Here is a 139,890-nt window from a genome sequence, read left to right on the forward strand (position 1 = left end):
TTAATAATTTTCAAAAGCAGTTCACAATACAAATACTGCTTTCGTAATAACACCACTTCTTGCCTAATGTCTAGGAAAGGCTCTAGACCCTTGAAACCCTGCAGAGGATAAACTGGTATAGATAATAGACGGTAGATTAAAACACTTGATGACAATAATAAATAATTCCTGTCAGATGTCCCTATCATCTTCAGCTATCTTCAGCAAATATGGCATCAAACAACCCAAACTCAGCCACCCACTGAGAACTAAATTACATAATTGCTAGTTTAGTGCCCATGCAAAAACATGAAATGAATGCAATTTGCAAAACCATGTGCCGCAGAAAAGTATATACATGAATCTTTACACATATTCACCCGTATTTAGTGTGCTCAAGGGGAAAGAATTTAGTTTGCGGTGTAATGTGGCCGTCTCTGTGAAGGAATGCGAAGGAATGACACTAAATTGCTGTTCTAATACAGATTTTATAGAGATGTGTTGGTGGGGCGGTTGGGGGCAGTGGGCTGGCAGCTGTTGCTGGTGTGCGGGGGCCCTCAGGTCTCGGCCTACCCCTAATGGCCAGACCAGCTGTCGGAGTTCTGTCTGTAGGGGCGCGGGGCTTCAGAAGGCGGGGAGGGCATGAGAACTTCCACCCCCCTGTCCTGGGGGGCGGGTCCCCGCCTTGTCTGCCCTCCTCTGAAAGGGGGTGATTGATGGCGCAGGGTTGACACCATGCTTCCCCAACAATTGACTCAGGAGGGACAGAGGATGAACAGAGAGCTCGGGACCCCTCCACGTCTTTCTCCTCTGGTTTTCAGAGGCAAATGTGGGATCAGTCGCAATTATAATTCAGTCATTTTTCTCAATATGTCTTTCATTTGACATTTTTAGTGCAGCATATGCCACTCTAAACACTTTTCAAGACTGCTACTGCAATATTTCTGCAGACAGACTCAAGTTATTTTCTGCTTTATTTGTCAGATTACATGGGTTTGAACACGGTTTTGTCAAATGGCTTAAATGACCCTCTGCCTTTCGCTAAAATAAGCCCTCTTGTTGCAGCGGGCCTTCAGTGCCCTCTTCCTTACACCAGTTCAATTAATCCTGACAACAGAGTGGAGATCCATGGTGCGTCCAGGGTGGACAGCGCCACGGCCTCAAGCGTGTGTGTCAGGTCATCAGTGGGTATCAGTCCAAAGTCTCAGCACCGGCCTGCTAACACAGACCTGACCTTTTGCACTAAACTGCAGGATCCTCCCTGGATCCCTTTCAGCAAGTTGCCAGCACCTCCGTTCTCCTTCAAGATTTACAGCCCCGCAGAGGGATAGAGGAGGTGGAAGGAGGGGGGGAAGAGGGGGCACTGTCCAGCAGCTGTTCACAGTGGTCTTAAGTAGCTATTTCACACGGAAACAGAGTCATAGCTTTCTGAATTCCTCCAGCTGGCCAGTCTCCAGCCTGGTCTGAAATACATTCCCGCCCAGAGATGCCTTTGCACTCAAGGCCCTCCATTCTCACTGCTCTGTGGATGCAAATGCCTCCGGAGTCTCAGTCCACTGTCCAGCCCTCCTTATACTTATATCGCAAATAGAAGAGACAACAATTCTCAATTCTCCCATCTTGATTAGTGACAGAGGACCCTGGTCTTGGAAAGAAGGATATCAAATCACATTGTCTTCTGGGATAATAATTTAGCAAGAAACAAGAGACAGTGAGATTCGAAAAGATCCCCATAGGTGAAAAAATCTATTTCCTTCCTTCTATATGTCCCTGTCCCCTGCAGAGACAAGGCATGTGTACACATACAGGATTTAATGGCCGTTTAGAGAGCTTGTGTGAAAGTCAAACACTTTTTCCCACAATCCGAAAAGAGATCCATCATTCACATGTGTTTACTTTAGGCAAAAAGCCCCAGCCTCTCAGTCACTGTGTGTGCATGTGTGTGTGTGTGTGTGTGTGTGTGTAGGTGGGTGGGTGGGTGGGTTTGGTGGAAGGAAAAGAAAAGAATCCCGGTGAAAGAGGATACCAAAAGTATGAACACAGCTCGAGTAGAAACCTCTGTTTTTTGTAAGCTTGGTGAGAAATTAAGTAATCCGGCACGAGGTAAGCACATTGGTTTTTAAATAGTTTATTAAAAACTTTTGACTTGACAACACAATTAGGGCAAAACCACAAGATAAGAATGTAGTTACATGAATACACAATTTTCACATTAAATTAAAAGGCATGAATCCAAATACCTCCTCGCTACATTCAATTAGAAATGTAGAAGATGAAACCCGACATAAACCCAAATACCACAGGAATGTCTGCTTCTAATGTGTATTTTCTTGAAACACTGATACGAGTGTGGAAAGGGGGCTGGACAACCAAAAGTGTCGGATCCTGGGAAAAGCAGAGGTGTTCCTTTAGATCCCGACATCCCACAACAGAGCAGAAACAAAGATAAGTTATCTTATCACTGTGGGACACTGCAGTGTGTGAGCGTGCATGTGTTCTTTGGGGCTGCTTGTGCTATTGTCACACATTGAGACAACATCAGAAGTGTGCCTACGATCTCCTCAAACCTCAGAAGCCCACTACACTCGAAGCTGAAGAGCTTACCCACAACCCCTGAATGATAAAGAGATCATACAATTATGAAGCAGCCATAAAGGAGACAATACAGATCATCGACCTGAACGCTGCGCTGCAATTGGCCCTGACGTCTGTCTGTAGGGGGTCTCAACTGCTGATTGGCCATGACCGGTTTTGTAGAGGGGCTTCTAATCCTCTCCACACTCTCTGTGGGTGCTCTCGGGGCTTTTCCCACATAAATCAGTCTGGCCTGGGTGGTAAAGTCATCACGTCCACTGTGTCCACAAACACTGCCTGTTAGCACCCCTATCACACGGAGTGTGCTAGCTCTGAAAGGCCACCGAGCATGAAAGGAGGGCTTGCTGACCACGCTATACTATATGTAGCTCTTGCTGGTAACTCCACTTAACGCTCTACTGTTATAATAAAAAAAGACTTTGTCACTGTAGGAAAAAAAGCTACCATGAGCTTTGTCTTTCATGGCAACACGATCGCATGGGATGGCATATAAAGAGCACGCCACTTTTCAGGACATTTCACATGCGTTTCAAGCTTTTCGTACATCATTTTAAATAATGCCTCGTTCTTATTCTTATGATTAAGGCCGTATGGTCGCGTTTTTAAACACATGGTTAACTTTGTGAATTTATACAAAACTACTTGGTTATGTTTAGTCGACAAAACTCCTTGGTAGGTTGAGGAAACGATCACGTTATTATGAATCCCACTACTATTCTTGGCAAGACAAGCCCTGTGTAGCATTCAAGCGTGAGCATTGGCCAGGCGTCCATGTTCAGGTTCTTTGCCCTGACCAATGGCCAATCCTGACCCTAACTACTCAAGGTCAATGCCTAGCCTCAGCCGGCTACGCAGCCACAAGGCTTCTCATGAGTATGCAAAAATATAATAATATTCTTTATAGAAATATTATTTCATGTTGGGGTCACTGACCCCTGCAGTGTATCGACACACTCCCCTGCTGTGTGAGTGCAAAGTGAGGCTGGGTCAAGGAGGAGAGTGATAGCACGAGTAGTCTATACCATCGTGCCTCTAACCCATGGGTGGTCTTCCCTTAAACGGCTTTGGTCAGCTTTCCCTCTTGACACTACAAACGTATAGCATCATTCACATGCAGTTCTGGATAAAAGCCTTTCTGTTGGCAATGTGCTTCACAATAGTGCTTGTTATCCCAAGGTATCAAATGCTCAATGGGAGGAATTACAGAGCACTTTGTACAGCTGGATATACAAAAGCAGAAAGATGTTGCTGGAAAGGCAGGTTCTACAATAAATGTGTACACTAACATGTCCTGATTACCATTTTTTACAATAGCTCAAATCGCTTTTGAAAATGGGCTCAGTTTGTCAAAGTACAACACACAATTCACACAACCACACACACACACAAGTTGCAGCCCAGCTCAGATCTTTTGCAAAATGAAACACTTCATTCCAAACTTTTAATAATTTGATATGAACCCAATTCCGTAACCATATGGCACACACACGCAGTTCATTCGGCCTGACTCTCTTTAAACCAGTTAAACATTGCTGTGCTTAATCTAAAACACCGTTAACATTTTACTTTATAGTCTGAGTTTGATTTTAATATATTAACCAAACAAGACAAGTTACAGCAAACTGAAATATATATTTCTCTTATTGTACTCATTCAATGCATGAAGGCATTTCCAATGTGGCATTTTTTTTACTGTAATTCAGAACAGAGCGTATTCTAAAAAGAATATAGTCCTTAAAAAAGGAAAAACATGCATGGAGACTAAAAAGAGAGCATGAATAAAGTTCAATGAAATACTCTGGCTGCTATGTTGGCTTGCTGTTGTAAACAGTGCTTACATCCTGTTTGATGAAAATAAAGTCATGAGGTGTTTGGCAGGAGTCTGTCGCAATACTTGTGTTTTATGTGTCATTTTAGTCTGTTAGCAATTGAAAAAAAAACTATGAGCAATCCTCACAACTGTTCAAAGGGAGCCGCTCTCTTTCCAACAGAGCACAGAGTCATAAATCCTGACCTGTCTCATCTATGTTTGTGTGCTTGGAGATTCCCCCCCGAGTCCTGCGCGAGAACTTTGTCGCCGCGGCTTCCACTCTCACACTTTCTCTCCAGTACAAACAAAACACTGACATATTTCCTGTGTGTGTGTGTGTGTGTGTGTGTGTGTGTGTGTGTGTGTGTGTGTGTGTGTGTGTGTGTGTGTGTGTGTGTGTGTGTGTGTGTGTGTTTGAGAGAGAGAGAGGGGTGGGAGTGGAGAAAAAAGTGTGAGAGACAGAAGAGATAACGAGACAAAGATGTTAAATTATTAAGAATTCATTAAAATTACAATGTACAGACTATCGTACGAACAATGTCCCACAGAGAAACCAGAGGCTGCCCTCTTTCTGCTGTTATTGTTCACACAATAATTAATCCTGAAATAATCTAGGAAAGGTCATATTTCCGGAGGGAAGGGCTGAAGCGGCCACCTCCACTAATAAGATCAGAGGGAAAGAAGACAAACTGGAATTTTCTCATTGGCTCTTTATTTTCTGGAGTCAAGCGGCACAGATTGTAATCCTCTGGAACAAAGCATTTTAGCTTGTGAGCGAAGAACACTGGGACTCTTGTGGATCTTTCAGCAGCACTCTTTGGAGGTTTGATGCAACAAGTTTAAATACACACGGGGGTTTGAGAATTCATTAATAGGAGAATTAAGTATTGATAAAATACTTTTTACTATCATTAAAAGAACTACATCTTGGGATTTATTTTTGATTATATTCCTGTTTATTCGTATGTAATTGCACTAGTTATATTAGAAACAGGAAGATATTCATGCAATCCTGATCATGTTAGGATATTCAATATACATTCTCGGGCAGTTGTGTTACAACAATGTGACTGATAACAGCCTCGACTTGTGAAAACACTGCCAGACATCTAGAAGCCAGCCTTTGTTATTCATGAATGATCAAGGTCTTCCCTTTTTTTTTTTTTTTTGGAGAAACAAGGCGAATGGGGCATTTGTAGACTTTGAGTGCCGAGATAGCAACATACTGTAAATACAACTGTCTGCCCCTGAGCACACTGAGAAATATCTCTCTGGGACTTTCTCCAACTGGAAGCCAAAATACTGACAACACCTGCTGGAACGAGCTGCGAGTGCACATCTCCAGAGGGTGAAAGAGATATTTCACAGCCAGATGAAAACACAAAAACATGGTGTGTCTTACACCTACTTGCAACATACATAAACCATACACCTTTCTCCTTGTCGCTATCTAGTTTTCCCTTTCATCTGGAGACGCAGTCATAAATCTTGGGTACAAGCCGGCATTAAGATGGCCTGATTGGGTGAGATTTTAAAGAGGAGTTGCAATCAGTTGCAGTCATATAAGTGCTGATGAAGAATACAGGACTAAGTAATCATGGAACAGTGCACAAAAAGCTGAGTCTAGCTATTGAAAACTGCGCACTGCCCAACTGTTCATCACATGGTGGGTGCCAAATGAAGCAGGTGTCTGCGAGGCCTAACAAGCTCTTTTCACTGACCCCTATAGATGACGTCACATGCACTAACGAACTTCACTCCAAACCAGCAGCTACATTCATGGCCCGGCCCATGCCTGTAATTTATTCAAGGCCCGGAGCAGGAATAGTGTGATGGAGAGGGGGAGCCGGTGGTGAAGGGGCAGTGTGCTTGAATATTAGTGTGCTGCCCTCCCCTGCAGAGAGAAACTGTGTCATAATGCCGGAGTCCTTTTATGATTCAAATCAAGGCTATTGTCTCTGTAAGCGACCGGCTCCGCTCTGTGCCACAGAACAACCGAGGCACTATACGCCGGCCGTGGAAAATGAGTCCACTGCAATAGGCTGAGGAGGTGCAGGCTGAGACAGCAGGGTTGCAACTCAGTACACGGGGCCGTGGGGATAAAAGGAATGTCTGCGCTCTCTGCTATCACGTAAACACAATTCACTGTCTTATCTGTAAACACACAAACTGTAAACACACAAACAAAAACACAAGTAAGCCTGCACAGGACTGGACACATTCTAGTCGACTGGCATAATTTTAAGACATCTATAGATAGACATCTATGAGTGGTATTTTTATTAATTTTTACTCATACACTCAAAACTAATGATAAGTAATTATCTTTTGTGTCAATGCAGTAGCAGAAAGTCACAGTGCAGCAGCTTACATTTTGATATTTAAAAGGCTTTGACCTTGTATCACCCACAGTTCCTTTAGTTTTTATATTAAAATACCCACCAAAATGAACATCAAAATGAATGAGCACATGAAATGTAACCTCCAGTCCTTGTGTTTTTATCAAAACAGGTATTATGTGGTTCAGGATTTGCTGAAGATAATCATCAATTAATATGAGATACGTTAGAGGTTTTCTGAGGTGTTTTGGCCTCCGAAAGATTGTGGACAACAACCCACATAAATCACCTGTTGGTTGAATGCAGATTCTGGAACAAGTGACAGAGTTTTATTTCTGAAAAATCTGATCAGTATTTGTCTTCATTAAAGCAGCTTTTCAATGAATGTGTAATGACTCATTTGTGTTTGGGGTCCGGAACTTCATGACTGCTTCATTAAATTAAGTTGGAACTCAATTATCCTGTCTCCATGCTCTCAATTTTTGGGGAGAGAAATAATCCAAAAATATTGTGTGTGTGTGTGTGTGTGTGTGTGTGTGTGTGTGTGTGTGTGTGTGTGTGTGTGTGTGTGTGTGTGTGTGTGTGTGTGTGTGTTAGTGGTCTCAGTGCGTAAAAGTCTGAACGTGTGGAAGCCTGCAGGCAGACACGGACTTGTGTGGGAGAGAGAGAGAGAGAGAGAGAGAGAGAGAGAGAGAGAGAGAGAGAGAGAGAGAGAGAGAGAGAGAGAGACGGAGACGGAGAGAGAGAGAGAGAAAGAGAGAGGACAGAGAGACAGAGAGACCGAGACGGAGAGAGAGAGAGAGAGAGAGAGAGAGAGAGAGAGAGGGGGGAGAGAGAGAAAGGAGGCGGAGTAATATCAGACGCTGGGACAGATCGGGAAGCAAAAGTTTTTCAAAAGTTTCAGGAGGTTACGCAGAATCACAGCAGCCTTGGCCGAGCTGCGGAGGATAATACGGGATTGGGACCTAACGCTCCACGTTCCGGCTGGCTTTATGAAAAAGTCCCTCTCAATAATTTTGGAGCCTTCATTTTTATGTGAACTTTATAAAGGATGTATTTCTACTAAAAGGCCAACTTAAAACGTTGGAAGTTTTTCACCGAAATGGAAGGGAATATTCCATGGATTATTTTGTCTTTTTTATTGTTTATGCATATTTGTGGAGGTAAGTCGAATTAATTAAATTTCGCAGCTACACACACACACACACACACACATCCGACGGGAGACTGGACATGTCTGGACAATGAAATATACTCCAAAAACGTAAAACACCGAAGACGTTTCTGTCTAAATATCACACACATACACAATTGTGTTTCGTGTATAAATCTCACACTTCTGTATGGGGAAGTTGTGTGTGTTTTTTAGGGGGGTTGGGGGGTTTGTTACAAAGGAATACTTTCCCTACAATGCTTAGTTTGGTGTGTTTGAGAAGTCGGTGTGTTTGATGGTGGGCTGTAAGCTTCACAAAAGCCGCTCCAACATCAGCAGCACTTTAAACGTTTGGCGGAGGAGCGTGGGCTTGTGAAATGTTGCCGAACGCGATAGCCCACTTTAAATGTATTTATTGTATGCGAGGAGGGGGCAGGGTGCAAATTAGTTTAAGCTAGATCAAAGGCTGATGCGCCGACGTTACCCCCTCCCTTTCTAAACAAAGACCTTTTAAACAACTGATTTTTTTTTTCTCTCCCTCGAAGCGGTTGAGCAATGACTGTCAGATATGATAAATTAACGTCTCTTAGACAAATTTGTTTCCAAGCAGAAACAAATATCATGTCGGCATGCATTTCTATCAAGGTATCACAAAAGTGCATCTGCTTTTGACAAAGTAAACAACAAACAAGCGTGTGTCTGCAAGATGCTACAAGTGGCAAAATGCCTGCTAAAGACACGAGTCTTGAGCTTGAAGGAGGTTCCATCTGTTTAATCTTCATGATATAGAGTGCATACAGATCACATGCTACCTCATAGGAACATCAGTGAAGATATTGCTGAGATGAATTACTTGTAGGATTACGTTGTCCTCCCTTAGGTTAAAGTGGATGACAAAAAATAATTTATCAGTTGTGTGGTTCTCTAACAAATTTCTCTCATTTCCACAGGGTCCCTGTGCGTGGATAAATACAGACCTTGTGAAAATGGAGGGACATGCTTAGATTCACCATCTCGGTGCATGTAAGTGAAACATATGTACATATCTGCCTTTTCTCCTGCATTAATACTTCATAAACTCAGCTTTTGGAAGGCATTCAAACCACTTGTCTTCTTGTGTGTAAATTGACAGGCAAGTTATTTGTCACTTGGTTCTTCAAAAGCTCAGGGGAAAGATTACATCCAGTCTAATACTTTAAGTGAATATACTCTCTTTATATCCTGTTGGCTCTTAATTTACAACTTCTACATACAAGTGGTAGAGATGGGACACATTGATTAGGCCTACAAAGATGAGCACTATCACACCTGCTACACTCATCTTTTGCACCTGTTAAAGCGCTTTTGTCAGAGATGCATCACAGCATTATGCTGCACATAACAAGTCAAGTTTTTAATCTGCATTTTTTTTTATTGTGTGTTATTTGAGTAAATTTCAAGGCTTTACATTTTTTTAATATAAATTGTCTTGGTTTGCCGCCTGCTTTGGGTATTTTTGAGCTCTCACATCTTTTGACAATGATAAGGCTTTTGTTTTTCAAATTGGTGAGGGGGGTTGTGTGGAAACCGACTACAATAGTCAAGTTAAATGGCCTACAGTGTCTTGCCCGGGGGTCATCTGTCCTTTTTAAGAACCCTTTAGCTTAGGAAACATGCCCGAGTGTTTCAGATGGAGGGGATACTTTCATTGATAGAACAAAAACTCCTGGGTTGCCAGCTGCTTCCCTCCAAAACCATACATTTATTATTTTATTGGCATGGACTTTACAATACTGCAGGGTTCAAAGTTGAGCCATTAGCAGGAATGCACTTTTCACAAGTAAACATGAGGCAATCTTTTTCATATATATATATATATATATATATATATATATATATATATATATATATATATATATATGTATTGTTTTATATATATACTTTTTTTTTTCTAGACATGAAAGTAACAACATAGTTATATAAAGTGGTTGTTCTGCCAGTAGTCGCCGTTACACACTAGACAATGTGTAACTCGACTGCATGTGGAAGAAGTAACTACCTCCCACATTTTTTCAATCATTAGCTGGAGCCAAGATGGGTGAGTGTCATTAAGTGAGTCAATGTATAATTATATGCGGCCATATATTTTCTTTTTCATTATATCCAACATTGTTTTTCTGAACAAATCATTTAGTGTCAACACCACACAGAAACAGCACTTCCCTACCACAAGTGAAAAGTAACACTCTCAATGTTTTACTTAGTTTCAACATTAGTCTCCAAATGTTTTCTTATTCTTGTTTTCTTGGAAGATACCATTCCCTCATCCTTTGTGCTCCTTTAATCCTTTTGTGCTGTGCACATGCGTTAGGGGTGTAAAAGTTGGGTATGTTTAATCACTATGCTGGTACAGTGCCAACAAGATGAAGCACTTAAAGTGCAAAGGGGAAGGATTTCTCATGGAAGAGGACATCAAATGTCATGCCACACAGCGTAGAGAGAGTCCCTTGGCAGGGCAGAGCGGTGGAGCAAAGCGTGGACACATGAGAGTGGTCAGACCAGTCCTAGACAGAGGTGACTGGTGGAGCCACCCCACCCCTTCCCCTGGGAAGCCCACAGAAACAGGAGATTGAAAACAGCAGAAAAGATCCTTTCTTCTACCAGATACCTGCCTGTAACCTGGCACCATCAGGAACAGGGCATCGAGAGCAAGAGAAGAAAGGCCACAGCGAAGTGAAGCTGATACACAGAGTAGAAAGACGGAAACAAAATGCAGATTCAGGCAGAAAGGCTTCCATGTGTTGGCATTTGAAAGGAATTCAGAGAACCAGTAGGAAATAACTTTGCTTGAAATCGCCCCCGTTTTACAGAACCACACTGCTCTTTGTAGGGCATGTGCATCTGCTTGTTGTCCAGACACTCGCTATATTTCATTTTTCTTATGGCTGGTATCTTCTCAAGTGACAGTACCTCTGAGTGTATGGCAGCTACTATTGTTACTGTCCCAGATACCAATGTATCCTCTCTCTTGTTGGCAAACACGAACACAGTAAAGCTCGAACATGAAAGAAAGGTTCTCTATCCTCTTAGTCATTTATGTGCCTCTGAGTGTGCTGGATACTCCTCAGTTGGCTTAGTATAGGTTGCAGGCCAGAGATGCTGATAGGAGATTACAGTAGTAAACTGATCAAGTGAACGTACTCATTCCCATTTCACCTCTTTCAGTTACCCAGTAAAAACCAGTCAAGGCTTTTAGTCTGAATGGGTTGAGCATTCCAACCTCGGTACTAACTTCCTTTATAGATTGACTGGAACTGCTTTTCAGCCGTAAATTCCTTTCTTGACATGATGTCGCATGACTGGTTGCATTCACTATTCCTAAAGTGATCACAACTTTAAAAAAGTTACTGGTGCTCAAAATAATTTGCACATGCATGTGCCAATCTGAAACTCCAGTGTACAAACACATGTAAACGTGTGAACAGATAAATCCAGTGTCACAGGTAATTCCAGTATTTATCTATGACCAATCTGATATAAGTCAACTTAATTATAACTAACTATAATTAAAGCGGGTAGAATGCGCTTGATGAAGATGATTACCATTGACATTGATGCATTTCATCACCATGTGCATCTGCACTGAAACGTGCCTCTGTCTGCAGACAGGTTTTTATTGACAGGTGCACTGGTGGGAATGTGGCTTTTACTAGACCAGTAAGTAAAAGTCGCATAGTGCACCTTAACCCCAACACATAAACCAATTTGCATTTTTTGGTTTAGAAACTGTTGCATAGTTTAATTAATGTTGGATGTTCATTCAATCCCAAAGCATAAACCTCCCTCTTCAACCGGTTGGCTTTGTTTGAGGGCTGCAGATAAGCACAGCATGTCGGTGAGATTTTGTCGGACGTCTGTTCCAAAGCTAAAGATGCTGCGATCCAGCCTTTGCTAAGTTCTAAATAGCACTACTCAATACAGCTTACATACATTTACATTTTCTGAAACAATGTTCTCCTAAACAATTCATTTGAAGTGGTACCCAATGAGTCTCCTTTCTATGATCTTACTGTGGCCCAGAGTTTTGAACTTGACAGTGAAGGGCTGATAGTGTCACAGAGAGTGCAGCCTTCTAGGTGAGCAATCAGGAAGTCCAGTTGAAGAGCCTTTGGCCCCTCAGCTCCGCCCTTTGAGCAGAATGTGCTGCCTTTGCGAGGGCCACGTCGGTGTGGCCGGAGGAGAGATAATTAGGCAGATTGAGAGGGTGTCATTCAGAGAGGATCCAGCTGGAGGGATCGGACTGGGGGCAGGGAGTGGGTAGAGGGAGGGAGTGGGGGAGGGTGGTGGGCCGCGTAGAGGACAGCTGGTGGATGTTGTGATGGTAATCCAGTGAAGTCAGATCTTGACAAAGGGGAAGCATAGGGCCAGGTGCTGCCATTGAGCAGTCAGCCGCCCCCATACTGTGAGAGACAAGCTCGTGGAGGAATGAAGCCGGTAGCTCACAGTCCTTCTCTAGCACATGTTGCCTCTCTCACAGCGCAAAGGCAACCAGGTCCTCTCTCTCTCTCTCTCTCTCTCTCTCTCTCTCTCTCTCTCTCTCTCTCTCTCTCTCTCTCTCTCTCTCTCTCTCTCTGCGTGTCGTCCCAGCTCTGGCGGCTCATCCTCTGCCTCTGTGTCTCAACACAGTGGCAGATCGCAGATTACGTCCAACTCTTTCCTCTGAGCTGAATGGAAATAAATGTGTGGCTTCTTCGCTGCGTGAGGCCCATGGATTGATACAGTGGTTCCCTTTATGTTATTAATGTTTTGCCCTTGGCCTCAGTAGCAGAGTTAGCATATAAATTGTGAGTGTTTTGTTATGACCCGACAACTCCCAGCCTCTTAGAACATGATGAAGAGGACATCTTTGACTTTGATAGGGAGCAGACCGTCCAGTGAGGGTGGACTGCTTTTTCTCTCGTAAAAAGTTTCCATGTGGCTACTTTATTTCACCTAAAAATACCATAAACTGTTCATTTGTTTGAAGAGAGAGGACACATATTCTTTTAGAATTTTTTCAATAATGACAAATTACATTTTCGCAAGGGGAAGAGTACAACTTTTCCAAATGTGAAATGGGGCAAAAACAAGTTATTTTCAAAAATAAATTTTTTGAGGTATGCAATTCACTAAGAAGCGGTAAAATACACACATGCCGAGGCCCATATTTACTGACGGACCATAGCAAAGAGACAGCTTATATTGTTGGCTTAGTTCAGAGCACCTCGGGGCTAGTGTTTTCTTTGGCATCTTTATGGTGGATTAGAAAGGAATGCTTACTAAGATTCCTCCTGTCCCTCTGGTGCTTTCAGGTTATTGTCCGTACCTCCCATCCATTCACCCTGGTAGCCCCTTCAGGAATGTCTTTAACAATACTGTCAGCCTAGTCTCATTTGGAAATGGGATGTTTGGAATGACTTGTTTGATTTGCAATTACTTTGCAATTTTGTGGGGCAACATATAGCCAATATCTCTCATGCTGTCCTGACGGGCAGATGGACCATTGTCATGTCATTATTAGGAAAGCTAATGCATTACAAACCCAGTAGTTTGAAATTACTTAAGAGGGGCAGTTGTCATATCTATGAGGAGATGAGTACGGTCTGACCCAAGGGTTACGCCATCATAGGGAGGAAGATTTGGGTTTGTTGTCCTTTCTCCTCTCTGGCTCATGACTTGAGACTGAGCGGTGGTTCCCAGGCCCCGTCACAGGAAGTTGTGCCTTCTGACCTCCCTGCTACGCACATCCTGTCTTATCAGAAAAGCTTAAGCAGCTTACTCCGTCCAGCTAGGTCTCCAAGCTCCTCAACCTACATCATTTGCTACTTGGAACTTATATCTGAGTATGTGGAAAAGACCTACACATATGCAGAAAACAAACCCAGGGTGCTAACTAATTTTGTATTTTACATTATTGCGAGTTGGCACAGGAACATCCAGTTGGAATTTGTGTATTCTTCTTCTTTTTGGATTCAATGTATGTCCGAACCACATGCTTTTGTAGGGATAAGCCTGCTTCTGAAGTCTCATCCCCTGGTTGTTTGTCCTTATCCGTGAGAAGATGACTTCTGAAGAGACATTCGGGCAGGCGTGATTGGAATAACTGAGGCTCGCCAGCAAAATTTCCCCAGTCTCTCCCTCCCCTTTAGAAGAGGAAGGGATGGGTCCATCATTAAATGATTCAGGAAAAGGCTTTCACTTTTCCACTAAGCACATTTTCCACAGACATCTTGATTTCAATGTTTACCTTCTCCATATTTAAAGTTTTAGGACTTAAATACCATGCCACATGGATATAAGACAAACTTCCTACATTGCTGTTATTTCTCTTAGTTTTTTTAAACGTTGTACTGTGTATGGCTGGCCTACAGTGTTCTTTAAATAGTACTTCTTTGAGTGACAGCAGTTAAGATAATAGACGTGTTCCAGCTGTTCCCGTATGCTTATCATTAAGAGCCTTTGCCAGTGCAACATAAACAATCTAATTATTTAAAGATTATAAGCATGTTCTGGTCAATCTGTGCAGCAGTATAAGTCAATGTTGTTAAACTGGAGTGTGGTTGATCAGTTTTAGTTCTGTTCAGTTCACTTTAATCATGCAGCAAATGTTTGCTGCAAAATGAATAGCAATGCAAGCCATTAGAAGGTCTGAGATCATTTCTGTCACGTCATGTTTTTTCTGTTAAGGCTAATATGAGACGCATTGGACATGGTATTGAAGTTGATCTTTCATGTTAGGTTGGGGACGGGGTCCTTTTTAAACTTCAGTTTCAAAGTTTAATGGAATCTGGTTCAGTTTAGGTGGTTGGGTGGGGTTTTTATGGTTGAGTTCAGTGGAGAATGCTTTGAAAGACCTCAACCCTGGGATTCATGCAATGTGGTTATGGGCAAACGCGTTGCTATTTGAAAAATGTCAAGGAGTACTCAAAAAATCTGCTGACACTTTGTTCGAATAGTGTACAGACAAAAAGTGAAAAACCTACCATCTCTCACTGGGTCCTTTTTCATAGCAATATTAAAGAGGTTAGCAACAAGGGTAAAAACATTGTATTCACTTTGTGCAGAAGATCTGTGCAGTCTCCAATGCCAGGAAATTGCCAGACATTTCCTTGGCATTCTGGATTTATGTTCTTATACATGTGAATCTGAGCGCTACGGGATTATCGGAGGTGAGAAGAACACTCTGGCAGCCGTCCTAGTTTTCTAGTCAGATTCATTACTGCTTTTTCTCAAGAGAAAGTTAAATGTCCTTATATTCACATGTTTAATATTCATGCTCTGGGGGGGTGCTCTGGAAACCTCCTTCTGGAGATTTCAATACCTCCATTGTGTGTCCAAGCACAATTGTTGGAACAAACTTTAAACTGTGAAACACGCATCCTTTTAGACATGATCATACTTAATTACCAGACTGAATTGGTGCCGCACGGCGTTCAGTGCTACCTGCATATGAAGGGGATCAGTCCTCTGAAGTGCCCCGACTGTCCTTACAAAACCCGGTCTCCCATCACCCCCTTTTTCTCACTCTGGTCTCTCTCACCATGGGTTACTGTTGCCAGGCTACAGCCCAGGCCTGTTGGTCCATGTAAGCCCAGGCCTGAAAGACTAGCTGTTTGGGTCACTGCTCCCCCCCCCAGCACTTTCATACAAAGGAGTTCTGACTACTTTAGCTCTTTTATTTGGGCCACAAAACACTCCCCAACCCCCAATCTGGCTCTTTGCTGAGAAAGGGAGAGCCAAGCTGGGGAGAGCGGAGCAGAGGAGGCTGTTGGAAGGAGGGGGGGATGTGGATGGGATCCTGTTGGCAGTGTGGTGTCAGTATGGACTCGCATTAAGGAGTAGATCTGGTTCCTGCTTGCTTGTAGAAAGGAGGGGGCGACGGAACCACGTCTGTGTTGAGAGAAGGAAGGAGACAGTTTCCCAAAGATCCTGATATTTTGTTCTAGCAGCCTCTTCTTAAAATGTAGCTCTTCTAATGCAATATATGTGGACATCTTGCCCAGAGTCAAAAGATAGTGGTTCTGTTGTTGTTGCTCTTTCTCTCTATTAGTTTTAGGAAATGCCCTCTGTGATAGGAAGACTCCTTTATACTTGTTGCTTTGTAGAGCATGACTGTGTGTATGAACCGTGTCAGAGATTACAGCCTCTTTGTTCACAGGTGAGTCACCTTCTGACCTCTGGCAGAGTAGCTGCTATTGTATAGGAGAGGATGAGCTCAGGTTACCCTACTTCAGTGACCCAGAAGGCAGGAAAACTGGCATTGTGTTACACACATAAAGGTGACAGAACTCACTTGCATAAATCAAACTGTTTTAGTCAGATGATCTTCATACTTGATGTAGAAGAACTGAGAAATCCCAGTGCACTGCTGCAACCTCTTATTTCATATCAAAGACATGTTTTGTAAGGTAATTTGCAATTTAAACTCGTCTTCATTAAATGTTTAACCATTGCCATTGTCTTCTTTCTTTTATTACTCTTCTCTTTTATGGGTTCACGATACTACCCTTCCTCAGAGGCTGAGGCTGGTTGTAAGTTTCTCTTCTTTGTGTTTGGGTGTGTCGTGATTGTTGCATGTGTTTTCATTGTTGCAGTGGTGCCTTCGTGTCAGTCTTTTAAAGTTTGTTAAGAGGAACTGTTAATGCATGTGTTTGTGAACAATGACTACATCTCTTGAGTGTTGTGAAATAGCCAATGTGTCTGTGTGTGCGTGTGTGTTGGTTATGGTTACCGGGAATTTTCCATGAATAAAACAGCACAGTTGTTTTGGCTTGACGTCTGCCAGGAGATGTAGATGCCAGACACCCAGAGGTGCACTGACAGATGTGAACAGATGCATGGTCCCGGGGATGCAGCTGGCAAAAGTCCTCATATGTGTTGACACGGGGAGATTACCCATTCTGGCCATGCCTCCAGTGTACTCAAAGACCTCCTCCTCATCTGCTCCACTCGCTTCCTCAAAGGTCAGAAGTCGACACTAAATATGACTCAGGGCCCATTGCGCAACAACAGCCTGCACCTGCCGTCCACATCCGCCACACTTAAGGCCGTGCCAAGGCGAAGGCACAGTTCCTGCCTTGCTGTTCCCAGAGGTAATGGAATCCGCAAGGTTGTAAAGAGCCTGATAAGGAGACTCTCAGGTGCACCAGGACAAAGTTGCATGTCTCTCACAGTCTTCACACTGATAGCACTCTGATTTGTGTGTTATGGGAGTAGCATGTTGGCTATGAGTCAGCTCTAGACAAAAGACTGTGTGTTTTGGTTGCTCAGTTCACTGTGCATTTGTAAGGGAGGACAACTTATTTATCAGGCAAAACTACTATCGTCAGTCTTACACACACTCCCACACACACGCATATCTACACTAATACACACAAATGAACACAAATGCACTTCATTATAATAGCTGAACACACAATACTTCCTGGAATGAGTTTTAAGTTGTTCTCTGTCCAAAAAGAGTCACGTTAGTCTTTCTAGAACAACAGCCTGTTAAGACTGTAGCTCTTTGGCTTCCATGAGCAGTCAAATGCCTGCAGTACAGAGGTGCTCCAGACAAATCCGTCTGCGTTGTACTTTTCAGCTCTATAAGCAACTTTCTTCCTCGGCCCTTTCAAAGCCCTCTTTGTGCCACATTTGTGTTTCATTTTTTAGTGACACCCAAGATTCCAGACATAGTTAATTTGCCTCTAAATAAACCCAGCCAAGCCATGACAAATAGCTATGGGGACCAAAAGTGTGGGGGGGGGGATTGGAAGGGTGTTGAGTCGGGTGTCAGGCTTGCTTGTTCGTCTGTGAGGTTGCCAGGGCAACGGGGATCGTGCATTCGTAGTGAGTCCAGTGTTTTCATAGCAAGGGACGAGGGATTACAGGAAATATGACATGACATTCTTGCTGGACCAGACCACTCTCTCCTCCTCTTCGGCGCCCTCTCCACCAATTCCACCTTCTAAAGACATTCTCTCCTGCAGAGAAACCCCAGCCCACTCTCTGCAGCCTGAGTGACATTATCATCACAATTAGACGGGGGACCTCTGACATTTGACCTCTCAGCGCGTGAGAGAAGGGGGTTGTTGGTGGGGGGGGGGGTGCAAGCTGCCGTTCAGGGGGGGCTTTAGGAGATGGAAGAGAAGCTATAATATCTATCTGACTAACTTGCTTAACATTGGTGGTCCAGTTTCAGTGCCTTCGTGCTGATCATGGGAAAAATCTTCACTCCCAACAGTATTTATTGTTGCTCAGATAATTGATTATTTTAATTGAGAGCCAAACTATTACTTTAGAGACATTTCACTTGTTCTGCACTGTTTCTGTGTATATGCACATTCTTGTGGAAACGCCCGTGGGCCAGGCTTTCTCTTGCTTAGCCCTGTGGCTCCTCCAATTTTCGTCTTTTTTAAGCTGGTAAAAAACTATCCAGTTTTTTTTCTAAAACCGGTTAGTACAGCTAGGAAGAAAGAACGTCATCTAAAAAAACAAAACGGAAAATCGAGATCCTGATCAATTAATCCTTCTTATCTTATACCTGGAGCAACTTCAGACTTCTAGCCAGGGGAAAGTCACAAAATTGTTTTTGTAAACGATAAACTAACATTAGTGTAGTGGTGATGCTCCTGTAAAAGAGAATAGATGAAACCCTATTGTTGATCCTGCCCAGGGGTTCTTCTCCAATGAAAGAGAAGACCGAGCCCAAGGGCGGGCCGAAACCCAGCCGTCACTGCCCTGTCATCAGCATCAAACAGCCTGTTTGATGAGGGGGCTTGTCCCCAGCCAGGGGCTCCACTGTGGGTATAGAGTTACCAGCTCATACTGTACTCCCTAGTAAGTCCAAACATTGTCTAAACTCCCATAGGACCTCTGCAGAGAGCTATAGGAAGCCATGTTTATATGTTTATCTCATGTTCTGATGGGAGCAGGTTTAGGTCAGACTTACACAATGTTCTCACAGCCAACATGGTTTATTGATTACGATAGAAACCTGTCCGTAAGTTGCACAAGAGATGGATTACTGGAAATGTTGTTCCATTCATCTACCACAGCTGCTTCTCTTATTCTGTTCATGTGTGCTGTGTGTAGTCCTCGTTTTTCTCTGTCAGTAGTTATTGGCAATTGATGTGTTTCCAGACTGCTGTTTCTGGGTGTGTTCTTTTTCATATATGAGAACAGAGCAATAGCTGAGGTGCCTGAAAAACTGTAACAGTGTAAGACGAATGTTAGCTGACATAGAGAAACTGATGCTTTTCAGCTGTATATAACAGAGAATGGGCCTTGTGAAGCCCATAAGACAAAGAAAGATGGCCTCCCTCCATCTTAATTTTGAAATTGTTTGAGAGTATGTGTGTCTCACTTTGTGTGTGTGTATGTACTGCATGGTAAGTACTTATGGGGTAAGCTATGTTATTACAAATTTGTTCCAGGGTGCAGAAGCATTGCTCAAGCCAATATATGAGTCAGGCAGCAGGCCTTGCCGAGGTATCAAGGCAGAACTTTTCAAGGGATTTGGGCTACACTGGAATATAAGTGTCACAGCTCGGTCTTGAATACCTTAATTTGTCATCTTGTGATCTGTTTTGACCTCAAGGCCAAAGACATCCTAATGTGTTTGTGAATTTGTTTGTCCAGATGTCGTCTGGGATTCATTGGTCCTCTCTGTCATCACACGGATCCCTGTCATCGATCGCCATGTCTGAACGGAGCAGCCTGCAAGAGCCAGGTGGTCAATGGTATCCCACAATACACCTGTGTGTGCCAGAGAGGGTTCAGAGGTACATATATCAGAGTTTGTCTTCAGAGATCAGATCTGAGAAGGGAGATTGAAAGTTCCTGTTTTAACTTTATACAATTCCCTATTTAATCCCCAGGCCAAGACTGCTCCCTCATTGATGCCTGTGCCACAAGTCCCTGTGCCAACGGGGCCCGTTGTGCCAATTGGAATAACCACTACAACTGCTCCTGCCCACCTGGCTTCCAGGGAAAGAATTGCCGCAATGACATTGACGAGTGCCGCAAGCCTGGCGTGTGCCTCAACGCTGGCCTCTGCATTAACACCCATGGGTCCTTCCGCTGTCAGTGCCGGCCTGGATACAGCGGGCGCACATGTGAGGTGTCCACCCTTCCCTGTGCCCCATCTCAGTGCCTCAATGGGGGCACATGTCGTCAGACCAGTGACCATTCCTACGAATGTGCTTGCCTACCAGGTAAAAAAACTTTTCATCAGTGTAGTAGACCACACACACACAAGATCTGAGTTAGTGTGCGGACCCCATTTTTTTTCCCAGGCCCTCAGTAAGTGCTACAGGCATACAGATTTTCCCAGGATGATGACGTAGCTGTTAGTGCTGTTTCTGGGATTAACTCCTCTCTCCCAGGTCAACTTCCTGTCTGCTATTAATAGCTTATGTTGGGAGATGGGATGGTGGGAGAGTTAAAGAGGGAGCCCGCCGTCACTCTACTCCACTCTGCTCTTTTCACAGCAGAAGGAATTTACTTTATGGGCCTTCTGGTTTCCCACTGGGGAGCTGACAGGAAATGGCTCTTGCCAGAGAGGAAGTCATTGAAACTGTGAGAGATTATAAAACAAGCAAACACTGCGGGGAGTGCGGACCTCTGCAGCAGGCAGGAGTCACGGCTGCTGCTGGCATCGTGTGGGAACCATCATGAGAAGATGTAAACACTCAGACACCCTCTGAACCTTTTTACTGCCCACACTACTCCACAGCCTCTCTCGTGTGGGAAATTTAACTCAACGTCATGAGTGGGGATGCTTTGCGTCTGGAACAGGAACCACTGAATGTTTAGTAAACTTTCAGCTGGTGTATGTTACTGTGTCTGTGTATCATAACTCTCTTTTCTCCCCATCTGTCTCAGGGTTTGCGGGACACAACTGTGAGAATAACGTGGATGACTGTCCAGGTCACAAGTGTATGAATGGAGGAATATGTGTGGACGGAGTCAACACCTACAATTGCCAGTGCCCACCAGAATGGACAGGTACATATCTATTAACAAAATATTTCAAACTTTAAATGTATATATCTCATGGTGAACATGTACAAGCTAATAATATATCATCTAATCACCAGGGCAATACTGTGCTGAGGATGTCAACGAGTGTCTCATGCAACCAAATGCCTGCCATAATGGCGGCACTTGCTTCAACACCATCGGTGGTCATACCTGTGTCTGCGTTAACGGTTGGACTGGAGATGACTGCAGTGAGAACATTGATGACTGTGCCATAGCCGTTTGCTTCAATGGCGCCACCTGCCATGACCGCGTAGCATCCTTCTTCTGCGAGTGCCCAGTTGGAAAGACGGGTAAGTGGGTTCTTCAAATGGCCCCCGTGTGTCTCTTAGTCCTGGCTGCTAAATAGTTTATTTCATGTGTTTTGTGTGTGCCTTTCTGTGCCGTCCCCACAGGTTTGCTGTGCCACCTTGATGATGCGTGTGTGAGTAACCCTTGCAACGAGGGTGCAGTGTGCGACACCAATCCCCTCAATGGACGCGCCATTTGCACATGTCCTGCCGGCTTTGTAGGAGGTGCTTGCAACCAGGACATGGATGAGTGTTCGATCGGTAAGTCTGCAATTTGTTTCACCAATTCTCAGCACTGTGGTCACAGCCTGTCCGCTCGGTCTTTTCCTCTTAGTGTGTTTCATATACTGAACCTCAGCCTTCTGCCCGCAGGTGCCAACCCATGTGAGCATTTTGGTAAATGTGTGAACACGGAGGGCTCCTTCCAGTGTCAGTGCGGCCGGGGATACGCCGGCCCACGATGTGAGATTGACATCAACGAATGCCTGTCCATGCCCTGCCAGAACGACGCCACTTGCCTGGACCGCATTGGAGAGTTCACCTGCATCTGCATGCCAGGTATGCAGGCCTGTTACATTGTATTTCAGCACTGCCAATAAAACAATACAGAACACCTCTATTCATCCAGATTATCCACTTAAAACAGCCTCGAACCAACAGCAGAGGGGAAAAACATATTATTTAAATTAGCTGAAACATCATCTATAATTCTGCCAGACGGACTACCAGTGTAGACTGTTATGTAATGCATTCCCATTGACGTTGGGGGTGTGGAGGCACTGCTCTGCTCTCAGCGCACTATACAGCCAGACAGGGTATTAGTTTGGACTAAGTGATGGTTTGGACACTCAGTGACAAAAACACAGTGAAACTCTCACGCACAGTCCTACATGCATCCTGGGGTTTTGGGAACTATACAAATTAGAGCTGGGAGTCGGGTCTATAGGACTGTATGTGAGAGAGGGCGAGCAGTTAGGGGGAGGAGTGTGCTGTGAATACTAATGAGTGGTAGAGTGGTGGGAATGGAGCGGAACAATAGGGCCCCTCTGTGCTCCACTTTGCACCCCTCATACACAGAGAGGGAAAGAGGCCTTTTCCCAGAGCCTCTCCCCCTCCCCCTTCTTTTCCAGAGACAGACCCTTCCTCAAACCCTCCTCATCATCAGCCAGCCTGGCAAAGCTCATGTGGAGCTGCTGATTATTTCTGATTCCACGCTAGCCTCTCCCCCAGTACTCTGATCCACACTCTGTTTCACCTCAATGAAAGAACCCTCCATAGTTTGCTAACGCAGAATGTATAACATGCATCTGTTGAATGCGACACTGACCCAGGGAGAGAAAATGGGCAGTTGGCTGTGGCGATTTCAGATCAGTAGAGTTGGAACACTGGGGATGAGGGATCTTTTATCCATCCTATGGTTCAGCAGAGACAAGTGTTCAAATCTCTGAGGCCTCCCATGAGAGAAAAGTTTCCCACAGATCCTTTCCCCATCGCAAAGAATACACACTACTACTGACATAACCGTACATTAAAAACAGAACATAGTGAATTTGCTTCAACTGCAAGAACGTATGTCATTCAGTTTGAACTTCTCTCTTCCAGGTTACATGGGGACTTACTGTGAGGTGGACGTAGATGACTGTGAGAGCAACCCATGTGTGAATGACGGCATCTGTCGGGACATGGTCAATGGCTTCACATGCACATGCCAGCCAGGTAAGACTTTTCTGCCAGGCCATGATTTCTATTCCCTGTGTTTAACAACTCCAACCCAGAGAGCCAAAGTTTAAATGTCCCCAGAAACAGAGGAGGGAGGGTCAGCCGTGCTGCTTCTGCCTGCTGGTGTTCAGAGCCCACAAGGCAGCCTATCCTCTCCTCCTGCCTGAACAAAGACACTATTGTGACCCCCGCTCTCCTCCTCTGTGGAATGTGGAAGGGACAGCAGTCTCCCTCATCCTGCCCTGGTGGTGGTGGGGAACAGCAGTCCTGCTAATGAGATTCTTTTCCAGGTCCTCAATTTACATCTGGGACAGACGTCCCCTCTCCACCCCCCATCTAGCTATTGAGCCGGTGGAGCTGATGCAGGAAGGGGATGGGGGGGTTCCCTAAAAGAGAAAACAATCCCACCGTCTCCTCTAACTCCCCTCTCCCCCCTTTAGCAGCCCAGGCCCCAACACACAGACCGTCGTGACACTGTTAATCAACTGAGCAGTGTGCTACCAATGCACCAATTCACCCCTGTCTGGGCACTCTGCCCACTGATTTCAAGCCTACTCAGTTTCTCAAGCTTTTCAAGCCAATAGATTTGAGATATTGTTACTGCCATTTATGTATTGTTCATATTCTTGTTTTTGTTATTGAGGTATAAAAGGAGCTGTTTCTCCACACATTTAATTTGATTTCATATACCAGAGTCTAAAAATGCCAGTGTAGATAAAACACACAGAAATGTAACATAACCTGAAGTGAGATAAAGCTGCATAAATTGGATTTCGCTGCCCAGATATTTTAAACTACCTGATAGCTATATTCATTTATATTCAGATCCGCTGTGTATGCATCACATTGTAAGTTCCTTCTCATGAACATGATCAAGGTTACAGGCTTTCCACTGCATTATGTAGTGGTCATCTTATCACTGGTCCAAGTGCACAGATGACATGTCCTTAACCAGTCGAGACGCTCTCAAACCCAACCTGAGCCAGACGTCACTAACCTAGCTAAAGACCTCTGCCCTTCTAAGAAGAGACAGAACTGCCCTCTGACCTGAGCACGGACCCTTCCACTGGACCTTCTTTCTGACCCTTCACCTCTGTGTTTGCATGTCCCAGGGTTTACTGGCACCATGTGTCAGATCGACATAGATGAGTGCGCCAGCACGCCCTGCCAGAATGGAGCCAAATGCTACGACCGGCCCAACGGGTTCGAGTGCCGCTGTGCTGAAGGTAAGGGCTTCTGTACCAAATAGTTGTCAGTAAATAATTGTCTGGATGTACACCGCTCACAATGTCTTCCCAGGCAGAATAGCAGAGGAGCAGATGAGCCTTAACCACTTGTTGGGCTGTGTTTGGTCTTTGTTACGTGTTCAATGTTTTGGGGGGTCAGCTATTTCCCTGGATGTCTGCTGGCCAAGCAGACTGACTTGAGGCCCCTAATCCCCCTCTTTCCCTCGTCGGCTCTCAGGATCATGGGGTCACTGAGGACCAGCAGTTGCCAAGAAAGGAGCCTTGGTCATCACCCCGACATCTGTTCATCTATTAAACCCCCACACACCACCTCATGCCGCATCTTATCTTCCATTCCTTCACATTCAGTCATGTCCAAGTTTGAAAATATGGCCAAAAACAGTGAGCGACGTAAAAATGTGTCACAAAGACTGCACGTATGAGCTGGCTGTGTGTATACACACTGATATTTTTTAACATGTTTGTTTGGACCGAAGAATACTGAGGAGCCTGCTTCATTGTTTCAGTGGCCAGCTGCTTGGTACTCCCTCTGTTTGTGGGCCCCTTCTGTTGAGTGAAGTGGCCCTGTTTGACGTGGCGCAGTCCATTGTTCCCTCCGCCACTGAGAACAAAAGCAGGACTGGGAGGCCTGTGTAGGGCCCTTCTTTACTGCTTTGCCCAACTCAGCACTGCACTACACACATACCACACAAACCAACACACAGACATTGTCGACATGGAAACCACAGTGATCACAACCCAAAACTGTCGAAGCTTTTATAAAGAAAAAGTGGGAAACAGACAGAGGAAGTTCAGCGAAATAACTAACCGATTGAGAAAAGGAGGAACATTGGATGAAAATGTCTGTTCAAGGAAACATTTTAAAACATTAGAATTGAAGCTGTTTTAATTCCTAAAAAAAAAAATTGCTGCCTCAAATGGCCAGATAAACGTCTTAACATAAATCTACATTTTATCCTTTATTTCATCTTTAGGTTATGAAGGGACACTCTGCGAGAGCAATATCAACAACTGTCAGCCCGACCCATGCCACCACGGTACTTGCATAGACGGCATTGCCAGCTACACCTGTAACTGTGGCGCTGGCTACACAGGCTACCGCTGTGAGAACCAGCTCAATGAGTGCCACAGCAACCCGTGTCAGAATGGGGGCAAGTGTGTGGACCAGGTCAACAAGTACATCTGCCAGTGCCAACATGGAACCTCAGGTAAGAGGAACAACTCCAAAATGACACCGTCTGACCTTGTTAAATCAAACTTTTCAAAGCGAATTTACTGCAACTGTAGGCTAAATCATGGTATATGCTCACACATCAATGTTCTAACTTTAAGTTACTCTTTGTCAACACAGGCACAAATTGTGAAATAAATTTTGATGATTGTGCCAGCAACCCATGTGACTATGGCATCTGCAAAGATGGCATAAACCGCTATGACTGTGTTTGCAAACCTGGCTTCACCGGTAAGGCTCTTTGACAACGATAGCACACATTTGGAAATGTTGATGAACACACTTCTGATTGTGTGTCTAATGTCTCTACCGTCAGGTCCCAAGTGTAATGTGGAGATCGACGAGTGTGCATCCAGCCCCTGTAGAAATGGGGGGACCTGTGTGGATGAGGAGAATGGATTTCACTGCCAGTGTCCGGAGGGCTTTAAGCCCCCTTACTGTTACTCCCAGGTGGACGAGTGTGGTAGCAGCCCATGTGTCCATGGATCATGCAGGGATGACATCAACGGGTATGATTTGTTTCTGACTTTGTCGCAGTTTTAAGTGGCACCTTATGTGATATCAAGGAGAAACTTGGCATCAACACCTTGCAAGCTTGTTGCTAATCCTACAAGTCACACCTTGTACATGTATAATGTGGCATCTTTTTCTATTATTGACTGTACTCCTGTATTTCTAGTTATCGCTGTGACTGTGAGCCAGGATGGGTGGGGAAGAACTGTGACCTGGACAGGAACGATTGTTTGCCGAGTCCCTGCCAGAATGCTGGCACATGCATCGACCAGCTCAACGGCTTCACCTGCAAGTGTCGCCAAGGCTTCAGAGGTAAGTGTGTGGCGGGGGCGTGGTAGCACAATACACAGTAACTGCATCATCAACATCAAAACGTGCAGTACAAAGAGAGCAATATACACGGCCAGCACATGCAGTGAACTTGTAACTGTGTAGCTTATAGACTTAATAGACATTGTTTGTCTAAATGATTCATACCATGTCCTCCATCATTTTCCTCCTTCCGAATGCCAATCGTTTACCTCCCCCTACTGGTGTATTAAAAATATGCCAAATTCATTCACCAGAGTTTGACCAAGTCTCAGACTCCTCAAAATTCAGTTCTGAAATATGTTTTAATGTCTTCTCTGCCCCTCCTACAGGTAACCTCTGCCAGGTGAACATCAATGAATGTGCATCCAGTCCCTGTCTGAACAAGGGCACTTGTGTGGATGGTATGGCTAGTTTCACCTGTATGTGTGAGCTTCCTTACAATGGACCCACTTGTGCTGAGGTCCTCACCCCTTGTTCCCCTAACCCATGTGCCAACCACGCCATCTGCACACACACACCAGACTACTTGGGCTATCAATGTAACTGCCAGTCAGGTTGGCAAGGTAAGCAAATGTTGTTCCGCCTCCTCATCTATTGTGAAATAATCGGCCTTGAATCTTACAGAAAGTCTTAATGCATAAACGCTTATGATCTTGACCTTGACCCTAAACCTCACTTTTGCATCTTTCAGGTCAGTTGTGCAATGTGGATGTGAATGAATGCATCTCAAACCCCTGCAAGAACCGTGGGACCTGCACCAACACACTTGGAGGGTTTGTGTGCTCCTGCAGAGCTGGATTTACTGGGCTGACGTGTGAAACAGACTTCAATGACTGTTCTCCAAGTGAGTGGCCACGTAAACCTTGCGTGCTGATTTACTATAATTATCTGGCTAAGAACAGTATACACTTGGTATTGTGTTGGATAGCAACAAAGTCATTTTATTCTTTTGTGCCATCAGATCCGTGCCTAAGTGGAGGGTCCTGCACAGATGGTGTGAACTCTTTCTACTGTAGCTGCCTGGCAGGCTTCACTGGGCCCCGCTGTGCTTTAGAGATCAATGAATGCCAGAGCACCCCCTGCAAAAATGGAGGCACGTGCACGGACTATGTTAACTCCTACACTTGCACCTGTAGGCCTGGCTTTACAGGCATCCACTGTGAAACCAACATCCCTGATTGCACTGAAAGGTGAGTGTTTGAGTCATGGAGACATCCCACATTGTACTTTCTCAACCTGCTCATATGCACATTTATAGACCTACTGAATATGATAATAAACCTTAAGTCCTTATGTTCACTCATGTCTGCAGCTCTTGCTTCAATGGAGGGACGTGCACAGATAAAATCAACGGCTATTCTTGTAGCTGCCGCTCAGGCTTCACTGGCTCCCACTGCCAATACGAGGTCAATGAGTGTGACTCCCAGCCGTGTCTCAACGGAGGCATCTGTCAAGATGCCCTGGAGTCCTTCCGGTGCTCTTGCCCTAGGGGTTACACTGGCAACCGCTGCCAGGTACACACACTCAGACCCAACTTGAAAGGTCTTGTAAGGGCCTTGTGTCTTCATTCATTTGTTTCTAGACCAATAAATCCTTAAAATTCCATTTGCCTCTTGCCTACCCAGACACAAGTCGACTGGTGCAGACGCTCATCTTCCTGCCAAAATGGAGGACGCTGTCGCCAAAAGGATTCTTCCTTCATCTGTGACTGTTCGAACGGCTGGTCTGGACGTTACTGTGACATCTCCAGAGTCTCTTGTGAGACAGCTGCTCGCCAAAGAGGTATGTGGGTAGTATGTCATTTAACTTCTTGGTTAAATGTGTTTGTGTTGTAACTGAGTAATCAAAATAAAATGTTTCTTCCAAATCTTTCTAATCAGGGCTCCAGACAGATGAGCTATGCCACCACGGGGGTCACTGTGTCAACACTGGGAATGCCCACTATTGTAAATGTCCTTCTGACTACACCGGCAGCTATTGCGAAAGCCAAGTGGACCACTGTGAAGACAAACCCTGCCGCAATGGCGCCACCTGCAGGGGATATGTGGGAGGGTATCAGTGTGATGTGAGTACATTTCTTTGACAATATTGTGTGCTGCTCTGTCAGATTTGAGCAAAGTCAGTATTGAAACAGCGTTTGTCACAGTTGTGGAGATAATGTAATTGTCATCTCTATGTCATTACAGTGTATGCCAGGCTTTACTGGACAGAACTGCGAGATCGAAATCAACGAGTGCCAGTCTCATCCTTGCCAGAATGGAGGCACTTGCATTGACCTGGTGGGACATTACATCTGCTCCTGCCCCCCTGGCACACTGGGTATGCGAGCACATATTCAACAGAAACCTATGTTTATTACTAGAGATTGCACTACATGGGACTAAAATATAATCAATGTATCGTAGTATTTAATAATTCTCTCTTTTTAAAGGTGTTCTCTGTGAGATCAATGAAGATGACTGTGCTCCACCTCTGAGGCTGCGCAGTGCTCCCCCTAAGTGCCTGAACAATGGCACCTGTGTGGACAAAGTGGGTGGATACCGCTGCAACTGTCCCCCTGGATTCACAGGAGAAAGATGTGAGGGAGACATAAATGAGTGTCTCTCTAACCCCTGCAGTCCTTCCAACAGTCTTGACTGCATCCAGTTGCCCAATGACTACAAATGTGTCTGTAAGCCTGGATACACAGGCCGAAAGTGTCAGAGCAGGTTTAGTGTGTGCGAGTCTCAGCCTTGTCAGAGCGGAGGAGTCTGTTCTGTATCCAGCAGCTCAGTACTGGGATACATTTGCACGTGTCAGCTTGTAAGTACACTTTCACATTACGGATTTAAACACCTAATTGGATTTTGTAGTTTCCGCATTAGTGCTTTTGTTATTTCTTTATTGAAAGTTCAACATCTAAGTGCATGAATGATATCTATCCTCAGGGTTATGTTGGGCTCAATTGTGAAAGAAGCATGTCCTGTCGGGAGCTTCCTTGCTACAATGGAGGTAGCTGTGCACTCACCTCGAGGGGCGTGCGTTGCAGCTGCCTGCCTGGCTATGGTGGGCCCCAGTGTCAGCATCGCAGTAATGAAGGCTGCTCTTCCCAGCCCTGTCGGAATGGAGGGTTGTGCACTGAAGAGATCAGCTTCCCCTTCTTCCACTGCCAGTGTCCCAGTGGCTGGACCGGTAAACGGTGCGAGCAGGGCACCAGATTAATTGAGGAACCGTCACCCTCGTGCCCTCTAGCAGACTGTCATGGCAAGGCCAATGATGGTGTTTGCGACAAGGAATGCAACACGTTCTTTTGCAGCTGGGACGGCGGTGATTGTTCTCTCGCAGTGAACCCCTGGGCTCGTTGTGCAGACTGTTGGCAGGTCTTCAACAACAGCCAGTGTGATCAGTCCTGCAACAACGTTGACTGTCTGTACGACAACTTTGACTGCAAAAAGAAGGAGAAAGTTTGCAAGTGAGTTAACTTTTCACGGGATTCCTGCATTTTTTTCTGTACTGATAAGAAAAACTTGAGCTGATCCTTCTGTTTGTCTTGTCTCCAGTCCGATATATGAAGCCTACTGTATCGACCACTATGCTGATGGAAAGTGTGACCAGGGCTGCAACACAGAGGAGTGTGGCTGGGATGGTTTGGACTGCGCAGGACAGGTTCCAGAAGAACTAGCTGATGGTGTCCTGGTTTTGGTAGTCCTACTGCCTCCAGAGGAGCTTCTCCGCACGAGCACGGCTTTTCTGCAGAAATTAAGTGCCATCCTACACACCACACTCCGCTTCCGACTGGACAACAATGGAGAAGCCATGATCCGCCCCTACACCCGCAAAGAGGCACGCCTCAAGCGCGAGTTGCAGCCTCATCAGGAAGTCATCGGGTAAGTCAGGCCTACAATATACATACAAGTTGAAGTATTTCCTTTATTTTGTGCATTACATTAAACACCTGTCTCTCTGCTGTTCCTGTAGCTCGATAGTGTACCTGGAAATAGACAACCGTCTGTGCTCTCAGCGCTTTGAGGACTGTTTCCCCACAGCTGTCAGCGCTGCAGACTACCTAGGAGCCCTGTCAGCTGTAGAAATGCTCCGCTTTCCTTACCCCCTCAAAGAAGTTCGTGGTGAGTAGCGATACCCAAAGAACACAAAATAAACTTGCAAGACTAGTTAGGCACACATGTATGATTCCTACATTGTCTTCTCACCACAGGTGAACATATTCCGGATATTGACCCCATACCTCAATGGGGCAAGCTGACGCTGGTGGGGATCGCTTCTCTTTTCCTTTTGGTCATCCTTGTGATAGGCATGTTGATTGCTCGTAGAAAGAGAGAACACAGTACTCTTTGGTTCCCGGAGGGCTTCTTCCCCAAGAAGGAACCCAGCAGCAACAAGAACCGCAGGGAACCCGTGGGCCAGGATGCTCTGGGAATGAAGTAAGTTATTTGTGTGCAAAATGTAACACTAATGATGTAGTTGGGACTGAGGTGCATTAGCAATGATATTTGTGGTTATATTGTTTAACATATTAATCTGTACACAGACACATGCCAAAAACCGTGGAGGAATCTCTCCTTGGAGATCACAGCGACCATTGGATGGACTCGGACTGCCCCGAGCCAAAAAGGATCAAGGTCAGTTCCACACCATCGATACTTTTATAAATGCTTCAAGTCAACTTACATAAAAGCACAAGAGTGTGTATGTACATTTTACAACAACATCTCAGCCGGTATTTAAGCCTGCACTAAGTAACACAAGTGTTCTCCTTCTGTGCGTTCAGGTTGAGGAGCCGAGTATGCTCTCAGACAGTGAAGACGCAGTGGACAGCAGGCAGTGGACGCAGCATCACCTTGCAGCCGCAGACATCCGTGTGCCTCCCACCATGGCCCTCACCCCACCTCAAGGAGAATTTGAAAGCGACTGCATGGATGTTAATGTCCGAGGCCCAGGTTGGTAGTGAGATAATCTAAGTTTTAAGATTGTAACTAAGATTTGCAGGTTTTCTATACTGTCTTTGTATTATCTGACATAAACTCATCCGTGCCTGTTTTCTCATCTCCTACCAGATGGTTTTACTCCTCTGATGCTGGCATCGTTCTGTGGAGGCGGCTTGGAGCCCGAGATAGCAGAGGAGGAGGAGAGTGAGGAGTGTTCAGCCAACATCATCTCTGACCTAATCTACCAGGGAGCCTCCCTTGCTGCCCAAACGGACCGCACTGGTGAGACAGCGCTCCACCTGGCTGCTCGCTACGCCCGTGCTGATGCTGCTAAGAGGCTGCTGGATGCCGGGGCCGACGCCAACGCTCAGGATAACACAGGACGTTCACCGCTACATGCTGCAGTGGCTGCGGATGCACAGGGTGTCTTCCAGGTAAACAAGCATCAACATGTACTGTGTATCGGCCACATCAGGTGTAGGAATGCCGATAACTGATCGTAGCTCATATATCATAGAAATCATAATGTTGAATCCAACCTTTTCCATCTAGATTCTGATCCGAAATCGCGCGACCGATCTTGACTCCCGTATGTATGATGGCTCAACTGCACTGATCCTGGCAGCACGGCTGGCAGTAGAGGGTATGGTAGAGGAGCTCATCACTTGTCATGCTGATGTCAATGCAGTAGATGAATTGGGTAAGTGTCTGCTAATTTGTACTCTCTATTGTTCAGAGTTGTGTGATAATATTCACTGAAACTGTAGAGGTGTAATCTCATTGTTTGTTGTTTATTGAAGGTAAATCTTCCTTGCACTGGGCTGCTGCCGTGAACAACGTGGAGGCCACTGTTGCCCTGTTGAAGAATAGCGCAAACAAAGACATGCAAGATCTGAAGGTACGACAGCCGCTGAGACTTTTGCAGCAGCGTGACTTAAATACAGAGAATGTTTGTATCTAACGCAGCCTTTGTTTGTTTTTATTTCCAGGAGGAGACCCCTCTGTTCCTCGCGGCCCGTGAGGGCAGCTGTGAGGCTGTGAAGGTGCTGCTGGCTCACTTTGCAAACAGAGAGATCACAGACCATATGGACCGGTTGCCAAGGGACATTGCTCAGGAGCGTATGCACCACGACATCGTACAGCTTCTTGACGAGTACAACACAGTGAGGAGTCCCCAGGGCCATGGAGGGATTGGACACCACCTCAGCGGAGTACACACTCTGTCTCCACTCATGTGCCCTCCCAGCGCATTCCTGCCTAGTCTGAAGAACACCCCACAGGGCAAGAAGAACCGTCGGCCTGGGGCCAAGGGTTCAAGCCTGGGAGGCCAACATGCTGCCAGTCTGAAGGAGTCAGTCAAGGCCCGTAATAAGAAGCTGACCTTGGACATGCAGAGTGCCTTACTGGAGAGCTCGGTTACCCTGTCCCCAGTCGACTCACTGGACTCACCCCACGGGGGAGCTAGCAATGCTGGTTACATAACCAACCCCACTTCCCCTGTGGCCATGCAGTCACCAGGGCTCTACCACTCCTCCATGTCTGTCCCAAACACCCCAATGGTACACAGTAGCATGTTGGACGGAGGTGGCCCCTTTGCTGTGTCTCTAGCGCAACTCAATGACCTGGGAGTGGGAGGAATGTCCTTGCAGGGACGCGTCATGGCTTCAGATGTCAACCACGGCTATGTGCTGAGTTCAGGCCAGATGGGGCTCAACATGGGCTTGGTCAGTCCTGTCAGTGTACCTTTTGACTGGCACAGCCGGATGTCCGCCTCCCAGTGTGGTCAGCAGGTGGTCAATCTTGTGCAGAATAGCCAGACAGGCATGCACCCGCAGAGCCCTGCCATGCAGCAGCAGAACATGCTGATGCACCAGCAGCTCTACCGTAACGCCATGCTGCAGCCCACACCTGTTACCTCCACCCCTACGATCAGCCCAGTCAAGATGCCCTCTATTGCTGAGCAGCATCAGCAGCAACAACAGCAGCAGCAGCTCCTCAACCACACCCTCAACAGCCAGCAGAGCATGGCCCGCATGGGCAACTCCACCCCACCGACACCCCAGACCTCCCAGCCGCCACCATCCTTCTTCCAGCAGCAGCAGATGCCTCAGCAACCTTCTCAGCCTCCTGCTCAGCCCCCACAGGCAGCCACGCCAGCAGCTCAGCCCTCTCAGGCTGTGTCCTCCCAGCCCAGTGGCAGCACGGCAGGAACGGAGGATTACCCAACCCCTCCCTCTCAGCACAGCTACTCATCCTCACTAGATGCCACGCCCAAGCATTACCTCCATTTGCCCAGTGAGCACCCCTACCTGACCCCGTCCCCAGAGTCCCCAGAGCCCTGGTCTAGCCCCTCTCCTCACTGTGTCTCTGATTGGTCAGATTCCACACCCAGCCCAGCAGTTGCTGGCCCTGCCCAGACCCAAATTACTCAAATCCCAGAGGCCAATGGCAAGATGCAGGTGTTTGCATGAAGATCTCACGGCTCCTGCTTGAAAAGGGACCTGGGGTAAAATAATTGGTGGACTGGCTCTTAGGCCCGTCTGTTTATGTGTCAGCCTGTTTCCAAGATTTTCATTGGATTTGGATTGACTATGATTCTCACGAGGACCGTCTGCTAGTGATTTTGCAGAGAAAAAAAAAGTAAAGGGAAATGTGTGTTGTCTGAAAAACAGCAGACAAATTAATGAAGTAATTCTGTCACAGATGGACTTGTTTTTTATTATAAAAAAAGTATATGAAGAAAACCAAGTCTTTTATTTGAAAGACTTAGGGATGCTCTCCTGGAAACTAACAAACGTTTAAAAAGTAGATAAGAGAAAAAAGTACAATGTTGAAGGGAATTCATTTATTTTTATTTATTGTTTTTATCTCTCTGAATTGCTTTTTTAGGTGTTTTCACCTTCTTTCTGTCCTAGCTTCTCACATAATGTGCCACTCCCTCCTATTTTATACGGACCGCCAACATTTCTATTTAGCCAGTGCGGCAAGTGATGGTAAAGGAATATAATTCATCATTCAGACCAGTTAACAGACAGAAAGAGGCATTTTCACCTCTCTTAACTGATATTTATTTAGGCCAACAACAACTGGTAAAGATGGGAAACTGGTTCTAGCAGATATATATATTAAGAGTTGCTCAGCAGTAGTGGTATGTTCTGATTTGATTGAATTGTGGTTATTGATTACTTTCCATATGAGTATTATGAATAAGAATGTAGATGAGTGTCTCTGAAGCACTTCAAGTGACCAGCCTCAAAGGGCAAGTGTGGGTCAAATACAACATTTAACTGCAATGGATATTTATAATATATGTGTGGCATTAAATACATGGTAATTTCCCCTATGAACTTTCAAAATAAATTGGCAGAGTAAAGGTGTAGGTGTAATGCTCCAATTTACGATGTTGACTCTACAGGAATCTTACCTCCAGTTCTACTGTTAGCCCTGATACATGTATTGTTTTTGCCTTTTTTTAAATCAGCCTCTCACTGCCTTTTTTTAGATTTTGTTTTGTTTTTTTGTTGTTCAATTTGTTTTATACTCTGTATATTTGTGAAAACCATGGATACCGTTTGTTTAACATCACTTCGGATGTACTAAGCTATGCTCATCAGCTGCTATTTTATGTCACTCTTCCCTGCAAACATTCCTCTTTTTTGCCCGTCTTGTTGAATATGGATGCTACCGTTCAGCAGCATCCGACACCGAGTCGAACCGTTGGACAGACAGATAGAAGTTAAATTTGTCTACGTCCTTCACTGGACTAAATGGAAACATTCCTGGACTATCTGCGGCAGTTGAGGTCTCGCTGACACTCTGACCTTGTCTCTGGTATTGTCTGTGGTGGAGTAGTGGTCACAGGGTGTGGCCGCTGGGCTGTGACTGCTGATGCCCTGTCACTCCTCAGGGAGGTGTTTTATGGCATGCAGTGGGACCGTTCCCCTGCATCTACAGCGGCTCCCAGTCCAGGGGCAGCAGAGATGCATCTTCAGATGATTGTTAGAAGAGACTGAAAGGAAGGAACACTACTATGTAGTGCTGCACCCTTGAACTTTTTACAAAAGTCTGAGCTGACTCTCCCAGTCGTCCAGCTAACACCTTGTGTAATGTTTGACCAACTCTTCACCCCCACATGACCTGCGATGAGTGTTTTAGGATAGAGGTCATCCTCTCCTTGACATACTGTGGACATTTCAGCATTAAGTAAGTTGATAATAGTAGAATGTTGAGAAAGTAACCATTGCATTTTCATCTTGTGACATCCTGAACAGAAATTAGTAGGCCACCACTCCTAGCTTTTTGTGGTGACCTAACACTGCCCCTAGTTGTGTCATAGAGTTTATCTTTCATTCATTTTTTTTATCCTGTTCACTATAGACCCGGGTACTGTTTTGATCAGACCTGGGAAACATGTTGTTGTTCACAGTCCAGTTCACATTTTACTTACAAAAACTGTGTTTGTTTGTTTTTTATTTTTATATATAACTGGTCTTTCAATTTTCCTACCAGGTCGCACTAAGTGTTTTGTACATTTCAACCTCCCAACTTCTGTTTGTAAATATGTTTGTTCTGGGTAGATCTTTGCTTGAGAAGTCTTTTGTTTCTGAAATGTTTATGTACTAAAAAGGACAAAAATAAAATGTACTTCATTTAGCATTATTTGAAGCTGAGGCTGTGACTGATATTTTATTGGTCTTGTGTTATTAGAACAGTCATAGATATTTTCTATCATTATTAATTTCTATACTTGTTTAAAAGTAGTTCAAAATCACTGTACATAATCCTTTCTACAGTTTTTCTTTCTACAGTCAGAAATTGTAAAGTTACTTATAATAAAAACTGTAGGGAACTACATTTTTTGTGTCCTGGTTTTCAGTGATCATTTCATATTTGAAAGGAGGATATTCATTAATTCAGGTCCTCATAATCATAACCATCAAATAAAACTGAAAATACAGTTACCTGAAATTAATTAAACAGTTGTATAGTCATAGTTACAATTTCTGTTCAATACAAAAAGACAAATAATAAAGGCTGTCTTTGGGACTCCTGTTAAATAATACATCAAAATCAGAGATTGTGGTATTGGACTACATTATATTATAGATTCCCATTATGTTTGCACATTGACACAAGAAATGACCAAAACGATGAGCATACCTGTCTGATCTCTCTGCATCAGCAAGGTTTACATTAAATATTCTCAATAGTAGTAGTATCAGTAGTAGTAGTATCAGTTGCAGTATTATTGATATATGATATCAGGTCCATGTCCACCCAATATATTTTAAACAATTAAAAATTTGGTCAAAAAGAGTGGTTACAATGGCCACATACTGCTTTCTGAATAAGGACATATTGATATTGTCTCGCTCTCATTTTATATTTGGTTGCTAATTTCTTGAAGTTTAGTTTGCTCTGTAATTTACAGAGAGATTAAATCCAGACTCGGTCAATTATGGGACCAAACTGTGAGCAAAAGTAGTGCTACTTCATTGAAGTAATAATGGTGAGTTTGATCAAACTGATGCAATATATGTTCAAGTAAAATAACATAGCAAAAATAGAGCTCAGAGTGAGTTTTTAGTTTTTATCGCAGGGTTTTATTGTTTTTCTGCAAACTGAATAAACTGATAACACGTGTAAGTGCTTCAATACGACCACCAGGTGGCGAAGAACTGCCAGAGCACGGATGTTGTTCCCAACAGTGCAAGTCAGCCTAATTTGACTAATGAAATATCTGTTAACTCCTCCTCAAGGCTCAAGGGAGAGAAGACTGGTACTGTTGTATTAATGTAGCTTGCTGATCTTTCACTCTCACTAGTGATGCTGAGATGAAGCTTCAAAAGGGTGATTTTATATATTGCACCTATAATAATAGTGGGAGGAGCAATGTTTCTCAAACTGAAGCGTGGCAGTGGTTTACTGGCCAGAGGCCAGTAGACATGCTTGTGTAACTTTAAATTATGTAGAGGGTAGACTTAAGAACAATAAAAAAAAGTTCAACATGTTCGCCTTTGGGTGTCGTCAATGACCCCAATGGTCTAAACCGATACTCGCCTCGATGGGTGCTTCAGAGAAAACGTCTTGGATTCGCCGACACATTTTACAAAGCCTCAGCTACTCAACAGCTTTTCAGAATTTTCCAGTTTCTCTCCTAATATGCCAGCGTGTTTCTTTCTCCCATAAGGGAGGGTAGCCATGGCGATGCTGTTATCAATCACGCAAAATAGTTGTGGGGATGAGAGCCTACTCTGGATGATGTCTACCTGTCTGATGTATTGTAGACTGATGAGAAAAATATCCACGATTTGTTTTCACTTTTGTAATAATATTTCACCAATTCTTCATTGTTAGAATCATTGCAGTAGTACAGTTACTTCCTTACATTTCACATTGCTGTTATTAGAGTGTTTGCCTGTACAAAACAAAGGAAGTACAACTAAATAAGATTCTACAAAAAGAAAGGTCCTTAAATAGTTACAGTACAGGAGTAATTCACATTATTTTTAAAGTTAATGTATAGTTTACAGCCAACATTATACATTATTATTATTATTATTATCACATTGCAGTTAGATGCTGTACTGTGTTCAAGTTGTAGCCACCGCAGTCAATCGCTTTCTCCTTAAGAATAGCATTTACAGTCCATGGAAGCTGACAGAACCCTCTTTATTTCTTCCCGGCCCTCCTCTGCAGCAGGCGCAGCACCCCGAGAGCAGCGTTGAACACACGGTCATGTTTAAAGATCATCTTATAGAAGGCGTCCAGAGGCAGTCGGCCGGTCGGATCTGCATGCTTCAGGGCTGTCATGGGCATGTACAGGTGGTTGGTCTGGTGGCGCAGGGGAGGCTCCTGGGCTGTGATCACTTTAACCGTTTGCTAGAATACAAACAAAAATATGTCAACACTGGACACTGCATGTCCCCTGAAAAACTAATTATTGTTGCCGATCTTTTAAACTCGAATGGAAATTGTCATCACTTGCCTCAGCCACTTCCTCTGGGGTCTGGCCTAGTGAGGCGAAGACCTTTAAAGAGTATGGCAGGTAGACTTCCCGGAAGATTTTAGCGGTCTCCTCGTCCGTCCCCGATAGATCCATCTTTTCAGCGTCCTCATACACTTTTCTTTCAAACGCTGTCACCACAGGGCCGGGTTCCACCAGAGTTGTCCTTGTGACAGAGATATAAAAAAGATACATGTTGGACCACTGTTGCCTTCCACTTCAACTGCATAAAGTTGTCAAACATTTTTCAGGACATGTAATCACTTGATGTTAAACTTCATTGCTTGCACTGCCAGACTTTCACAAAATCCCTCCACAGCGAATTTGGAGGCCGAGTAGACGTCATTGAACAGAAGCCCTGTGTAGAAACACAAGGAAACCCGCTACTGTAACTCTCTTTTAATCGTCAGTGTCTTCTGTAATTTCACTGACACGAACAAACTCACCCTGTATTCCCATGACACTGCTCATCACCACGATATGGCCGCTCTTCCTCCGCTTCATGTCAGGCAGCAGCTCTCTCACCAGCCGGGCCAGGCCAAAGAAGTTTGTGTCAAAGAGCTCCTTCATAGCGTCGATACTTTGGCACTCCAGCGGTCCGATCATGCCGACGCCAGCGTTGTTCACTACAGCAGCAGAGCTCTATGTCATTACATGCTTGTGGAGAGATCTTTAAATCAAATAGAACGTGTCTATGAGGAGGCGAAGGAGAGGTGGCATACCAAGAACATCCACCCGTCTGTCCGGCAGGCTGTCGACACACGCTTTGATGGAAGCTTCACAACAGGCATCCAACTGTTTGATTTCCAGGGTTTTGTTTAAGGAGTCACCTGCCGCTTTCTCCAAGGGCCCCCGTTTCCCAAGGTCCCTCATTGTGGCAACCACTGCCTCAGATAAACAATGAATAGACAGGAAGTAAGTAGCATGTAGTTATATATATCATCCACACTGTTCTGGTGGAGGAGAGTGAATGGCTGACCTTCAAAGCGTCTGAGCTTATCCTTGGCAAGCCGCGCAGCCACAGCCAAGCCGATGCCAGACGAGCACCCGGTCACCAGCACCCTCCTGGCTCCCATGGCCCTTTGACCTTTTGACTTCAAAGCTGAAAAAGGATCCTGGCTGCCCAGTCGGGGAAATTTAATTAAAGGAAAATCCTCCCAATATTATGTCGTCATCACCATTTTGTACAATACAGATGTTATTTTGCGATTCAGTGTTATAATCTATTTACAACAAGGTCAACCCCTTGTCCCTAATATGCCATGTGTGTATCTAATGAAGTTATTGATTTCTTTATTTGCCCTGAATGCTATTTTTATTTGGAAATGTACCACCGATAAAGCCACTTTGATATTTGTTCAAAGATTATATTACCTCTAATCTGATTTATGTATCCCGGAATTTGTAGCTGCCTACAATTGCAAGATTAGCGTCTATAGAGGCCCTTAATTCTCACTCAAAGCTGCAACAGGTAGTATCCCAGTGAGTATATGGGAAATGTCATGGCATGCACAACACGATGATACAATTATCATATATATATATATATATATATATATATATATATATATATATATATATATATATATAATGTGATGCAATGAATGCCAATACTTTCACATATGTACATGAATGCCTGTGAGTAAATGGCTATACAATTACAAGCCTTCAGGCATTAAAGCTGGACAACAAGTTAGTTTAATTTGGAGAAAGAATCCATTAATAGCACTTCAACAATTGCAGGTTTACTACTTGCCATCCAAATTACAGTGACACCACAGGGGATGAAATACACTTGGAGGAGTTGTTCTACCAACCTGTAGCGTGGAGCGCGTCCTCAACCGCGACAGAGATGGGAAAGAACAACGATGTTCCCACTAACCCAGCGGGTCTATGCGTGACGTCACTGCGCGCGTGAGAGGAGGGATATAACACAGCGGGACAGGCGGCTACATAAACTCGGCGATTACCTAAATGGGTCACACAGGGCGAATCAGTGTGTGGGAGTTGTAGTTCTTCATGTGATTACCGTGAAAAGGGCAGCACGTCTCATCACGTGACACGCTGTTTGCCATATTATCACTGTGTTATGTTGTGGGTTCAACTTTGAATTACAGCAAGTAGGCTTATATACCATAGTCTCAGAATAGGATAGAGAACTGTTAGATGATTATAATTAGTAGTATTAGCAAAATGTGCCTGTTCTATACAGTTCTATCAAAATGTACCTTTAATTAAGTCATAAATAGTAAATAGTCAAATGGTCCTTTTTGCATTAAATAGTTTCATAATTTGTTATTTCATTCTTCCATCATATATTCCTGCTCACTGTGCAGGTTCCCGGGATTTGACGACAAAGTATTAACATTAGCGCTTAACGTTTGAATAATCTCATTAATACTCGTCAAGAATTGGATTGTTTCAACTTTGACGCTTCATTTTGAAAGTATTTACCGACGTATGTTCTGGTAGTGTCTTATTATCACTGTATGTAGCTCGATGAATTGAATGTGTTGCAGTTCTTCACTGTGACCACTAGATGGGAGTGAAGTACACTCATTAGTTGTCACCTGTCAACTCCATCTAGTGACAATGGACAGACTGACTAACATTTACAAAAAAATAAAAGTTAATATATTCAATCCACCGCCGATAATGTTTTGATAATGTAATATCATAGTTCTTGACTGTCTACTGGCGGGCAGTGAGCACTGGTGATTTTAAACACAATTGGGTCAACCACCGGAAAAAAGGTCATAGTATAGCATTTCAAAAAATTAATTAACCCTCTTGTCGTGTTCGGGTCAAATCTGAATAATTTACAACTTTAAGCAATCAGAAATATTGTGTTTGACATCTGATTGCCCCAAGGCCTTATGATAACTTCCACACTAGGCATTTGAACATGTAAAATTGCTGATCACCACTTTCATTGAATTTTTTGTTTAGTCAACTTTGAAACCCCTGTGGTGTTCCCGGACAAAAGGGACCGCCATAGGAAACCTTTTAAAAACCCACCTATTTCTAGGCCCTTTCCTCGAAAATTGCATACTCAAACTAAAAAGGGTGTATCTCTGCAACCACTAGGGCTATTTGAATACTTTTGGTTGGAATAAAAGGCTACACATGTGAGATTTTGTTCAGATGTGTAAATATCAGTATATATTTTACTGGTCTACTACTCTAACCCAAATAATAGCACAACATGTGAACATTCTCTCTGCAAAGTTTGACCTTGATAAAGAGAAGCAGTACAAAGCTAGAGAGGGTTTAGTACAAAGAAAATTCAGGCGAGGTCTCAAAAACTTGCATTGGGCGCACATCTGTGACATTTTAATTTTGGCATGTACTAAACCATATATTTCACTTGTATATTACTTATGGTGTTAAATACATCGAAATACAGCAGTTTTGGGGCTTTTAAAAAAAAAAAACAAGCTATGATTTACAGTTTTATATAACAATCGCTCAATCTGGATTTTAAAAGGTTTTAATGGGAAACACGATAGATGATGCCCCTTCATCAGATGGAAAACAGCACCGTAGACACCTATCCACATCCCAATTATTTTTGTACATTTTCAGTGTCTATTCTTTTTTATATTCACAGCAGTTATTCATGTGAACCACTAGTCTGAGACATTGTTTACTGCTTGAAAAAGTGTTCAGTAAAATTTGGTGATGATTCATGTTTTTTTGCGTTTATGTGAGAGCAGTTTAAACAGATCGGTCAAATTCGACCGGGAATACTAAAGTAAGGGGGCAGAAACAAACAGGACAGGAGGGTTAAATAAGTCTTAGTAGAGTATTCAGAATAAAGTCATAGTATTACAAAAAAGTCATAGTACAGTATGATTAAAAAAGTACAAAAAAAGCACGGAATAGTATGTCTATTAAAGTAGATGTATAGTATGTTGAAATAAGTCATAAATAGTCAAAGTAAAGTATATCCAAAAAGTAATTGAATAGTTAAAAAAAAAATTAAGTATTATATAAGCCACAAAATATTATATGGTAAAAAGTCATAAAACTTTTTAGTATGTCGAAAAAAGTCGTCGTATCGTATATTGAAAAAATACATAAAAGGTCAGCAATGTAGAATTTTTTAAGTCAGTATGTCACCAAAATACCTACATTATTGTAATCACAAAATGTGTTAAAAATCATCGTTTAGTATGCCACAAAATATGTCATAGTATAGCATGTCATAAAAAGTCAAAATGACATGAAACGTCAAGTATAGTATGCCATAAAAAAAAGTCATTAAAATTCCTAAATGCAGGGAATTAACCTGTTCAGGTACAAAACTAAGTTAACATGTCAGAGTTTAGTATGCCATAAAGAGTCATTAAAAGTCTGAGATTAGTTTTCCATTCAAAGGTCATCAAAAAGTCATAGTATTCTATGCCATAACAAAGGAATAGTATAGTGTGAAATAAAAAATGTATTATAGTATGCCAATGAAGTGTCATTAAAAACGGTCATAGCCTAAAAGAGTTAGAAAAGTTATTACAAAATATATGCTATTAAAATGCCATCATAACAATAAGGGACTTATTGGTTTCTGTTTTTTATAAATATATATTGATGCTATTCATTCTAGTCCTGTCGAATACATATTCATGAAATATTAATAAAAGTAAGTTATCTTTAAAATGAAATTTAACAGAACTAACAGTTCCTCAGTGAGTTACGGTCGACAGGAGGTCAAATATTAGAGATTGAGGCATTCACGGGAATCTACCTTTATTTTAAAACAAGAATTGCATCTAATATATGTTTAACAACAAAATATGGTCTCCATATTCAATTCCACCCCTTAAAATAATTATCAGGGCCAAACACAAATATAAACGACTGTTCCAAAGTTGTCACTTATCTTGACTAAGTCAAAGATTTAAAAAAAAAAAGATTAAAGATAAAAGATGTTTTTTTTAAATCATTGAGAAGAAAATGTAAACAAAAAATTAAAAATGTTCTCTTAGTCACTTTTATTTTAATTGGTAAAACTTCCTGCGTAGCCTGATTGTGCGCTTATCTGCTCTCATCTGTCTGGGTGTAATTGGATCTCATGTTTCGTGGTTGAATACATTTTTTTGAAATTGGAACCATCTCCACAGATTTGTGGTTTCCCTCGAACAAAACCCAGTATCGTGTGATCTTTGCTAACAAAAGGTAATATGTAAGAACTTCTCTTATGACATGATTCTCACCTAGCAAGGCCATCATTTCTGTTCAAGCCCCTTATTTGTTTCTGCATGCCAGAGCTAGGACAGGACGTTCGGAACAACGTGGTGGTGTGGGAACTGAATATGTTTCATTAATGTCCAGAGAAACTTGAGCCACCACCTCACATGACATTTTGTTCAAATGTATACCACCTGATATGTCTTTGTACTTAGGTGGTCTGATGGTTATATGACTTTTAAAGAGTTAATCCTACATGGTCATTCACCTATTCTGACAATAAGATTATAGAGGCACAATAGAAGAGAAATCAGGTCACATGGAATTATACTTGCAAGTGCCAAAAGTAAAATGAAAGAGGACCTTAGGCGTATTGCTCATTGATTGGAAATTCTTTTTTATAACTGGTATCGTACTCTCAGTGGCCACTTTATTAGGGACATTTGTAAAATGTAATGGAATCCAATAAATCAGCTTGGTCTTCAATTTAAGTGTATAATAAGTGTCAACAAATACTGACAACTTTATTGTTCCTATTCTTTTTTTAAGGATCAAGACAAATACCATTTGTCAATAACAAGAGTTTTATGTTTTATATTTGTTATGATGTTGGTTTGTTTGGTGTCCTGTCTTATTGTGAAGTCCTTGTCTTGTGCATCCTCTGTTTTTCTGCACTTTCTGTCCCCATGATCGTCCGTGATTGTCTGTCTGCCCTGTTTCCTGATTGTTTATTCCTTTCACCTGTGCTGCCCTCAGTGTTTCCACCTGTTCCTCGTTACCCTCCTCTTGTATTTAAACCCTGTCTGTCTTCTATCCCCTTGTCGGATTGTATAGTTTTTTCCCCTGCCTGTTGCCTGTTGCCTGTTGCCTGTTGCCTGTTGCCTGTTGCCTGTTGCCTGTTGCCTGTTGCCTGTTGCCTGAGTTGTCCCTGTTTGTAGATTCCTGTTTTGTTTTTGTTCGTTCCACGTCCCATTTTGAAGCCTGTCTTAAGTTTTGTTTTATCGATTATATTTACTTTGAAACTGTTGCTCTGGCATTTGGGTCCACTCTATCATACCATAACCTGACAATATTGTTCTATTGTGACTTGAGAGATCAGATTTTGAACATGTGAATAGATCCTAGATCACACTGCAGCCAGCCAGATTAGAATGGCCAGTGTCTCATCTATACACCTCTGCTTAACCTTCCTCTTGTGATAGCTTTCTGTTACCAACAGGTCGGTTTTGACCCATGTCTTAAATCAGCTGTAAAATACACTAAAAACAATTCTATCATCCAATTTGTTTCTCATCTCTTGGTTACCTTGTTAGGTGTCCTTATCCATGCAAATATTGTTGTATGTTTTAATATCTTTGGTGTGGGCCTCTGGGCTTTTTCTTTGCCAGTATATCCCTCGATTTCAATAAAAAAAGAGGTAAAATTAACCTCAAGAAAATCATATAAATAAATAAAAGGTTGTTGTGTTAACTGACTATTACTGAGTGATAAAACATTTGTTTTTATTTTAATATTAACTATAGTAACATCTATGGTGTTACGGGTCAATTTCGACCCATATATATATTATTTTTCAAGAAAAAAGGCTAAATAGTATTTTTTCCAGCAATAGAATACAAACACAAAATGAAAAGCAGAACAATTCCTAACACAAAATATAGATTTGCAAGGTCAAACAAACGACAACCAATCAAGCAAATCGTATCTTTATAATTGGATCGAAGCCGACCCTAACAACACAAAGGTCATAATTTCAACCAGAGCATATAATTTAGTGAAAAAAAATGTTTTGTTTTATATTTGTTGAAATACAAGTTCAAAGTCAAAAAGCCTTGATGCAATGAACAAATGTGGTTCTTTTCTGCATTTAAAAACCTAAAACGGGTCGGTGCCGACCCTAACACAAGAGGAAGGTTTTTAATCAAGTTGCACACATTCACCCACCTGCATGCACACAAACACATAACCTAACATACTGACTTAAAAGCAGCTGACCTGTAGATGATGTTGGTAAAAGTCAATGAAAAGATAGCATCACATCTCTGGCTGTCTCAACCAGAACTGAGCATTGAATGTTGCATATTAGTTGCAGTGCTGTTTCATGGAATTGTGTTAAACTACGTGTATCTGACATTGTGTAGACCCGCACAGAGTAGTCCAAACTGGATCTCTTTAGGATCATCGACATTAAAGAGATATCATAAGTTACAAAAACATTTTTTTTTAAAACACGTGTCTCTGTGTTTGTTATATAATTCTTATGTGCTGCTTTTGGTTCCCATTGGTCATGTCTGGTTTGTATTGTGTGTCCAGGGAGTGGCCTGTTTTTCTTTCATAACCAGACTTGAAATAAATAGTTGCTGTGGACCAGACTGCAAAGATAACATTTTTGAAAACACCGAACCTCACTCTCTGCCACGATGTAAGTACAATCTTATGGTTATTGTCTTGGATGATATTCAATGAATATATATATATTTCTTGGTGTTTGAACTAAGCTTAAATGCTGTGAGAAAGCTGTCCTTTTTTTGTCTGGGGGAAGAAAAATGCTTTAATGAAAACATATAATATGTGTTTCAGGATTTACCTTTCAGGGCTTCTTGGCTTCCTGTTCATCTTCACAGCTGAGGCCAGAGTTGGGTAAGAAATGAATGCCCACTTTAAGTAGATTGTTGCATTTAACCAAAATTGGCATTTGTGCTCTTTTTTTGTTTGCCTTTCTAATTATACAGAAACTCATCTGGGTTAAGTTTCTGTACTGAGACAGAACAGTGCCTGCTGTTTGATCTGATTTGTAAAACTGCTGATTACGAAGTGAGTGTCTGAGCAGAAGAGAAAGCTTTTCACATTTGAGGACTTTAAAATAGCCTAAAAGCCTTCTTCTTAAAACCATGTGTGTTCATGTCCATCAGGTCCGTCACTATGAAGCTGTCAACTGGGTTTCAACTAACGAAACATCCTGGAGCATGGACGTTGCAGTAATGAAAGCATTCAGACGACTGTTTGCCTACATCAAAGGTACCAATGAGAATGAAGTGTTTATATATATACATATATATATTTGTGTGTGTTTTATTTGATCCATTATTGAAAGTCTTTTTAAGATCTATGTATTTTTCAAGAGAGACACACAGACAATCAGAACAGCACACCATTTGCATTCACAATACAGTAGTGCAATATTGCAGAAAAAAATGTAATAGCAGTCAAAATGTGTATGAAGTTTGAAATGTTTTGTTACTCAGAAAGTTTGCAAGGAACATAGTATTTAAAAGCAGATTGTTCAGCCTCTGTTTGAATATGTTGTGTAGCTAAAATCAAAATGCCCTTTTGACCTGACATCATAATTATTGTATTTAGCTGTGCTCAGACAGCAGAAATAGTTTGGCGGTTTTATTGAATATTCAAGCCAGAACATTTTGTTTGCTGTGCATTTTTTAACTGTATTTTCAAAATGTTTACTTACAGGAAATAACATTCAAATGACAGCTCCTGTTATTATTGAAGTACCTCCCAAAAAGTATTTCTGGCAAGTGAGTAGTACTACCTACACAATGAGTTTCTTGCTGCCAGTTGAACATCAAAAAAATCCCATCAACCCTACTGATGTTAAGGTAAGCTTCTTTGACATAACATGGCAGAAAAAAAATGAAACACATCAACCTTAATTTAGTAATGCCATGACGCCATGTTTCAATTAATTCTGTGAGGTCTACCTTCACCTCTGGCAGATAATGAAACTTGTTGAGTTGCAGGTTTACATCGACCGGAAGCCAGAAGTAAAGGCGTATGTACGGAGCTACGGAGGATGGATGATGGGCTTCTCTGACCATTACCAAGCAGGCATTCTGTCCTCTGCCCTCGATGCAGTGGGTGCAGTGTACAGTAGCTTCCACTATGGTGTTGGATATAACAGGTAAACAAATGAATCATTTTCTCAGCAATAATCAGAAAGAAAAGCTCAAATAGAAACTTCAATTTGTGTTGATCAATTTTATATTGTGCAATAAATAATTGTGTGTGGATTTGTTTTTGTTTTTGCAGTCCAATGGCGGTATTCAACAGGCACAACGAGGTGTGGTTCCTCAGTGAGGATGACCCGGTGTGTGACAGCAGTGAGGAAATGGATCTTTCTCCTATCTTTTGAATATTAGAAACAATGTGCAATGACGGCTTACAGTAAACATGGTATATGAAGACATGTTGTAGCTGGACATTGCCTTAAGTCATACAGTGTCATATAGATAACCTGCCAGCAAGAGCACAGATTTATGATAAAATGCAGATGGATTTGAATTCATTGAATACACCATGCAGTACTTGTGAAGATGGTTCTATACTGGCTTGTTTGTTGTTTTTTTGTTCAATAAAATTACCCCATTGCATCATGGTGGTTCTTAACCAATAAAAGGCCTCTTCTTTGGACTTATCCTAAAATGTGTCAAAAACAGCTTAACAATAGATGACGCCTGCAAAAGACAATCTAACTCCAATTTAGAACATAATTACTTTTACTCTACCACTAGATGGCACTGCTAACTCCAAGAAAACATAACGGATTAAATATCCTGCCTGACATATCAAGCTTTTCTTTGGCCTATGACAAGAATTGTTGAATATTCTGAATATTTACTCGGTAACTGTGAGGCGTGTCAAGGTGTCAGGAGCAAGACTGGTAAAAAAAAAATAGCGTGCGGTCTATTTTATTGATGGCTGTTGTAATCCATTTACAAGCTAATGTGCAGGAGTCATAACCATCCACCCTTGAACTGCCCTCTTGCTTTGACGTCACTGTGAGCTTCATCAAAGCAGCCACGGCACTTTATCAAGCAGTGGCTGGGTAAGTGGAACAATTTTATCACAGTCCCTGAATTCAGCAATTGACTAATAATGAATTATACTGAGTATAGCAAATGATTACTGCCCTTTTCTTGATTGCAGTATTAAGGAGGATAAATTATATTTTACTCGAGAATGAAGAGCTGATAAACTTAAATTCGGTGAAGGACAGTAACTAAGTACATTTACACAAGTACTGGAAATTACTAAAGTTCTGGATTTTTGAATCCTACATGTCAGATGGAAATATGATATTTTTCACTTCCACTACATTTATATGACAGCTACTTTGCAGGTCAACATTTTGCATGAACATAATACACAATCCGCTTATGAAATAGAATACATTGCTAAAGATTCAACCAGTGGCTTTCAAACATCTTGGTCTGTGACGCCTCACCAAAAAAAAGTTATGCTGAAGACTAACTTTCTCTCTAAAGATCTCACTCTCAGATGGTTTCATATAAATTACCGAAAGAGAAGAATTTAACATTTTCACAAAAAAATAAAAACGACAACAGCTCAACAGTAAAATGCTATTTACATATCGATGTAATTAACTTTCTGATGTCACATTCAAAAAGGACATGTTTTTTCTTCTGCAATGCTGATAATGCCTCTGTGCTTTAACCTAAGTAAGATGTGTAATGAACTACTTTTACTCATAAAGTATTAGATTATTCTTTACATTGTTTCACACGTACTTTTGCTTAAGTAAACAACCTGTGCATTCTCACATCGCTGTTTAAATTGCAATACCACAAAATGATCATTGAGAAATTAAAATGAAATCTGAACGACTGTAGTTTTGACTTTGATTAACTGCAACCTTCAGTTGACCCTTATCTTATCAGCTGAGCTCTAGGATGGCTCAATAATACTGGAGTGATTTCACGGCAGTTTAATTCCAGCAGGTGGATATCTGACTGTCCCCAATATAGGGGCTGGCTGGCTGCCTGGCCAGGGTAGGAGTGCCAGTCAGGAGAGGTTTTATGACACAGACTACAGATCGAAGTCCACTAAGTCCACTTGTGGGCTTCGATCGGCCTTCAGTCCACTGGGGCTGTTGGGCCTGCCAGAAGGTCTCTCCTGTGTCTGTCTGGTCTCCTGATCTCTGAAACAATGAAGATCAGGCTGGGCGGACTCTGAAGCTCATGTCCCATCAGCCACAATGGACCTACCGGATTATCAACCGCCACTTGTCCACAACCATGGCAATTACCCAGATGATCTGTTAACTTTGGACGGACCATTAACATGTATGTATACGCTAGTTAGATAGTGCCCTTGAAGACAGGTTTCATAACATAATGTTTTAATTTGTATGTGGTTTTAAATCAATAATTGAAATGTCTTGTTTTAAAGTTGGAGTATAACGGTGTCTGGAAATGTATAGTATGACAAGGTACAGAGATTATGTTGATCATGTCCATGTTGAAACCCCCATTTACAGAAGTAAAGGGATAAAGTTGTTCACCATTGTGCTACAGGTTTTAATTTGGTAGTCTGGGGATTACATAAGGATATCTGTGTTCACAGTGATAAGGCCGTGCTGTAATGGTGTTTCTATAACTACCAAATACACAAATCATTCCCAATAAAAGATACAACTCAATGAAAAGTCCTCTTACCTTTTGGCGCCACTGTATGAAAGAAAAAGAGAGAAGAGAAAAGAAGGTTGGAGCAGGATTTTCTTGGCACCTCACCATAACGATCCCATTTTACAACCAGCACTTGTTTTCTCACCTTGTGCCACATTAGCTGGCTTCAGCGTCAGGAGATTGTGTCGCCCTCTACATTTTACACTCAGCACTAATGGTGGTGTCATTCTCCAGCTCCAGAATTAAAGGCAGAACCGGATAGCCGACCAGAGACGGAGGAGAGCTGTCCCATCTGTGGAGACAAAGTGTCAGGATACCACTATGGACTGCTCACTTGTGAAAGCTGCAAGGTAAGGGACACAGTTTCTGAATATCCAAGAAAAAGTATGTATTCTCTAACAACACCATAAAGTGCTTTCGTGTCGTAGTATGGATTAAATAGCCACAGTCAACTACTATAGAACTAAGATATATTTATTATCATGAAGCACTCTCTCTCTCTCTCTCTCTCTCTCTCTTTCTAGGGCTTCTTTAAACGCTCAGTGCAGAATAACAAGCATTACACCTGTGTAGAACAACAGAGATGTCCCATGAACCTTTTGCAGAGGAAACGATGTCCTTTCTGCCGCCTCGAAAAGTGTTTGGCAGTGGGCATGAAGAGAGAAGGTACAGTAAATACCTCCAGAGACATACACACGTCTTTGTACGTGTATTCTTCTCCATTGTGACGTGTCTCGTTCCACTGACATCCATGTTCTTTTCTTCCCCATACGTTAATATAAGAAGTCATAAACCATGCAGTGCTGTAATGCCGCAGATTACAAATGACGACTTTCTATCTGAACCCTATAAGAAAAAAACGGTTTTATAAATGAAATTATCTCTGGCAATAAAAACTTGTTGTAAAATCCTGATCATGTGTTTCATCATCTGTCAACAGCAGTGAGAACAGATCGTATGAGAGGTGGCAGGAATAAATTTGGGCCCCTGTACCGGCGGGACAGGCAGATGAAACAGCAAAAGGTGTATCACCACCCACACACCGCTCCCTACAGGATTAAGATGGAAACTACTCAAACGCAACGGCCCGCAGCTCCACATGACCCTCACCTAGTGAGCAGTCACACAACTGCTCCATTGCCTTTTGATGCTTTGCATCATTCCCAGATATACCCCTCTGGCATGGGGCAGTCGGGGGCTCCCGTGCCTCCGGACTGCAAAATGAACTCAGCCCGGAAGCTCACCCCTCTCCCGCTGCCTTACTCTGGACTGTACCACTGCACCTTCCCCGGATACCTCCAGGAGAAAGGAGAAATGCCTTATAGCTACAGCTCGGTTTCAACAAACTATGCGCACCCCATTTCGGACAATTCATTCACACCAAGAAGCACACCAGCATCCTCCCCCTGCTCAACATCAAGCTCCTCCAGCTGTGTCTCACAGGCTCCCACCCAAACCCCAGACACCGCCTCCTCGGCCACTCTTCAACCCAGCTTCCTCCATCAACTCCTGGAGGGGGAGCAGGATGAGAGCCAGCTGTGTGCTAAGGTCCTCGCCAGTCTGCAGAGAGAACAGGCCAACCGGGGAAAGCACGACCGCCTCAATACATTTAGCATCATGTGCAAAATGGCAGACCAGACATTGTTTGGGCTTGTGGAGTGGGCTAGAAACAGTGCACTCTTCAAAGAGCTCAAGGTGATGAATCATGAATTATAAAGTTACATAACCTTTTAATATCCGGTACTTACTTGAGCTCAAAGGTTGTAGTCTTTAATTTACAACTATTATTATTTATTTTGTACGTTTCCCCACAGGTGGAGGACCAGATGGTGCTGCTGCAGAGCTGCTGGAGTGAACTGCTGGTCCTGGATCACCTCTGTAGACAGGTGACCTACAGCAAAGAGGGCTGCATATATTTAGTCACAGGACAACAGGTAACATTTACCATTAGCATCACAACATGCAGAATTATGTTAATCAACAATGTCTTTGGATTGAACAAGTTGAACACTTGTTCTGGGTTGCACAGAAACTTTACATTTTGAGCTCTTGATCACCAGCTATCTGTCATTCTGTTGCAGATTGAGGTGTCGACCATCATCTCTCAGGCAGGAGTGACACTGAGCAGCCTGGTATCGAGGACCCAGGACTTGGTGTCCAAACTGAAGGCCTTCCAGTTAGACAGACATGAGTTTGTCTGTCTCAAACACTTAGTGCTCTTTAACCCTGGTAAGCTTTTCCTTTTGATAGTTAGACATTTTATAGAAGATACACATCAGATGAAGCTTTTTGAGCAACAGTGTGACCTTTGTTCCTTTAATGTTAGTCATGCATACAGCTGCTGTTGGCGTTGAGTGTGTACGATTCATCTGCTTTCTGTATGATGTGTATGATTTATCCGCTTTCTGCTGTAGATGTGAAGTCAGTGCAGAGCCGCAAGCAGGTGGAGCAGACACAAGAGAGGGTGAACAGGGCCCTGATGGAGCACACCCAACAGAGTCATCCAAGACAATCAGACAAGTTTGGCCAGCTGTTGCTACGACTTCCTGAAGTACGCAGCATTAGCTTGCAGGTTGAGGAGTACTTGTACCAGCGCCATCTTCTGGGAGATTTGCCATGCAACTCTCTACTCACTGAGATGCTGCACACCAAGCACAGCTGAGGAGATGCTGCCGGATCTTCAAACCCTGGCATCACAACAGGGGCGCAGTCTGAGTTTGCTGCTGTGAACTTTCTTACCTTCCTTTTGGCCTTTAAGACCCAGCTGTGCTTTTTATTGTTGATGATTGTTGCAAATAGTAAAACAGGCATGCACCCTTTAAAAGCCCTTACCGCTTCAAAAGTTATCTGATCCAGGATCAGCATTGAGTTTTATTTAGAAAACCTGTGTTGTTCTTTGTCGAAGAGCCCATTATGAACAATATTACCACAGCCAAACATCCCAGTCAATATAGGTTGCCGTCATTATTGTTGGACATATTTGAGATCCAAGCATGTTATTAACAGGCATAAAGCCCTCAACTGTGTAAAAACTAAATAATTGAATAAAGAAACTAATGAGTTATGAAAACCCATAACTGATTTGATTCAAGCATGTATTATTATTAACATATCAGTGTGGCTCTTTTCTGCAGCACAAACTAATGCACCCAGTCAAAATACTAATAAACAATATAGATGGGGAAATAAAAAATGGGAATGACAAAACATAGATGAAGATGATTTTAAAAGGATTTTTATTCGTCTGGTCTAGTTGCCATAGTCAATTTATGAAATTATCATACATAATGTGCTGGCACAGGTTTGATACGAGAAGAGAAAGGAAACAACATAAATGTTATGACAACTTCTATGAAATGAATGTGAGACTTACCACCTTAACCTAAAAAGACAGGAGGTAGAACCTGAAACTAAACATCAAATGCACCATCTAATGCAAACTAAATAAATACACCTCTGGGTAACGTGGGGGTTTCTAAGGAAGAATTGCACAGAATCAAAATATAGTGTTTAACTACCACATACTACTCTTTACAAACACATAAATACAAACATCCACCAACTCCATATGCACTCCTCCACATTCACTTTGAATCATTAATCTTGTTTCCTGAATGCGACTCTTAACATTAGTTTTCCCCACATTTTAACCTCATTCAAACACATTTCTCGGAGGCAATCAGTGATTTGAAAGAAGACAGCTCCACCACGGTAGCTGCTGTAGTGCTCGAGACTGCAAAGGAGCTGAAAGAGCCCGATTTCCAACAGGTTTTGTGGCAATATTTACCCGATCATAAGAAACTGCAGGGCCAAGTGGTTTTCTGAACAGCGTGGACACACTGCCAAGCAAAGTGTTTTACAATGGCGTCTTACATTCCCCCAGTTATATATGAAGGAGTCTGTGAGGGGAAGATGAGGGCTGTTACTGCCCAGAATTATCCTTCGACAAGATACCTACTGGTAATATGCAGGGGCACACAAACAGGGAGTCATATAATAGGAAACAGACTCCTAGTGACCTAAAGGATTTATTCATCCATAGACAAAAAGGTTTAAGCAATTATTAGTTGTTTGACAATTTCTTTTCATTCTCTTACACTCATTCTCATCTCAAACATACATCTCACTAATGCTTAAGCAGCAGGCTAGCTTATTCATAGCTTACAAAGGTCAACTTACTTTTTACAAATCATTGTCAAAAAAATCTAAGTCATCAGCATTCAGTATATATTAAATCAGCATTGATAATCATTTTCACACACAGCTGTATCCAAGAAATAATAAACATGGTAAAGCCCTCCTTCATGTTTCCAGTATTGTTTTTCAAGATCAGCTCAGTTAACATTTCAATTCATCACATGGTGAAAAATGAGAAAGCAAGTTAAGAGGAAAAAGTCACATGGATTTTATTCTTCCGTCAGCTCTCAAAGGCTGAAGCAATTTGTCCAGCAAAAACATGTCAAAATAGTATAAAAAAAACATCCAGATGTCTACAGCTGAAGGAGTTGGAATGGAGCGGAATGCGCAAACTACGGGGGCGCGGGCAGTTTCTTGCGCAAGTCCAATGGTAACCACAGTAGCCACCACCAGTGCAGCCCACAGAGGAACCACCCACCATGCTTTTTTTTTTCTGGTCACGACAATGCAGGGAAAACACCCTTGAATGGAATGAGTGGTTTGTGTGTACCCGACATTCTTATGAGAGCAGCATTACCTGCCATTCATTTTCACCTAAGATCTCCTCTGAGAACTGAGCCACTCGCCTTGACTGGAGAGAGGGTGAGCTCTGGAAGAAGAAGAAAGAAGAAGAAAAGGCAACAAAAGGAAAAGCAAGCAGAATTGAGAGGGGCGGGAACTACTCTGGCCCAGAATACTGTGTGGGCAAAGGCAGTGTAGCTGATCCCTCTTTTTCTTACCTAAAAGAGTTGCAAAAAATGACTCCAGGGGCAGGGTAAGGCAAGGCATGAGGAGGCAGGGTGCAAGGGAACGCATTCTTCATCCCAACAGAATCAGTCGCATTACATTTTACAATCTATGTAGACGAGGCAGAGACAATCAGAAGCCCTCAAGAGAGAAACTATTGTAACTACATTGGCTGAATGAGTGAGTGATTGGCCCTTTCTCTTGGCATGTAGAGTTGACTGAATCGCTCTCAGGGTCCATGTTGATAGCTAGCCAAAAGCCTCATCAGGCATGCTGTCCACTGCTAGTTAGTTGGATTTTGCTCAAGTATCAAGTGCCTCATTGGCCAAAATAGAGGACAAAAGGAGCTAGTCCAGCTGGGAGCTGGTTCCCTGAATGGTGACATCCCTACCCATCTTCACCCAGCTCTCTGACATTATTTAGGGGTGCCAAGCTTCTTGGGAGTTCCTGGGCGCTTTTGCCAAAAGTGGCCAGGGATGGTGAAGGCGTCAACACTCATGGACATAGTTTTGGACGGGATGGCAGTGAACTGCTTGCGGTCAGAGCTGTACTTGTAAATGGACTCAACCATCTCAGGTGCAATAATCCGAGGCCCAATACCAGTGAGCCGCACCATCTCCTCAGTTTCAGGGTTCATGGTGTAAACTGCTCTGAACTGGCAGCTGGTATCTCTGAAGAGGATGAGGAAGTGGTTGCCAGCGCTTGCCTCCATCTCCTAAAGAGGAGGAGACAGAAACAGAAAAAAAACACAAGGTGAGTACAGTAGAAATCACAGTCCCTCATAGCCGAGATAAGGTGGATCTTTTTGTTGGACTCTGACACAGCCGGATGGTTTACCTCTACAATCTTGTTTTTCTGTGGTTCATTGACCTTGCCGGCCAGGCAGCAGCGGGTGATAGCGTTATGGATGATGAACTTATTGGACTTAAAGCTCGGCTCCTTGTACAGCTTTGGGCCTGCAAGACAGAGCATTTCGTAATGTTATTAAGCAAACAAGACAATGCTTACTGGATGCATTTTCATAATCAAGTTTAGTTACATGTCACTGACCTGTATATTCTGGGATTGAGGCAGGGGAGGAAATAGTCGAGCCATTCTCCCAATCCTTCTCTCCGTTGTGAGCACTCCCTCGTTTTGGTGACATTAGCCTGGAGGGAGAGTGTGAACGGCTAGAGGGAGTAAAAAAAAAAAAAGAGTTCTGTGAGAAATATCAGGTGCACATGTTGTGTGTCATGTGTACCTTTGTCCCTGATAACACTGATAACAGCTAGCACAAAACCTTTTGTAGTTGGTACACAATCTCACACACAGACAGACAACCTTTGATACCAATATTCTGACAATATTTTATGGGAGGCAATTGGTATATTTAGATTATCAATAATAATATGTACATAATCAACAATCTAATTACTACACTGAATCATAGTTTATGAGCTCAGCTCAACTTTATGTGAAATCTATAATTTGTTTTATTTTTTCTTGTTGTAAAACTACACTGAACACTGATTTAGACTATGGGAAGCTATGCGCCTCCCACCGAGCATTTATTAAGAAAATACAAGCCATCGTCACTGTGCAGGTTACCTGGGAGACTTCCTGACAGTCAGGCCTCCAGAGTCATTAGCCATGGAGGACAGGTTCATGGTTGAGCGGGAGTACACCTTGGTGCCTAGGAGGAAGAAGAAGAAACCATATTGAGTAGATGCGAGTGGAGGAAGACGGGCATACAAAAACTGAGACCAAGGTGGGTAAAGAACATCAGAACTATTTACCCATGAACCCCCTGACAGGGCTACGAGAGAGGGCGGAGTCATCTCTGAACCCAGCCTTGGGTCTCTGCTTCTTGACACCGCGAACCGTGGTGGGTTTCTGCCTCAGCACCTTGTCCAAGTCATCCATGATTTTCAGCTGATGTCTCCTCTCGTACTCCAGCCGAGTGAAGTCTCCTCGGCGCTGAGGAGTCCCCTCCACTGATGGAGTGCGTGGTGATGGAGAGGTGCCTGGAGTCTGGGGTCCGTCCTCACTCTTGTTGCCCCAGCCTTCGATGATCATCCACTGAGGCTTGCTAAAAATACAGGAAGATACTGTGTGAAACATTGATATCGCTAGAACAATGATAACTAGAATTACTGCCTTGTTTGTGGATGTTTGTACCAAATTTGAAGAAATTCCCACAAGGAGTGGGATCTCATGTTCACTAAATTGAGGCGGATGGACTGACAGCGCAAAAACATAATGCCTTTGGCCGAGGCGTTTGCTGGCGAGAAGACTTCAAAACATAACTGGTGCTTCAGACAAATGATGACAACAGTTGGTTTCATTCAATAAACACCGGACAATAAATCCTAATCAGTTATATGCTTTAGAAATCTAGCACCAGTAATGCCCAAACATAACCAATCTTAAAATAAGATATTACATGTTACAGTCTTCATTTCGTTATGATTGCAGGTATCTGAAAAATAAGGGTTCTCACTTTGCTTCTTTTTCTTTTTCCTGCTCAAGTTTACGTCTTTTCATCTCTTCTGCTCTCTTCTGCTGTTTCTCCAGCAAAGCTGCTCTTCGCTGGGCCATTTCATCTTCCGGTCGCTCCTTTTCATCCTGATAATTAAGACAAAAATAAAAAAGGGCATGAACACACTTGACTTCCAAAACAGCATTTTGTTTGTGCATACAGTAATAATAATTGCCTACCTTGAAAAAGAAACCAACCCCTCCTTTCGGCTCTGGCTCCATCCGTTCACTCATTGAGTCGGAGAAAGCGTCCGGTAGCTGGTCGTCCTCCTCCCCATCTCCTCGCAGAGCAGACAGCGAGATCTCTATCAGGCTACTGCGTTTGCCATTCATCATCCCTGCAGTAGCATCACTCTCGAAGGAGCACTCTGATGGGGCTCCAGAGCTGCAGCCCCCATCGGCAAGCCTTTCCTTGTTTGCCAAAAGACCATGCGAGGACCCGGCCTCCAGGTCCATGCTAAATATACTATGATCGTCATTGGAGCCGACCTCTGACATTGTGTCATCTGGCCGGGGAGTAGGAGTTGGTATAGGGGTCAGTGTCGGCGTGGTGACAGGACTTGGTCCCTCATCTGTTTTGTCGGAGTCACCAAGGGAAAATGAGGACAAACTCTGGTCTTTGGATTGCCAAGGATTGGCCCGACGAAGGTGAGGGATGCGGTCCACGTTTTGAGTTGCGGTCATAACCCTTGATGTGGTTGGAAGCTTAGCGTCCGGGGAACGGCCGTGTTGGTGGTGTTTGGGGCTTTTAGGGGGCACAGATTGGGCTCTTCGATGGACTCTAGGGGATTTAGGAGGAGTGGTGTGGTTTATGAGTCTGTGGGATGGAGATGGAGAGGAGGAGGCTGAATTGACATCTCGGGTGGATTCGCGAGGTAGGCGTGAAGAAGCTGGGGTTTTAGGGCTGGGACTTACAGCTTTCTTTTTGACCAAGTGGTTCTGCTGCTCGGTCAGCCGCTGCATGTCATTTTGCAAAGAGCTAAGCGCTGCAGTCAGCTTAGATACGGCATTGTTATAGTCCCCTAGTGGAGCTACCATTTTCTCACTCTGAGTCCCAGAGCCCTTCTCTCCTGGTGTACCTGCCTTTTCTTTGGAGTGACTGACCTGTTTGTTGAGCTGAAGTCCTACTTTGACATTACCGTCCTCTTCCACTGAGGTGCGCTGTTCATTTTGTTCTTGCTGCTCTTCCTCTTCCATTCGAGCTAGTCTTTCTTCAAGTGTCAAGCGAGAGAGGTCTTCTTCTGTGGATGAGATCTGGCCATCCCCTCCTTCCCCTTGCTCCTTCTTTAACTGCAAAAAGGCACTCTTCCCCAGTCTTTGTCGGTGCTTTGCAAAAATGGCCTCAATGCGTTTCTTCTGGGCTTCAATGGCCTTGCGCTTTTCTTCAAGCCGACTTCCCAGCTCAGACATCTCATTAGTGAGTTGAGGGCTCTTGCTAGGGCTTTCTTCAGACTTTTGCGCCCATGTAGTCATCTGAGAAGAAGGAGAAGGAGAGGAAGCTGGGTCGCTGGCTTTAGGAGAATCCAAAATCTGTTTCTTTTTGCGTTCTGCAAAGTTGGTCATCTTCACACCACTATCAGAGACCTCTTTGCCATGGCCTCTGGCAGAGTGTGACCCAGCAGCTGGTGTGGTTGGAGTGGACTGGGCTTTAGGCAGGTCTTCTGATGCATCGGAGTCTACACTGCCATCTCTCAAGACCGAGTCATCATCTCGAGAACATTCAGAGGCTTTTCTAATGCGAGTGGGCTCCTTGGACTCTCCCTTGGGCCGGTACATCATTCCTGAGCGTGTAGGGGCAGAGCAGCTGATGGGTGGCAAGTTGTTATGTCTGGAACTAGCAGGGTCATCGGGAGAGTGGAGGTAGAAGCCATCAGGAGCACCATCAGGGTGTAAACGAGGCTCCATCTTGCTATCGTTGTGGATAATTTGGAGAGCCTCTTCAATGGTAGGCAGCTCTCCCGTTTCACTCGCCACTAGGCCGTTCTCCTCTGCCAACCTTGGAATACTAGGAGCCTGGGTGGCCCAAGAAGCTCTTTGTGGGCCGTTGGAGCCAGGGGGTTTGCTGAGCAAATGGCTGAGGTCTTCAGGAGGGGTGTAGGGCACCCGGGTCATATTTTGGCCTGCTGGGTTGAGTTGGTCTGAGCTCACAGAGCGAGTTATCACAGGGTTGCCCATCACGATGTCCACATCACTGTCCAGGCCAAAAGGAATGCTGAAGGATACCGCTGACAAGGGCCGGCTAAGAAGAAAAATAAGCTTGTTAGTACAATACAAATAAGTAAAACAAGACAGTGTTTCAATGGTAATGAATATATGTGCCCTACCTGAGAGGTGTTTTGCTCCATGTCTTTCCAACTCCTTCTATATGAGACATTGAGGTAGACTGAGTCAAAGATCCTGAGTACAATGGGGGACACAGACACGTAAAGGCATGCACACCACACAGGGATGCACAAATCAAGCAATACAAAAATAAGAAAAACAAGACTACTATACAACATGGAACAAAACTAAAAGACAAACAAGTATAGAGGGAAATAGGTGAACCAGATGTAAAATAGGAGAAACATATACAAAACACTTGGCTTGATGTGATGATGATAGCAAACCGTCTCAATATTACCTGACGAAGGAGAGGAGATCGGTAGGAAAGGCTTCTTGAAGATAGAAGGGGAGGTACTGTAAAGGAGGGAAAAAATATTTTTGTTCAAACAAATGCATCCAAAGAATATGCCAGACTATTACAAAAGCAAAATCATATTCAGACAGCTTCTCTACCTGCTACCACTCAAGCTACTTGGCATTACTGGTGTGGATCCATCTAACAAAAAAGAAAACACTCAATAAAGATATTGTCACAGATTCTCATTGTAATATATTACTGAGGATTGCATACCATTACACAGGACCACACAATGTGTAGACACTTACCCAGCGTGTCTATTGGCTGAACAAAGTCTGGCCTTCGTACTTCAAACCAGCTCAGCAGTTCTGCTAGGAAGCTCAGCAAATTGAGCTAAATAAAAGCAGACAGAATAAATCAGGCATTTAGAAGACAATTTTTGTCTCAACCAGTCGATTATTGATCAGGAGTTTGAATACAATTACCCGAAGCTCCTGTGGGGTGTAGAGCATGTCCTCCAGTGCCAAGTGGCAGCAGCTCTTCAGACAGCTGTCACAGAACTCATGGATGAACTGCAGGTTGTACAGGCCATCTGCTGCAGACATGGACTCCTTCATGCAAACATCTTACAGAGAGAGGAAAACAGTGTGAAACGGACATATGCATATTGAGTACTAAAAAGCTGTTCAGTGTTACGATGCTTCTTGGTACCTTCAAGTCTTAGCAGGCCAGGGCAATAGTAATGTATGACTGCAGCAACAGCACAACCACTGGACAGGTCTTTTACGTCATTCACCACTGGAAAGACGGGCTTTTGTTTGGACTGCAATTTATCCTTCCTGTAGCGGAGCTAAAAAAAAAAAGCAACAACACACAAACAAGTCAATCAAAGGTCAATCATCAGTTTGACCTTAATTGTAATTTGTTAATTTAAATAAGTAAAACATTTGACACATTCGTTAATGTTAAAACCATCATCAAAGTCAGGGTTGGATGCCCTAAAGGCTAGCCACACTGACGCATAACAGAAAATGGTAATAGATGTGTAGTATGAATGTCAGAAAAGAAATCATATACAGGTCATGCTAATACATTCACGAGAGAGCTATGGTGAACAAATGACAGATGCAATGTGAGTGACTTAATCGGAGCAGAAAGGAGGAAGGTTTTGTCAGGAGAAAGTGTGACAAATTACAATCTCAGATGGCAAGAGGGGGAGAAAAAAATGTTTCAGGTGCAACAGTAAACTACAGCACACACACACACCTCAATGTATGGAGGGACCAGCGGACTAGAAGCTGGTCTCTGTTAACCTCCATTGACATTCACACAGAAGACCAGAGAAACCAGTTGTACATGGCAGTTTCAAGGCCTGCTGGAGTACCAATTGTGATTCATGCACCACTCGTGTATCAACAAATCGTGCCACGCCCTATTGACGTTTATGCTGTGACGTGCATTTGAGATTAGGATGTGATGCACATTAGCATTCTCACACCAGCATATGGAGGGGAAAAAAACACACCTGACCATCAGATATTTGCTGATACATTTGATGAAGACACTGGAGAGATGGAGGGACAGGGGGAAGGAGCAGAGGAAAGGAAGGAACTTACAGGAACAAGTTTCCAGTACCAGCGAGTAGGACACTGTCAGAGAGGAGGAGGGACAGGAAATAGAGAAACACAAGGAAATGGAGAACAGGAGCACAAGGAGAGGTATTAACCCTGGAGTGGAAGAACTAGAAAAACTAGAGAAAGGGTTGTAATGACGGTACTTTCTTGTAATGACAAGACAACCTTGTTGACAAAGCAATGACGCAACCCTTATTTTTATTGTGTCAACCAATACTGGCTGTGCTTCCCAATCGCTAAAGGCCTCCAAGAACCAACAATTTGACCTTAATACACAGCACTTTAGGTGCCTTTTTATAGCACTGAGTGCATAATCCTCAACAGATTATCATCCGTGTCTGGTTATAATGATGTGTGACAAGAGAAAGGAATACACTGGATGTGTAATGCAATACTCACAGAGGGTTGAACAGGTTGGGGCTCTGTGAGGGCCTGAGACGTGTCATTCTGGGCTCCTTCAGTACATTCTCTTAACTTCTGGTTCAACTGAGAGCATGCCAAGACGACAAAATGGTTAACGCGCATATATCACAGATCTGCAGTATACTGTGCATTATCACCTTTGTACGCCACAGTGGGTTAAAGATTCACAGCATCTTTATTTATGTAGCTAAACAAACACTGGATCATCTACAACAGAGGTTTTGGGAAAATCTCATTCTGAACAAGTGTTCTAAATGGATACAATAAAGACGTTTCTCATTGCTTCCTTACCCCGTTAACCCAATGAAGCAGAGCATCCTCCCAGTTGGAGGCTCCGCCCAGCAACTCGGCAGAACCACACGTCTTCACGGCAGTCACCGTCTCCATAGCGCCCATGGTCATCAAGGCATCCATCACTGCCAGGTGAGCACTCTGCGCCAATCACATGGGAGGAGGAAAAGACAACATCAATCAATTACAGAAAACACAATGCTGGACACCAACACTTGTACTGCTCTAGCAGGGCCCTGCTTCCTGCAGAGCAGAGATCACATCCAACTGCTAAGGCAGTTATCATCATCCGCATCATTATTTACCAGCAGCATCCTCCAGAGGTCACCAGAAACCAACTGTGAGTCAGCAGAAACACAAACGAGACATTTCAGCATGCACACACCAGTAGTTGTGGGTGAACTTTGGACCTATGTTTGTACAATCATTAAGCCCTTAAATAAGCAATAGACTCGTATTATGATAACACGTGTGTCCTAGGACTGTCATTCCTCAGCTGCTTTACCTTTATTTGCTTTCTCTTTAGTGTGCCACCCGTCCCTTTTGCACAGGGAAATATTGCTGTATGACTCATGTGCAACAGACTACAGGATGAGGTGTTGCAACTAGATTAACAGGAAGCACAACAATTATTTCTCGGGAAGAAAAAAGGTGTTCAATGTCTTTTTTTGCAGTTTTGGCGTATTAATCTGTTTTTGTCAGACAACAGAATGGATATCAAATAGAGTCTAGATATTGTTGTTGTTTTTATACACAAATAGAAGAATTAAACTATGTCACCCAACATATTTGACGTTGCCAAGCATTTGTATCCAACAGACAAAATGTATGTCATTATAATTAAGAGACCATTAAAGAGCCCTTTCTAATGGCTAGAGCCCATTAAAATGCACCATCAACATTGTCAGCTCAGTTAGACAGAGCGCCTTAACTCTATAAACCGGTTAGCTCATTAGAAGTCGTTCTGGGTTTTAGCCACGAAACAACAACCAACAGCACTCATATGTCTGACCTCCACATTGATGTAAATGATTCAGATATTTAAACCATCTTAAGTACCTTTAATTTATAGAGGGGGTTTCTTCCTGATCAAGCACCCTTTTCATTTGTCCAGTTTTCCATTCATTTTTTTCTTTTGCAATTATTAAAAGGTAATCACATCAGCTGGTAAATAAAGTTATTTCTAGTTTTAGAACGCCTCAACAGGACCATAAGCTCATTAAGTCCGGACTAGAGTTTTCCCTATTAACATCTCCTTTGTATAAATTAAAGATATTCAACACATGATACTTCTATTTTTGTCTTTCGGCTAATTGCAACAAGCATCAATTCTGGCCAACAGAGGACATAAAACAACACATTCCTGTCATGGGGCCACTCCTTCAATCTCCAACCTTCGGTTTTGAGCCTAATCTGTGCAAATCAGTGCCTGTTCCCATTAACTACTTACAAAGGCTAGACATTCTTCCTTTAACCGCTTGTGTTGCCCCAGATAAGGGTTGGTGGCAGTCCAGCTGCGTGCATGAGCCCTGTCTGCATGTCTGCCTACTCGACCTTGAGGTAAAGTGCTGACCTGGGCAGACACGGTGCTGTGGCAGGCATGGCGGGCTATGCCAGCAAAGGCCTGTCAGATAGCATTGGTCCAGGCTCTCTGGATGTGCTGCAGTCAGTCACTGCTGTCCTGCCCTCACAACACTGTTGTCACAATGAGGGCTGCTCCTTGTGTGTCTGTGCATGACTCGTCTGTTCAGAGGAAATGTCTGCAAAAGGGGACAAATGGCTTATTCAGGGAATGGGCCTTTTCAGAGCTAACCACAATCTGATATGGATCATTAAAAGGGATTGGCAAATATTCAATAAGATCATTCATCAAGTTTCTTGTCTTCCCCTCAGCCCAAAACATGAATCCTGAGCAATTGTAAGATACTGGTTTGCATGTATGGAGAGTTCTTTCTGATGCAAACAGACAACACACTGTTGCAATGTTTGTTGTTTTTACTGTGGTAGGGTCGTACTGGGTGGCATTATATTGACCTGTATTTCCAATATTAGGGAAGGGCAAAACATTAGATTACACTTCTTCTAGTTCAACCCAACTACAACCTCATTAAAAAAAAAAACATATAGAATAACTACCAACTATGATAAAATCAATCAAAACTCAATCTGATTTTCTCTGTAAAGGTAAGACTTGGAACATAAGAAACGGACTGCTGCTAAATTGTGCCAGTTGCTGAGTTTCAAACACTCAAAGTGATTTAATGTAGTCACATATTTTTGCATTGAGCCACAAAGTGTAATCATAGGTTGAAGCTATTGTCAATGTGAAAGCAGACAAGATGAGAGGGAGAGAGAAAAAAAAGGAACTGAACAAGGAAGAATGACAGACTTAGTGAAAGTGGCCAACTTTGTTGTCATTGTGTACAATTGTTCTTCAGAGGAGAGTTTGATTCATGACAAAAAAGTGCAGAATGAAACGGGAAGAAGGGGGTTGCTCGTGGATTTCCCGCTGCAGACCCAGGAGAGCTTGCTAAGCTCAATCACAAGTCTCCCTAATGAGAGGGGAGAGAGGAGCGACCCAGCAAAGAGCCTGCCAGATCGCCATGACAACCAACCAGCTGACCCACAATGCATCTCAACACAAGCCTGACCACAGCATTGCTCCGTGCCACTGGTTTAGCACCGGCCCTCCGCTCTGAAAAATCCACCTAGCATACCGTTAGCACCCATCGAAGCAACGCAGCAGAGAGAGGAAACAGTAACGCCACATTAATTAACCCCAGACATAAAATCTTTAAGGCTCCATGCGGGACAATTGCTTGCATAATCATGTCAACAACCACTCGTACAAATAAGGCAAAGGCATCTTGTGGATCATTAAGTGAGATTATGATGAGAGCTAAATCTGATTACGTCTGAAATATGACTTAACCCCATCCCCCATCCCCGCCTGGTGCCGACTGAGGGGATCAACCAGGTCTGGGGCCCAGCAGGGGATCTTAGACTAGAAGTTCTCTCAAAGGTTATATGCACAATGATATGTATAAGAACCGTACGCATAAGCAAGGAGAACCAGTCTAGGTTAGATTTACACCAAACTTGTCTAACATACGGTAGACACGTTTTATTACGACTCCACAATAGCTTCTAATCAGTGAAGGCCCAAAGCAGAACAAATGGTGTAAAATGATGAAAAGCATTTTTGATAGTGTGCCACTTCTATTTTCAACTAAACTCCTGACTGATGCTCACTTGACCAGAAACCTGCCAACACAGCAGTATGATTTAAGACAAAGTGTCCGTGCATATCCAAAACCAACAGGGGACCGGGAAGAGGGTTAGCTGCATTATAGCTACATGACTTACTTCGTCACTGTGGGAACAAATGCTTCACCCCATCTCGACTCAATATCAGTATGTTTGAAATGGATAATTAGGATTATATTCTACCATCTCAACCAACAACAAATGTAACAAATTAGTTTGATGTTGTGAGACATGGTAGGTGCAATGGTGGTCATCTCTGGTGTGTCATCCAATCGTGGATGATGACGTTCAGTCTGCATGGGAGATTATCTCTAATCTGGGCTGGGCCACCACCAGAAGGACAGTTACCAGTAGGGCGCACGCACACGCACACACACACACACACACACACACCAAGTAGGGTATGGAGGCAGTTGGGGGTTCCTCTGCTTTGCCTCAAGGATGTGCCATCTACAAAGCTTTACTTTTATGATAACCCCAGTCTGTAAAGACACTGACGCTAGCTTGGGTTGCAGTAGAAGTTCCATTGACTTACTGTTTTACCATTTCAATATAATGTCAACGATACATCACATAATAAATATCACTCAGCGTGCGTCGGTTTACAAGACGCCGCCACTTAATATGAACTAAATCCTGAATTGTATACAATATCATACCATTAGTGATATGAATCAATAATGCATATTTTAGGTGAGACTTCTTTTCTGAGACTTCTTTTCGCCTTCTTTTCTGACCTCATTTGTCAAACACGTAGCTCACACCATTTTCTTTGTGAATATTTTAGAATCTAACTATTGACAAGAATGTATCTAGACTTTGAATGTCAAGGTCTAGATACATTCGGGGACAAACAGCAAAAGCGTCTTCATTATGTCACAGAAGCGTACAGTTTGATGTGTCTTTTTTTTTTGCCCTACTTTGACTGTAGTTTTATATAGAGCGGGTCATTGGCTCGCTGCACTGATGCTGGTCGAGCAACTCAATCCAGTACCAGCATCTCTATGGGTTAGCGTAAGCCTCCATCCCTGGATTTACAAAAGGATCCAAATTTCATAATTACTGTCAATGAACAACAAATGTTGTTATACATGTGATGTATCAATAACAAAGTTTCAGGCGTGGCAGATAAACTGGCAGTAGTGTTAACTTGTCAGGGACAAACGTGACTCGGCATACTTTTCTGTACATGCACTATATCTTATCCTCTGTTTTGACATGGATGTAATACACAGCAGCAGTGTCGCAGCAGATTGCTGCTGCTCCAAAGCCGTTTACTGGCCAAGACCCACATTGATGCTCCATCCTTCTAATGCTGCTGCAGCGTGACCCACTTTCTAAGCCTGCCACACTGTAGCTACAGTGCCAGTCAGCGTCAGACAAGCTCAGAGAGGAGCCCAGGGCCAAGCAGCGACTGGGAGGCTCATATACCAACGCATCAAAACAGACAATGCAGCATCAACCATACCAGATAAAACACAAGTTTAAAAAGGCTAGGATTTACAGCCGAGGTCGTCCATGGCCTGGCCTGAAAGCAATAAAGCATCACCCAGAACTGAGAAGCACGCAAGAAGACAGACTCTTGCACACACAAAGTACAGCAACATCATGCAGGAAAGAGGTCTGTGTCATGAGCCCCTTATTTCTGGTGCAGTAATGATGCTAGTATTTTTTTTTAAACTATTGTTCCCATTGAATGCCTTGTTGGTGCCACGGTATTAAATGGCACATCGGTCAGTGCAGGTGGTTATTGTCAGTAATCCATCTGCAGTCCTGTGCAGACTTCTAGCAGGTGGATTATATGATATATTCAATGCATAAAGCGGGTACATGTGACATGCTTTAGGCTAATGATTGATGAGATTATATCAAAAGACTAAACCAATGTACAATAGCAGCACTGAAAACTACTGAAATGGATGCAAATGATTGAAATAGATACTGAGACATTGTTAGATAATGACTTGAGGAAATAGAGGTAGCTACAGGATAAGAGTACAGGATAGGGCAAGACACTTGGTAATAATAAACAGAAAGGAAATCCCCATTAAAGCAACCTTCTCCAATCTCTCCTGAACAGCGCTCTTCCTGTACTGTGTCTTTCATCTCCGTCTGGTTCCAAAGTACAACTTTGCAACATTCATTTTTTTCATACTTTCATAGATATAGCAAAACTACACGATTGCATTAACCAACAGATAAATGCTCATATCACCAGGCTTTACTGCTAATGGTCAGATAATGTCTATATTATTTAATTTAGAAAACGTCACAAATGCATGCACACTTTTTCCAGCATACAATTAAGCTAATCATCACCAGCAGTGCTGCACCTGCTACAGTGGCCAGTAGACAGCGGCGGTGGAACAAACAACATTCACCTAAAAACAACACGATGCTCACAGATCCCTGGGGACTCTCTACTAAGATTTAAAAAAAAAAAAACAGCAGCCTGTAAATGCATGAACCAAGCTGGCCGGGGAAATGCAGTTGTATGCCACTTTGAGGAAGGTAATAATTTGTGTATAGAGGTTTTGTATCAATACTTCAAGATTAAGTTACAATGAGTCATTGTTGCGTCAGCTGAAGCAAAACGGGATTATATGTTCGGACAAACCTAAAAGCATCCCACTTCTTTCAGATTCCTAATTTGAAAATAAACTTAAATTATCTCTAAGTTTCCAGGCTTACGAATCCAGTACTATATTATGTGTGTACAACAGAGAGAGAGAGAGCGAGAGAGAGATCCATTGTCAAGGGTAAAGCGGACAAACCAGTTTCTCTTGATTTAACTCACTGGGCCAGCCCAGAGTACGCTCTCAACAGAGAGTCTTGAATTTCACAAGAACGATTTAGCCATTGTCCGGATCTGGAACACCTATTGAAGCTAGACTCTCCCTCCTTCTCACATGCCGGAATTAAAGTAGTCCTCCCTTGTGTCACCATGACTGCCCCTTGTCCTAGCAGCTGGATCCACTCATCCTCTGGGATCAGCTGGGGGGCAAAATGGGGGGGGGGGTCAGGATTGAATGAGTGGGGTCTTTTTGATGTCCTTTAATCCCTAGAATCAAAGCATAAACAAGCCCCTATATAAACAACCAAGCCCACTCGACCCCTTCTGCTTGTCTACAGACTCCTGGATAGCAGAGCATCCGGTTCCACAGGAGGAGACATTCGCTTCCTCGGGCGATAGACAAACATAAAGCAGTTTCTACCAAAACAACAATTCTGACATTTTCTTGACTCCATCCCTTCAGACCACCACCAACAACATTGCATGCCAGACTTGTGTGGTGTCATCGTCATAGGTGTTTACTGTTCCTATGACAGAACTGCAACGTTACCATTTTGATGGGTTTGTGCCGGAGGTCAGCATCGGTCACCGGTGTGTCCCGGTCTTTGGAGACCACGCCTCTCTGAGTGAGGAGCTGCAGCAGGGCGACGTTGTCTTTGGGCTGTGCCTCGGCCTCCGCGCCCCCCAGTAATAGGCTGTACGTCCGGCAGTAGAGCTCCGAGGACTGCAGGAGGCGCGTGACTGGCGGTTTAAGGTGCTCCTGCTCATACTGGTCACAGTAGAAGGGGTCACGCAGCTCGGCAGGGACACTCTCTACCAAGAGACAAAACATACAGTTAGATGGGGTCATTGAGCAGAGGCGCTTGTAGAGAACTGATTGCAAAATGTAACGAAGCACTAGGTTAATGTAAAGATGAAACTCTGGATGTTTGAAAATGTGATGAATTTTCAATGATCATCCTGAGCATGTTCTTTTGTTAATGTGGAAACCTGCTTTCTGGCAGATTAGGACCAAATACCCTTGAGCTGTAATCATATGAGTGAGTAGAGCAGAGCAAGCATCAAGGTCAGTGGGGCATGATGAGCTCAGAGGTTGGCATCTGCACATTACAAGATGCTCTGCCACTTGTTTGGAGACTACGTAAAGCTCAGAAGCAGGAATAAGCAACCCGATCAAAAACTAACAGCAAATGAGAAAACTAAAATGCAGTCTCAATTAAAGGAAACTGTAGTTAAGCAATATGTAGCACTCACTATTAGTAACTCGATGAAGATGTTTAAAGAATCTGTTCAAACTGGTCTTTCTGTACACAACAAACATAAGTCTCAACCATACGCTAGACACACCCTCTGTGAAACTGGTTTCTCTGCATCCAGAGCATCACACTCAACAGCCTGTATATCTCTGTGCAAACATACAGGAATAAGTGTTAAAGGGAAATTAAAAAAAAAGTTGTCAAGTTGTCTGAAAAGAGAAAGGAGAAACTTATGAGAGTCTACGAATGTGCCTCACAGAAAACGAAGGGGTTATTTCAAGGGAGGCGTCACTAGGTTGCTGTATCATTATAAAGTCATGTAATGGATCCAGACATCAGCCAACAAAACAAAACGCCCAGCTTCAAAGATTTGACAATGCTGTGTTCTCCGTCTCTCTCTCTGAGGACTATTGTTGTCGGACAATATTGTCAGTCGTGCCACATGGTTTATTTTGTTGTAAATAAGCTCCTGGTAGCCAGAACTACAATGCTCACTTTACTGCTGTATTCACTGTGACATGCCCACCAAAATGCACACCTTTAGCCTTGGTCCCATGTACATAATACATGTGAAAGAAAGAAAAAAAACTTCCCCAGAAGGCAAAGCAGGATGCAAATGCCACAACTGAGTGAAATATGAGAGATCGATATGAGCTTGATTTCCCTATGAGACAGTCTAGCCATGAACAATGACTTAGTGTCACAGAAACAAACGTGCGGTGGTGTATCCATACACAATTTTCCAAAACTGCACATTAAAAAAAGAAATAGCAACAATCAAAAGAGAGCACACACAACTGATGTTAAATAACTAAAAGGGAATAGAAGGTAATACAAAGAATGACCAGTTGGCAGCCTTAAGCGTCATCAAGCCCAAACCAAAAGGACTGCGCTACAGCAACAGCCTCTGTCACTTTCACAGGTCATGGGATCAGTGCTTATTATATATTCTAAGTAAAGAGGCAGAAGTCAATTGTGGGCAAAGTTTATTCACACGTTACCGCATTATCATGGAGGGTGAGCAGGGAGACAAAGTGGAGAGGTTCAAGGAAGCATACCGAGAAGATTTTGACCAAGAGACTTAATCCAAACCACCTGCAGGTGTTCTGTACTGCAGCTGACCTCTTCCCCTCCTGAGCAAGAGGAAAACAAACTGAGAATGTATCTACAGCTGTGCCACATTGATGTTATTATCATCATCACAATAAAAACCTAACTGAGAAAGACAACAGCACCATTTCAGTGATGAGTTGGTGTGTAAAACTGTCAGTAAAAATCTAAATAAGGCGTTAAAAAGTATAGTGGGATTATTGATGCAGCTTTGCCATCATGGCTGCAACAGTTCAGCTGTGTTTCCTATCGGTCCTGACTCCTGACCAGCATTGCTTGATGGCCTGCTGATAACAGGAGCCATGTGTCCTTCCGCTTCATTGACTGACTGAGCTCATGTGCTGGTCGTGTCACAGAGCAGCATAAACGTATCCAAACAAAAAGGCTGGTGAAAGTCAGCCACAGCTGAAACCAAGCTGGATCCTTTGGGTACAAGGGTTAGACAACACCCCGCCACGCATTCCTTCTCCCTTTACATTTAAGTGGAACAATCAGCATTGGATTGCAAGAAGGTTGTAACTGTAAACATTAAGCAACCCTCTCTATTAATAACACGGCACACCAGTTTGCAAAAGCTGCTGGATCTGACATTCTAAACTAACATGGCCGCTTACTGGAACCCTGACACCGATTCAATAATTCATAAGCGCTTAGATATGCAGAAGTGTGCAAGGTAAGCATACAGACAGGAAGTTTAAGATCAGACATACCCAACCCCCCATACCCCTGTCATGTTTAGGCATCAGAGAATGCATTCCTGCCCAATCAAGAAATCCCATTTAGTGACAATTTGGTTCCTTACTATGCTGCTTCAGGAGAACCTTTTACAAAATGATTCACTCAGCATTACACGTTTTGAGGAGGTGGTTGCCTGTGACTTCCAAATCCTCCTTGGGGAACTGAGCTAAAAACACCCTCATCACGTGGTGGAAAGGATCCAACACAGATGACAATCGACTCTCATACAACAAAGCAGGTTCTGTTTTATAGCCCTAAAATCATGAAGTAATGAGGGGGGCTATGTTAACACCCTAACCGACACGTAACCACAAGTTCTGAGTGAAATGCTAATGCCAACACAAACACTACAGCTTAGACATCTCAGACAAGACTGGAAGAGATGATGCATTTATCAGATCTATGGATCATCTTCTGGCTCGAAGGAATATCAAAAATACTCAATAAACTTGAATTGCATTGCTGATGAATCAGCCGTTTTATTCCCTTGGTCAATCGCTAAAACGGACACATATGCATGGACGCAAATCATGGACTCATGAATAATAAATTAATCAATAACCACCAGCTGATATGTGCTCAGAAGCTAGAAGCACTCTTCCAGCACTAGACACGAGGCGTCTCCCAACTCCCTACACAAGCACGGATCAACCTGCCACGGATATGCCGCCCCTAACAGCCCTCTGTATCCTGTACCACATCATCACTGACAGTGCTCGAGTACGACATCAGAAACATCCGCTTTAAATTGCATTAAAGGGCCAGAGTACACAGACGCACACCCTATAGAAGGAGAGTCTGATTACATTACGGGTGCTTGAGAGACCAACAGGACCACATAGGATGACAGAGTAACAAAGTGGGCAGGATGCATCTGCCTTTGGGAAGTGTCCTCAAGGTAGACACCAACTACCAACCAGATCTGTGTATAATGCTCTGTAGCGTATTCCCTGTGGGAAGGTGTAAATGACTTCTCTATCAATAAAGTATCACATTATCCTGAAACACACTGCAATTCAGTAACTGAGTCTGGAAGAGTTGTATAACGTGAACCAATAGGATTTATTACATCTTGAGTAAACACAAATGGCAAGGTAACATCCTCCTCAGGTCCTTGTCCCTTGCTGACTCACCCTAGTTACAAAGATTGTGAGAAGATGAGTACTACTTCATAAGTGATCCTAGCAGCTTGTATCTAGGTGGAGCTAACATGTTAAAGAAACACACGTTTTGAAACATGCAGGTACACGTGGTTTGGTTTCACTGGCCCCAAAAAAAAAACAAAGAGACTGATGAGCAAAACCGTTTCAGAAGTGGAAATTAAGTTATTAACTGAATTAAAAAGCATTGGACATCGGCCATTTGCATACATCATCCCTATAATCATATTAACTAGTTTCTCCCAAGCCTGCAAGTTTGGTCTCATTCCAAAGTAAAAGGTACAAACGTTTGAGTCACCCTTAAGTGATTAATCTGTCACAACAACTTCAAGGGCAGATCAGACATTTCCACCGTGCCCAACTTCTTTCACCTTGATGGAAAACAATATGCATAAACGACATGTCAAGGCATTACAAAAGATAATAAGACACTGTCTCTGTGTCTGGGTACTTAGCACCCACGATGCAACTCTAGCGCATTAGAGCAAGTAATGAGATTTTACGCTGGTTATGATGTTATTATGAAAGTCCAAACATAATGTTACTAGGTGGATCAAACAGCCTATAGGGAACACCCACATTGTGTGTGGTCTATTGCTGGAGCAAAGAATTGTGGGGATAAGATCTCCTTTCCTCTCAAAAAGGATGCTTCTGCTTGAGGAGACAGGAAAATAATTGCAGAAGCTCTTTTCTTTAGCATTTAGAGTAACCGTTCATCTTAGGCAATGTTGTAAATTTATATTTGTATAGTTTTTGGAGATAGTTAACTTTACACCATGGGTGTAATAGTGGTGAAGATGAGGCCTACAATATTCTAGTGACTGTGTTCAATATTGTGTTCTGTGCACTGTGTTTTTTCTGGGGGGGTGGGCTCATGTTAGCATAGGTATTCCAGTCAAAGCCAAGCCTATAAGCAGCTTTCAGATTAGCGTGATTGCACATTAATTCATTTTAGGGTAACCTATATAAAGACAAGAGATTGTTTTTAATTTAATTTGTTACATAATTCGGCACTTACAAGTTCCCATTAAAAGCTACTGTCCAACCTTAGCGTTCCTCTATCTAAATAAAGATATGCGATGGATACAGTGTGCTGTCCACGTGAAAGACCCAGAGATTAAAAATAACGCCTATTGTTATCGTGAGGTTAATTGACCTGGAAGAGCTGAGGACCAGATGACCTGTTCTGGCTCCTGCTGTGCTATCTGTTGTTCTACCCAGCTGAGTTTTTGGGAGGGGACTAGATGATGTCATCTCGACTTAGCAGAAATGTTCCTCATGTTCCTGTATCTCAGCATGGAGGGTGACTTTGACCAGAGGGCGTGGTTGAGGTGCTCAACAGAGCACACAGAGGCAGCAGCATGTGGACCTGGACACAAGGCCGGCCTGGGATTGTGTAAAACGCAAGTCATGTTGTCAAAGTAGGAGAGAGGAAACCTCACACCTCCTTCTGGCTGAAGCTGAGTCTGTGATTAAAAACCTTGACTATTAACCTCCAACTGAGTATTTATTTACATGCACATCCCAGGAATTAGAATGTGCTTTTATACTGTCTTTCATTTTCGTAAACATAGCCAGATACTAGAGGACAACCCGTCCAAGGCAATCATTAGACTACTGTGTGTACTCCAAATGAAACAAAGGAGCATGTCACCGTGCCTTTCCCAAACAGTACTGTTTAGGTGTCTTCTTTGAGGAGAGCTAATCTTGGTCAGATAGTGCTCTAAAACAAAGAGACTTATTATCACCTCAGGGTCAAAAGCTGGCGCTGTTCTACGCCTCGTCTACAGAAAACCGGAGGCAACTCCATGTCTTATGATACGTGTGACCTACGCAACACTATTATGTTCTTAGGTGGGTGCGTTTTGCATCCCAGTGGCTGGCTGCTTTCTCACAAGCGCATTTAATGTATTTATTATGAGGTTTGTTGACTGAGAATATAAGAAACCCACTGACAAACTGCTCCGGTATGTCACTCTTTACACTAAGTGAACAATGAGCCATGTGCACGCAGTTATTTGATCCTGAATATGAATTGCACTAGAAACCCGTGTTCACATTGGCTTCACGGGGGCTGTCCACACAGAGAGTGGAGCACGGTACTGAAACCCATCATCATGTGCTTTGTGCAACCAGATTAAAAACATATACCCAGCAGCCTGCAATGTGTGACTGGAGCCTTGTGGCTAGAAATTAGTTAGCGTGATAAGGCCTAGGGAGGAGGCCCGGTCCTCTGACTCACACACAGTTTACCTACTAAAAATGTGACCACTCACTGAGTGAGAACAAATGACATGTGTCAGAGTCACAAGAATGCGCACCGTGCATGGTCTCCCTTTCATGTGCTGCTCTTTGTGCTGAAAACCGCTGAGCTATACACACACACATACATATACACACTCTAGTTCCCCTACGTGCATGTGCGTTTCGCTACACTGCTGAGCAGAATATAAATATTGATAGTCAACAGAAGGATAGTGGTCTTTGCATGACTTCTCGGATTAATATTGACACTCAGCAGGCCCGCAGCCTGAACTGAAACCTACCTGCACTGCCGTAGGACTTTGCCAACAGCCATCCGACACTTGCGCATATTTTTGCTTTAGTGCAGTCATACAAATCCAATGGCTTTATGTCTGGGACCACAAAAGTCTTCCTCACGGTAGGGGAGTCCACCATAGCGAGTCTGCGCAAAAACACGTGAAGCGGTGCTGGAAACACACACACCAACACAAAAAAAAAAGCGACTATACAGAACAAGAATAAGAATATTCAAGCATTTGCTGAGTATTCCACACGACCGGGGCTGGGGATACAAATGTGGGTTAATGTTTTGTCGGGAAAATATCCGCCGCGGAGCTGCTTCCAAGCCAGTTGATGTCCTTTTCTGTGAGGTTTCGTGGGCGTAATCCCCGTTAAATCCTTCCTCACGACCGAGCAACAGCCCGATCCGCCGGGATGTTGGAGGAAAACGGACTATTCCCCTCGTTTTTGCCCTTCTTCGTCCGCATTGCTGTGTACTCCTCCGTTCACTGTGCGCAGCTCCATTGAGCCCGATGACTGACTACCAGGTGCTCCACACCGGCATCACTCACTCATCTCCCCGTCCAATAGGAAATGAGCTCGCGCAATGAGGGCGGGATCTCGCTGTGTGAACGCAGGCAGCAGGTGGAGGTGGACGTATGTGACGTTTTGCTACAGGTTCATCTGCCGGCAAACACAGCCAGGTGAACGCCTGACCGGACACCTTCTGACTGCTTAAAGTGACCTAATAATGCAAATATGACTGTGACCCTCTCGTAAAGGGCGGATTTGAATACGTTTGTATATAAAAGACAAGATATATAAAGTGTAAGTAGCTATGCCACAATGTAAAAATACTCCACAGGGAAAGTCCTGGATTGCTAGCACCTGTGTGGGTATGCAGGGCCTTTACCCTATATATGTAATGATGCATCTTTTCAAAAGTTGATGTCATGTGTTGAATCTAAAAATCAAAGGAACAATATAGCAGTCAGATAAATGTAATTGAGTAAAGTGTCTCTCTGAAATGTAATGGAGTTGAAGTATAAATTGGAAATACTGAGGCCGACATAAAGGTCCCCGTACTGCCTGTATTTGCATTTAAAAAGCACAATATCACGTTTTATTTTCTCACACTTAAAATGTGGTACAATCAGGGTCAACATACACTTAAAAAAATGTAGGTCTTTACCTTTCTGATTATGACCGACTCAGATGGCTCTGGACTGGTTAAACGCCATAAAAAGTGACCCGGGCAAACTCCATCAGCCTCAAGGGTGCTGCTGTAAATGACCCTGACCTCTTCCAGAAAGAAAACAAAAAGAGAAGCTCTGACCCAGGATCACTGAAGCACAACATTATTGATCTTTGGAAAGCTATTTTAATGATTTTTCTCTGGTTTGCACAAACCTGCAGATATGTTGAGTGGTGTACATACCTTGCTGCACATTAAAAGCAGCCTGCAGCATAAACAGAAAGTCTGAATGACAGGAACAGAGTAAACACATTGTAATGCTATGCTGGAAGGAAAAATGGAAATTGAGTTTTGTTTCCTTTTAATTGCTTTTGAAGTGTTGTTTCCAGAAGCACCATCCCATTGAAAAACAGAAAACTCGAGAGCCTCATCACATGACGTCCCAGGAGCACTCAGCGCCCTACTGCAGTAACTTTGTAAGAGGATTACCTCTCAACTATTTCAATCTAATTATGAAAGAAACAATGTATTCCTTATTTCACTGAGCTCTTATGGTGGGATGGCATACATTAAATACTGACGTAGATGTACATCATATTTAATCTTAAAAGACAAATACTTTGCACATCTATTATTGGAGCACATCAATCTGAATGTGTTTAGTGATGTCAGAAGAAAAGGCATCCACTAAACAGCAAATGTGAGACTTGAATGCTTCTCTTGAAATTAAATGTCTTCTGAAAGAAAACCAAATTACTCTCGTCCAGAAATTCCTGTCAGGTGAAAGTCACTGCTTTGCACAGTTTATTACAACAGCAATATCAAGACATGAAAATAATGTTTCAGACATTCGAAGAATCTGTCAGACTGCATTGGGTCACAAGCAGACCCTCAACAGCCCTGACTGAAAGACATTACAGCATTAATACCCACTGCTTCTAGAATGATCAGTGGGAAAGTAAACACCTGCACCTATTACAAAAAGTGGACATGAGGAAGTGACTTTAGGGCTATTGAATAATACGTTTAAAATGTTTTACAGCCCTCCTATTATTCAATTCAGTCATACAAGCTCAGCCAAGAGTGTACTCGTACGATACATGTACAATCATGGCATGATTTTAATATTTGGATAGTTCACTTTTGTACACATTTTGAAATCTTTTCAGGATCATTGGGTTTTGAAGACACCCACCTACTAGTGATCCTCAAGCCAATAATGTGAGGCTTGAATGCTCAGGTCCACTTTCAAATGAATGCCTCCCGTTGAAAAAAACAACAACGCTCCTCCCCTTTGTTTTCTAGGGCAGAGCTTCCCGTCTGAAAAAGATCTCTGCCTTTATTTTGCGTACAAAAGTGTGTTCGCTGTTAATTCTTTTACAAAATTTTGTCCGGAAACAAAAACTCCCCCAGAAATCAGTTACAAATATCATTTAACCACATATTAGTTTTTTCATAACAGAAGACTGCTCATTTGCACGATTATCTTGAGCTTCATACTTGAGAAATGCTGACACCATATGGCCAAAAGTAATACAAGTTCCTGTATTTGTGTACTGTACTACAAAACTCTATCAGGATGGCAAAACTGGTGCCATTTTATAAAAATAATATTGATACAACGAAGCAATTACACAGATTTGAAAAGAATGGAGCATATTCAATGTGTACAAGAGAAATCAGAGGATTGCATCTTTGCAAAATTCCGCAAGGAAACATCTTTTAATCCTCTTTAAGCCCTCCAAAAACGGCCGTGGGGACGCTCTTCTGTTCAAGCTGCACCTCTGCAAAAGGCCAAGCGGAAAACAACGATTTACAAATGTATGTTGATGAATGTATGAATGTTTAAACAAACATCAAATGTTCCTGTTTTTCTACTGAGGCTAGGCCAGTTCTGTCCATCACTCACCCTCTGGTCCCTGGTTTTCATCATCTTCATCTTCATCATCAATATCAATCTCATCAGGATTGGCTTGTTTGGAAAGCTCAGCCAACTCGGTGCGAGAGGTGTCACTCCTGCAAAAGCACACGAAGAGAATAAGATTCATGTCTCTCAATTTAGGTTGGAGCGTGTCGTCCAATTTTATGAAAAGGCATAACTTCTCACAAGAGAAGACAAAAAGACAAAAGACAGACCTGACGAAGAGAATCTTCTCTTTGGGCTTGGGCTTGTCCTGCTCGGCCTCTGCAGCAAGCATCTGTGCTTTATGCTCCAGCATCTTCATGTCATCAAGTCCCATCTGGCCTGGAGCAAGATCTGACACTGGATACAAAACGAATGGTTGGACAAACAGAAACATGAGTAGAAGTACATTGATTTGTGTATCTTCAGTATTTGGGGAAATTAGCATGCATGGCTACCATATAAATATTATGAAACATCCCCCCTAATGTTTCCTACTGCCTATACAGTTAACAGCAAAGAAGTTATTACAAGCTCCCTCACCAGTGCCTGCGGAGCTCGTTGTTGCCTTCATCATCTGAGAGGTCATAAAATTGACCTGGGTGTTGTATGTGGCTTGAACACTACGTTTGATCCTCAGCATTTCTCTAATCGTGTCCTCATTTCCATGGCGGATCTCAAATTCTTTCCAGGCTTGCCAGAAATTTGCAGTCACCTGAAAGATCAAGTTCATAAATATATCAAGAGGAATTATGATGTGCACATCACTAATGGAAATGTGACATTTTATTCAGAAACGGGTTATGGCAGGAGGTGGTTTATCTTACCCGTGGGTCGCAAATCTGCGAGCAGTAGGAGTAGATTGCTCTGCCCCGATCAATCTCACCAAGTTTACTCTCCATGTCAGCGAAACGCTGACACATGTCTCTTGCATGCTCATCAGGAAGGACCTGGTTAAAAACAAAAAGTATAATTCAGATTTGAGTTGTTTCAATACAACAGCCAACTGGAAAATTACCCGTAGTCAGAAATAGTAGAAGGATTATAGATTATAATTTAAAAGTATAAATTTAAAAATAAATAAATAAAAAAGGTATATTGTGTAGGATTTGGCAAGATCTAGCGGTGAGGTTACTGAATGCAACCAACTGGAACTCTTATGTGCCGAGTGTGTAGAACTACGGTGGCCTCCGGGAACACGCTAACGGCCTTTTCTAAAACCAGTGTTTGGTTTCTCATTCTAAGATAACGAAAACACACTGATTCTTATTTTCACTTGATTATACATAAAGGAAAACGTAATTATTAATATTATATTTAAATTCTGAAGATAAGAGTCTCCTAAATGCTACACACTGTTCCTTTATTTCAACAGCTGTTATCATATGCATCAATGCTTTAAACATGTACCTCGATAGCTTTCTGGTAAATGGCTCTGGTATACGTGACTCCATAAATTTCAGCTGCTCTTTTGATGTAGATATTGAACATGTGATGTCTCTCCCCAGAGTCTACTGCCTCCGTTGCTCTTTCATAGACAGCCATGGCGTGTCGTGCCAATCCATACCCCTCCTCCAATTTGGCATACAACAGGTAAATGGCTGGAAAGCAAGGCACAGTGGTACATTTAGCATCAATACATTTTATAAAGAAAAAAATTATGAGGAATATACTGTACACAAGTTGTCAATGTAATTCAAACAAAGGTACTTACTCTTGGCAAACTTGGCAGGGCAGCCATCCAGAGCTTGTTCAAATAAATCTCGAGCTCTCTCCAGCTTCTTGCCCCCATAACGATCAATGAACTTGGTGAGGTAAGTGTTCCAGATGTCATAAACATTTGGCCATCTGAAGAGAGCAATACCACGCTCATATGCCTACAGAGGAATCCACAAAGAAATTGAAAAATTGTTTAAATAAGTGGCACGTTGATCAAGGCTAGAATATATTTTGAAAATACTGAATGTTGGATTAGTGGCATGTTATTACTTTGAAGCTTTCCTCAAAGTAGTTGTGCTCTTCAAGGAACATGGCATAGTTGATGATGATCTGAGGCGTGGCGATGCGGAGGTCAATGATGCGATCATAAACTGCTTTGGTAGACTGAGTAGAAAAAAAGGAGAAAGAATTAAACTAAACATATACCACTCACAGAGATCAATGCTTTCAAAGACATGCCAAAGCACACAGTGGTTCAGAACTCTAACCCAATACTAAATAAATATCACCTGTCATGTAATGTTTATCTTCTGTATACCTTTGGCTCCTATGCAGTGACATACACCAGTAAACAGACATGTCGTGAACTTACCTGGAAAGTGCCAAGACTCTCCTCCAAGTCCGCCAGCATGGACCAGACCTTCAACGACTTGTAAACTCGGTTTTGTACTGGCTCAGATACATCAAAGTACTCCGCCTTCTTGGATGGGATTGCTGTAGCTTTCTAAATTACAAAACATGGGAGAAAAAAAATGTCTTACCTCTATATCCACAAAACATGTACACAAATACATAAGTGGCCTCATATATTTTAAAAAGTGCAATCAGTAATACTTGCTCAGAATTGCCATAATTCATTGTCAGAGACTTAAAAGTATTGCAAATCAATGCCAGTCATTCATCTGTTGCAGAGATTTCGCGATCTTTATGCAGGAAGAGCTGCCCCAAATCTCTTATGTTGTCAATACAATCTCCTACAGCCCTAAACTTCTTATCTGGTATGCACTTGGTTTTGTTTCCTCTGAAAAATTATCTGAAAGGTTGAGAGAGCTTCAGGGAAAGCAACAAATAGTAATGTCATGATTGTGTTACTCACAAGTCAACCTATTGTTTAAGTTGAATGCCTAACTCTACACTAAACACCATTATGATATACAGCCTCAGATCATATCTATGGACGGCTGGATCTGTTACCAGGTGCCAAGTTTGAAAATCATAAAACCTAAAAGAGAATATACTTTCAAAAACCTTTGGAGGAAGTAAAAATATGCCAATGTTGTTGTAGTTTCTCAGTCCTGCCACTAGATGTTACCAAACTACTGTGTAAGTGGTGCCACTTTTACTGATTGCACTTTCAATGACTGCAGATGAGATACAAGTGTCTCACCCTCAGTATGCGCAGTGCCTGGTCATAGTTCTCATGGCGTAGCTCCATCTCTCCATATTCACACCACACTGCAGAAAGGTCATCCACCTGCTTGAAGTGTACCTTGGTAGCCTTCTCAAAAATGGTCCTGGCCTGAGTGACAGTCAGCAAACGTTAAGTCATTTCAGCAATAGAAAAGCAACTCAGAATTGCAGAGGGTTTCCAAAACGTCTGTGGAAAGACCTGTGACTTACATCTTCCAGCTGCTCATTTTCCTCATAGAATTTCGCAAAGGAAACCCAGAGAGAGTGAGGCTTTCCTGTGGCCTTCAATGCATCTATAGTCTGCACCGCCTCAGTGTATGTGTTGATAATCTGCAGAAGATATAGTGAGCACAGATCCATTAGTAAAGTACAACGAAAAAGGCAGTGTTATCTGTGTGGCGTTTGTTATATGCTATCCCAGTATGATCTGTTAATGCAAAAATAATAATAATATAAGACCTAAAACTCACCTGCCGTGGATTGCCCTCATACAATTTTACCCGCTTGTGCCACTCATGAACATTATGAGGGTTCTGCCGCAGTAGAACACTGTTCAACAGGAGGGGCCGCCTGGCTATCAGCTGCTCAAAGCGGGCCAGTCTAAGCTCCATGTCTATGTCCTCTGGGCGGAGAAGGACAGAGAGTAAGGCATGCATGACAAGAGACGTGAAAGCAAGAAACTTTGGCAATAATAATGAAGCCATACACACCATCTTCATTCTTTCCCATCTCAGCTGTGGTCTCCATCTTTGCTGCGATCATGCTCTCCTCAAACTGGGCATAACTATCAAACACTTGTGTGAAATCCCTCACGGTTACCACTGTAAGGATGGCCTCCTCATACACATCACGGGCCTGAGAAAGTAAAAACACATAAATAGTCATAGAAAGTCAGTCCACTAGCTTAGTATTAAGCAGAGTTATCTTGTATTTCGTTTAAATAAATGTAAATATAATGAAGTGTTATATGATATGTATAAATTGAAGCTATTCAAAAGATACACACCTTCTCAAAGTGACCACTTCTAATGTAATAGTCGGCCAAAGAGCACCAGAGTTTTCCAAGTTGGTCTGTAAAGCGAGTGAGGCCTCCTCGGATGATGGCCCCTACATTGAGGGACGTCACCTTATCAGGGTTCTGGGAGATCAGGTCGCACAGCTCATGCCACAGCTGTCCAACAAATACATGTAGAAACAAGATTAATTTAGCTGGTCAATTTAAGAAAAACAGGAGAATGAAGGAAGTGCATAGGATATTAAAATCTTACTTGATAGTTAGATTTGCCCTCTTTGGACACAAAGCTGGCGTCATTGACAACCGCTGCTAATCGCACAGCTGCTTCATCCAAGCGGCCGACAGACCGTAAGTAGTCAATGTATTCCTCTGCATTTTCTGGAGAAAGCTGCATAGTACAAATAGCAGACAGCACATGTTCATGTTTTTGGATGATTGGTGAAACATTCTCAAGACAAAAATCATGTAGTTGCCTTTCACCACTAATAGCGCACATATACAACTTTTAGTGTTCATCCTAAATAACAGCTGCTGTATGGGACTAGTTTGTGTACCATGCTCTCACCTTAAGGTACCTGCGGTACACTCGGATGGCTGTCTCAGGCAGGGGAAGGTTACGGGCAAAGCGGAGATACAGAGGCCAGATACGCGGATGCTGAGTAACAGGAAGAGCTCTGAGTGCACGGTCAAACGTTTGCCGACTTCTTGTGATCTTGCATTGAGATACAAGGAACTGGCAGTAGTCAAGCCAAATTCTGGGCATCTAGTTTAAGTAAAGACAGGTAATTAGTTTCAAGCACAACTGACAACACACAGACCACAATGAAATGTTATTGTGTCCTGTAAAGAGGTTGAGTATTACCTTATGCATGAACACCAATGCTCTTTCATGGCAATTATTGACCTCTTCATAGCCTGGTTCAGTGACAACTTTCCCTTTGACTTGTTTCCGTCTCTCTCTCAGATAATTGTACCACAGCTTGTAGCTGTAAAATAAAATACATTAAAAAAAGGTTAGACCATAAGCAAATAGTAACCATGCACAATCTTAAACCTGGTATAGCCATCGTGCCACTCATCACCTAAATGAAAGTCATGGTATCAAATTATTTTAACAACGCATCACAATGTTAGTCTCAATCGGAATGCCAAAACAGTCATGCATGTCAGAATCAGAACCATTTATTGCTGCGTATGTTTTTACATACAAGGAATTTGTCTTGACGGGTGGTGGATAACATTTAAACAATAAACAGTGCAAGAAATAGAAGCATATAAAATGTACAAATAAATTTACAATATAATATAAGATTAAAATAAAGTGCACAGACAAACAGATGGCAGTACTTTAAACAAGTGAAATGTGAAAGTGACGTGTGTATTTAAATATAAGGGTATGAAGGGATGTGCAGGGGGGTGACCGGTAGGAAATTGTCCTGGGGGTGACAGACTCATGTGAATGTATTACTCGTAGTTTGCACAGTACAATGTTGTTGCTTTGTTTACAACGGCCCCATGTCACGGTAGTTACCTGCCGGGCAGCTCCCTCAGCGCCCGCTCGTAGATCATGTTCAGGATGGATTTGGCTGCATTCTGTTTGAACTCGATGTACCGCATCCAGCACTTGACGGAGTACGGGTTTCTGATGATCTCCTCTTCATATGGCAGATCATCGTCCTCCTAACGGAGCCACACAAAACACAACACCTCGAGTAACGTGACAACTGTAACATTAATAACTTTAGAGGGAGTTTCGTTGGTTACGGCTAACATTAGCGCGACGTTACTACGACGTTAACAATGCATCCGTGTATAGATTGTAACGGCTACATTAAACATGAATACATCTGCGGTGACTATCGAGAGTTCACAATGTAAATCATAACCACTAGTTAGGAGCCAAGGTGTCTGAGAACAAATATATATATGATTCATAGCTGACGAGCCACAACAAGCTAACTTTAACACAGACATGCTAACGTTCGCGCTTCAGTAAAAGTTAGCTGTCGTTAGCTAAAACTCCTCGTCGATTGAGGCTTTTAGGGGAAACGATATAATGGTTTAACTTACAAACATAACATCGGGTTTTCCGTTTAGTGAGGGCATTTGTTCTCGGGGAGAATAGCCGTTCGAGATATTAAAACAAGTAATGCTAACTGTAGCTAACACTCAGGTTGCAGACAACTCAAAGCGTGTAGCGTGTCGGTGGGGTACTTCCGGTTCGTCATATTACGTCACATCAACTCAAGTCAGATCCCATTAGGATAGGTCATATACTTTATTCATCCCCAAGGGGAAATTTGGTTGTGGCAGCAGCAATCAGAATTACAAGACATTTAAGAAAATTGAATAATAAAAGTGCAAAAATGCAAAGTATTTAAATAAATATAGTATATACAGTGAAAGCGGTGCTAGGGTTGTTGATGTTGATGATTCAACTCAATTGACGGAGGATCTGGCCAGGGGTGATTTATACAGTCTTATTGCAGTGGGCAGGAATGTTCTCCTGTGTCGGTCCTTGTGACAGCGGAGCTGGATGAGTCTGTTGGAGAAAGTGCTCTAGGTGCTTTAGGTGGTGGTCAGGTTTATCCAATATGGACAATAATTTCTTCACCACCTGTTCCGGATACTCCTGTTTGCAGCCAATGATGGAACCGGCCTATATTGCAGCAAAAGTCGTATTTGTGCTTGATCTGCTTCTTCTTTTTTTTACAAAGTCTATTGTGTTACCATACCACTGGTAGAAAATAACCTTCCTCTTTATACATTGAGCATACTGCTGACATTCAAATCTGAGATATACTGGAGTGGACACCACTGCACAGCCATTAATGTATATTCTGATTTTGGTAAATATATCAGAATCAGAATCAGAACCATTTATTGCCAAGTATGTTTACACATACAAGGAATTTGTCCTGAATTTGTGTATGGAGGTGCATAACATTTAACATTTAACGATAAACACTTAACGATAAACATAAAACAGAATGAAATAAAAAGGGACCATGAATATTTACAATTGGGTCTACTAAATATTTACAATTGGATCTACAGAATATAAAAAATTAAAGTTAAAATTAAAATAAAGTACACGGAATGAAGTGATTATGTGAAAGTGACAAGGTTCCTGGTAGTGTATATCATACAGCATGACTGATACTGGAGGGACCTTTGTGATAACCTGGGGCAGAAACAGACTCAGTCACTGTCTTAATGAGACATTTGTCCAGCTGAAATGTTCACAGTGTAAAACTTACACTTAGAAAGTTAGTGTGGCTCAAATGATGACATACAACATATGCAAATTGTGATGTAAAGTAAATATTATAGCAAATTTCCAAAAGTTAAGAACGCTGTCAAGTCAGTTATACGGTTATGACCTGTTTTTAGTTTTTTTTAAATAAAACTATTATTGACTAATTTGTTGTCTCAAAACCACAGTGACATAGTTTTTCAAGGACATTGTGTTTCCATAACAGCAACAACATCCTTAGAATAAAATGTAGCACGAGGATAAAGAACTTTGACATCTGAGTGGAACTTATTATAGGTCTTATCTCAGCCTTGTTGGCAAACGTTCTTCTAATCCTTTTAAGGCAAGGTGTAATACGACTTGAACTTTATGGAATGGGCCTTACATTCACTTTTACCAGAGGAACATGAGCCGCGCAAATGTCCTGCAACTGTATACCAGCACCCCTTGGGTGCTTCTCCAAAATTAAGTTTCATTTCTGGCTATGGTCATGTTCAATTGCAAGGGCAAGTAGAGACAACCTCTATTATAAAATTATAAAATCCTTTTCATGTAGGCCAAATTGGAATAAACTATATATTTCCTGTAATTATTTGAGTAAATTTGATTGGGGTACATTTGTTAAAACATATAACACAAACATAGTGCACAGCATCTATTTTGGGATATACTTTGGACTTTGGCTAAGTCCAATAGTTCTCTTTAAAACATGTTGCATGACATTAATAGTACATGTTATACTCTTCAAAATGTATATATGGTGTGTTAGGGACTTTAAGCTACAATGCTACGTTGTATTTTACTTATACTGGTATTACTCGCCAATGATATTTGTATTGCATTTTAAAGATTTGAAAAGTGGACAAGCTACACTACACACCGATGACATTGTGAGTTCATTGTACTGGGGCAAAGAGCTTATGGATTCAAAAAGGAAAGTCAAAAGATGAATTTAATAGATGATGTATGTATTTGTCAAATTAGTTATGTTTTATGTTTATTTTATAACACACAGAGTGTGATTTATGATCCTGTCTTGCTGGTTTAAATTACCATTTAATTTGTCTTGTTTTAGCTCTTTTTTGACAGTGAAGCAATGCTAAATGTTAAACACGCACAAAGCTTTACTAAGATAGGTCTCAGATGAGAGGGATGCTTGACCAAATCGAGTGAGGGACTGCAGCTGACGGGGCAGTTCCAGCTCTATAAAAGCAGCAGCTTCAGTCTCCTCTGACAACTGACAGACATCACAGGTTAGTGCTTTGTGTGTGTTTATGCTCATGTAATTTACAATTTTTGGTAATATAATGTGACTCTTTGCCAGCATGTTTTTTCATGTCTCTATTTCAACTACTAATAATAGGTAACTTAGAAAAGTCTGCTATTTGATATTCTTTGAATGATCCAAATAGCTTTTCATCATTGGAGAGACTGTGAAACACAGTTGGGTAGGAGCTTATATACTCTCACTGAGGTAATTGTCAAGGCAGAGCAGCTTTATTCATATAGCACAATTCAAACACAGAGGCAATTCAAAGTGTGTTATAGTTAAAGAAAGTGATTAGACAACAAGAAGCAATACAAAAGCAGAATAAAATTGATCGAGATAGACCAAAAAGAATAAGAAAAGAAGGGGGAAAAGGGAAATGAAAAAATAAATGTAATCAAATACAAATGACAGCAACAGCGCAGTAATAACAATGTATGGGGCCATGCAGGTTTGCTATGAGAGGTTAAAATTAATGTAGTGTGACTGCTGTTTATTGTTGTCAGCATTACACAGTGGAAAATACAAAAACTTTCTGTCGTCAATGATCGTCTCAATCTGTCTTTAATAGCATTCAGGCAACAAAAGATCTGTGGCACTCATTTGGGATAAAGTGAGGTAAGAAAGACATCACCAATAACAAAACAGTCAGATACAAATACTACCATGTAATACCACCAAATACTATAACAATGAAATTATTAAAAATAATCAAAATTCCTTCTTATCTTTTCAGTTCCCAATAAAGTGCCATCATGAGCACAGACGCAGAGATGGCGGGCTATGGCCCTGCAGCCATATACCTCCGCAAGCCCGAGAGGGAGAGGATTGAGGCTCAAACTGCTCCATTTGATGCCAAGACAGCCTACTTTGTGGCCGATCCTATTGAAATGTATCTTAAGGGAAAACTCGTGAAAAAAGAAGGTGGCAAAGCCACCGTTGAGACAATCTTATATGAAGGAAAGGCACCAAAGGTAAGTGTAATCATGTATGAAACTCAAATAATTATTTTCATATTACTTTTTCACTTCACAGACTTTCTTAGCAAAAGAGAATAAGATACATTTTACTGAACTATTATATGAGAGAAATATGATTGTGACATAACTAATATTATTTTAAATTAAAGGTAGGTGAATACATGCTTTATTGACATTTTTTGTGAACAATGAAAAAGGATGACATCCATCCCATTTTTACTGCATTTTCTTTGTAGACTCTTGTTGTAAAAGAGGATGAAATCCATCTTATGAATCCACCCAAGTATGATAAAATGGAGGACATGGCCATGATGACCCACCTCAGTGAGCCAGCTGTGCTGTATAACCTCAAAGAGCGTTTTGCATCATGGATGATCTACGTAAGCTTCAATCTTATAACTTAGTGTGCTTGTATCTGTGATGCCTGTGCATCAAATGTGATAATGTTTCTATCTGTGGTGCTACAGACCTACTCTGGCCTGTTCTGCGTCGTGGTGAACCCCTACAAGTGGCTTCCTGTGTACGATGCTCAGGTTGTCAATGCATACAGAGGCAAGAAGAGAGTGGAGGCTCCCCCCCACATCTTCTCCATCTCTGACAATGCCTATCAGTTCATGCTCACTGGTAAGATATTTTATTTTGAGAAGAAAACAGATGAATTTATCTTTATGTGAAAAACACAACTGACTGTATTTTGACACTGTATGGTATGGTAATGTGTGGAGATATTAAAGTATGTGTTTGTTTATTTCAGATCGTGAGAACCAGTCTATCCTTATCACGTGAGTGAATATACATATAACAGCATTTTATATATGTATATATAATATAATATCATGTTGTGTTTTATTTATCAATATAATATATTATAGGACATTGATATGACTTACGTTTTCACCCTCCCCTCTTTTTTACCCCAGTGGAGAATCCGGTGCAGGAAAGACTGTCAACACCAAGCGTGTCATCCAGTACTTTGCAACAATTGCAGTAGCTGGAGTTAAGAAAGAAACTAGCAAAATACAGGTACAAATGTGTTGTTTGCTAAACATCTTTGCCACAGTTGATTGTTGTTGAATAATTTACACAGCCTCATAATGTCTATATGTAGGGTTCACTGGAAGATCAAATCATTGCAGCCAACCCTCTACTAGAGGCCTATGGTAATGCCAAGACTGTGAGGAATGACAACTCCTCTCGTTTTGTAAGTGTTCACATTAATGGACCTTAACATTGCCCTTCTGATGCTTATTGTCACCTAAAGTCAAACTAACACTTTCTGGTAAATGTTTAGGGTAAATTCATCAGAATTCACTTTGGCACTACTGGGAAGCTGGCTTCAGCTGATATTGAAACATGTAAGTTCTCGTTATTTTCCTGTTAAAGTGGACAACATTGTCCAAATGTAGTGTCTTGAAGTGTTCAATTCACATTCATCATCAATTCTTTATATAATACTCACAGATCTGCTGGAGAAGTCTCGTGTCACCTTCCAGTTGTCTGCTGAGAGGAGCTACCATATCTTCTATCAGCTGATGACTGGCCACAAGCCTGAGCTCTTGGGTACATTAAGACAATAATGAAAAATAAAAGAATGTAATAAGAGTATGTTCTCACTTATCACTTTCTTCTTATTTCTTCCAGAGGCCCTTCTTATCACCACCAACCCTTATGACTACCACATGGTCAGTCAGGGAGAAATCACTGTCAAAAGCATTGATGATGTGGAGGAGTTTGTTGCAACAGATGTAAGACGACAATTAGTTAAATACATAGTATACTAGGGAAAATGTTTCCTATAATAATTATGTTTGCTCATTTACATATTAGACAGCAATTGATATCTTGGGCTTCACTACTGAGGAGAAAATGGGCATCTTCAAGCTGACTGGAGCTGTGATGCATCATGGAAACATGAAATTCAAGCAGAAGCAGCGTGAGGAGCAGGCTGAGCCCGATGGCAATGAGGGTAATTATTGAAGAAAAAAATACTATTCTCATCATGCAAGCATTCTGGTTAATGTGTATTGAGTACTCCTTCTGTTTCTCCCCACAGTGGCTGATAAAATTGCCTACCTCCTGGGCCTAAACTCCGCTGATATGCTGAAAGCTCTGTGCTATCCAAGAGTCAAGGTCGGAAATGAGATGGTGACCAAAGGTCAGACCGTGCCACAGGTAATAAAAAGCAGTTTGAAGTTTGGGAAAAATAGGGGAATGTTTGCATTTTGATATGAAAATATGATTCTACTAAATTACCACACTAAAATCCTTATTTCTAGGTCAGCAATTCCGTGAGCGCTCTGTGCAAGTCTATCTATGAGAAAATGTTCTTGTGGATGGTCATCCGTATCAATGAGATGCTGGACACAAAGCAGCCCAGACAGTTCTACATTGGAGTGTTGGATATTGCTGGATTTGAGATCTTTGATGTAAGTTACAAGAACACATAAGTAGAGATGATATATATGAACACTGCCTGCCCATTTTACCTAATTATCTACCTGTATACTGTAGTTCAACAGCTTGGAGCAACTCTGCATCAACTTCACCAATGAGAAACTGCAACAGTTCTTCAACCACCACATGTTCGTCCTGGAGCAAGAGGAGTACAAGAAAGAAGGCATTGAGTGGGAGTTCATTGACTTCGGCATGGACTTGGCTGCCTGCATCGAGCTTATTGAGAAGGTAAGGCCAATCTGTCAGGTGGAACTGAATTCCTGTTTTCTGAGTGTGTGCTTAATTGTTGATTATTTTTAATATGACAAAATGTCCCTTCAGCCAATGGGCATCTTCTCCATCCTTGAAGAGGAGTGCATGTTCCCCAAGGCCTCTGACACAACTTTCAAGAACAAGCTGCATGATCAGCATCTTGGCAAGACCAAGGCCTTTGAGAAGCCAAAGCCTGGAAAGGGCAAGGCCGACGCTCACTTCGCTTTGATTCACTATGCTGGTACAGTGGAGTACAATATCAATGGGTGGCTGGACAAGAACAAGGACCCCCTGAATGACTCCGTTATTCAGCTCTACCAGAAAGCTTCAAACAAACTTCTAGCGTTACTGTATTTAACCCATGGTGCCGAAGGTAAGAAGCTATACACACTGCTAATGTATTAATTTGTGTTAGTAAGATGAGATCAAACCTGAGCAGAAACGAAAGCAATGATTCGGTGGCATAATTAACACTTATAAAACGTTATTTATTCAGTCTCATTAATGAAATTCAATTATTTCGCTAAACAGATGCTGCTGCTGCTGCTGGTGGTGGTAAGAAGGCTGGAAAGAAGAAGGGAGGCTCCTTCCAGACTGTGTCTGCTCTTTTCAGAGTATGTATTATTTCATATCTTTGAATAACAATCAAAAACCTCAAATAATGTTGACCTATTATCTTGTTATGATGCTCCACAGGAGAACTTGGGCAAGCTGATGACCAACTTGAGGAGCACCCACCCTCATTTTGTCCGTTGCTTGATTCCTAATGAATCAAAGACCCCAGGTAAGACGTTCATTATCCACCTTTTTGCACTTTGTGTAACATAGTAAGAAAATAATAAATTCTACCCAATATGTGTTTGCAATTATCAGGACTTATGGAGAACCACTTGGTCATTCACCAACTGAGGTGTAACGGTGTGCTGGAAGGTATCAGAATCTGCAGAAAGGGCTTCCCCAGCAGAGTCCTCTATGCTGACTTTAAGCAGAGGTGACAATAAGTTTGAGTTCATGCACAAATTTAACATATTTTTTGTACTTATAAAAATATGACAAGTGTATAATACAACGAGTGGATTCCACTGATTAAACACAGTCTTTCTGCACTGTGAAGAGGAATAAGCTAGATATTCACAAAGTTTGTGATGACAGGTTGTTTCTTCATGCAAAATAGATTAGTCATTTTTTACCCTTGGTATATATAGAAGGTTAAGACAACACAAGGGTATAATGGTGATGCAGAATGTCAGCCCAAGAGTTCAAATACATCAAAGTCACAGCATAATTTCCTTGCAGATACAAAGTATTGAACGCCAGTGTCATCCCCGAGGGACAGTTCATTGACAACAAGAAAGCTTCAGAGAAGCTGCTGGGCTCCATTGATGTGGACAACACTCAGTTCAAGTTTGGGCACACAAAGGTACATCCTTATCAACATCATTAATAGATTTTGTCATTTTGATGTGTCCTTGTGTACTGATGAATGAATTCCTTCACTTGAAAACACAGGTGTTCTTCAAAGCTGGTCTGCTGGGTGCCCTGGAGGAGATGAGAGATGACAAGCTGGCTACGCTGGTGACCATGACTCAGGCTCTTTGCAGAGGATATGTTATGAGAAAGGAGTTTGTTAAGATGATGGAGAGAAGGTAGGATTACCATGCATGCACTATACTGAACTTTTTCAATTTAAATAGTGAAATCATATTGATATCCTCCCTTCCTATATTTTTTTAATTCTTTTAGAGAGGCAATCTTTTCCATCCAATACAACGTTCGTTCTTTCATGAATGTGAAGAACTGGCCATGGCTAAAACTGTTTTTCAAGATCAAGCCTCTTCTGAAGAGTGCTGAGACTGAGAAGGAGCTACAACAAATGAAGGAGAACTATGATAAGATGAAAACAGACCTGGCTACTGCACTGGCAAAGAAGAAGGAACTGGAGGAGAAGATGGTTTCTCTGCTGCAGGAAAAGAATGACCTGCAATTGGCTGTGGCTTCGGTAAGTGAAGTCATTTGGACCGAATTCATCAGTCAGATCTCAGGAGATACTTGGAGACCAAATGCAGAGTTTGCATTATGTCTCTGGATATAAATAATGCATATTATATTATACATTAAACAACAACTAAATAACAAATTAATATGGTATGTGCATGTATGTTCAAACTATAGGAAGTGGACAATCTCTCTGATGCTGAGGAAAGGTGTGAAGGGCTCATTAAGAGCAAAATCCAGCTTGAGGCTAAACTCAAAGAGACATCTGAGAGACTGGAGGATGAAGAGGAAATGAATGCTGAGCTGACTGCCAAGAAAAGGAAGCTGGAGGATGAATGCTCTGAGCTGAAGAAAGACATTGATGACTTGGAGCTCACCTTGGCTAAAGTGGAGAAGGAGAAACATGCCACAGAAAACAAGGTTCACATATTTTAAATATACACTAATACAAAATTATAAAATATTTCCACAGAATCATATATGCTTAGATGTTAAGTTATACTAAAACGTATCCTTCATTCCTTTGTCAGGTGAAAAACCTGACTGAGGAGATGTCGTCTCAAGATGAGACCATTGCCAAGTTGACCAAAGAGAAGAAAGCCCTCCAAGAGGCCCACCAGCAAACACTTGATGATCTCCAGGCAGAGGAAGACAAAGTCAACACTCTGACCAAGGCCAAGACAAAGCTGGAGCAGCAAGTGGACGATGTAAGGAAACATTGCTTTCAAAGTTCTTAAACTAATAAGCAGTTTGGGTCTTAGGATTGATGTCCCATTGTACAAATGCAAAACATTTTATTTCAAAAGCTTGAGGGATCGCTGGAGCAAGAGAAGAAGCTTCGCATGGACCTTGAGAGAGCCAAGAGGAAGCTTGAGGGAGATCTGAAACTGGCCCAGGAATCCATAATGGATCTGGAGAATGACAAGCAGCAATCTGACGAGAAAATCAAGAAGTATGTTATTTTAATTTTTTCACAATTTCCTTGAGGCAACATAATGATTTTGAGGAAACAATAACAGATAGAAATGCTTTTGTTTTCCTTTTCCAGGAAGGAATTTGAGACCAGCCAGCTCCTCGGCAAGATTGAGGATGAACAGTCTCTTGGTGCTCAGCTTCAGAAGAAGATCAAGGAACTCCAGGTAATGTTATATACATGAATATTAAAGTCAGTTAATCAAAAACAACATGTTAAGTATATTCCAGTTAATAAGCCGTCTTGATAACACAACTGTATGATCAAATCTAGGCTCGTATTGAGGAGCTGGAGGAAGAGATTGAGGCTGAGAGGGCTGCTCGGGCTAAAGTAGAGAAGCAGAGGGCTGACCTCTCCAGGGAGCTTGAGGAGATCAGTGAGAGGCTTGAGGAAGCCGGTGGAGCAACATCAGTTCAGATTGAGATGAACAAGAAGCGGGAGGCTGAGTTCCAGAAGCTGCGTCGGGATCTTGAAGAGTCCACCCTGCAGCATGAAGCTACCGCAGCAGCTCTCCGCAAGAAGCAGGCCGACAGTGTTGCAGAGATGGGAGAGCAGATTGACAACCTCCAGCGTGTCAAGCAGAAGCTGGAGAAGGAGAAGAGCGAGTACAAGATGGAGATTGATGACCTCTCAAGCAACATGGAGTCTATTGCTAAAGCAAAGGTGCGGGGGGAGGGGGGTTGTCAGTGTTTTCCCATTATATCCTTAGGTTTGAAGATGCTAACATAGCTACTATCTTTAGATGACGGGATGATATCAAGAATAGTCATACAAAAATTATTTATTGACAAGTAGTAAATGTCTGTGTTGCTTGAATAAAAAAAATACATGTATTTTTATAGGGCAACTTGGAGAAAATGTGCAGAACTCTTGAGGACCAGTTGAGTGAGCTCAAATGCAAAAATGATGAGAATGTTCGCCAACTGAATGACAACAATGCACAGAGGGCCAGACTGCAGACAGAGAACGGTAAGTCACATGTACACCTGTGATGAAAAGCAATAGGGACATGAGTTAACCATTTTCAAAAACGATATCATACATTGTCCTTCAGGTGAGTATTCCCGTCAGCTTGAGGAGAAAGAAGCTCTGGTTTCCCAGCTGAACAGGTCTAAGCAGGCCTTCACTCAGCAGATTGAGGAGTTTAAGCGGCACATTGAGGAGGAAGTGAAGGTATTTCAATATCCATTCTCTCCATAAACCGCAATTTATCTAGAATAATAGTGAAACAAACATCTTGTGGAAGTTACCTAGAAACTGTAATCCCTTGTACCCAGAGTTTATATTTGCAATGTATATGAAGGTCAGTAAATAATGTATCTTGTCATGTTAAACAGGCCAAGAACGCCCTGGCCCATGCTGTTCAGTCCGCCCGCCACGACTGTGATCTGCTCAGAGAGCAGTTTGAGGAGGAGCAGGAGGCCAAGGCTGAGCTGCAGCGAGGAATGTCCAAGGCCAACAGCGAGGTGGCTCAGTGGAGAGCCAAATATGAGACTGATGCTATTCAGCGCACTGAGGAGCTGGAGGAGGCAAAGTATATGAACCATTTCTACAGTTCCATAAATTAAATCACATAATACATTGCAGTGGGGGTAATGTTCGTTGTATAAGTATGCAAGCAAACATTTATCCTTCCTTGCTCATTACAGGAAAAAGCTTGCCCAGCGTCTTCAGGATGCTGAGGAGTCCATTGAGGCTGTGAACTCCAAGTGTTCTTCTCTGGAGAAGACCAAGCAGAGGCTGCAGGGTGAAGTGGAGGACCTCATGATTGATGTAGAGAGAGCTAATGCTCTGGCTGCCAACCTTGACAAGAAGCAGAGGAACTTTGATAAGGTAACATGAAATCAAGACCACATTGGTTTGAGTAAAACAAAATCTATCAAAGCAAGTATTGATTATTATTCATCTATATAATTCTAGGTCCTGGCAGAATGGAAGCAGAAGTATGAGGAGAGCCAGGCAGAGCTGGAAGGATCCCTGAAAGAGGCTCGCTCTCTCAGCACTGAACTCTTCAAGATGAAAAACTCTTATGAGGAGTCATTGGATCAATTGGAGACCTTGAAGAGAGAGAACAAGAACCTGCAACGTATGTGAACATTTATACTTCAGGGGAAATAATACTGATCGTATAACAGCTCCTAAAAGTTTAATTTGTTTTGTATTATCTTTCCTGTAGAGGAGATCTCAGACCTGACTGAACAGATTGGTGAGACTGGAAAGACCATGCATGAGCTGGAAAAAGCAAAGAAGACTCTGGAGGCTGAGAAGAGTGAAATTCAGACAGCACTGGAGGAAGCTGAGGTAGGACAGGACTCATAAAAAACCATCCAGCAGTCAGTTATTTAGTGTGGGAAATCTAACAGACATCTTGTCAATGATAAAAAAACATTAGATCTTAAACTTTACTTTGTTTGGCACATATACAAAACTAAAAACAGCATGCTTGCTCCTACAGAAAAAAAGTTGATCATTTTGTAATTTTCATGTCTGGGTGACCCTTTGGAATGCAGATTTGTTCAAATCATTAATTTCATTAAATAGGTTGATAGAAATGGGAACTGTTAGTATTTTTTGCTTTTATCGCAACACAACAACAACATTTTTTTTCTAATTGAAGTCTTGTATGAGATATTAACCTCATAATTTAACTGTTGAAATTAAACCAAGGGTGCATTGGAGCATGAGGAGTCCAAGATCCTCCGTGTTCAACTAGAGCTCAACCAGATCAAAGGTGAGGTTGACAGGAAGATGGCGGAGAAGGATGAGGAGATGGAGCAGATCAAGAGGAACAGCCAGAGGGTGATTGACTCCATGCAGAGCACTCTCGATTCCGAGATCAGAAGCAGGAACGATGCCCTGAGAATCAAGAAGAAGATGGAGGGAGACCTGAATGAGATGGAAATTCAGCTGAGTCATGCCAACAGGCAGGCCGCTGAAGCCCAGAAACAACTGAGGAACGTCCAGGGACTGTATAAGGTGAGATTGGTTGGATTGCTGAATGAAAAATAAAGGTTTGAGAGTAAATAAAGTTAAGATTAACTCTTCATGGATATGTTTTCAGGATGCCCAACTGCACCTTGATGATGCTCTCCGAGGACAAGAGGACATGAAGGAGCAGGTTGCCATGGTGGAGCGCAGAAATGGCCTGATGCTGGCTGAGATTGAGGAGCTGAGAGCCGCTTTAGAGCAGACAGAGAGAGGACGCAAAGTGGCTGAGCAGGAGTTGGTTGATGCTAGTGAGCGTGTGGGACTGCTTCACTCTCAGGTTTGTTTTCAATACTCCACAAGAAACTAGTATTCTGAAAACACAAACAACATATTAAACATGTTTCTTTTTTAACATTCAGAACACCAGTCTCATTAACACCAAGAAGAGGCTGGAGACTGAACTCGTCCAGGTTCAGGGTGAAGTGGAAGATTCAGTTCAGGAAGCAAGAAATGCAGAGGAGAAAGCCAAAAAAGCTATCACTGACGTGAGTTTACATCTTTTACTCGCCTATGTTATGTTTTTGATCTACTTCCATTCACTGATAAAGTTCATTATAGAATATGAAAGAATCAGAGACCATTGAATCATTTCAGGCTGCCATGATGGCAGAAGAGCTGAAGAAGGAGCAGGACACCAGTTCTCACTTGGAGAGGATGAAGAAGAACCTGGAGGTCGCAGTCAAGGACCTGCAGCATCGTCTGGATGAAGCAGAGAACCTCGCCATGAAGGGTGGCAAGAAGCAGCTCCAGAAGCTGGAGTCAAGGGTATGCATTTTATACTTTAAATGCTCATCATATATTACGTTTAGGACGTATATTGTAAGTTCAATGAGTAGAACAAAATTCACTTTTTTCTGAACTAATGTTTTTGATGAATTATTTATCATCACTTTACAGGTGCGTGAGCTGGAAGCTGAAGTTGAAGCCGAGCAGAGACGTGGAGCTGATGCTGTGAAAGGTGTTCGCAAATATGAGAGAAGAGTGAAGGAGATGTCCTATCAGGTAAATATAACTGATAACTGGTTTAATTCTCACTGTATTTCATTGCTAACAATCCTTTATTTGTACAGGCTGAAGAGGACAAGAAGAATGTGATCAGACTTCAGGATCTGGTGGACAAGCTGCAGCTCAAAGTCAAATCTTACAAGAGACAATCTGAGGATGCTGTGAGTCAAATAGACAGTGACACGTCATTTACAGTTGATTTAATAATATCATCACTCTTAACTGCCTTGTAACTATGTCAATATAACGTCAATCCCTTAACAGGAGGAGCAGGCCAACACTCACATGTCCAGGCACAGAAAGGTCCAGCATGAGCTGGAGGAAGCTCAGGAGCGCGCTGACATCGCTGAGTCCCAGGTCAACAAGCTGAGAGTCAAGAGCCGCGAGCTTGGAAAGGTAACTTGGTTCTTTGCATGATCACAGTATCAATAAACACAAGAAGTCAGTAAAATGATTTGATGCTGTGCACTTTCACCATTTACAGTGTAAATCAATATTACACCTTATATTGTTCATTACATATTTGAACTTGCACCTGAGAATAACTATGCTAATTTATTTTTGCTCTCTTCTTCTTTAGTCTGAATCTGCTGAATAAGAGTCATCATCGGGTTGAGGCCTTTCAACGAAGTTCATAAAATATGAATCCGTTGCTTTAACTCTTCAATAAAGATGTATTGCAATCACGATCCAGAATCCTGTCATTTCTTTTCTCACAACTATTTTGAGCAATAAGCCATATTGTAATATCTTGTTGTATCTGCATAACTATGAAGCGCTGTGAGTGTGTAAGAACACACCATCCATCTATTTCCTTTCCACTGCAAGGGCATTAGGCTTAGCAGAGTATTCCAGACGTCCCTCTGTACAACAAACAAAATGTTCTGGCTCTTCCGGGAGAACTCCAAGGCATTCCCAAGCCAGACAAGATATATAATCCATCTAGCGTGTTCTGGGTATACTTATTTCTAAGGCTGAGCCCAGCCCCCCAACAAAAGAAGCTAACAGAATGCTGCAGGCGAAGTCCTCACTAAGACCAGGAAAGTGGATCACATCACTTCAGTTCTGAGGTCTTTGCACTGACTTCCTGTCCAATCCAAATCCTGCTGCTGGTTTATAAAGCACTGAATGGATTAAGGTCCTAAATACGTTTGTGATCTGCTGCTACCGTATGAACCTTCCCGACCCCTCAGGTCGTCTGGGACTGGTCTACTTTCTGTTCCAAGATTCAGATCTAAACACGGAGAAGCAGAGTTCAGCTTTTCTGCTCCACATATCTGGAACAAGGTCACCGAAAGCTGCAGGTCTGCTGAGACCCTCAGCTCATTTAAATCCAGATTGAAGATTTTGCTGTTACACTCTGGCAGTGACTCACACCCAACCAGGAGGTCGCAATCCCCTGTTATGCGTTAGAAGCGCATGACTTCAGAATTGGAGATACTGACTCTCATCCCGACCTCTTCGCACTAGGTGTACAATACGTCCTTCTGAAATATTGTTAAGTATAAACCTGCACAAAATGTAAATGCATGTGTTTGGGAACTGGAACCCTTAGATTTGCAATGTGGTGCAAGAATAATATTATGATAAAATGAGAGCTTTAAATAGTTTTATATTGTTTCAAACAATCAATTTAATTATGTTTATTGGTACAAACACAATAGTTTTAATAAATACAGAATATATATATATATATATTAAGCTAAATTGTACATATTTCATCCACTGGTGAGTTAATCCACACAATGTATCACTCAATTTATGAAATAAGCCTTTCCTGGGCCTGTTCAGGATGCATGGCATGGACATTATGTGTAGGCAGATTGGTTGAGTTCAGACACTCGTACAGACATCATGTGTACATTCTTCTTCAATGTTTGGCTGATTTTTACATTGTGATTTTCTATTAAATCCGTCCTACGTTACATCCTTCATTATAATGTGTGCAGCTGTTGTTATTATTAAATTATTCACATTTTGAGTTCCAAGGATGGTGTTATTAATACCTCCCTAACCCTCAAAATCTAGATGTATTACAACCATATAGCAAAATATGTTTAATTTAAAAGAGACCAAAATCAATGAGCTAGTTATTTTTACTTAGATTCTGTTTAGGACTCAAGCAAGCCTGTGTCCTGTCCCTCATCCATGCAATGCTCTATTTGGGATGTCGCCGGCGATAAATAGATGTCGGGTGCCAAGTCATGCAAGTCTTTGCACTCTGTCTCCTGGAAGAAATTAAACCTTGACTTGGAATCTTGGAGCAGAATGAGGTCTTAAGCCTTTAATTCCCCTTCATCTGCTATCCCTTTGGGCTTTTTCACTGAAGGGTACTATTTCACATAACTTCAGTATGCTCCTAAAGGGGATATAAGGGGATAAGGTAAAGATGCAGTAAACGAAATCAACACCACCAAAGATTTCTTTCCATAGCAGAATCCTACACAGTTAAATGTCAAAGGAACAACATATCTCATTGCTCCAAGTAATGATCCCATTTTTACACAGATAACAGTACATAAAGCACAACATATATTGATTTGCAGATGTTTAAAAGATACATTTGGAAGCAATGACATCATGCAATCAGTATTGAGAGCAAAGATGTTTCAAAGAAGGAATAAATACTTGTGTTGGTCACTTTAAATCATCACATAATCTACTCAAATCTGTATGTGTCCTAAAAGCCAACTCAAAATAAGACAACGTAAATTACATTTTCTTGTTCTTTAGAGGAGATCTCAGGCCTGACTGAACAGATTGGTGAGACTGGAAATACTATTCATGAGCTGGAGAAAGCAAAGAAGACTGTGGAGACTGAGCAGAGTGAAATTCACTGGAGGAAGCTGAGGTACAATCCTGATTACAATATTGGACAACTCATATGATGGAATACATTAAGAGCATTTGTTTTTTTAAGGGTACACTGGAGCATGAGGAGTCCAAAGCTGCGGTCGAATAGTCCTTTTTGGTTAGGAAGGTTCCTAACTGAGTGAAATGACCCCAAAGTATCTAAGTGGCCTCCATGATGAGTGCTGGTCGAATTCTCTAAATGCAAAGGAAAGGAGCGTCAATGCTTCCTTACTTAACTCCTTTAGCATAGGAAACACTGGACCTTCCTTTATGAAAGAAAAGGAGATAATAATTCTCCTGATAATTAGGACTATTCGACTGCAGCCCAAGATCCTCCGTGTTCAACTTGAGCTCAACCAGATCAAAGGTGAGGTTGACAGCAAGCTGGCGGAGAAGGATGAGGAGATGGAGCAGATCAAGAGGAACAGCCAGAGGATGATGGACTCCATGCAGTAGAGCGTATATATGGTTAGCCTGTTGGGGAGCTCTTACAGCTGAACATTTTCCTTCCCTCTGAATAATTATGATTCATGCTCACAGAGAGCAAGGAGAGCAATTCTACTTCAAGTTCCCTGTAGCCACAAGAACGCCACATGCTCTAGGTAATGGGTATCTAAAACAAATAGCCAAAAAGCCAAAACATTTGTGCATACATTGCAAAAAGGCCTCTTCAAAATATGCAAGCGATATATTGTAAATTCCTCGTCTATTGGCCGTGTAGCAAACCAGGACATGTATTCGTGGTTAAAACAGTCAATCACACAATACTAACGAGATCAACAAAGTACAAGCATATAACACCATATGTACCGCCGTATATGCACTCTCTCTGTCTCTGTCATCGGTTTGTGCTTACTGACACGCGAGAACAGACTTGCAGATGCCTTTCTATTTCTGATCATGCTGTACAACCTTGAAAGTGTGGGCAGTCATCAAATAATACACAAGCCGCTCACAAAATCTGATATCCCCCTCACAGCACAGCGCATACCCATATTAAGTAACGGTATGTTAAACGTAACGAGATTAAGAAGATGAAGAAGTTATATTTTAATAAAAACCAACCAGTAATTCATTTAAATCCCGTAATTGAAATTCTAATTAATAAAAAAAATCGAAGTGTTGGAAAACATTATATACAGTTACGGAGAATGTGTTTGATAAATGTAACTTTCATCCACTTATACATGTGCTTCACTAAAGTGAATTGATTTCTACTTGTGTACAATAGAAGTAAAAGACAACCCAAACCTTCTTGATCAGTCGTGCTATTCAGTTTTATTATAATTTCAGCTTCAGCCTCCGAGTCCCCACAACATGTTTTGCTACCAGTCCAAATTACAGTGGTAAAGAAAATGTGAAATAATTCAGAATCTTGTTATAACAGGTTTGACAGCTGCTCTGTAGTCCATTTAATACATTACATCATAATCAGTATACATTGCAACCAAGCACTTTGGATAATTCTCAATATATATTTTGAAATCACTCTCGCACTTGGTTTTCTAAATAGAATGTAAGCTGTTTTAAAATATATTTCTGACATTATTGATGCATTTTCAACGGATTCCATGTGTTCAGTGGTCTTGAAACATCAGCAATTAATTAATCAATTGTATTTAATCCGCCGATTTAAAAAAAAATCCTATTATTAATGTATTCAGCCTCTTTTCAATATGTTACTGGGCTTTGCCGGGACAAAATGTAAATATTCACATCGTACCCTTGTATAGTTTACACTTGCGCTTTCAGGAAAAAAGCACAAGAAAATGCATCATATTTAATACCCAATGCTTAGTTGATATATTTTTTTTGGAAGTTATTGTTTTTCTCTAGCTTCACAAGCATTTTATTGAGTTGTCAACTCATAAAAAAAATATAAACATGAGTCTAGTGTAGTTCTAGCCATTCTAGTGTTGGTGAAACGTCAGTGTGCTTCTCCACAAAGAAGAGTAAGCTGTTGGAGCCCTTAAGGGAGCTCCATTTATTCTCATGAAACGAGGGCTGCGATGCAGAACCTTCATCATCCTTACTTACTATTATTACTATTTCCCTCAGGGAACAACAATTACCATTCAGAACATATTGTGCTTAATACATCCCTGGCAATGACTTGATCTTACCTACACAGACAATATTCTTTTCATCGAAATAAGAAAATAAATGTATTTATATATTATATTTGAGAAATAGATTATTTAAGAAAATAAATATATTTAAACTACTGATATGGTGTCAATAACATACTAAATCTGTCCTATAAATATATCCTCCTCTTCCCTGCTCCCTCCTTTAGCTGGATTTATTTCTGACCATTGTGGTAATACCTTGTGATCTTTTAGTAAGATGACAAATAATGAGCCATGTCTGCTCAAAACATGGAAATGAAAGTATATCTTGGAGATGATCTCAGACTTTCCCGTCATTGAATCAGTGAGTCAGTTGTTCCACTCCAAAACGGCATCTTTTTCACTCCTCAGGAAAATATGAATGCTATTTATGAGGAACATATTCTGGTGTTAAATTATCTGAGTTGGCAATCCTTCTCTTCCCAGGAGATACAAAACACTTGTCCAGTGTTAATGTAGAGACCATGGCCAGAATTTTATTTGAGATTAGTATGTCCAGTAACTATACACCAGTGACATTTCAAGGCTTCTCCAAATGTAAAACTCATCACTGGCTGCAATATCAAAATGAATAGAACACATGTGCCAATCGTAAACTGTTTATTAATTAGATATAATAATCCACAAACAATGCAGTGCACTTTTTCAATTTACCACTGTGTATAAAGTGGACAATACTGGTAAAAGCACAATCAAGTGTCAAAATATATAAACTTCATAATATTGTCATCTGTTACTGACAGTGATTTTTCACAAGGAGTACAACTATATATTCATTTTCAAGATTGTGTTGAGTTGAGGCCTATATATGAACAATGTAGACATTATGTAAAGTAAACTAACAAATACAATTAATTTGGTCTATTTTGGTACACACCATAAAACCTTTCAAATAAACCCATTTGATGTAATTTTATTGTATTAGTTTTTTAATACTATAAAGAACAAAAAATATATGTATATTTTTATAATATCTCTATGCACTGAACACATCACTGTCAAGCAACAAGGTCAAGCAAACTGACTTGTGTGGGACACTTAAGCTGAGTGTATAAAAACAGCAGCTCTTAACGTCTGCTCCAACTGAATGGCATCTAAGACATGTTGGTGCAGCCAACTGTTCCCATGTCTCCTAAATGAACCACCTGTACTCTACAGAGAGCGCCATGCACCATAGTTGATCTACCAACGTTTTTACTTTGCTTGAATGAGTATTCAATTTAAATATAATTTATAACTGTATATAAAATATGTAATTCTCTACTATTGCAGACCTACTCCTGTGTAGTTGTAGAAGCATACAAAGGAAGAAGAGGATTGAGGCTCCAATCCACATCATTTTCATCTCTGACAAGTTCATGTTCACTGGTGAGAGCAAAGTTCAAATGTGTTCATAATATATATGCATACAGGCTTCAGGGCAATTTCTGAGTATATAGTAGAAGCAGCGTGAGGAGCCCGTGGTCATACTTTTGAGCTATATGATACATGATTATACAAATGCATATATAGAAGTGGTCACAGTTTTGATTTCAGTAGAGGTATTGTAGTCCTTCACAGGAGGAGCAGGCCACTCAAATGTCCCGGCTCACGAAGGTTCCAGGTGAGCTCCAGGTCAACAAGCTGAGAGCCGTGATGCTGGAAAGGTAACTTTTCAGTTGGTTGATGGTCAATGATAAACATTAGAATTGTTCACTAATTATTTGAACTGATGCCTTAATGAGTTCACAGGCTAATAATGATGTGATTTACTATTCATCAAAATTTGCTGGACTGACCTTTTGTTTTCAGGATGCCCAACTGCACCGTGATGCTCTCGGAGGACAGGAGGGAGCCGGTTGCCATGGTGGAGCTCAGAAATGTCGCTCTCGAGCAGACAGAGAGAGAAGTGGCTGAGCAGGAGCTGGTGAGCGGGTCGACTGTGTGTGTGTTGTCGACCACTCAAAACAACATGTTACGTTTTGAAATATTTGCTGGTCTGATGGAAAGGGAACCAACAACACCACCTTGGGACTTACACCCCAAGAAATACGTTTAACGACCCTAAAATAGTTTTAGGCACAGATTCATTACCGATATTTGGCCAGAGACGTGTTTCATAAAATTAACTAGAAGTTTATTAAAAGAAAAACCGAAACAACTAAAGGCCAAAACATGAATAACAAAGTTACAATGGCCAAACCATGCAAAACAGAAGCAAAAACAAGCAAAATGGAGGCAGCAAAACAGCAGCTGGTGAACCTACAAATGATAAAGAGAGATTAAAAAGGTAACACCATGCGAGGGCAGTGGCTCCATCGTTCTCCAAGCGGTTCCTCCCTGCAACAAGCACCTTCAGGCCGGGCGGGGTGCCTTCTACACTGGAGTTTTTTAATGGCACTGGATCAAAGAAGCAGCCAAGATCTCCCCCCCTCCGATGCCCATGCCTTTGTTGTTGAGCCGCAACTCCTGCAAAGTGTAGCAGGCCGTGCTCTTGAGCAACTTCTCAATGCCCTTCACCCCATCTGATCCAAAGGCGTTGTCAATAAAACTAAAACAGTCAGCTTGGCACCCACCAGCATCAGAGTGTCACCCGGTGAGTTCAAGGCAGGTGGGATCTCAGAGAGCAGAACTCCAATAACAGCGCTTGAACTTGCTCTTTGTCTCGAGGTCCTTGGCGATGGCCTTGGCTGCCTCCAGTGTTTCCCTCCAACGTCATAGCCTGTAAATCATCAAACTCCTGGATCTCCTTAACCATCTCCTCCACTGACTGGGCACCATCCAGCTTTTTCCCCTGGCCTTTGTAGCTCAGCTCTACTTCCTCTACTCCAGTCTTAGTCAGAGAGTCGGTCAAATGTGAAACAATATCTGTTGATTGTGACTACTTACCACCTCACATATGGGGTAAGTAGTCAGATGGCAGGACAATAAAGGAATGTCTGAAACTCACTATGAGTCGCCTCAGGGCCAGGACAGGGGCCAAAAGGGACTGAGGGCCTGAGGCCATGGCAACAGGTGCCTTTTATATACTGGCGCTCATTGGGGGAGAAGCCAGCCTGAAGGCTCTGCTCAAAAACCCTACACTTCCTTCTCTGTGGAGCATTCCCCACTACATATCATTCAAAGCACCTCTGACGCAAAAATAAAAATAAGCAGGCCCATGATAATGCCAGGTACTAATACAGCAATACTGGGCTATCTGCAATTACATCTGAATCATGCGATCACAGAAATAAAAAACGTACATTTGAGGTGATATTACAACACCACTGAGGGTGGATAGCCGTCTTCAGAAGCTTAAGCCATAACCCATTTCCCAGCCATGTGCATCACTTTCAGTGTCCCTTGGAAACAGTTTTTGTTGTGTTGTGAGCTTTTTGCAGCGCTTTGTAAACATGCTGCACACGTGCCGTCAAATTGGTGAAGATGTTTTCTTCTTCTTCATTTGCTTGTGTTTTCTTCATTTGCAGTGTGTTGCTGTCCTCATACTACGAGCTCACACAAATCCTTTTCAGAATGTAAACCTGAAACCATTGGCAAATTGCTCTCTGAGATTATGGTAGGATTTAACATTGAGTCAGTAACACTTGTCAGAGTAACACTCACTGTTATGGAATGACAATTGGTTTAAACCTTGTGTGGTCTGGTGGACCCGCTGCATTTTTGGGGTTTTAATTCAACACAATCAAACAATTTTACTTTAAAATACTCAACAGATGTTTACTTCATACCAATTACAAGCAATATAAACAGCATATATGGTTAACATTTGCCCTATACCTTTATTAGATCACATTTATGAATTAATGTGCTACTCTTATTCTTTTCTGAGTGGCTTCTCCATCAGGCTTCCCTGTGTAAGCTTGTAAGTTCCAAGCATACAAGGAAGTGACATCACAGGCAGCGCAGATCTTTATTCAAGAAGACCATTCAATTCACAACTTTTTTATATCCATATTTCTTGGTCCTGGGCCTCGTCTTCATTTTGGAACTGGCTGATGTTTAATCTCATCCTCTTCTTCAAAGTCAGTCAGACTCTTCTCTAAATCACCATCAAAAGCTTCTCTCTCTTCCCAGATCGATTGCAAGGCCCACTGAGCAGAGAATCTTTTGGCCACCTTGATCAGTTGTGATAAGGAACCAAACTGGCAAAGCTATATTTATTGTGTCCCGCACCCAATTTGCAGCTCGATGGAGTATGAGCAAATAAAGATTGGTTCCCGCAAGACAGAGGTAAAATGAGCGGGAAATGTGAGAGCAGACAGGTGTCGGTGCTTGAATTTATCAACAATGTTGCAACTTTGTGACGGGAACGGCAAGGGCATAACAACAATATACACACACACACACACACACACACACACACACTCACTCACACTCACACACACACACACTCACTCACTCACACTCACACACACACACACACACACACACACACACACACACACACACACACACACACACACACACACACACACAAACCCGAACATCCTGTATGTAATATACATGAGTAGGGGGGGTGTACAGTGTGTGGTCATTGAAAAGGTTTTCTGATCTATGTTCTTCACAGAAAATGAGCCAAGGCCAATGAAAAATACAAAAATAATGACTCCATTTATAATAGGGGTATAAATTCAAAACCATTGCAAGTATTCAAGTATACTCTCCTGTGGCTTGGCTGTGTTCAGAGAGGTCACAGTTGGAATAAATTAATAGAGATCCTCATTTTTTTGCCAACAGGTCCCAATCACAACATGAAATGAAAAAACATCAATAACCTATTGTGATATATTGAATTAGATTTGTTTTGTTGTAGGTTATATAATGTTACAACCAGGAATAATTCATTAAAAGCATGGTAAAGGTGCCCCTGAATTTGTGGCACCAAACACACAGGAAGTACATGTTCTTGGAAAATTGGAGCCGATGCTATTTATGTGAACACTGCTGGCTAACTTGACTAGATATTTTTAGGGGTAGAGTTTGGCTCTGTTGTTCTTATTGGCAACTGCAGGGGAGTCGCCAACAATGCATGGGATATAAAGACAATTTCCTTTGTCCCAATCATAACATAGTTGTTAAGGTGTTTCAATACAGCAGCCTCAATTAATGACAAATGTTTTCATGATCAAAAACACAATTATTTATGCATGGTTCACAAGAATATTCCAGTTAACCACTGTGCTTACATATGAAAAATAATAAATACAAACCCAACAATCACTATAGTTTGAATGTAAAGAAAGCGTTGATATTTGGAACAACACAATAGCTTTACTGTTAGGCTCACCCTCTCCAACTTTCTTTTCCCTCCTAGTAATTCGTTATCTCTTCGCCAAGCATTGCATTTCACGTTAGACTGTCGAGCAAGAATGTCAGTTACATAAATCCTGAAAACACAACCGTAGAAAGTAAGCACACCAGAGATCCTCTCCTGGTCTGACTGTGACCTTTATTCTGAAAGCATGAAACAAATCAATCAAAGAAAAAGAGAGAGAGCTTAACACACCCTGCATTTGGTTCTCTCAGTGTTACCATCATTGAGGAGTGTAACCCCTTTTTAAACCTTCTCAGGCTCCTCCTTGCCATATGTGCTAGACATGTCATATTTCAGTTCAAGGGCATAGTGCAGAGGCTCATCTATAAACATCTACAAGACACAAGGACGCTAAGGAGTGTCTACAACAAATTAAAAAATGGTCTTTTTACTCGTCTAAGTAGAACTTGCAGTAATAATGCAAAATATGTTTTACGGTTTTACTCTTATTCAAATGCTAACATACATACGCCACACATGCTCCATTTGAATTTGAGCTGAAATTATGTAAGTTGTGTTTAACATGTAATTCGTGACACAAAATCATAAAAATATAAAAAATGTAGGCAGTGTAAGCAGAGGCAGGCTGTAACTATCCCCACCAAGTAAATAGCAAGTAAACCATAAAGTGAATCATCCCATTATTAAAATAGATCAAAATGTCGACCAGATGAATGTAATGGAAGGACAAGGTCATCCTTGATGCAAAGTGCTAAACCCTAAACAACGAAATCCTATCCCTCTGTTGTGCAAAGATAGCACCAATGCTGAAGCAAGTTGTAAAAAAAAACTATGAATGAAGACCTCCGACCTTGCTCAAATAACTTGTCTGCAACACATGTCTGCACAATAGCCCACCTATCTTTTGAGGTATCATTCTTCAAGGTCATCTCCATTTTTTAAAGAAAGAAGGTTACGTAAATAGAACAGGCATTCAAACAACTTCACTCAACAATACAGATTTAAAAATACATTATCAAGTCATTGGGGAAAAAATAAAACTACAACCTAGTTTTCCCTTACTTGTTTAAAATGTTAACTTATATCAATCTTGGGTACATTTTTCATTCATGGGGAAAATATTTATTTGTGGATGTAAACACTGCACCACTGAAAAGGTAAGTGCAGTAGTAACACTAATTGTGCCAATGTTAAAAACTAGAGATTGTAACATTATCAGAGATTTTTTAAATGTAGCTTTGAATCATTTTAAATTGATTTACACAATAAAATGAAGTACTGTACTTACAAATGTATTTTTTACATACAAAAATAAGTAATTTATACAAATAGTAGTCTTGCTTGATCTACATAAGAATACAGTATGAAGCAAAAAGGTACATTCATTCTTTAAAGTAAATCAAGCAGGATATTATTATTAGCACACAGTTCTGGAATCTCCAACATCTTGTTCATTGGCACAGGACTTATTTTGGGTCTTATCCTTGTCTAGATGGCAACTGCACCGCAGATCTGCAGCTATTATGGAATGGCGCTCGGCCTCAATTTGATTTCAGACATCTGAGATGTGCAGTCGTCCTGCAACTGTATACCAGTGACATTTACATGCTTCTCCAAGACCACAGACTTTGCCTGCCATGGCACAGTTCAGGAAGATTAGTGTTACTAATACGGAAGATCATGAGGGAAATAACATTGTATTATTGAAACAAGTAGCTGACAGATCTGTCTCTTAATTAGAAGTATTTAGTTATTTGATGACATACACGTGAAATGATAAAATAATCGAAATATATTATTCGTAAGAGATTATTAATACATTTTAGAAAAGAAAACAATCAGAGCCATGTCTTAACATACTTTTTAAATCTGTGACCCTGAATGGAATGGCTCTGAACCAGTACTAAATCTGACATTTGTGAATGTCCTTTACACCAGTGACGTTTGACTGCTTCTCTGAAATTGAAAAAAATAGTAAGTCATTATCTTTATTGTATATCATTCTTAAGCGCTTAGATGAGGTCACAGAACATACTTAACTAATACCTAACTAACGACCAGTAACTACCTGAATTAACCATGAATTGCAGTATTAAAACATGTTTATAAAGCACATGTTAGTCTCTAACCATTAGTGCATATCTAAATCATTACATGTATAAATAAATGCATCAATAAATACATTTAAATCATTTTATTATCATTTTCTAACACTTTATAAATGATCTTCCTGAATAGTCCTTAATACTTAATTTACAAATGGGGAATCCATCATTTATAAATAATTAAAAACCAATCATGAAACACATAATAGTCAAGCTTATTAATCAAGAAAAAAAAGTATAACTGTGTTTATGAATTACATACTAATGAGTTACTAATGCGTGTTCATGTTGGAAAGTAATAATATAACATTGAGAATTTCCACTTGGCTAAATGAGTACTTTTTAATTTGATACCTTAAGTGTACATGAGTGTACTTTTACTTCAGTAATATTTTGAAGGCAGGACTACTTGTTACAGTACTCTCACACTGTGGTATTAATAAACATCTAAAGACCTCTTCCAAAAAAGCTTGATTCTGCTTCAACACTCCAAAAGTGACAATTATTTATCTGAACAGACTGAGGACTGATCTTGTGGACAAGCTGTGCTGCTTTACTTGCTATTTTCCATCAATACATATTGAATGTTATTGTATTCCTAATACAAACACTAACCACAAGTAACTAATTATCTCTCTTACTTTCAGGGAAGCGACTCAATATGACCCAGCTGAGGCATTTTAACAGAGTTCATACAATATGAGCCCAGTATTATTTTCTTCTGTAAATCTTCAATAAATGTTAAACATGTCTCAAGTGTTGCGTTTTATTTTGACTTCTTTTTTGTCAGATTCAAACCAACTATAGATAAACCCTGTGTGTCAATATGAAGACCAAACCGGCAAATTATTGTTCATAATATTGCTGCAATTTCTGTGAAGATCAAATGTTACTACACTTTTTCATAATCTGCCATTGAGACACAATACAAATGTACAAAAAACAGTGACTGATGTTGTACTGAATTAATAGATCTGTAAATATGTAAAATGTTAGAAGAATTATGTGTTTCAACTAATCAAGAGCAGCCAGGAAGTCAGGTTTAATTTCTGTTTTTATTGATTGGCAGAATAATGGTTTTAATTATGCTAGCTACACGTTCTCTCTTTGGATAAGCAGCTAAAACAGCATTATCTTATCCTGCAAACATTGCATTTACATTTGAAAAAGCAAAGACTTCTTACCCACACCACTAAGCTTGAAACCTTGTATACATAACATTTAACCATCAAACTTAAATTAAATCAAAGTTAAATCAAACGCCTCAATGAATAACCTACCCAGTTCTGAAAATAAAAACAATATTGAGTTGTACTACAGCAAGAGCTTCTAGTTAGTCTGAGCAAATTAAAACTACGGATACAACTTTATTAACATTGTTCAATAAATTATTTTCCTAGCCAATTACTGACATTTACATTGATCTCTAATGCTTTCCTCAAAAGACAATTTACCATGGCATACCTGACTATTGTTTATCGCCACCATCCTTCTTATCTCTCTTTCCACTCCCCTTTCTCTTTCCTTGCACTGCCTTGTCCCTCCCCTTTCCAGGATCCCCTTTCCATGTATGTCCGTCTTGAGCCAAACCCTTCTGCAGCTGAGCTGTGTGAACCTTCTCAATCAGAGAGAAGCAGTCTTCCTCTGGACTGATGGGGCTGTTCACGCTCCCCTGTTCATGGGGGTTGGGAGATGACGGTTTTGAGTGGGCTCTTCTGGGACTGGCATGGCTTGGAGAGCAGTGCCTGGAATCTTCTTTTGGGATAAGGTTTAAGTTAAAGGACAGGGGCCTGCCAGTTCCTGGGCTCAGAGGGATCACAAGGTTATCTCCAGGGGCTCCGAGAGTGAGGAAGACTTCTGGGAACGTACATGCTTGGTTCATATTCTTCAGTCCCTTTGACAGATAAGCATAGATGAAGAAATGCATCTTTTATTAAGACAATACCAGGCAACAAGCTCACAATCTACACAAGCTGTGTCGCAGCTTACCTGCTCTGGTGTGAAGCTCATGGACACCCTCACTGTCACCTGTGAAGAAACAGCACATCATTGTTCTATACAAAGTCATTCGGTGATGCTTAGTGTTGTTCATTCATTGGTGGCCAAATGCAGTTCACAGACTAGAGTTTAAAATAATCACTAAAAGCAGAAAGATGAATGATTATCAACAAAACTCATAAATGGGAATCTGATAAAGGAGAATCAATTCCACCCTAACAAGAAACACCCAACTTACCTCAAATGATGGATTCACAAGTTAGATTTTTTCATTTTCAACGATTTGTTGTACTTTAGTTTAAATAATTACAGAACAACTATTTTGGTAAATGCACGCAGTCCACTAAAGCTACTTGATAGGACCTTATAAAGCATATACACATTTTTTAAACATTAATGAACAAGTCACCTGTGCTGGGGAATTTAGCTTTTGCTGATATTCTGTCGCAGGGGTAAATGAAGCAGATTTAGGGACGGCTCTGGGGGAGCCAGATTCTGCATCAGCCACCCGGGATGCTGAGGTACGTCTGGAAGAGTCCTCCCTTGACGTTGGTGTACTTTCAGACACAGTGACGTGTCGTGGAGAAGCCTTGCAGAAGAAAAACAAAAACAAAAGGCAGTTGAGCTGTCAAGTACTCCACTGTGAGTTATAGAATCATAATTACCTGTAGTTATGAGGCTGTTAATATTTCAGTATGTCAATATACTTTCCTACTTTACATAAAATACAGATATATACAGTAATACGCTCCACGTCAGGAATGTAGAAATCTTTCTTCAAAATCTTTTTAGCTCAGCTAAATGTTACTTTTGGACCGCCTATAGAATAGATAGAATAGATACTTTATTTTGTATATATCTATCTATTTTATAGACGGTTCAAGAGTGACATTTCTATTATGAATAGTTCTTGAGTTACAGTATCGTAGACACAGGAATATGCCTGCACACTGACAGACATGCATCATCTGGGACCATATAAAAATGACAAGGAACTACATTTTGCAACAAATTGCAATGTTCCTTATGTTTATACCACTAATAATTTAAATGTTGTGTAACTTACTGGGATTCCAGCCTTTGCATTTCTACCATTTTCATTACTTTGGGAATTCCCACGTATCCCTGGGAGGGTCGGTAGAGAAACACGCTGATCGTCTAGCCGTCGTCCCTGACTGGAGGAAATGATTTTAAAGAATTCTTCCGCGTCTGCACCTGTTACGGAAAGACAATCATTATTTATGTGACATTTCAGGAAAAGAAAACACAAACTTAACCTTTCCCTGTGTGTTTTTCTGACCTGCTGCCGGTACACTAGTTAAAGCGCTTCCATTGTGTGTGGGAGTGGCAGGTGTACTTCTGCCGGATTGTAAAGAGCAACGTTGCTCTTCCATACGTCCACCTTGTGCATGACTCATCATTTTAAGGAACTTGTCCTGGTCAGCTGGAGATGCCTCCTAATAAAGATTTAAAGAAAGAAAGGCAATGAGAAGTGAGAGCACTTACAGACAATTTGGCAAATAGAGGCTGCCACAGAAAAAAATAAGTAATAAGAGAAGCCTCCCTATCACTGATGTTATTTTACCATCTTATTTAAAAAAAAGTAGATGTGTTGGCAAAACTATAAACTGTGTTTTCTGCAGCATAACCTCTCACCTGCTGATGTTGGTCAGGTTTGGCACGGTTCATGGAGGGAGACCTTCGGGGAGATTTATTAGATGCGTCTGAACTGGGATGCTCTTTACGTTGAGTAGATGGGGTACTCAGATTTTGGGAAATTTGGGGTGCATAACATCTCTGTTCATCCATCCTTGAGCCCTGTGGAAGAAAAATAGGATTCATTGTTGTAATGTTGGATCAAAGCAGTTGCAAATATTCTACACCTGTGAAAAACTTTTCAGAATGATTTCACAATGTCTTATTAATCATTCTATGTATCGGACCAACCTGGGCTTTGGAGACCATGTAACACAAGTAGCTTGCATCCCTCTCTGAAGCAGTTAACGTTGATGTGGTACCTCCATTCTGTATCCCTGGCAACGAAGGAAGAGAGACCCGCTGGTCATCCAGCCGTCGGCCCTGAGAGTTGGCCAGCAGGCTGAAGAACTTTTCAGAATCTGGACCTGAAAACAAGAAACACATTAGTTTTAAGGTAAAATCTGTAATGAATAAAAGCACAATTAAATGATCATTGTAAAAACATGAAATGCAAGAATAAAAACGGAAAGGCAAACTTATTATTCTAACCGTTGGGCACAGTGCTCTGACTGGGTTTGTGTTTGGGTGTGGACTTGGGACTAACATTTAAGACACATCGCTGGTCTTCCATTCGCCCACGCTGGGAATGATTCATAAAGGAAAAAAAATCTTTCTGTTCAGATAGAGTCAAGGCCTATATGGGAAAAAAGAGTACAGTACATATTTAGGTGAGTAAATAAATAATCTGGAACATATATTACATGAAAAAAACAAATGGAGTGTTCAGATTGCAGATCTAAAACCTTATTGTTTTGGTAAATAAATGTGATTTAGCTCCTTGATTAAAGGGGATAGCAGTGACTTGATCATATACCTGTTTTTGAGACTCTTTATCTTTAGTCATCGGTCGTTCTACTTGTGAGCCGGGGCTGAATGAGGCTGAACGTGGAGGGCCTGAACCAGATGCAGGCGTAATCTTTTTTATGGAGAGCCGGGTTGCCGGGGCTAGGATTTGAGGTAGAGAGCACCTTTGCTCGTCCATTCTGGAACCCTGAAATGCATGAGCACTTCTCAGCATTTTTTATCAGGAGGCACAGTTTTAACACATAAGGTTTTGAACAAAACATGACTTCCTGTAAGAATGTGATCATAAGTAATAATTCAACTGCAATATTCTGCCGTTAATACTGCATCTATACTGTACATTTTAAGAACTATTCTTATCTAGTTCCTATTTATAATATTGTTGCATTTGTATTTTACCCATTAATTATATCCCACTTCTTCACTTAGGTACATTGTGGTTATATATTATATATGTCTCATGCACATATTTTTTTATATTCCTCATTCCTTATTTATTGTCTCTATTATTTACTTATATTCTCTACATATACTGTGTTACATATTGTATTACAGCAATATGTACATCATTTGTATTTTACATAGTCCTTTATTTCTATTTTTCTGATCCTTATATATAAGAGAAACTGTAACATACCAATTTCTACCCAGGTATCAATAAAGTATTTCTGATTCTGATTACATCTCATTTGTGCACATTATTTTCCTCCATCTAGATTCAAATCTGTGCATCATTTAAAGCCACAGCCAACATCACAGTATTTTAGTACGTTCATCAATTGCTGTTAAAAATGTAAAACATTTTGTTATTTAATAAAGAGAAGTACTAACCTGGACTTTAGAGACCATGTAACACAAGTAGCTTGAATCTCCTTCTGCAGATGTGGCATTTTCCTTGTTTAATCCTGGTAATGATGGAAGAGACACTCGTTGGTCGTCGAGCCGTTGGCTCTGAGTGTTGGCCAAGAGGCTGAAGAACTTTTCAGAATCTAGATCTGGGAAGATGACATGTGAAAACCGGTGGAATAGTTAGGGAAATGTATAGAAAATAATTCTAAAAACCAGAATGCAACGTGTCTAAAACTGGGTCTGTCGGGAAGAAATGATGCAATTGCATGAATTGCGCAGCCAATTTTAATTTTCACCTGTGTTTGAGGTACTTGCCACAGGCTTCCTGTCTGTGTGTTTGGGTGTGCAGGGAGCACTCCTGCTAGGATCTAAGGAACAGCGCTGGTCTTCCATGCGTCCACGCTGACCATTGCTGATCAGATTCATGAAATTCTGTTGCTCATCAGGTACTTCTTCCTATTGAGCAAATAAAGTGAGATTAATACATCATTGTCAAAATGGTCAGGAACAAAAACTGCATCATTAAAGCAACTAGAGTGACATAGTGGGACAGAACAAACCATTATAGAATGAGTGCAGTCATGCTCAGAGCGAACCTGTAATTGGTTGTCTAGTACCAGCAGATGCTTCCTGTTTAGATCTGGAGTACTCTCTGTCACAGAAATCTGAGGTGCAGAGCCGTGATGGTTATTACTTCTATGCTCCTGAGAAAACAAGTCAAATTTATGGTAGACTTCAATCATGTATTGATCCACTGAGCCTATCACAACCTGGAGTATAGTACCTGGTAGTTCAATCCTGGCAATGACAGTTCATCAAGGTGTTTCCCCCTATAGTTTGAACCTGTGGAGAGTAGGGGTGAAACAATCAACAATCAATCTACAAAAGGACACGTACAAGGCAGATGGTGTCGTTGTGTCTTCTGTCCCAACCTGCAAGTGTGGTTTTGATTTGTCCAGCTTTAACAGGACTCAAGGAGCAACACTGTTCATCCATTCGTCCACGCTGTGAGTAACTCATTATGTTGAAGATCTGCTCAAGTGCTGGGTTTTCCTGTTGAACATCAGCCAGAAGGAAAAGCATATAGTGTGAACTATCACAACTTTAATTGTCCTAAACTATTTTTGGCTAATTGCCAAAAGCAAAAAAGTTATTATTTTTAAAAGATTTTAATTTGTTTCCACTCTCTCACAGTAATAGTCCTGGAACCCATGATAGGGACCAATGCAAAAAGTGAAAGTAATATCAAAATGTTATATTTTACATAGACAACAAATACAATACCATGGAGAAGAATACATATGGTAGCTTAAACGGTTTGCTTCTTTTGGTCACAAGAATTAAACTGTACACAAATAACTAAAAGATACTGAATTATATTCTATACAATAATAACCAAAATATCAGTCAACAAGGCATCAAAACAAAGTGGCCAAATGTACACAAATTTACAAGCATAGGAATGAATGTTTGGCTACAAAGTTCTTACCAGCACAGTGTCGGTAGCTTCTGATTTTGAGTCCACTTCAGCAGCCTCCATCACAGAATATAATTTTTAAAAAAGGGAAAGTCTCCCCAACTGAAAACAAGATCAAATGGGAAGCAGTAAAGAAAGTTACACAAAAGTACTTTCAGTAAGTGACGAAGAACCCATGCAAAACTTCTTGAATGTATCTATTTGATGTGCCATGGGAATGCAGCTCCTGATTGATGCTACTCCAAATGTGTACTGGATATGCTTGGTGGAAAGCTTTTAAAAAGAGTTAAGTCCCAAGTATTAACCCATTGCCATTAAGAGCCAAGCCAGTGTCCTGATCGTAATAGTGCCATCTGTAATCCCAGATGAAAACATAATCCTCAACATGGTGAGGGATGATCTTTTTCACCGGTAGGTGTACAGATTCTCCCTTCTGACCTAACGCGATACTTAAAGTTTATACTTGCATTTTAAAGCCCCCACATTGTAAATGTATGGTATGTGATATTGAGATGAACAAAACGGGCAATGCTGTGATAAAAAGAACATTTAACTCAAATCATGTATGCAAATATATTTTAAAAAATAAAGTAATACATGATATACTGGTGAAAAGGATCAAATGGTAAATTACCTTGTACTCTTAACATGGAGCGAGATTAACGGAACCATAAAGTATCAAAATACTTATTGGACATAAGTGTAGAATTTTTTTTGTTTCACATTTAAAACAAAGTATGCTGAAAGTGAAAGTCCACTGGAATACTACGCACAAGACCCAATTTCAAGTGAATATGTTTCTTTTATTACTCATTTTTCACAACAAAGAAACAAACACCCACCACACTTGCTCTAAGCAATATATGAAAGCATATGTTTACTGTGCAAAAAGAGGTACCAGAAGAAGAAAAAAGTATTCCACACTTAATATACGTTACATACTATTGGTTTATTTACATCCACATTAGACTTGATAAGATTTTCGGTGTGAAATGATCCAGTTTTCAGGGAATGATGCGATTTTTAAAGTACAAAATAAGGACAATCTAATATATATTGTAGTAACAAAAATAACTATTTGAATGAGAATAGTAAAATAATCAAGATATTAAGAATGTCTAAATATTTTAATACAATTTCAATCACAACAGTATACAGAGCCCAATTTCGAAACAACAAAATACAGAATCACACATGTTTCCTTCCATGGCTACATCTAAGACTAAACCTTTATTCCAGTGTGCTCTTCCCTGTTCAGGATCTACCGATCTAACAATCAGGATTAGGAACCTGGTCCAGATTCTTCAGGTCATTGAGGAAGCTGGTTGGAGTCAGGATGTGAGAAGACCCTGTCAAGGAGAAAGTCATATTTATAATAAAAAGAAGCTTTTTTTTTGGACAATCATGGCGCGCTCAACAGCGATTACTTACCGATCAGCACTTCCCATTTCCCGTCCGTGGCTCGAGTGACTTCGTAGGCGGAGCGCATCTCTGAATGTGACAGCCCACCAATCACAAATATAATAAGTCGAGGGCCAGAGCGATATTCTGTTGGAGATTTATTTTTGTGCCAATGTCCAAACCGTGCGCTGCTGTAAAAGAATTAAAACAATAATTTACTTTTTAGTAACTTCACTAAAACTAAGGGCTGTTTGTGAGCAGCCAGTTTCATTACATTAAAACAATCAATAATCATACCTAATTTCAAAAATAGCAAGTACTTTAATGGTATGCAATGCTTTTCTTATACTGTATTCACATAAAGATTCCCTTGATAAATAAATGTGAAAAAAAAATTCTGAACAACTGAACTTGTTCCAGTTTGGAAGCAAAATGCTCATTACTCAAAATCAGCTGAGGATGCGCAAGTAAGTATTGCGTGTTTTTGTTATTTTAATGCTTTGCTTAGGCAAGGCAAGTTTATCTGTATAGCACATTTCAACAACAAGGCAATTCAAAGTGCTTCACAAAAGAAAACATTAAAAGCATCAAAACATAATGCAGAATAAAACTATATTTAAAAGCAATTAAGAACATTCATTAAAACATGCAAAACTGTCCATAAGCAAAACAATAGAATAAAAGTTGCAGTGCAATTTAAGAAATAAAATGCAGTAGTGAGATGCAGAAATTGATTGATATCCTTGAATCTGGTTCAATTAAAGGCAACAGCAAACAGAAAAGTCTTCAATCTGGATTTAAAGGAGCTGAGGGTCTCAGACCTGCAGCTTTAGTAATATAGCGCAAAAAAATAAATACGCGACACACTAACAACCCAAACTGTTACAAAATGTCACATTGTAGCATCATACAGCATATATGGTAGGTCATTATTGCGTGGCATGGAAGAGTGTATAATTACTAGGCCAGCCACTATATTGCAGGCTCAGACGCTCAACAATGGAAAATTATTTGCGGCAACTAAATAATATTTTCTTGGACCGATTAAGTGAAATTGGACATTTTCCCACGGCACACCTGATGATCTCTCACGGCACACTGGTTGAAAATCACTGATATAGCATTCCAGGTATGTGGACCAGAAAAGCTGAACGCTGCTTCTCCATGTTTAGTTCTGACTCTTGGAACAGAAAGTAGACCCGTCCCAGATGACCTGAGGGGTCGGGGTGGTTCATAAGTCAGCAGCAGATCACAAATTTATTTAGGCCCTAAACCATTCAGTGCTTTATAAACCAGCAGCAGGATATCAAAGTCACTTATTTGTTGGACAGGAAGCCCGTGCAAAGGCCTCAGAACTGGAGTGATGTGATCCGCTTACCTCTGCTAATCAGTTTTATAATGTAAAAAAAGATATAAAATTAACTTTTCCAACTGTCATGTCTGGTTATATACGGTATATATAGACATATAGCCAGTCTATATTGTGTGAACATGATTGACAACTTAGTTTTAATTCTGCACTTTGCTAAAAAGGAAGGGACGAGCATTGTGCAGATTAGAAGTGAATCCAGACCATTAGAGTGTTCCTAAGCACCGTCATCATGATAGGAATTCCCTGGGGGATTATAAATTATTAAAAGTAAAACTGGCTTTATTTCACTTTTTCTCAAGCTTGGCTCAGTTACAGGGATAAAAGCTTTTATTTGACATCATTAATCTGTCTGCTACCCCCAGTTAGAATTACCGCTTCCCGGTTACGTGCCTCTGCCAACCAGTCATGTTGCAATTAATTTACATCCATGTTACATCCAAAATGTTATCATTTCATCGTTTTATCTTATTAGACATTTGTGTGAAATTGTCATAATTAGCATACCAATTCTTGCGTTATGGCCCAAAACGTGTTTTGTGAGGTCAATGACCTTTGACCACCAAACTCCTATAAATTTATCCTTGAGTGCAAAAGGACGTTTGTGCCAAATTCCCTGCAGGCGTTCCCAAGATATCATATTCACGAGAATGGACCGGACGGACAAGTCGAAAACATGAAACCAATTAGGTTCATGTGAAAGGGCAGGGGAACATAAACAGACAGAGAATTGTTGAGCAGAGAATGAAAATGACAGGAATAGAGATCCAGAAAGCATAGCAAAAATACTGAAATTAACTAAACTAATTAACAAATATCACCTTGGAAATTAGGGGAAAAAAGGCACATTTCAACATGTATTTTGATTGTTAATCATTAACCAATTATCTACTTGTGTTCATCGTGAATTGTAATAAAGTAACAATGTGCAGTTCATATTTGGGTTTCCAGCAGCACCTACCTGATGGCTGTCTGAGTCGTGTTGATGGGAGCCGGATCAGAGATGAATGGCCACTGCTTTCGGTCCAGTTTGTCCTCTATGGCACTCTGCGTTACAGAAACACAGATAGTGAACAAATCTGAAGGGCAAAACTGAGCAGGTGTGCCTGCCACACCAGACACCTCATTTGGGTTTTAATACCTCCATGACATCTTTGATGATGGGAGCCCATCTAGAGAGCTGGTAGGTGCTCTCTGTGCGCTGCTTGCGATCTGGCAGTGTTTTCCCATCATTGCGGCCCTGACAAACAACATGACGTTATGTAACAAATACTGAGGGGAAATTATATTTTAAAACTATAACCACATTGAAATCTAGACACCTACCCCAGCTATAATGTTGCAGCCCAGGTTCTGCAGGTTGGTGATGATGTTGCTGTCAGCCTGTATGTTTGCATGCTGGATCAGCTTGGCAAGGTTCTCCTCACCGATGCCTGCATGGATAACCAGATATATAAAAATGGTGAAGGCAATGATACCACTTGATTCTCTCACACTTCACAACTTGTATCATGTTAACTCTTGTAACAGTCAAATACAAGAATGCTTTTGTGCACAAAAAAAGGTTGGTTTTAAAATGTTGTATTGGTTAAAATAGGAAGTTTTGACAAAATCGCACCTTTTTTCTTGTGGAATATGTACAGCAGGATGATGCGGATTTTATCATAGGTCTCAATTTCATTGTTGAGGAGCACAGGAACAATGCTCTTCATGGCATCCTTTAGAGGCTCCCCTTCTTCATTTGCTCCCATTGCCAGGTCCTGTGGAAGACTCTCGTGTTTAAACATTAACTTCAACTACAATCTCAATTACAACAGTCAGCTGACAGACGACTCACAGGGCAGCTGACAGTAGGATGACTTACCTTTGAATCTTTTTCCTTTCTCTTTCATGGCAATACTATGGTTTTAGGAATACAAGTTTAGTGAAAGGGTCAGAGCACTATTGCTCTGACACTTTCACCAAACCTCTTAGAAAGTTTTAAATCTCTTTGATGAAAGACACTATCCTAGATTGTACAGTAAACCTTCAGTTGCATTTAATGACACATTTTAGCCACTTGACTTTGCTTTTACACTTATCGTAGGAACTGTGTGGCCTGTGAAGCTTTATGATGAATTTGGACTCAACCTTAGCGCCAATCCACAACAAAACATTTTGTGAGCAACTGAAACGAGTGAGTGGCTCCAAGAGCATATAAAAGACACAACACATTGTTTTGTTTATAACACTACACACAGACATCTGTATTGGGTTGCCCAAACAATGTAGAGCACTGAAACAATTGACAGCTGAGAAGGAGCTGTTGCTGGTTGGATCACACTGTCCATCTTTGAGCCAGAACATACCCATTGGATTAAAGAGGCAGCTTTCAGACATGCTGACACTCCATTAGTGCAGTTGAGTGATTCACCCATACAAAAAGGTCCCATTAACACTTGCATTTCATAATGCCATAACCATGCATCGCTTAAAATTTCCTGTGTGCTTTGGACTCATCTGATACTGGACTAAATGTGGCAGAACGCATCCCCTCAGGGAGACAAAGCATGTTTGGCTCAAACAAACAAAACACTGGGGTTTGGCTCTGTTCTGGACCGGGGCTTCATCCCAGGCTCATATTGATGGAGGGATTTCCACATTACTAAGTAGGATATGTGTTATTAAATGCCTTTCCAGTAATGACATAGCTTCTTCTGCATTTCTGCAGATATATATATATACATATGGATGTTGATGTCCGGTCCCAAGCTTCTTATGCAATATTACGATTCTACATTAAACATCACAAGATCAGTGGAGCTATAAATAAAAGCCATAACGTCGAGGTCACTCTGCATCGACAGAGAAAGACACTTAACTGATCCCCTGTGACACAAAAACTACAGACTGACAAATTCCAAGAATATTAAATGGTCCCACTTTACCTCAGAATAAGTGAAGACATTAAATTGATTGAATTCCGACTGTACAACCTAAAAGAGTACTGACCTGTTCCACTTCACAAAGCTTATCAAGAGAGGCCTTGAATGTCTTCATACAAGCTTCTGCTAGGTGCAAGTGAGTAGAGTACTGTGAATGAAAATTAATTAGAATTATTATTAATTCATGAGGTTATAACAAAATCACATGATCTATAACACCTATACAAACATTGTCTTAAAGTTACAGGCAAGACCGACAACTCTGATGGGAAACTTTCTGGAGCTACTCCAGAGATTCTTGACATGATGGACCGTTAATGTAACGCCAAATTAACTGCAAGATTTAAGTTGAGACTTGATTAAACTAACTGTTTAATTTACTGTCAGAAATGTCCTTATTGAGGGAAATACACTGTAGTATTAAGTCCTGATCCTGAACAGTTCAGAGTACTCGCTTGAAAATAGAAACATGATCACTAGATGATAATATTAACAGTTCATCTTCATCCCACTCACCATGCTCAGCTCTTTTTGGTACTGAGGCATCTTCTTTAACATCTGAGAGAGATCTTTTATATTGGCCTGGGACGCAAAACAATTTTGATTAAAAAATGCATTAAAACATAAAAGTAGTCTTCATCTTATATCATAGACTGTAATAATAACTGAACCAATGAGAACTGCATGAACACTCACATTGTCGGTGCACATTCTCTTGCTCTGACAAAAGGTGCGAAGAAGCTCCGTCACTTTCCTGCAACAATGGGTTTTGAAAATGATTAGTCACCTTACGCAGGCGTATGTTTAATTAATAATAATATTACTGAGCAACCAAAATGCTAGTTCGATTCCAATTAGATCTTTGATTTAAGTTCCTTACATGATCAAAATGTGACCTTGTATATACAGTAAACGTGTATAGACAGACATCCCCAAAGTTGTTGTATGTTTTGTGTTAACTAAATGTACAAGCTTCATTATGATTATTACAGATAAATCAATTGTCATAAATCAAAAATGACACTACTATGTAACTAATCACTTTAATTTATTGGCATTGTATAGTGTACAATTGCTAACTTTGAGTGTGTGTTTCCAGGAGAAAGCAATGACCAAAGCTTGTTGGGATGGTTGACAGTGACACGAGTGATATTCTCCTCTAGTTGTGACAGACTTACTTAGTGACATCAGCAATGTGCATGTGTCTCAGCTGAACCCAGAGCTCGTCATCTTCGTCCAATAGCACTTCTCTGTCATTTGAATTCCCAATGCCGGTTGACTGATACCTTTAAAAAAATACAACAAGTACACACATAGAACACAGTTGACGATGGAGAAATGGTTTGCCCAAGACAGTGCAGTGATCTGGAGAAGCACAGGAGCAGCAGTCTATATGTAATACGATGCTCACTCACGAGTAGATATCCTGTTTGATATCCAGCAGGTCGTAGGCCATTGCCTGGAAGGTCAACTCATGAAGAATAGGTGTGATGGGATCAAACCCACGATCAACAATCAGAAGCTGGGATCGCGCCTTATCTGCACCCTAAAACCGATAAACATAAGGGATATCATTTCAGCCTTTTCAAAGATTTGATGCACACATGCATAATAAATTAGGACCTAATCTACAGTATGCATTACATTTAAGGCCCTTCATTATCGTTTTGTAAATCTGTCATGCAGTGAAAGTCTTATCAGCTTTTATCAATATCAGTTCATCCCTCCCCTCCCTGGTGGCAAAATTGTAAAGTACAGTAAAACAAATAATAATATAGAGAATGCTTAGACAGCACAGCCTTGTTATGCACTTCAGATGTATGGCGGCAAAAAGAAAAATCAGTAATACATGCCTTTTAAGACCCATCTCAGGATTAAGGAATTGTCAACTAAGAAAGCAGAAAAGGAGGAGAGAAAAGGGGAAAGGTCCAGCAAAGCGTGAGAAAAATACAGGAATTAAAACCCAGAAACCATAGAAACGTCCTCAACCAGTGAAGGTGAAAGCTGCCGAATCCCAAAGCAAGTCTGTTCTCTTATGCAGAAAAGTTGGTCTAGCAGGAAAAAAGCAGCTTAAGAATTTAGAATACAATAATTATATGAATACAGTAGAGCACATAAGAATGGTTGTCGGTGGTGATCCAAGTAGTTCCTAACCTCTCCCATGCTTGGGTTGTCAGCTTTGTGAGCAGTAAGGCGCTGGTAGACCTCCTCAGCCAGCCTGGCATTCTCCTCTGGTCCCCTTCGATAGATAGAAACATCTGAATCAGCAAATTTAGTGGAAAGCTGCTTTCAGATTACTTTTATGCATGGCTTTCATACTTGCGGTAACGGATTGAAGGGTACTCCTTGAGTGTATCACACAGGGTCGCAATCTGCTCTGCCAGATTTTCCAGCATTTTGTCTTTTCCTTCATTTGGCTTAGAACTGTAGAAGGAGTACAATGAGTTTGGATCATCCAGGGAGAACACCTGTAGGGAGGAGAGGGATTGAGGTTTGCCTCAAATTTAACAATATAATTTATGTTTACAACAATCAAGCTGCACTTTTTACATTAAAAATGGAAAATACGAAGACATTATAAACATTTCACACTTAGAAATACAATACACCCACTACATATATACACTTAGAAATTACTCTTTTGTTTCACTCTTAACTCGTGGCTCAGCAAGCAGCAAGTAGAGTGATAAACCCTCTGTATCCTACTTGCCTCGTCAAAAATCAACCCTGGTAGTAAAACCCACCAAACATCAGACAGACAAAACTAGTGGTTGTTGAACAAAATGGAGCATTTAGCAGCTAGCCAGATCATTTCCTCGGGAGCTGTTGGTCACCAAAAGGGATTTAGAACAATGTGGGCAAAAGAATCAAGTTATTTCAAGTAAAGAGGGGATCATTCTTTACCTGAGACTCATACGGCAGGAAAGCAACATTGATCTCTTTCAAGGTCTTGACAACTTTGGAAACTCTGGATCTCCCAATCTCAGCAAAGAGACCATCTGGACAAGCTAAACATAATTAAATAAATTAGAAATGGCATTATGTTAATGTAAGTATTCAGCATATTGTGTCCTATAGGTTTAAACAGTATTAAAATGTGCACAGTAGACAAAGACAATCTTACTATCGGTGAAGAAGATGTGTGCTGCTTTGTAAGTAAAAGCAGCATCTTTGAAGTCTTTAATGAGAGCATGAACCGACTGTAATTGAAAACAAATTTTGTTTAAAATGTAGGATAATGAGAAAAATGACAATGAACACAGAAGATCTTGTAGAGGGTAAAAGGCAACAACTGACCTTCTCCACAGGTGAAATCAAATAAATGGCCTCCAAACTAGAGATGGGCTCTCTACGTTTATTGATGTCCTCCACAACTGAAAAGCATAAAACAGACGATTTTAAAATAAATCTAAACAATCTGACTTGATCAATATGCAACTGCAAATAAAATATCATCATCATGTTGTAAAGGGGGAAAAAATAAAATCAATGAGTGCTGGAATAACACCAATCTCCCATGGGAAATTCACACATTTGGTTCTTCTTTTATTAAGACTGGTGAGAGTTTTTTAAATTGTATCACATATGTGAACTTAAGAAATATTATGGCCATCCATTTGTATGTGACAAGACAGCTATAAATATCCCCCGATTGCTCTCTGACAGTTTGAAGAGGTTGGCAAAAATGAAGCAACGCCTGAAGAAAGTTGATTGATTTGTTTTGTTTTTCCAAAGCTTGATCCCTCGTGTATGCAACTGGTCCACATGATGCAAGGCCATTAATTATCTGCATACTTACTGGTCACACCCTCTGCCAAAATGTCTGACATCTTGCAGCAAGAGGACAGAATCCGCATGCTCATGTGATCCACGATAAGAACCTGGAGAAGCACACGATAAAGAGAGGTTATAAATTCAGTGTGACAAAATCAGGGGATTTCTTCATTCCTATTGAGAAAACAGTTACCTTCCATTCTCCATCCTTCTTTACACTCTTTATGACCCCATTGAGGATTTCTGTAGAAGAATTAAATGCATGTATTGTTACAGAATAATCAATAATTTAGAAACATTTCTTGCGCCGCACAAAACAAAAGGTTTAAGTGCATTTTAGCAACGACTCCAATACAGAAATATCTGTCAAAGCGGTTATGTAAAACAGAACTAACATCACGCCATAATAATTGATGTGATAACTATGATTTACAGTGACTCAAATTTTTGATGTAGCACCTATTCACAATTTATATCATTCATATTTGGGAATATTTTTCTTTACCAAGTATGACACAAGAGTGACATTTAATCAATGTAATGGATCAGTGGCTAAAGAGTAAAAAAGACATGTGAATTGAAATGTTGTCATTTATGCCTACAGTCAAAGGGTAAAAGGTTGGCTGTGTGTCTAAAACTCTCTTAAACAGGAACCAGGAACTTTCTTGAAACAAACCCATATTTAGAACTTGTATTTACCAACTCAGTCAGTTAGGTGCAACTTCCTTATGTGAAATTGTTGCGATTACAGTGTACAGGTCAGACAAAAGCATCGTTGTTCAAGTGACTTGTGAAGTGTTTTATTGTGGAAGTAGGCTATCTTGTCTAAAATGCCATTAAATAAAACATACAGAGCAACAGAGCAAAGGTGCTATTCCAGAAAACAAAATATATTAGTGTGGCTGTTATTTAGGCCGTCAAATGTTCACAAGGACCTGGGTGGCTTACCACCTCAGCTGAGAACTACATTGATGTGATATCACTTGACTTCCTAGTTTAACCTTATTAGAAACACATCTGCTAATTGATGTGATAATTGGCTGGTAAATCCCACAGTCCATTAATAAGAAAAACATTATTACTTATCCACCTTGTGTTAACGATCATTGTAATCACTATGTTGTGAATTGTTCCTACAATAAATTGGTGAGGTTTCTGAATGTTTCACTGGATACATATTTGTTTCAGGACTACATAGGTATAATCTAGTCCAGTGGTTCTCAAATGGGGGTACGTGTAACCCTGGGAGTACGTGAAGGCACCCCAGGGGGTACTTGAGATTTTTTAACTATATATTTAAAATGAGCATCCATTAAAAAAAATCCTTTAAAAATAGCCAATTAATAAATATTCTATAAAATACAAGTGTAAATTCATAAACTAAATTGTATATATATTCTATATTAAATCAGACACTGCACTGTGTATTATATATATTTTTTCAACCAAAAATGCTTTGCACTGGTCAGGGGGTACTCAGCTGTAGAAATATTTCCCAGGGGGTACATCACTGAAAAAAGGTTGAGAACCACTGATCTAGTCTGTACCAACCGGGACCGCGTGGAAAATGAATCACTGACAAATGTTGTGTCATGCCCAACCCATTACCAAAACAGCAACTGGAAAAGATGAGTACTGGAAGCTCAGGCGTTCCACCTTAAAGCAGATCATCAAACCATTTTACCAGTTTTAGTCTTAATCTTAGCCTATATTTGTTCATCTTTAAAATGTTGCAAAATATCTGCATGCTCAATTGCCAGGCATCAGTCTGTCTCTCACAGAATGCTATTATTCTGTCACAGCTCTGAGTTTATTACTTGCGGTGACATATCTTATTTGGCATTATAGTGACAAAAAGTGGGAAGGAAGAAGGCCTGCGCCTCCTACGCTTAACTTAACTTCAGTCGACAACAATATTTCCAAGCATTACATCAAGCTTATAAGACCTGTCCACATGCCAACGCTTTAACAACGTTTGCAGATTTCCAAAGCCCAGCCCCAAAAACATGTGTTTTATATTCAAGTCAGAGGCAATTGAAAAATAAAGAAACAGGACGCTCCGAAACGCACATTTATAAATAGGCCTAGTGCAAAAAATAGCAAGTAATTGATGGCCTGGTGTCTCAGTCATGGGCAAGGTCAGAGAAACTGGTATAACTAGTGCAAAAATGCAAAAAGATTTGAGCAATTCTGTGTGACTGGTTTTTCACACCACACTCCTCCTTGTGACATAATGAAAATGTTGCATCAGTATTTAAAGAAATGTACCTTTAACAGTTATAAGTTGTTTAGAACAACTAACCCACTTAATGCTAATAATTGTAAATGTTATATAAACGTATATCATGTAAAAAAAAAAATAGCCATTACAATTACATAACGCTATTTGTCTTTGTAGAGATTTGTGAACACACAATGTTGTAATTAATCATTATTATATGAAGATTTAACAGATACTTTAAAATAATTATATGACGTTATTGAAACAATAGTAAGGCTATTTGTAAAAAGTGAATATTGAAATATCAGCGACTTTAAACACTTTGTGTTACTAAAGTTATAATTTGAGGGACGTTTAATTACGTACAGCATAAACGTTACGGCTGATTTCACTTGAGTCCATCTCAAGTAAAGCGCTCGGACTTCCTGTCGGCGCGAGCTCGCTAACGTTAGCTCTATGGTGCACTGTCCCGACCATCGTCACAACACCTGCCACTGACGCCGAGACTTTTTTGATTTATACATCCGCCAACCACAAAGCCCCATTTATCCTTGGTCAACGGTGTTACTCACACGAGCAACACAACACAAATGTGTATCAATGACTTGGTCAGTATTCCCTCAGGTTAGTATTTCAATTGGGACTAGAACAGGAAGAACCTGAGGTCGACCAGCGGGGTTTCTGATAAAGGTTCAAAGAGCTCCCACGAGACGAATCGAGTCCACGACCCGTGTATTTTAGTTGTTATCAACTTCTGAAAGCGGATACAGAGATTAAACGGATGTATAACTTACTTTCTCCAACTACCGCTTTCAGCCCACTCGGTGCCATCTTGACAGCGATCTGCTGGCTCGTCGGTCGGTCACTTCCTTGTTGTTAAAGCTCGTATGACTCGAGCTCACGGCCGTCGACAGTGAAATATCGCCCCCTATTGGCTGATAATAATATTGCATGAACACGTCTCACAGGTTTCATCCTAATGTTGTGTTGTAACCTGGTTGAAACAAATACAAAACGTCTGGGAAATATCAGTTAACTACATTCATTATATTATTTATTAAGTCCTGAATCAAGCCTTCGCTAGTTCTTGCTTTTTCTAGATATTCATTGTAACTTGTAGACACTGCTATCATCGTTCTGACAATCACATCATAAAATACTACTGATTTCCAAAATGAATGTCAGTCAGGAAAAAAAGAAACAGCTGCAAGAAAGACATACATACTCTCTTTTGCCAGTGCCTCAAGAGATCAACTGAGATAACAAACAGGCCACTTTTTTATTGCTAAATATATTTGAGAGTATCATTTGATGAGCTTTGGAGAAAAAGCACATCATCACTTCAACATGATTGGTGTGAAATTCAGCAGGTTCGACACATCCAATACTTAAGAGTGTCTGGACAAGCCATGGCACTCTCCCATATATATATATATATATAGACTGTTGCTTTTGCACTCCAACGAGCACATAGTTGTTGTGATATTCTGGGCACAATTATCAGATAAGTGGCGTTGCACAAGGAATAGCGCTGTAGATATGTCATAGCACCATCATTCCACTTCCTATAGGGTGTTAAATTAGAAATGGTTTATTGCGAAGTTCATTATAAGGTATTTGGCTAGGTGATCGGTGCATAATAATAAACCCAGTGTGATAGAATAAGACATTATTTAAAAATAGAAAATGTACAATCAAATATGGTAAACATATAAGAGTATGATAAAACAAGTATGTCATCAAAGTGTCTACATGTATAATAAAAGAAAACAGTTGTGCAAGGGGGTGCAACTGGAAGAAATTGTCCTGGGCATGTAAGTGTCTGAGCCAGTGGGGGCCCTGGGCTTTATTGATCAGCCCAACTGCAGATGGGAAGAAACAGATTTTGTGGCGTGAAGTCTTGGTCCTGATGGACTGCAGCCTCCTGCCAGATGGAATTGACTCAGAAAGTTTGTGTCCAGGGTGAGAGCGGTCGGCTACAATCTTCTCTGCCTGCCTCGGGGTCCTTAAGGTAAACAAGTTTGTGGAGGAACAGATTGCAGCCAATCACTCAGCCGAGCGAATGATACGCCGCAGTCTGTCCTTGTCCTTGGCAGTGGCCAAGCACCTGTAGGCTTACTCATCACCAGAGATGAGTTCAATAATGTCATGATACTGAAGGTGGTGTCATCCGCGTTCAGGAGCTTGACGGACTGGTGACTGGAGGTGCAGCTGTTGGTGTACAAGGAGAAGAGCAGAGGGGAGAGAACACAGTCTTGGGAGGAACCGGTGCTGATGGTCCGAGAGTACATGTTTCTCTGCATTTGCACAGTCAATACCTTTGCCCATGTTACTATAAATATTGGCTGCTGGTCAAACCAGCTCTCTTCAGGTCACAAAGTGGGATCTTTAACCCAAGGTTAGAGATGTGGCCGTAGGATGTACAGCACATCAGATATATCTTCAAATCCAAGCACAACCATCAATGCTGAAAGTGGTCAAACAAAACCAACATTGACTTTAAGGAGAAACAGCATTAAAAGTATATGTTAACAAGAAATGCACATAGCCAGTGCCTCTTGCGTCAACCCCCCCCCCCCCCCCCCCCCCTCAACTGTTTTTATACAAACCAGTGGATGTAATAAGGCTTTTACAACAGTGATATGCAGAAAATAAAATAATTTATTTTTCACAGCATCACACAACTGAATCATCACTGGTGCAGCCAGTTGTTTTTCATCTACAATGATGCAACAAATATATAGAGCTCACTAAAAAAACTTGCTGCAGACTAGTGAAATTTTATTTTCCAATAAGATAACCTGGAACATAAACCAAATGTTACCCAGAATAACGGCTAAAATCAATAGTTGATGCCATCTGTGCCTCTCATAAAATCTGATATGAAGGGAGTAAATACTTATACAATAGGCTATATTGTATTTATGCTCAATTCAAATCAGTTCATGGAGATTTGCTTTATGCTTTGCTTTCTTATGTCTCTTTCTGTTCATCATTATAAACAATTCTCAATTACAGCCACTGTGATACAATGTTGTAAAACACTAAACATGGAAAATCATTTCTACATTTAATAAGCATTGCTCCTCACAAAAAAATTAGATCCAACTGGATATATAACTCAAATAACAATGTAATCACAGCAACTCATCAGCGATTTAAACACACAGAATTCTGGAAAGTATTTGGTGAAAAACAAAATCCCACATGTAGATTAAAGGCATATGAGGAACGTCCAACACACATTAGGGCTGTGTTAACTTCTCCGAGATTTCCGATGAGTCATGATCTTACTCCAGTCCGACCAGTTTTTGTTTTATCCAATAATATACTGCCAGATAATCCTTCATCAGTGGGGCTGGGAATATATGCATTCCTTCAACACATAATCCTCAATTCTCACCTTCCAAAGGAATCTCTTTTAATCGTTGCTGCTCCTTACGAGCATGCATTCGCTCTTTGAAGGCCTCCATCTCTTTCCTCTGAAAATAAATATAGCACAATCATTATCATACATTGTGCTTCACAGCCATAGTTATATTAGACTTAATTACACACAATGCTTGTTGTGGATAGTTTCAAAAACAGCTAGGAAACCATAAAACAATTATTAGTGGGGTTCATTATTAGCCTAAACTAAATGAATAAATGAAAACTTACACGCAGTCCTTCATCAGGGGGGAATATCTCCCTCTGGATACCATAAACAATGACAGCAGAGAAAGATATTTGTTATTACGAGAAGAGCACTTGGCCTCTCTGAGTGGACTGATCAAGTATGGTCAAATATAAAACAGCAGCATAGCATACCTTTCTCTTTACTATGTACTCTTCAAAATACTGTGCTTGATTTGAGATCCAGAACATGGTCACGGGAAAGGACAGATACAGCGTCATCTGCTCAAAGACAAATAGATCAGCAAGTGAGTGATTGTGGAAACCGGATTACATCATGACCACACGTAGCTTAATGACTAGCGAGCTCGAACCACTAAACATTAACCAATTTGTGTCTTTTAAAAGCTTCAAACCAACAAATATTAAATAACCACGACGTTGTTTAAAAACAGTTGGTACTTACTCTAAACAACTCTATTTTAACACCCATTTTGATTCGATACTGGAACCACAACAGTGAAACGTTATCTAAACTCCAAACATCGCCAAAAGACCTTCACACTACTTCCGGGTTAGGGACTTGGAAGCCACGACGCATGCGCTTGCGTTGTCGTAAATACATATATTTTAACACCATTGAAAATAGACACACGTATCACATTTGATCTTATACCCTTTTTTTCTTCATTTAATAAAATGTAATTTAGAGAGTTAAAAAATATGACGTTCACTTTTGGATCGCCGCTGACCTTTGGTTTAGTAAAGGCTCAGGGGTTGTCCGCCCGGGGGCGCTGCAAACCATTGATTTTGTCCTGAGACCCATTGTACCCTGTGCTCTTTTTTTTTTAGGTACATTTTGCAATAAATACCTGCAAAGAGACCTACAGTTGATGTTATCTCATTCTATTGACCATTAATGTCCCAAAGCAACAACACATTTACAAGCTGGTCATGCTGCTGTTGATGTCTTTCAAATACAAAATTTAAAAAAACATTCAGTGGATTTATCAACACAATGTTTACTGTCTTCCGACTCTTTTGAACTCATGTTGTTGGAAACCACTGTTTGTATTAGTTTTTCTTTACTTAGGAAGTTAGATCATATCTAATCCAATCCAAAACAGAGAGAATACACCACAACGGGGTACTTTTGGGAACAGTGCTTCTTTTTTTTTACTTTCACTTATAGTTCTGTAGCTTTTCCCCAAAATATCACGTCGGATTTACCAAGTTTATTGCCAGTTATCCTGGTGTACAGGCACATTTCTCTTCCCAATCGCCTCGTCCGTACCACGGTCTCTTTACGTCCTCGACGAAAGACCTACGCGTGACGTCACCGACAACGAGAGGTGTTCAGGATCCTCGGAGAGAAAGATCCCGCGCGCCCTGGCAACCTGATAAACCCAGGTAAACGCCGTTGTTTCAAACATTATTCTGCCAGTCTTGTTGTCTCGGTGAGCCGAACGAGTGAACAGCAAGAGACACGGTAACAGCGATGTAGAGGTTTGAGAGCTAGCGCTGATGCCCGGCGCCCACTGAGACCGTTCACTTGCACGGCGGCCTGTTCTGGCTAACTAAGCTAGCTTGCTAGCTAAAGCTAGTTGGCAGTTGTCTATCAAAGACACAATAACCGCATCTACATTGTGTGTCTATCTGACACCCATCGCCTGTCTCACACACCGCTGACCACAAATGCGCTGTAAATGGACCGACTAAGGGTGCTACGACCACTGTGTAGGGCATCTATTGCTAGTTTGCTCGTCGACTGTCTTGTGTTGTGGGAGACGGTGACGCCGTCACGGTGATGATGGCGCACACTCAGATTGAGGCTATTTGATGATAATGCAGTCAATGGAGCAGGGAACACGTAATATAACTGTAATGGTCGTTTTCCAAAGCTTGCCGTCATGTTAACTAAACAATATGTCGGGGTCTTCGTACGCGTTCAGCTCTGCTATCCACAGCACTGACGTCCATTACGAAACCCGGGCAATAATCTATGCCCTGTGGCCTAACGTTAGGATCTTGGCTTCTCGGCGATGGTCGCTCGCCAGCAGTCATTACTTTGCAATTTATATTTTTTATTCACCAAATTTGGTTACGGTATCCATCTCGCATAAACGTGGTGGAAGTCTGTAGTGTGCATAATACTAATAAGGGGGGATATTACAGACATAAAGCTGAGGAATTCAGCCGACCGGTATGTCCAAACAGATTACTCATGCAGAGGCCCGTTACTTAAACCAACTATCTGTCCCTCACAGGCGTGTAACATGTTTTTAAAATAATTTGAATGCTTAACCATCGATATAGTAGTTGGAAGCCCAATGTGTGTCAGCATACAGATCTATCTAAGGACAGACAGTAGCCCACCTACGGTCACGTGCTTGTTTTGATCGGCTTCTTTGCCCAAAGGTGTACAAATACTAAAACAGTTTAAGCCTTTAGTACTACTGTAACTTTAAACCGATTATACACTTTATTGTCCGTCTTACTAAAACAACATTTTGGCAGTCTATTATGCAGACGTGTGTTTGTAACGATTCAAAGCCATAGGTCAGTTTTGTGATTACCTCGTCACTGATTAGGTATAAAACGAGTGTTATCACTGTCTTCACCTTCTGTGTAAATAGAGAAGACCAACTGGATTAAAGGGCAGGCAGTTATCAGGTAAGCAGTTAACAAAAAAGCTGATGGTTGAGCTATTCATAACATTACTGTTAAAATAATTTTCCTTGTTGAAATAGATCAACTGCACTATACGTTTTTAAATAATGATAGACTTAAAGTGCTTGTAGATACTACTGGTTAAGTACAGCGCTGAGGTTTTAATGTCATACCTCAACATACCAGTATGGGATGATTGTTGGTTTTCCATTTGAAAACATTTCGAGGTGTCTCAAAAATTGCCAGCCAGGATAATGTGCATGTGTGCCGCTTATGTCTTATTTCTGGCTGTGAATTTGGACATTATTATCATCTCCTACACTAAAGAATTTGTTTCTTTTCTCCTTGTTTTTTTAAAATTCCTTTTTTTTGGTTCTCTTCTCCCCAGTTTGGTTGCCATGGTAACACCATCCTTGGCCTAGTTGTGAATGACCTCTGAATGAAACGGAGTGTGTGGTCAGGGAACAAATGAGCGAGCAAACAAAATCAGTTGTAGTGCGTGAGTGTACATGATTTATTTATCACTTTTGAATCAGTCATGCCATGAAGTCTATCTACTACAACCATGTCATGCAGCTAGTGTAACAACAATATTACAGAATATGTTTTCTCTTTGGCCACATGAAAAAAGCGCATCTTTGTCAAATTGTGGCATGTTCGATAAACAATAGACTATATTCACAGTTTTGAGATGGTCAATCATTTTATAGTTAAAACCATTAATGGTGGTCCACTTTCAAGGCCCATACTGAACAAGGCTAATGTTATTAGAATCCACCAATCTAACAATAACCATAGATTGTTGGATTGTCTATCACCCATGTCATTTTCAGTGGTTGATTTACTATTTTTTTTTTAAATTCTATGTTGGTAAGAACAAAATGCAACACTGGGAGGACTTGCTTTTTTTAAATAAAATTGAGTTTAAGTTAAACCGATTTTCACCTATATTTTCTAAAGCTGTAGTTGGAGTGGACATTGACACAATCCAGCGTACCCTACATAAACACAAACCTCCGTCAAACAGCCTCTCATGTCACAGTGGTATGTTAACAATATGTACTATCACTCGCGAACATCGCAGAGATCATTGTATATCGGCACAACCCATGTTAAGATATCTGTATCTTAAAGAAACAGTTTGTAACATTTAAGGGGATTTATTAGCAACAATGGAATACAATATTACTAACTATGTTTTAATCAGTGTATGATCAATTGAAACTAAGAATTGTACTATTTTCATTTGCTTAGAAAAGGGCATTAATATATTTATCCTCGGGAGCAGGTCATCTTCCACAGAGTCCGCCATGTTGCACCGCCATATTTCTACAGCTGCCCAGAAGTCCACTGGTTCTAGTGAGAGACATTCAGTTTTAGGCTATCTGAAAGTAGGGGTGGCATCCGAAACCCATTATTAACTGGGCCCCGGTGCTAAATTACCGGTGTATTGCTAAGCCCCGATGTTAATGGTGTTTTTATTGGAATTTAAAAATATTTTGATCCAATTTATTATCACGCTGCAGCGAGCATTTGCTTTGCTCTTTCCTCCAACTACACACAAACAAAGTGTGAGCAGATATGCCGCTGTGGGGAAGTGAAGGATACTCGAGTTGATAGCAATTGCGCTTGTTACTGTGCGTGCAATAACATTGTTGCGTAAAAAGCCAATCCTTTAGCCATACATCTCTGGACATGTAAACGAGTGAAAACCTAATTCAATCGGCCACCGGCGCTATGTTTACACAAGCACAGTAAGCACGATTTGCCAAAAGCTTCTTTTTCTCTAAACACAAGACAGGAAAAATGATGGCTTGTTCTGGCAGATGTCTGTGTTCTTTATTCTTTATAAACTTCACTCAGAAGGGTTGTTTATTTTATTTACATGTTACATTTGTTTCCAGTGAGATAATTACCTTATTTAGTGTTGTTGTTGTTGTAAACATAACGGTTGCTACTCTATAAACAATATTTAGATATAATTAAAATATGAATTACGAATGTTTTTAAAAGTCTATAAATGTGTTTAAAAATACTTATTTAGTCATGTAGAAAAGCAGACTATTGATAAGAGTAGCTCTTAGTTGTACTAAAATCCTAAAGATAACTATTCCTACCTGTAGTTCTGCAACATGTTTTAAAAAGGAGGGCTAAGCTGAGGGATGTTTAGTTGGTTGAAGTCTGCAACACACTAGTTGCCACTAAACACATATTTTGGCCACAAATAAAGGTGGACCAAAATAAATGTGCACAGTGTACATTTACATTATTCTTAAAAAAGGGCTGCATGATATTGGCCCAAAATATGTTGATGGTTATTTTGATCTTTATTGAGATTAAGATTATTCAATGATTTTAAATACACAATAGTTTTTATTGCACTTTAACATTGTAATAAATCAAGCATGGATTTTGTTTCCATATTGTGCTACACATCCTGCTAATGTATAAATTAGGACCACACAATATTGGAAAAAACTGATATTGCAATTTTATTTTTCTTAGATATTGAGACATTGAAAATGAAGGAATATCCACCCTACATTATGTAAGCCATAAGAGGTGAATCCCATGGGCAGATGCACCTGCTGTCTGAGAGCAGACGGTCCAAGCATATAATATACAGTATATTACTCTTCTATTCTGGACTGCCGCTGTAACATTCAGGAAAGTTTCTCGTAGATTGCGCAGTGGCTAGTGGCTTCCCAAAAGTAAAGCCAAAACATCTCAACCGTCAGCAGATGGCAAGTAGGTAGTTTAGGCAGCGCTTGATTTGATATGCAGCTGAGTTTTCTATCAGTGTGCCATGTATTTTAAACGTCAATATCGCAGGCGATAGTGTTAATTGTATTTTGGGGAAACAAGATTGTGCCGTGTAGATTACGATGCTAGGACAAGCCCCTGATGTGCTTTGAAAGTTACATCTTTAATCGCTTCTAAAATGCTAATGAGTGTGCAGTTGTCCAAGGGGTACTCAAGTGAATTAGTACAGTATTTCACTAAAATAAAGAAGAGGACTCGACACAGGCTGTTTAAAAGATAATGGTAAAAAAATAGATGCAGAGATATCCTGACTTTTTAGTCTCTAGCAAGGTTGACGTTTTCTTTTAAAACTACAGAAGCATTCTTTGTTAGATTCAATTAATTCTCAAATGACTAAAATGCTTTTGTTATTATTACTACTAAGTACCTCTTTCTCCACCCTTCTCTTTTTTATTGTTTTTTCATGAACAAAACTGAATATATAAGTGCTGCTTTACCATGTCAAGTTGGCAAATTGCCTACTCCCCGTTTTCTCCACCCTGTGTCCCTGTAGATTTCAGCGTCTCCGGTGCTCTGATGATTAATGGAAGAGCCTCTGACTTTCTTGCAGAGTCTCATCTCTGTGTGTACTGCTGCCTCTTCATCTGACCCAACCCCCAGTCTAAATGCAACGCTCTGCTCCTCTTTTCCCCTTCCTCTTGCTATCATCCCTCCCTCCCACCTCCCCTGTGTCTGAATACGATCTCCCCCACCCTTCCAGTGACGAGGCCATCAGTTTGGCCTCCTCTGAATTGCTGTAGGTTGGAGCTTTGTCACTCTAGCAGCTGCTGTATTGTCTTTGGGAATGGTGCATATGGCACGTGGACAGAGAAGTAGGTCTGTACGTACATTGTCAGTGTCTGGCTGCAACACAGATGAGCCAATTTTTTGGGAAAACCAGCATTGTGCATTGCTCTCACAAGTCACCTGAGTTGGCTCTGCTTTGTACTTGGTGGATCTATACTTGCCAGATCTCTAGGTTTTTGACATCTGACTCCGATTCAAACTTGCCAGTGGTAGTATGTCGATGAATATGTATGTAGACATATAATGTGGCTGGTTTGAGATATTCAAATTCAATATTTGATGTGGTAACAAAGTCAAGAAATGTCACCATGAACCAAACAGTTCCTTTTGTTAACTGTTACTGATTCTGCAATCGTCACAGTGGGTTTCATGTTCCTTTTGGCCCTTTTCTTGGCATCATTCATAATTATGAGGCAGCATTTAATATCACTTCTGTATTTTAATTGTGGTCTAAAAATGATTACTTGGTCATTAGCTGCTAAGACCTTTTTTGTTTTGTGGATTATTATCGTCATATCTTTTGATAAAATCAGATTGACCTGTTCATGGTGTGCAGTGTGGTCACCGAGATGTCCTGGAGGGTGCGCTGGCTCAAGGAGTCATGGTATATGTATCGTCCCTTGATCTGATCACATTAGTTGTCTTTCACGTCCCCAGTTTGACCGCTGCTCTACGTTGTCCTTGTGTTGGTGTCATAGTGCATATACTAATTAGCTAATTTATTGAGTTCAACATTTCTCGATAGCTTTGTGAATTACACAATTTATTGCTTTTAGGGCAAGGTGGCCACAAGAGATATACTTGTAATTTATTTCAGCTTCACACAAAAATCAAATTGTTCCATTTTGGTCGAATTTAAATTTGTTGATTGCAGTGCTGCAATAATGATAGCTTTTTAAATAGGTTGGTTAAGTGGTCATTTTGGTCTCTTTACTTTAATTATATATGATTTAGAGATACTGGTGTTTCTGGGACTGCAGAGTTAATATTATTGATATGGAGCAATATCAGATATTTGCCCCAAAAACTAAACTAAACTGTTGTGCAGCTTTATATTTATTGGAGTAATCCAGCCAAGATATGAATGGCATTGGTCTATATCAGGAGAGGATGGAGTGCAGATAAGGAGGCCCTTAAATTGGTGGGGGAGGCATACAAGATCACTCCAAGGGAGTTGAGTGAGTGGGGGTGGGGCATGATGAAATGGACGGAGGAGACGACAGGAAGGGGGTGGGGTGTTAAAGGTATAAGTGTGTGAGAGAGGAGAGAGCAAGGACCTAAAGCTATTGATGGGAAAGCAGGGAGGGGTGGAATGAGCAAGCGCGTCGGAGGGAGGGGTGTGTGGGCTGAGGCTCTGCTGAAGGAGGAAGCAGCAGAGCCATTTTTACTGTTGAGTAACTCCATGCTGATCTGCCTCTGCTAGAGAGAGGGTGAGAGAGCGAGCCAGAGGAAGAAAGTGCTCCTTCTGGATCTTATCGGAGCCCTCTCTCCCCTCTCTTGCCTTCCCCTCTCCGTCTTGCTTTCAGTTTGTGTGCATTTAAGTTGGGGAGGCCCTGGAGAGGACACACAATGGAGCGAAGAGCCTGTGGCAACTGGGCCGTTGTACTGCTGAGAGGGGG

At 41.3% G+C, this 139,890-nt stretch overlaps 9 protein-coding genes across 9 annotated transcripts; 4 read left to right on the forward strand and 5 right to left on the reverse strand.

The window, feature by feature from the left end:
• The first annotated feature begins 7,690 nt into the window (after positions 1–7,690).
• Positions 7,691–36,006, forward strand: notch3 (notch receptor 3). The gene is made up of 32 exons (XM_079233185.1): positions 7,691–7,886; positions 8,827–8,899; positions 19,517–19,659; positions 19,756–20,091; positions 20,762–20,884; positions 20,977–21,210; positions 21,313–21,468; positions 21,580–21,765; positions 22,810–22,923; positions 24,039–24,152; positions 25,148–25,381; positions 25,525–25,635; positions 25,721–25,913; positions 26,084–26,229; positions 26,559–26,792; positions 26,921–27,073; positions 27,191–27,419; positions 27,542–27,743; positions 27,855–28,011; positions 28,110–28,294; positions 28,416–28,548; positions 28,661–29,031; positions 29,157–29,680; positions 29,769–30,095; positions 30,187–30,335; positions 30,425–30,650; positions 30,758–30,848; positions 30,998–31,166; positions 31,284–31,588; positions 31,707–31,854; positions 31,955–32,052; positions 32,144–36,006. The coding sequence occupies exons 1-32, from the start codon at positions 7,826–7,828 to the stop codon at positions 33,623–33,625; spliced, it is 7,407 nt and encodes a 2,468-aa protein (XP_079089311.1). The 5' UTR covers positions 7,691–7,825; the 3' UTR covers positions 33,626–36,006.
• A 1,820-nt stretch (positions 36,007–37,826) lies between these two features.
• LOC306749389 (retinol dehydrogenase 8) lies at positions 37,827–39,236 on the reverse strand (the record flags this gene model as incomplete). Its single annotated transcript, XM_079232671.1, has 6 exons — positions 37,827–38,036; positions 38,143–38,326; positions 38,425–38,518; positions 38,607–38,786; positions 38,883–39,044; positions 39,140–39,236. The coding sequence occupies 6 exons, from the start codon at positions 39,234–39,236 to the stop codon at positions 37,827–37,829; spliced, it is 927 nt and encodes a 308-aa protein (XP_079088797.1).
• Positions 39,237–45,733: 6,497 nt separating this feature from the next.
• On the forward strand, positions 45,734–47,749 carry soul5 (heme-binding protein soul5). Its single transcript, XM_079233300.1, has 7 exons — positions 45,734–45,769; positions 45,928–45,987; positions 46,080–46,161; positions 46,260–46,365; positions 46,816–46,961; positions 47,103–47,263; positions 47,392–47,749. Coding segments are annotated over exons 1-7 (660 nt in total). The 5' UTR covers positions 45,734–45,767; the 3' UTR covers positions 47,495–47,749.
• A 1,608-nt stretch (positions 47,750–49,357) lies between these two features.
• On the forward strand, positions 49,358–52,449 carry nr5a5 (nuclear receptor subfamily 5, group A, member 5; the record flags this gene model as incomplete). The annotated part of the gene is made up of 7 exons (XM_079233589.1): positions 49,358–49,400; positions 50,022–50,137; positions 50,312–50,453; positions 50,728–51,482; positions 51,602–51,721; positions 51,869–52,016; positions 52,202–52,449. The coding sequence occupies 7 exons, from the start codon at positions 49,358–49,360 to the stop codon at positions 52,447–52,449; spliced, it is 1,572 nt and encodes a 523-aa protein (XP_079089715.1).
• Positions 52,450–53,015: 566 nt separating this feature from the next.
• camsap3 (calmodulin regulated spectrin-associated protein family, member 3) lies at positions 53,016–75,202 on the reverse strand (the record flags this gene model as incomplete). The annotated part of the gene is made up of 18 exons (XM_079233811.1): positions 53,016–55,425; positions 55,548–55,666; positions 55,761–55,879; positions 56,298–56,382; positions 56,486–56,778; positions 57,190–57,314; positions 57,408–59,466; positions 59,552–59,624; positions 59,851–59,906; positions 60,006–60,048; positions 60,159–60,243; positions 60,336–60,475; positions 60,562–60,700; positions 61,467–61,499; positions 61,884–61,970; positions 62,199–62,339; positions 68,810–69,072; positions 75,070–75,202. The coding sequence occupies 18 exons, from the start codon at positions 75,200–75,202 to the stop codon at positions 55,126–55,128; spliced, it is 4,293 nt and encodes a 1,430-aa protein (XP_079089937.1). The 3' UTR covers positions 53,016–55,125.
• A 1,355-nt stretch (positions 75,203–76,557) lies between these two features.
• Positions 76,558–84,394, reverse strand: xab2 (XPA binding protein 2; the record flags this gene model as incomplete). Its single annotated transcript, XM_079233755.1, has 19 exons — positions 76,558–78,025; positions 78,151–78,257; positions 78,378–78,504; positions 78,688–78,859; positions 78,972–79,094; positions 79,555–79,745; positions 79,859–80,021; positions 80,134–80,247; positions 80,456–80,587; positions 81,251–81,382; positions 81,484–81,603; positions 81,744–81,895; positions 81,984–82,128; positions 82,280–82,444; positions 82,542–82,676; positions 82,854–83,051; positions 83,151–83,274; positions 83,820–83,968; positions 84,359–84,394. 19 exons carry the CDS (start codon positions 84,392–84,394, stop codon positions 77,964–77,966), a joined length of 2,547 nt encoding a protein of 848 aa, XP_079089881.1. The 3' UTR covers positions 76,558–77,963.
• A 2,528-nt stretch (positions 84,395–86,922) lies between these two features.
• LOC306750353 (myosin heavy chain, fast skeletal muscle) lies at positions 86,923–98,147 on the forward strand. The gene is made up of 40 exons (XM_079233766.1): positions 86,923–87,429; positions 87,548–87,785; positions 88,028–88,171; positions 88,259–88,415; positions 88,546–88,573; positions 88,712–88,814; positions 88,900–88,992; positions 89,083–89,146; positions 89,253–89,351; positions 89,433–89,536; positions 89,619–89,757; positions 89,845–89,963; positions 90,068–90,217; positions 90,303–90,473; positions 90,567–90,870; positions 91,029–91,111; positions 91,194–91,281; positions 91,371–91,488; positions 91,794–91,917; positions 92,007–92,143; positions 92,241–92,496; positions 92,670–92,912; positions 93,023–93,199; positions 93,299–93,444; positions 93,541–93,631; positions 93,739–94,128; positions 94,308–94,434; positions 94,520–94,638; positions 94,803–94,999; positions 95,115–95,298; positions 95,386–95,551; positions 95,642–95,766; positions 96,133–96,441; positions 96,527–96,730; positions 96,813–96,938; positions 97,048–97,218; positions 97,351–97,455; positions 97,524–97,619; positions 97,723–97,854; positions 98,039–98,147. The coding sequence occupies exons 2-40, from the start codon at positions 87,567–87,569 to the stop codon at positions 98,054–98,056; spliced, it is 5,826 nt and encodes a 1,941-aa protein (XP_079089892.1). The 5' UTR covers positions 86,923–87,429; positions 87,548–87,566; the 3' UTR covers positions 98,057–98,147.
• A 19,323-nt stretch (positions 98,148–117,470) lies between these two features.
• stxbp2 (syntaxin binding protein 2) lies at positions 117,471–129,229 on the reverse strand. The gene is made up of 19 exons (XM_079233812.1): positions 129,172–129,229; positions 126,350–126,399; positions 126,182–126,263; positions 125,680–125,756; positions 125,507–125,582; positions 125,287–125,390; positions 124,702–124,850; positions 124,537–124,621; positions 123,798–123,928; positions 123,561–123,668; positions 123,079–123,136; positions 122,899–122,964; positions 122,450–122,530; positions 121,077–121,218; positions 120,785–120,891; positions 120,600–120,698; positions 120,420–120,505; positions 118,120–118,280; positions 117,471–118,037 (listed from the first exon to the last, which is right to left on the reverse strand). The coding sequence occupies exons 1-19, from the start codon at positions 129,206–129,208 to the stop codon at positions 117,958–117,960; spliced, it is 1,779 nt and encodes a 592-aa protein (XP_079089938.1). The 5' UTR covers positions 129,209–129,229; the 3' UTR covers positions 117,471–117,957.
• Positions 129,230–131,020: 1,791 nt separating this feature from the next.
• Positions 131,021–132,533, reverse strand: pet100 (PET100 cytochrome c oxidase chaperone). Its single transcript, XM_079233351.1, has 4 exons — positions 132,459–132,533; positions 132,188–132,274; positions 132,038–132,070; positions 131,021–131,859 (listed from the first exon to the last, which is right to left on the reverse strand). Exons 1-4 carry the CDS (start codon positions 132,483–132,485, stop codon positions 131,770–131,772), a joined length of 237 nt encoding a protein of 78 aa, XP_079089477.1. The 5' UTR covers positions 132,486–132,533; the 3' UTR covers positions 131,021–131,769.
• Between the last annotated feature and the right edge of the window lie 7,357 nt (positions 132,534–139,890).

This window comes from Taurulus bubalis (genome assembly GCF_910589615.1).
Source record: "Taurulus bubalis genome assembly, chromosome: 17".
Lineage (NCBI taxonomy): Eukaryota > Metazoa > Chordata > Actinopteri > Perciformes > Cottidae > Taurulus > Taurulus bubalis.

Excerpts from the sequence above, each read along its gene's own strand:
- notch3 (XM_079233185.1), top strand. The coding sequence starts at position 7,826 with ATGGAAGGGAATATTCCATGGATTATTTTGTCTTTTTTATTGTTTATG. Across the intron at positions 28,295-28,415 it reads TGGGAGGGTATCAGTGTGAT|TGTATGCCAGGCTTTACTGG; the intron begins GTGAGTACATTT and ends ATGTCATTACAG. Across the intron at positions 30,336-30,424 it reads CCCCCTCAAAGAAGTTCGTG|GTGAACATATTCCGGATATT; the intron begins GTGAGTAGCGAT and ends TTCTCACCACAG.
- soul5 (XM_079233300.1), top strand. Across the intron at positions 45,988-46,079 it reads ACAGCTGAGGCCAGAGTTGG|AAACTCATCTGGGTTAAGTT; the intron begins GTAAGAAATGAA and ends CTAATTATACAG. Across the intron at positions 46,962-47,102 it reads TCAACCCTACTGATGTTAAG|GTTTACATCGACCGGAAGCC; the intron begins GTAAGCTTCTTT and ends GTTGAGTTGCAG.
- LOC306750353 (XM_079233766.1), top strand. The coding sequence starts at position 87,567 with ATGAGCACAGACGCAGAGATGGCGGGCTATGGCCCTGCAGCCATATAC. Across the intron at positions 91,282-91,370 it reads TAATGAATCAAAGACCCCAG|GACTTATGGAGAACCACTTG; the intron begins GTAAGACGTTCA and ends TGCAATTATCAG. Across the intron at positions 97,620-97,722 it reads AGAGACAATCTGAGGATGCT|GAGGAGCAGGCCAACACTCA; the intron begins GTGAGTCAAATA and ends ATCCCTTAACAG.
- stxbp2 (XM_079233812.1), bottom strand. The coding sequence starts at position 129,208 with ATGGCACCGAGTGGGCTGAAAGCGGTAGTTGGAGAAA. Across the intron at positions 125,391-125,506 it reads ACACATCTTCTTCACCGATA|CTTGTCCAGATGGTCTCTTT; the intron begins GTAAGATTGTCT and ends AATTATGTTTAG. Across the intron at positions 123,669-123,797 it reads ATCAAACAGGATATCTACTC|GTATCAGTCAACCGGCATTG; the intron begins GTGAGTGAGCAT and ends ATTTTTTTAAAG.
- pet100 (XM_079233351.1), bottom strand. The coding sequence starts at position 132,485 with ATGGGTGTTAAAATAGAGTTGTTTAGA. Across the intron at positions 132,071-132,187 it reads AGTACATAGTAAAGAGAAAG|AGGGAGATATTCCCCCCTGA; the intron begins GTATGCTATGCT and ends TATGGTATCCAG. Across the intron at positions 131,860-132,037 it reads CCCCTGATGAAGGACTGCGT|AGGAAAGAGATGGAGGCCTT; the intron begins GTAAGTTTTCAT and ends ATTTATTTTCAG.